This window comes from Papaver somniferum, chromosome 9 (assembly GCF_003573695.1).
Source record: "Papaver somniferum cultivar HN1 chromosome 9, ASM357369v1, whole genome shotgun sequence".
Lineage (NCBI taxonomy): Eukaryota > Viridiplantae > Streptophyta > Magnoliopsida > Ranunculales > Papaveraceae > Papaver > Papaver somniferum.
Genome location: NC_039366.1, coordinates 99,722,156 through 99,866,334, shown reverse-complemented (window position 1 = coordinate 99,866,334; position 144,179 = coordinate 99,722,156). Strand labels below are relative to the sequence as shown.

General features: G+C 37.2%; 5 protein-coding genes, 1 long non-coding RNA gene and 1 other non-coding gene across 10 annotated transcripts; 2 read left to right on the top strand and 5 right to left on the bottom strand.

Annotated features, from left to right (window-relative positions):
• Positions 1-25,041: 25,041 nt before the first annotated feature.
• Positions 25,042-25,901, bottom strand: LOC113307707 (olee1-like protein). Of its 2 annotated transcripts, XM_026556155.1 has the most exons (3): positions 25,799-25,901; positions 25,654-25,711; positions 25,042-25,496 (listed from the first exon to the last, which is right to left on the bottom strand). In XM_026556155.1, exons 1-3 carry the CDS (start codon positions 25,805-25,807, stop codon positions 25,153-25,155), a joined length of 411 nt encoding a protein of 136 aa, XP_026411940.1. In that variant the 5' UTR covers positions 25,808-25,901; the 3' UTR covers positions 25,042-25,152. The 2 variants fall into 2 exon arrangements, with proteins under 2 accessions (XP_026411940.1, XP_026411939.1); XM_026556154.1 differs by having other exon boundaries at positions 25,654-25,901.
• A 17,491-nt stretch (positions 25,902-43,392) lies between these two features.
• On the bottom strand, positions 43,393-43,911 carry LOC113307939. The gene is made up of 3 exons (XR_003339382.1): positions 43,769-43,911; positions 43,624-43,681; positions 43,393-43,477 (listed from the first exon to the last, which is right to left on the bottom strand). It is a non-coding gene; the product is annotated as an uncharacterized LOC113307939 (long non-coding RNA).
• Positions 43,912-49,088: 5,177 nt separating this feature from the next.
• On the bottom strand, positions 49,089-49,901 carry LOC113308793 (olee1-like protein). The gene is made up of 2 exons (XM_026557246.1): positions 49,686-49,901; positions 49,089-49,539 (listed from the first exon to the last, which is right to left on the bottom strand). Exons 1-2 carry the CDS (start codon positions 49,726-49,728, stop codon positions 49,196-49,198), a joined length of 387 nt encoding a protein of 128 aa, XP_026413031.1. The 5' UTR covers positions 49,729-49,901; the 3' UTR covers positions 49,089-49,195.
• Positions 49,902-50,506: 605 nt separating this feature from the next.
• On the top strand, positions 50,507-78,742 carry LOC113310322 (valine--tRNA ligase, chloroplastic/mitochondrial 2-like). Of its 2 annotated transcripts, XM_026558945.1 has the most exons (28): positions 50,507-50,523; positions 67,633-67,721; positions 67,816-67,900; positions 68,841-68,967; positions 69,216-69,299; positions 69,539-69,633; positions 70,474-70,565; positions 70,873-70,926; positions 71,229-71,281; positions 71,387-71,454; positions 71,556-71,631; positions 72,401-72,484; positions 72,687-72,835; positions 72,930-73,047; positions 73,147-73,263; positions 73,661-73,881; positions 74,691-74,780; positions 75,433-75,544; positions 75,643-75,753; positions 75,834-75,971; positions 76,179-76,229; positions 76,316-76,428; positions 76,752-76,899; positions 76,984-77,088; positions 77,246-77,347; positions 77,728-77,800; positions 77,928-78,094; positions 78,240-78,742. In XM_026558945.1, exons 3-28 carry the CDS (start codon positions 67,824-67,826, stop codon positions 78,369-78,371), a joined length of 2,757 nt encoding a protein of 918 aa, XP_026414730.1. In that variant the 5' UTR covers positions 50,507-50,523; positions 67,633-67,721; positions 67,816-67,823; the 3' UTR covers positions 78,372-78,742. The 2 variants fall into 2 exon arrangements, with proteins under 2 accessions (XP_026414730.1, XP_026414729.1); XM_026558944.1 differs by lacking the exon at positions 50,507-50,523 and having other exon boundaries at positions 67,416-67,721.
• Positions 78,743-79,435: 693 nt separating this feature from the next.
• On the bottom strand, positions 79,436-79,508 carry TRNAR-CCU. The gene has a single exon. It is a non-coding gene; the product is annotated as a tRNA-Arg (tRNA).
• Positions 79,509-79,539: 31 nt separating this feature from the next.
• Positions 79,540-83,399, top strand: LOC113314123. The gene is made up of 9 exons (XM_026562895.1): positions 79,540-79,794; positions 79,901-80,104; positions 80,198-80,342; positions 80,959-81,029; positions 81,163-81,205; positions 81,296-81,369; positions 81,463-81,581; positions 82,451-82,556; positions 83,007-83,399. Exons 1-9 carry the CDS (start codon positions 79,683-79,685, stop codon positions 83,099-83,101), a joined length of 969 nt encoding a protein of 322 aa, XP_026418680.1. The 5' UTR covers positions 79,540-79,682; the 3' UTR covers positions 83,102-83,399.
• A 1,129-nt stretch (positions 83,400-84,528) lies between these two features.
• Positions 84,529-94,018, bottom strand: LOC113310683 (ubiquitin carboxyl-terminal hydrolase 12-like). 2 transcript variants are annotated; one of them, XM_026559431.1, is made up of 32 exons: positions 93,865-94,018; positions 93,562-93,625; positions 93,213-93,360; positions 92,937-93,094; positions 92,208-92,473; positions 91,894-92,112; positions 91,665-91,773; positions 91,431-91,546; positions 90,956-91,054; positions 90,700-90,809; positions 90,004-90,078; positions 89,837-89,915; positions 89,496-89,642; positions 89,342-89,422; positions 89,134-89,253; positions 88,866-88,988; positions 88,582-88,659; positions 88,344-88,432; positions 88,146-88,254; positions 87,934-88,002; positions 87,724-87,834; positions 87,522-87,577; positions 87,256-87,433; positions 87,051-87,152; positions 86,894-86,965; positions 86,661-86,726; positions 86,214-86,279; positions 86,003-86,089; positions 85,796-85,912; positions 85,589-85,663; positions 85,403-85,489; positions 84,529-85,186 (listed from the first exon to the last, which is right to left on the bottom strand). In XM_026559431.1, exons 1-32 carry the CDS (start codon positions 93,892-93,894, stop codon positions 85,145-85,147), a joined length of 3,348 nt encoding a protein of 1,115 aa, XP_026415216.1. In that variant the 5' UTR covers positions 93,895-94,018; the 3' UTR covers positions 84,529-85,144. The 2 variants fall into 2 exon arrangements, with proteins under 2 accessions (XP_026415216.1, XP_026415217.1); XM_026559432.1 differs by having other exon boundaries at positions 85,796-85,909.
• Positions 94,019-144,179: the final 50,161 nt, after the last annotated feature.

Below are 144,179 nucleotides of genomic sequence, written 5' to 3'. Positions count from 1 at the left end.
CCCTTCGCGGATCAAGGGTAAGTTGGAACGGTGTGGAAGCTAAGTTAGCTGCATCATGCTCCACGAGCATGCTTGCAAGGGTAAATTGACGTGCATTTTCCCAGATTTAAGGCCCAGATCGTATCTTCATCATGGCGCATCGGGGAAGTTACGGCCTGCGGCGCAACGCGCCAAAGGCGTAATTTTCCGGTCCGTCACAGTTGGTATTAGAACAAGTTCCGAGAAAACACTAGGGACTATGTGGAGTGGACTCGTCAAACGAGTTTTTTTTTTCCTTCAAAGGGAAATAAAGTTGGAGAATAGGCCAACTTTTTTGCGGAAAGAGTTTGTGACCGCAATGTCAGTTACTATGCGAATCGAGTTGAGCTTGTTGAAATACTGTGAGTTTGCCTGGCCTAAGTGGCACCCCACTTACGAGTGGATATCCGGAAGACTGTCTGGAACGATGGGTAGAAAATGGGACTGATCATCCCCATACATTGGCAACTGGCCAATGATGTGCATTGTCAGGCCCGGCTAGCATCCCACTTACGAGTGGAAACCTGGATGACCGTCAGGGACGGTGGGCAACTGGATAATGATCCACACAGTACTGTGCTAAAATCTTGTCATTTCAATGACACCAACCTTGTGAACTTTAGGGACTCCTGAGTGTGTAGTATGGGATGCATACTTAGGATACCTTATTGAGATATCCTCTTGGCACTGGCCAATTGAGATTCTTGGTATTGTTGTGGGCACTTTTGGGATTCCTGGGCAGGTGGTATGGGACATTTGCTCATAAGGTCTAAATTTTTGTTTATGACAACTTGAAGAAACTCGTGATTTCTGAGCATCTGGTATGGGACTTTTGCTCAGGAAATCCACACTGAAGAGATTGTCCACAATAGTTTGGTTTTGAATTTCGAGGACGAAATTATTTGAAGGGTGTGATAATGTAACACCCCGTATTTTTAGCATGGCGCATGCTAAAAGATGTGCCATTTGCTTGTGATGAAGCTTCATCCAAAGCTTTTGTTGCGTTGGAAAAGGAAGATTGACCCTTGGCCAATGCGTTGACAATGTTCAGCCAACATGGCTGCACATCGGGTTGGCAGCGGACAACCAACATGGATGGACATCGGGTTGGCAGCGGACAGCCAACATGGCCGGGTACATGACAACGACCATGAATAGTAAAAGTGGGGAGTTGATGAATGATTTTTGCTCCCCCAGTTTGAGTTCTAAAAATGTCAAATTAACATATATAGGGAGGGATAGTTGTTTGATGGTGCATATGCAGACTATGCACCAAGTAAGCTTCATAGCTTGGCCGGAAGTGTATAAATGATGCCTAAGGCTCATTTATAGTTGTGTAGCCTCGCGAATAGGGTATTTGATGCTTAGGCATCCTTATACCATATTGCGGACCAAACATGCATTTTGATGGAACGACCTATACGGACTAGGCCATTACCTTTATTGCTTGGTCACGGCCTCGCAAACAAGTTGGGTTAAGTTTCTGTCTCTTCGATTATGAAATACGGTCTGTGCTTGATCCCTTTAGAGTAGTAAAGGGTACGTAGGCAGCCGCAATGAGTTGCAGCATTGCCGGTCCAGCACTCTGTCGCTCATATCATCTAATTGGGAGATGATTGCGACATTCTGGCCCCTCATATCATCTAAGCTCGGTAGCTCGATGCAAAGAGATGATTGTGGACATACTTAATGAGGCTTACTTGCATGCCAGTAAGTGGATGCTCATACTTCTTATCAAGCTACAAAGAGCAAGCCTATAGCCTATCTGGAGGCTAAGAACCCGAGTGTCGTAATTTAGCTCAAGAGGAGTCAATTTTGATGGTAAACGACCCAAAGATCAAGACATGTCGATCTATAGATCCACATGGTCACCATAATTTAGCCAAATTCCATCGTTTAGGGCCTCAAATGGCCATTTTTGCCGTTTTAGGAAAGTTTTTGTTTTATTAATAAAACCTTCGCGGATCAAGGGTAAGTTGGAACGGTGTGGAAGCTAAGTTAGCTGCATCATGCTCCAAGAGCATGCTTGCAAGGGAAAATTGACGTGCATTTGCCCAGCTTTAAGGCCCGGATCGTAACTTCATCATGGCGCATCGGGGAAGTTATGGCCTACGGCGCAACGCGCCAAAGGCGTAATTTTCCGGTCCGTCACACAAACCGCTTGCGTTTAGCAGAAGATGATCCACTTCTATCTGACATGATGAAAGCATATAATTTCAGCAAGAGAATCTTTATCTCGACACGATAAGGGTGTCCATGTATATATATGTACACGACAGAAACCCTAGAACGAGACTGAAAAGCTCTAACAAGATTCATCCGATAAACGAGGATTCAACGCCAACCAAGTCATGCTTCTTGTTGAAATCCTAATTAAGAACCAGGAAGGGACCGTTGGATGGTCAAAAAAAGAATGCGTTCAAACCAACTCCGAGTCCTAGTCAGCATATCTGGGGATGCGAGGTCGTTGTTCCAAATTCAAAGCAGCGGCCACTTCCCAGCTACAATAATTGGGAGATCAACACAGAACACCAACTGCCGCAGGCAAACACACGGGTGGACGACCAAATAATAAAGAAGAAGGAAGACCCCCTTTTATATGCACGGCGTTTTTGGAGTCCGAGTGTAAAAGGGTTCTCTTTTATACCATGCACGGAGGAGGGCAGATGCCCGTGAGCGCCAATGCTCCATGGCCAGACTAACAGTGCATCGGTGCTTGTACTTATTACAAGAGTCGATCGAGTGTTTCCTGGTAATCCTTCCATGCCTTGTCTTTTCAATTTTTTCTTGTCTGTCACCATCTATTGCTTACCCCGCAACAATGTCACTGTTATGTACTAAGCAGGAGACTTAATGTTGATGGTGGTTTTTAGTTCAGGGTCAAAATTGTAAAACCCTATATTTAATGCGATCTCATCCTGCAAAGGAACAAAAGCCATTTGAAAGCGATGAGTGTTCAAACCTCTTTACTTATATATGTATTGAGCAATTCGACATATTTATGAAATATATCAGAATGATGCATCAATCCCAGATATTTTATAAATTTCAACCTATCGCATTAGTTACTAATGCATTGACCTGCCTGATATTTTCCTGTGCTATGTTCCCAGCTGAATTCCCAATATTGACATGACATGACAATTAAATGCTCACTCTCAGCAGAGTAGCGTGAATCTCCCGAAGTGTCAGTATTGAGAAGCTGCATGAAAATACTTACATGGGCTGCATCACTCTCTGACAAAGAGAATATGGTATCGACGCACTTTAAGGAAAATATAGACTGTTAATATCAGTCTCAGAGCGACCATACAATTTGGCCGCGCAATTCAACAAGCCTAGCCAAGCCCTGGCGAAAATAAGCAACCATCATGATAACCATCGGTAAGCCCACTAATACCCCGATCGGTCGAATTTCACCTAACATACCTCAACGTCATTGAAGGCCAAGCCCAAGTGTGGGAGGTTGCGCTGTTGAAGGGAAGCTCAAGCGAGCTAGACCGTCCAAAACGGTCTTAGAAGCATCACGACCGTCCAACTTCGCCAGCCTAGTTGGAAGGCTTGGATCTTCCTACAAGCGATTAAAGAACTGCCGACATATTCGGTGGCGGCCCAAATTTCCCCTTGGTTAATCGAATTGCCTGCGGAAAGCCTATAGGGTGCTCAACCGTCGCCCAAACTCGAGCAGACAAGCTGCATTCGAAACCCTAATTTGGGTCACGGCAGTTTACAACTGTCGCAAATCGATCATGTCCGTCCAAACTCGCCAGCCTAATTAGACGGCTTAGATCGCGTTTCAGACGGTCGAGGGGATGCACACGAGTTCATCACTGGCCCAATTTTATCCTCACTTGATCGACTTGCCAGAGGGAAGTCAATGACATGCCAAAAAGTTTGATCGAACTAGGGTGGATATAGCTATCTCAAAACCCTAATTGGGGTTTACGGCAACACACTTCTGTCGCAAATTGATCACAACCATCCATCTTCGCCAGCCTAAAGGGGCGGTATAGATCTAGATTCAAATGGTCCCGGAAGTGTTAATGTGATCCCGTTGACCCACCTTTACACGTGACCGACCGGCCTATGCAAACCAGGGCTCAATGCCTCGAAACGCACGCCCAAAGAGGGGTGGGCCACACGGTTTTCAAACCATGAATTGCATCGACGGCAATATGCAACTGTCGTAAATCATCTTGTCCATCCAATTTTTCCAGCCCAGTTGGACGATGTAGATTTATTTCCAGCAAACCAACAAACCAGCATGGCAATCACCGACCATCTCTTTTTCACGGGGAGCGAACGACCAAATGATGGCTCGCCCCTGCAGACTTCAAACGATCACCCGAAGATGACCGGTCATGCTACCTTTTTTAAGACGCCCATTCCGTGACTTATTCAATCAAGCTCTAAAACAACGATGCTTCATGCACATCGATTATTTTGAGCTGCTTGGTTAAAAGCGATGCTTCACATGCATCGAATACATACGATATTTTATAAATATCGTCTTCATAAATAACTTGGTTATTTAACCTAATAGAACCATATGCTATTCTTTGCGGCAAGTATCATGACTTGACCCATTCACTCGAGACATCAAACATGTCACAAACCGGGGGATACTTACTGGGGTATTGGTCTGGCGGTTTAGATCAATGCGGCGTGCAACGCGCCCATTATGAGAATGTGTCAGGAAAAGATGGACAGTTGACAACGATAAGAGTAGTGGACGAAGATGTGACCACGTGATAATCACCACTTCTTACACGACTCCACTACTTAACTTCCTCCACTTCCTACGAGATCAGGGTTGCGCACAAATGACTTGTATAAATAGGTTTTCAACCTATTTCGACAAGAGGAACAAGTGTTATCAACACAAGTTTCCAGAATCCATTTTCTGATACACAAGTCATAAACAGCCACACCTTCATAATTCAACACTCTGATCTCAAATACCTTCTTCGCTCCCTCCCTAAGATCAACCCTTCTCCTCCACGTTGTGACCGAATTGAATCTGGAATGACCATTTCTTGGTTTAGGCCAGAGTCTTACAGATTGATCTCTCGAATCTAAAGTACTCCCGTGCAATGCATTTGTTTAGGGTTTGAATTCGTTTCTCATCAACACACCCAAATTTACCAAAACAGCAGAATTAGTTTTTGCCCTCAAACACTATGACACTGTATAACAATGATTGAGAGTTACTGTTTTCTCATTGTTATATCTACGGATCTTCAACAACTATGATGCTGAGTTGAACACGTTCAAAATCATTGGAGTACTTGGAAGTGACAAAGACTCGAGTAATGTTTAAGAACCAAGGAAATCAAGCATTTGGATGAGAAGCTACAAAGTTTATTTATTTATTTTTTAATCCCATATGTGTTGATAGTTTTGTCACTAAAATTGACAAAGGGGGGATTGTTAGAGCACTGCTCGGTCGAACTCGCAAGCGTTGCTATCGCAAGCTTGTCAAGTTTAGTAATCAAAACTATAAGTCTTGATTTCTAGTCTACTTATAGCTAAGTCACAGATTAAGATAGAAAGTGTAGTTGAGCATTAGACTTCACGGCGTTCATCAATTGAAGACGAAGAACTACTAAGGGGAGCTTGTGGAACTTCATCAACAAAAGGTATGTGGAGACTTGAACTCATCCATCACTCAAAAATCTATCTACTCTATCTCCTATTTGAAACAAAAGTCGCATAGCTATATAGACTTCGATTATACATATTTGATATTTCGAGTTGAGTTTAACTCGATGTTTATGGGTAAAAACTGATTCTGCTGGGAATGGTAAATTTGGGCGTGCCACCGAGAAACGAATCTAAACCCTAAACAAATGCACTGCACGGGAGTACTTTAGATTCGAGAGATCAATCTGTACAATTCAGTCTTAAACCAAGAAATGGCCATTCCAGACTTGCTTCGGTCACAAAATGAAGGAGAAGGGGTTGATTTTATGGAGGGAAGCGAAGAAGGTGTTGAGATCAAAATATTGAATTTTGAGGGTGTGGCTGTTTTATGACTTGTATCAGAATTTGGAACTGGCTTGCGGAATGTAAGCTATCAGTTCTTGGTGTTTTTCTGGATACTGTGTTGTTAACCAAAACTCTGTTGTTAGTCGAAATAGGTTGAAAACCTATTTATACAAGTCATTGAGCACCCTTGATCTCGTAGGAAGAAGAGACAGTCAAGTAGTGTAGAAGTTGGGTTGTGTAGAAGAGGTTTACCATCACGTTCCCATTGTGAGGGGAAACTGGTCAGCCTTACACCCATTATTCTCTTACTGCTATCTAACTGTCAGCTCTTTCGTGACACTTTCTTGTAATGGGCGCATTGCACGATGTAAACCGCCAGACTAATACCCTGATGAATATACCCCAGTTTGTGACATGTTTGATGTCTCGAGTGTTTCGTGGAAAAATGTGCAACAATTTGTTGAGTGGGTCTAATGTGCAAGACCTAGTTATTCTGACCAATCGCACGCAAGCTAGGCGGCCTAATGGCAAAGTGGCGCCTGCATAATGGCACAGTGGCAAAGTGGCGCCTGCTAGTGGCACAATGGCAATGTGGTGCATGTTAGTGGCACAATGGCAATCTGGCGCCCGTTAATTGCTAAGTGGCGAGGTGACGCCTGCCAATGGCGTAATGGCCCTGGAAAAATTAGGGTTTGGCATATCAAAACCCTAAGTGGCGCGGCACGGCGGCATCTTGGCAAATACTGCCTTGGCCGTTTTGATCAAAGAAACCATGGCAAAGCCATAACATAGGCATGTCCATGGATGATCATGGGTAATCATAATATGGCGCGGGCGCCATTCTTTAGGGTCTCATGGGTCCCACATGGCTTGTGGCATAATTGGGCCATGACTAGAAAAATAAGGTTCCTTTTGGTTTGACCAAAGCCATTGGCATATTGCTGCTGCGGAATGGCATGGCCTGCCAATTGGCATACTAGCGCGATTTGGCAAGTTGGCTAGCCAATTGGCATGGCACCTGTGATGATTACCAGGCGCAGTTTGGGATGGCTTGTAGGCAATCCCAGCGCTTTGGCGCGAATTGCAGCAGCGGTGTTGGCACATTTCTTGTGGTGGCATAATGATGCCTATTTGGTCGCGTTAGGAGCGGCTAAACTTAATAAATCAAGTGGCCAAATCGTGCGGTCGTGATTGTTTTTTGGAGACTTGGCTTGGGCCGTCTAGATTAGGTTCTTAATGGAATTAGGCGCATCGACCAACCAACTTCCAACTTTATTAAAAGTGTTTGTGGCGATTTTTGAGCGATCTGATTGGTTAATGGGAGAGGGGCCCGGCAAGCAGCATGGGGTCGGCCTCATTCTAAATGCGTGCGACGCATTTAGAGCGACCTGATTGGTCGATGGAAAGGGGTCCTTCAAGAAGCATGGGGCCGGACTCATTATAAATACGTGTGGCACATTTAGAGCGACCTGATTGGTTGATGGAAAGGGGGCCTGCAAGCAGCATGGGGCCGGCCTCATTATAAATGCGTGTGACGCATTTAGAGCGACCTGATTGGTCGATGGAAAGGGGATCGACAAGGAGCATGGGGTCGGCCTCATTCTAAATGCGTGTGGAGCATTTAAAGCGACACTATTGGTCGATGGAAAGGGGGCCGTCAAGCAGCATGGGGTCGGCCTCATTGTAAATGCGTGTGGCGCATTTAGAGCGACCTGATTGGTCGATGGAAAGGGGGACGACAAGTAGCATGGGATCGGCCTCATGCTACTTGATTGCTCGATGGAGAGGGGTCCAGCAAGCAGCATGGGGCCGGCCTCATTCTAAATGTGTGTGGCGCATTTAGATCGACCTGATTGGTCGATGGAAAGGGGGCCGGAAAGCAGCATGTGGACGACCTCATTCTAAATGCGTGTGGCGCATTTAGAGCGACTTGATTGGTCGATGGGAGAGGGGGCCGGCAAAACATGGAGCGTGGCCAACGGCCACAGGCGGCGCCTATAGGTGCGGATTTCCCGGCTATGTGGCGTGGCCGCGCCTCTTTTGTCATTGCTCTTATTTGCCACAATTTCTCTTTTGTTTCTTGTTTTCTGGTAGGACTTTGCTCCTACTAGCTCCATGGCGGATCAGTTTCCTAGTTTACCTAGGTTTGGCCTCAACCAATAGGGTTGAGATATTTGCACAAGGCGCAAAAGACCTAATTTTTGCAAATAGGTAAAATTAGGTTAGCAAATTGAATTTCGTGAGCTGTCACAAAATTAAACAGTTTTCGATAAACTATTTGTGCGTCGGCACAAGAAATCTCTTTATCAGAGAGCGGTGCAACTTGCGTGTTCCTGAGTATTTTCATGCAGATCTTAATACTGACACTTCGGGAAATTCATGCTACTCCGCTGCGAGTTAACAGTAATTGTCATGCCATACCAATATTAAAAGTTCAGCTGGGGAACATAGCATAGGAAAATACTCGACCGGTTGTACATTAGTGAATAATGCAAGCGGGAGTTTAATAAAATTTATAGAATATTTGGGATTGTTGCTACATGCACCATTCTGGATAAATTTTATATACATATACTGAATTTCTCAATACATATGTAAGTAAAAAGGCTTGGGCACTCATCACTCTTAAATGGCTCGGCTTCTTTGCAGAACGACGACGCATTTAATACAGGGTTTTACAATCTTAGCCCTGAACTAAAAACCACCATCAACACTCACTTACATATTTCTCGAAATATGTGTTGGTAAGCTTTCGCTTTAACCAAGTCCATCTTATATTCTTGACGAAGTCAAAAGATGATCATGTGAAAATCGCCTTGTAACATCTTACATGATTTGTGTGAGACGGTCATTTGATGTAGACTCGGAATGTTTCGTATTGATCAATCAATCACTTGAAAATTGCTTTGAAGTTAATAGTTTGTGTGAGACAGCTATTGTCGTCTTCTAAGAATGTTTCAATGATTGATATGGGAGTTTAGAAAAAATAACCATGATTGGATATAACACAGTATGCGTACTTGTATGATAACTGTTGCGAGTTATTCCAAGTCCGGGAACCATACTATGCATACCCGTATGCGTACTGGTTGGTTAATGAAAGTCTGGGAACTTAGTATGCATACCGGTATGCGTACTGGCGTGAGTTTCAAGTTCCGGAAATTCAACTGAGTTTGGAAAGTATGCGTACCCGTTCGCATACTCGCGAACCCAAACTTAGTCCGTCCACTTAGGCGTGCGTACTGATAAGCACGAAAGTGATACATTTTATACTAGGGCTGCCCATGGTTCGGTTTGGTTTGGTTTTCTGCCAAACCTAATGACCAAACCAATATCACTTATAGGAAACCAAAAACCAAACCAGACCATGTTCGGTTTAGAATATTAGAAACCAGAACCGTCCCACCGTTGTTTTTTTTTGGTTTTTATGGATTTTTTAATAGACTTTCATTTTTAACTCGTAAATCAAAATTGTAAAGCAAATCATCAAAATTAGATATATTTTGAGCTGTAATTTCTTTATTTATAGGTATACTCGTTAAAATCATATATATTATACATATATAATTCAATATTAGATACATTTTTAATAATATTTTTTTTATTTATGGATATACTCATTGAAGTGTAAATATATTATACTATGATGGAAAGTTCGGTACACATTATTATGGGTTTTGTAGGTTTTTTTGGTTCCAACTCTCGGTTTTTTCTGTAGTTTGGTTTTTTTGGATTTTTGGTTCTTTTGTGACATCAAACCAAAACCAACTACCTAAAATCGGTTATCTCGGTTTTTGGGTTTCTTGGTTTTTGGATTTTCCGGTCTCTGGTTTTCTGGGTTTTTTTTGTCGGTTTGGACCAGTTCGGTCCGGGTAGAAAACCGAACCATGGGCGGTCCTATTTTATACCTCATTTATATTTGATAGGACTCGATATTTTGGCTAATAATATTGTTTTAAGTCATTTATAGGAATAACAAGGAAATCCGATCACTGAACCGGAAAATGACCAAAGTGGCTGGCCTGGTATCTCTCTATATATCAACACTACTCAAGTCACTTCTAGCACCAAATGGAGACGGAGAGTTGTGGCCTGGAAGGCACACGAATCTGCTGGCAAGTCAATAGCTCATGTTGCCATATCACTTAAGCTATCCCGGTGGCCAGAGAGGTTGATGCAATGGAACAAAGAAATCATTTTTCTTTGGCAAACATGTGAGCCACACAAGGGCGTATGGTTTCAACCAGCCACATTTCTTATTCATTTCTAGTGGAATATTCAAGAAGATGCGGTTCATTTCCTCTAACCTTCTTTCACATCTATTGATGCAAATGGAGATCAAATTATGGGAAAAGATCGAGAGTTCAAGGCGATACAACAACAGTGACACAACAACATATTTTGGGGTTTCGATTGATGGTTTGAGTAAGTGAAGAAGAAAGGTTTTCCTGTCATGGATTCGAGTGAATATTTGGGTTCAAGAGAAACGATGGGGTTCGTTTATATGAGTGCAGAAAGGGGTTAACAACATCAATCAATTTGGGGTTCTGTGATTCAAGGTTGGGTCTTAATGGATGTCCAAACGGAGGACAAGATTGCAGCCAGTTATGATGTTTGTGGTAGTCGTGTGTATATGGAGGAAGCGTGGAATTTCAGTTGTGATGTGGGTGCTATAAATAAGTGGAGTTTGTTGTATGAAATGTGTCTGAAATTGGGTCGAATTGATTTCAGTTCTTTGAGTTTTGAATTCTTGAACTAACTGATGATGAATGATAGTGGTTGTATGTGGATCTAAGGTATGAACTTGTTAGACCATAGCTCGGTTGAACTCACCAAGCGTTGGTATGTCAAGTTTGGTTGTCATATTTTAGTGAATCAAAACTCATTTAAAGAGTCGCTTGATTATAAGCTAGAGTCAACTTCGTATAGGTTAGCTTGAAAGTATTAGGATATGAGACATTACAAGTATTACATGGAGACTTGAAGAATGTGAAGAAGTAAGGAGCTACAACGACGACATCATCCTTCCACTTGAGGTTAGTAATATTTTCCTTGAACTGTTTCATTCCCTAACGTATCTTTCAAGTCGTGCATATTGAAAACATAACTGCGAAGTTGTGAATGATTATACTCTAGTTAGGTGTAGTATTAAGGAATACAATTGTTTATGGGTGAAAACTATTTATCCCGGTTTTGGTAATTTGGGGTGTGTGGATGAGAAATGAATCTAAACCCTAAACAAATGCACTGCACGGGAGTGCTTGTGATTCGAGAAATCAATCTGTACAACTTTAGCCTAAACCAAGAAATGGCCGTTCCAGACTTGCTTCGGTCACAAAGTGAAGGAGATGGGGTTGATATTAGGGAGGTAAGCGAAGAAGGTGTTGAGATTGTGAAGGTGTTGGCTGTGTATGGCTTGTATCAGAAAGCTGAACTGGCTTACAGAATGAAAGCTATCAGTTCTGGTGTTGGAATACGATTGTATCAACACTTGGTTTATGTTGTCTTGTTCTGTCTTGGAAATAGGGAGGAGAACCTATTTATACAATTAATTGAGCCTAACCCACGTCTCTCATGGGAAGTGTAGAAAGTGGAGTGATGGAGTAGTGGAGTTGCATGTGTTAGTGTCACACGATCAGTCTTGCCCACTTCTCCCATCATCACTAACCGTCCATGTCTTCATGACACGTTCTTGTGATGGCACGTTGTGCGCTGCACGCTGTAAACCGCCAGACCATTACCCTGGTAAGTATCCCCCAGTTTGTGACATGTTTGATGTCTCGAATGTGTGGATCGTTGGACCCACAAAAAGTAGCATGTGATGCTAGATTAAATAACTAAGTTATTTAGGAAGTCGATACTTGTGAAGTATCGTGTGTATTTTATGCAGGTAATGCATCGAATATATTCAGCATGTGTGAAGCATCGCTGTTTTAAGGCTTAACGGAGTAAGTCGCGGATTAAGCATCTTAAAATAGCATCACGTCCAGCCATCTTCAAGTGATCGTTTGGAGGCTGTACAGGTAAGTCCTGACTTGGCCGATCACTTTGTGTGGAAGAGTGGTGGACGGTGATCGTGGTGATGCTCACTGGTCGCCTAACTCCTGTCTTAGGTTGTCCGTCCAAGCTGGTGAAGTTGGATGGACGAGATGGCTTGCGACCCACATCTGCGACCGTCGGATTAGGGTTTAGGAGGTGCTCGAACACCAACCTTTAGCTTGGTCGAATCCAAGCATGGGACACGTTTTTGGCAGGGCCGATTGGGCATGCATGTAGACGACATGATGGTGTAGGTGTCTGTACCTCACTGTCCCTTGGAGATGCGATCTAAGCCACTCAATTTTTCTGGAAAAGAGGAGCGGCTGAGATTGATTTGCGACAGAAATCCCATGCCGCAAAGGAATTGAAGACCGCACGTCGTGCCTACTTCGGGCGCGCGTTTCGAGACGACCAAACATGGTCAGTCTTGGACGATCAGTCAGGCGTGCATTCGGCAGGCCAGTGTACACGTTCGTACCTTACTGTCCCGTGAAGATGTGATCTAAGCCACTCAATTTTTCCGGCAAAGTTGAGTGGTCGAGATCGATTTGCAGTTGAAAACGCGTGGCCATGCCTAGTTTGGGCGCACGAATCGAGACGACCAACCATAGTTGGTCTTGACCGATTATTCATGTATGTAGGCGGGCCCACAATGATTGTGTTGACATGCTCTGGGCCCTTTGTATCTACATATACACCCTCCATCTATGCCTGCGAAGATGGATGGTTAAGACTGATTTGCGACACATGTGATGTGCCGCAAACCCTAATTAGGGTTTCACGTCCACGCTGCTTTGGATGGACGAATTGGCAAGCCACGCTTCTATTTTGGGGAGGCCGACCATGTGGGGCCCATGTTGGGCCGGTAGTGAACACGCCAATACTTGCCTGGTGGCAATGGGTCCGATCTAAGCCATCCAATCATGCCGGTGAAGTTGGATGGTCGTGATCAATTTGGGACCCTTAGTGGAATTTCCTGCGACCCTTTAAGCTTTCACGTCGGCCCAACTTCAGGCAACCATACATGGTTCTGTAGCTAGGTCAAGGGAGGATCGATTATGCAGGCGTGAAGGGGACCGTCGGTGTGCAGGACAACGCTTGTCCATCCGGCCATGGGACAATCTATGTCGACCAACCATGCTGGTGATGTTGGACGGAAGTGATGATTTTGAGACTGCCATAGGCGACTTTGTCCGCACGTCTCCTCCAAGCCGCTCCATACCAGCCTGGACATCCAACTTCAGGCTGGTGTTCGGTGGTAGTTTGGGAGGCATGGTAGGTATTCGACTGACCAGGGCCTAGGCGGGCTCGCTGGTGGTCATTAAAGTAGTAGCCTACTCCTGCTGAGGATCATCTAGGCTAGTTAAATCATGTGGCCAACTTGCGTGGTCGTGATTATTTCTAAGACTGACGTAGACAGTATAACACCGAGAGTTGTAGCCTGTACGGGTATTTCGTGTATGCCTCATTAGTGACACTTGGAGATTCGTGTTGCTCTGCTAAGAGAAACACTCAGTCGTCATGCCGCACCAATAATGAGAGTGGAACAGGAAATACAAGGCTGGTCATGCATTAATTGATAATGCTATAAATTTATAGGGTATACATGGGATTGTTGATAATGCTCCATTTTAGGTAAATTAGCGAAATGAAGAAGTATTCACCAATTTATCAGTGGCTTTATCCTTTGCAAGATGTTAGCGCATAATTTCGGCCTTCACAATTTTAGCCTTTAATGAAAATCCACCATCAACAACAATAAGAAGTATGACGCTTATCTTTTGAACTTCGTATATAAGACGCCGACATAATCATTTGAATTCTATTGTGATTATGTATGGGTATGAGGTGAAGATTTTGTCCTAGGAAACAATGTTTTACATTCGTTTAAAGGAAGTACATTCATAAACTTGTTTTGTGGATCAAAAGGAAAATCGCTAGGCTTATTGGTATTTGTTATTCATTGCAAATCTTTTGAATTACCAATACGTGTGTTTAGTATAACCGCTCATGACCTGCTTATGTTCTTGGTAAAACTATTCACAAGGCCTGACTTTTGTATTGGTATGACTTTTATTAGTGAAACCGATCTTAAGTAATCACCTGAGATGGTATGATCGATTTATTGTAATTGGTATGACCAACTCTAGTCATTGGGGAACCGATCCTAGTAAAAGGTGCAACCGATCACAAAAGGGGAATCGATCCTTGTAAGAGGTGCAACAAGTTTCTAGTTATTGGGAACCGATCCTATGAACATGTGCAACACGTTTTTAGTTATTGGGAACCGATCCTATGGACATGTGCAACAAATACAAGTTAGATACCATATATATGTGGGAACCGAGCCTAGTACCTAGTCAACCAAGTTTTGGTAACTAGCATGACTAATTCTATTACCCACGTGGAGGTAGAACCGAAACTTGTTTTTGTAGAACCGTGAAACCCATATTTGGTGATTTGATAGGATAATCAATCACATAGTTCTTGGAAGTCAGATGAACCAATTCCAAACTTGTTTTGGAAGTGTGGAAAATCGGTTCCAAGATAGTAAATATGAAAGAGGATTTACTAAGTAAAGATGTCGACATATTTTGAACATATGCAGTAACTCTTATCTTTTGTTGTTCAAAGACATTCCTTAATAGCTAAAGGAGAATCCCAGATGAAATAAATTGAGAATATTTTAATTAAGGTTTTTAGTTTTATATGCTTTTAATTGCAATGCATATCTTTAGAAAATAAAAATTGGTAATGTGTATTTACTAATTTGAGATTTTCTAATGAGATTTCGGTCAATATTTGGACAAAGCATTTCCAGGAATTATGGAAACCGAATTTGGAAATATATTGCATATCTTGAGAATATTTTCGGTTTTGGAAATTTCTTGGTGTCCAAACTTCCTTGGTCTATAAATATTGAAGTTTGCATTTCAAGTAAACTAATCCTCAGAGCCAGCAAAACTACCTAGTTGTGTTGTTACTGGTGGAGCCGCCTATTCGGAGAGGAAAGTAACCTAATTAGGCGAAATTTCTTACGACTACTCGGTTTAAAGACTTCTTTGGGATTGAGAAGCTCTATTAGTACCGTTGGTGGGAAACTAGATAATTGCGGTTTTTTTATTAGTTTTCGATTGATTTGATTGACTAACGGTTGTTGAACTTTGACTGCACCTAGTTTGTTTATGCTTGAGAATCTTCTCTTATGATATAAGATTCACTTAAACTAGATCGAAGTTTCGACGGGGATCTTTAGACTGTTTGTAGATCTAAAGACGTCTTGTGATAATCCATTGTCAAGTTGATTGTGTGCAGGTGTTTATTGAAGATGTAAGAAGATTTGAAGACGATGAAGATTTCTGATTTGGGTTCATAATCTTTGGTGTGCACATTATTTGTTTCGGCTGGAGGATCCAAATATAATCGGTTTATCTTTGTGATAGATTGGATTGATTAGTTGAGTAGATCGGCATCAATACAATTCTTTGTGAATAAAAGTATTGATTGCAAAATCTTGACAATTACTTTGGTAATTTTTATTGGATAGATCTAAGGACCTGACAAAGGAGTTTATTGGGATAAACGGAAGAGCCTTTTGTCGAACTCATATCACTTGATTGAAAGAGTTATTACCGAACAAATTTGTTGTTCCTTTACTGTTTGGAATACGAACCAAAGAAATTGTTCCAAGTGCGTGACTTATTTCAAGTTGGAGGCGCAGGGATACAAACAGAACTAGGTGAACTATAGGTTTAGTTGTTTTGTCTCAACTATACGAAGTTGGTTTAGATTTTGTATAGCGGCTTAATCCTGAGAGTATTCAATTCTGGACAAGGTCCCGGGGTTTTTCTGCATTTGTGGTTTCCTGGTTAACAAAATCTTGTTGTGTCATTTACTTTTATTTTCCACAATTATAATTGTTGTTATTATAATTTAAAGTAAATTGCACAAACGTTAATTCCTATTTACTTGATAGCAATCATATTGTGTTTGGTTAAGTCTGAACCTTTTATCAAGTAAACATACTCTGTTATTGTATTGTTACGATCTTGTATCCATAGTCAATCACGCAATTTATCTTGTTGTCGTATTGTCTCGATCTCGTATCCATAGACGGTCACACGAAGTGTGAACCGATTAGTTGTATTTTCTGGACTCAGTCCATAGACATTCACTTTCGGAGAAAGGACTTATGGGTGGAAAAGTTTTAGATTGAGGTATATTTGGGTACCCTCGTCTTTTCAGAACTGAATTTGGGGTTTTGGCACTGATCAATTGGGAAACAACACAACAACAATTGAAGTTGGGGGTTCTCTTGTGGGAGTGTATCAGAAGTTACCAGTGGCGTTGAATCGATGGAGTAATAGAGAAAGGAAATCGCAGAGAAGTTAAGGTGCAAACTTTGGATGGATTGAGTGTTTCTGGAGGTGGTCCGGATGGATGGTATGTCTCAGATTGAACTACATAAAATGAAGATATATGATGGACAAACTTGGTGGGAATTTTAGCTGGAGTGGAGAAGGTTTTGTGGGGTTGTGTTCAAATGAGATAGTGGTATCTGAAGTTCTCAATGAAAAAATGCACAACAGTGATGACGATAAGTGGTTGAATGGTGTGTGTGGGTACTTGACGAGATTTAGAAGGTTCAAGTCAGGAAATGGAAGTAATAATGTGGCCTGAATTTGGAAGGGGGTTTAAACAAACAGAATTTTGGGTTAGGTGTTGTTGCCGGAGTTGGCTAGTGGCTTGAATTTGAAGAAATTGGTCTGTTAAGTAGATTGGGCCGTGAACGATAAGTTGGTTCCAAGTTGGAGTTGTAGCATGACCTGTATATCTCACCATCAACACAGATTGGAGATACGCCGTATACAGGGAAGAAATCCAGGTTTAGCTATTCTTGCTTTTCTGTTATTCATATGCTTAGCTTAACAATCTCTATATCATTTTCTATGGCTTTGAACAAAACTATGTCTAGCTAAATACCTTGTTAGGGTGAAGGATGAACTTGTAGGTTTAATTTACTCATGTTTTAAAACAAGGGTTTCTACCAACTTTGAGCTTAATGTCATTTGTTTGAGTTTCTCTACAATGAATTATCTTCTATTCAATTTCTCATATTCTATGCCCCGTATAGTCTATTGTTAGGTTGATAGAAATACTCATTGAATCTTGTTATTGATTGTTTTATGATTATTCCAAGATTATGTATGCCATGTATACTTAGTACTAGGGATGTCTACCTTCTAGGTTGATAACAAACAATCTTTTATGATAACTCTTGTTTATAATCCTTAACGAAATATTTTTTGTGTCTTAGTAGCTAGGTTTGCCACTTCGCACGAGTAAATTTGAGACCTTGTGATAGAACATAAGTAAACATAACTTACAACGGATTTCGTAGCGCTAATACTTCCACATCCTTGATTACATTTTCTTATAAACTTGCTTGAATCAATTTGTTATTATTTTCTTAGTACAACAATCTCTGAAAATATTGAATTTGGTTAGATAGTTCTTGATATTAATTAGTAGTAGTTTTAACACTCCTTGAGGGAACAAGCCGTGCTTGCTATTGTGTGCATTCTTGACACCGTGCACTTGTGGTAAAACAAAGTCGGTCTACCGACCCATCACGTATCCATATGCATACTTGAGTAGTTTATGTTCTAAAATCGGTTTGTTCATGAACTAATACATTTATATAATAAGGAATGCAATCTTTTGCAAACCGTGGATATAATGTTCATGAATTGATTCGAGTAAATCAAAATCGATTTTGCTTCAATTGTGTCTTGTATACTTCTATGAGAATATAAACAATTGAAAAACTCTACAACTAGTTTCATTTGAGTCATTGAACTAGTTATGGTTAAGATGAATAAGGTTGATATGAAAGTGTTCATATGGTTAACTTCGGTTAACTATTGTTGAGCCAACAAAGGTGTACACGTTTAGGTAAGGTTACTTATTTAAAGACAATATAAGGGAGAACTCTAGCAACTGGGAAACCTAATCCTCACACCTCATGTGTGATACTAGTTGCGACTAGAGTCGATTCTCCTTTAACCTTAGGTTTTTCCAAAACCCTGTAGGTTAATGACTTAAAGACTTCATAGGGTTTGTGAAGCCAGACCCAACTATTTTCTCTGTAGTTGTGTGTTCTAATCTTTTTGTTTTCTATCTTGTTGAGTATTATCTTCTCTAAGATTTGCACGAGATTTAATCTCCGATAGGCAGGATAAAAAGTAGTCACAAACATCTTCGTCTCATCGTTTGCGATTCCACAATATCTTGTTTTGCTACCATACGATTTAGATTATTGTGAGGTGATTGATGTTTCTAGGCTGTAGTTCGGGAATATAAGTCTGGTATATCAATTGGTTCATGTTCACCTAGATTTCTCAAAAAACGGAACAAAACTCATAGGTATATCTGTGGGAGACAAATTTATCTATTCAATAAGCTTTTCTATGTGAGACAAATTGGTTTATCAAGTCTTCGATTTAGGGTCTTAGCAACTCTTATTTGTGGGTGAGATCAGCTAAGGGAATCAAGCGCGCAGAATCTGGCGTGGTTCTAGAGGCGTAAGGAACGCGACTGTACCTTGATCAGTGAGAGATTTTTTAGGGCTCAACTACATTCCAGTCCGAAGTTAACTTGGAGTAGGCTAGTGTTTGTAGCGGCTTAATACAGTGTGGTGTTCAAATCTGGACTAGGTCCTGAGGTTTTTCTGCATTTGCGGTTTCCTCGTTAACAAAACTTTTGGTATCTGTGTTATTTCTTTTCCGCATTATATTTTCTATATAATTGAGATATCACAGGTTGTGTGTAAGTTCAATCAATTGTGAATCCAACCTTTGGTTGTTGACTAAATTGATTGGCACTTGGATATTGGTTTTTGATACCGTCCAAGTTGTTTCTTATAATAATCAGGCTCACGGATTTCTATTTGTTTGATTTGTTGAATACATTAAGAAACAAAGATATAACTCTTGGACTTAAAGACTTAAAGACTCCATTGGGATTGTGAAGCTAGACCCAACTATTTTCTCTGTAGTTGTGTGTTCTAATCTTTTTGTTTTCTATCTTGTTGAGTATTATCTTCTCTAAGATTTGCACGAGATTTAATCTCCGATAGGCAGGATAAAAAGTAGTCACAAACATCTTCGTCTCATCTTTTGCGATTCCACAATATCTTGTTTTGCTACCATACGATTTAGATTATTGTGAGGTGATTGATGTTTCTAGGCTGTTGTTCGGGAATATAAGTCTGGTATATCAATTGGTTCATGTTCACCTAGATTTCTCAAAAAACGGAACAAAACTCATAGGTATATCTGTGGGAGACAAATTTATCTATTCAATAAGCTTTTCTATGTGAGACAAATTGGTTTATCAAGTCTTCGATTTAGGGTCTTAGCAACTCTTATTTGTGGGTGAGATCAGCTAAGGGAATCAAGCGCGCAGAATCTGGCGTGGTTCTAGAGGCGTAAGGAACGCGACTGTACCTTGATCAGTGAGAGATTTTTTAGGGCTCAACTACATTCCAGTCCGAAGTTAACTTGGAGTAGGCTAGTGTTTGTAGCGGCTTAATACAGTGTGGTGTTCAAATCTGGACTAGGTCCTGAGGTTTTTCTGCATTTGCGGTTTCCTCGTTAACAAAACTTTTGGTATCTGTGTTATTTCTTTTCCGCATTATATTTTCTATATAATTGAGATATCACAGGTTGTGTGTAAGTTCAATCAATTGTGAATCCAACCTTTGGTTGTTGACTAAATTGATTGGCACTTGGATATTGGTTTTTGATACCGTCCAAGTTGTTTCTTATAATAATCAGGCTCACGGATTTCTATTTGTTTGATTTGTTGAATACATTAAGAAACAAAGATATAACTCTTGGACTTAAAGACTTAAAGACTCCATTGGGATTGTGAAGCTAGACCCAACTATTTTCTCTGTAGTTGTGTGTTCTAATCTTTTTGTTTTCTATCTTGTTGAGTATTATCTTCTCTAAGATTTGCACGAGATTTAATCTCCGATAGGCAGGATAAAAAGTAGTCACAAACATCTTCGTCTCATCTTTTGCGATTCCACAATATCTTGTTTTGCTACCATACGATTTAGATTATTGTGAGGTGATTGATGTTTCTAGGCTGTTGTTCGGGAATATAAGTCTGGTATATCAATTGGTTCATGTTCACCTAGATTTCTCAAAAAACGGAACAAAACTCATAGGTATATCTGTGGGAGACAAATTTATCTATTCAATAAGCTTTTCTATGTGAGACAAATTGGTTTATCAAGTCTTCGATTTTGGGTCTTAGCAACTCTTAGTTGTGGGTGAGATCAGCTAAGGGAATCAAGCGCGCAGAATCTGGCGTGGTTCTAGAGGCGTAAGGAACGCGACTGTACCTTGATCAGTGAGAGATTGGTTAGGGCTCAACTACATTCCTTTCCGAAGTTAACTTGGAGTAGGCTAGTGTTTGTAGCGTCTTAATATATCGTGGTGTTCAAATCTGGACTAGGTTCTGAGGTTTTTCTGCATTTGCGGTTTCCTCGTTAACAAAACTTTTGGTGTTTGTGTTATTTCTTTTCCGCATTATATTTTCTATATAATTGAGATATCACAGGTTGTGTGTAAGTTCAATCAATTGTGAATCCAACCTTTGGTTGTTGACTAAATTGATTGGCACTTGGATATTGGTTTTTGATACCGTCCAAGTTGTTTCTTATAATAATCAGGCTCACGGATTTCTATTTGTTTGATTTGTTGAATACATTAAGAAACAGAGATATAACTCTTGGATATATTTATTGATTGAGCTCGCTTTATTAGTTGGTGCTCTCAGAATTATATTGGAGTTAGTCCATACAGATTGCTAAGCGAAATATTGGGGTGGTTGTTAGACCCTGCTTTTTCACTACTGGTTATTGAATTTCATGAACTTTGGATCATAACAATATAACTATAAATCACCAAGTTCTTTTAGTCTCAGACTTTGTAATTCCTTAAAATAGATATCTAAACTCTTCTTTGATTTGTTTGCATTGATCCTAAGAGGTTGTAAGTGATCCAGATTTCTCTGCTAACAAAGTGTAAGTGTTCCAGATCCATGAGGTTTGTTGAACTTTGTCTACTGCAAATAGATTTCCAAACTTAGATCGTAACATTGCAAAGGGAAAATCAAATATGTTTGTTCGCTAAAGGCAGATAGGTATCAAAAGTCCTCACTAAGGTTGAAGCAACTTTTAGGATGTAAAGAACGTCAGCCAAGGGAATCAAGTGCGTAGAATCTTGAGAGGTTTAACAGATGTAAGGAACAAAACTGCAACTAAAATGCTTTGAGGGTTAATTAAGTGTCAACTATATTCCAATTTGAAGTCTGAGAGTAGACTAGTGTTGATAGCGGTTTAATACAGTATGGTTCAAAGTTGGACGAGGTCCCGAGGTTTTTCTGCCAGTGCAGTTTTCCTCGTTAACAAAATTTTGGTGTCTTGTGTTTTTCTTTTTCCGCACTATATTGTTTATCTTTATAATGAGAATATCACAGGTAGTACGTAAAATCAATCTAGGTATTTTAAGTCCTTGTTATTTGAGATAAAAGAAACAAGGCTTGTTCTTGTTGAATTCATATATTGAAAGACAAATTACAAGTTTATACTTGTTAGAATTCAAATCCTCTTAGTTCAAATATGACTAGATTGATCTTGGATAGTGATTTTTGAGGTCGGTCCAAAAACTCTTCTGCACAATCATGTATATGGACCTTTGGTATATACATACTAATTGTAGAAGAGAAACAGAAAAACTTTATATAAAATCCTTTACAAGGGACTTTGTTTTTGCCTACTTATGATTGCATTAGGTTTTGTCCATACATGTTGTCGAACGAAAATTTGGTGGTATACTTGGTACCTTCTCCTTTTCAAACACTAAATTTCTTGATTTTCGCTCCTCGCCTTGATATTATTCCTGTTATTTCTGTAATATTGTCCAGTATTGATTCTTTGGGCGTTTTGGCGATGACTGTCACAATGTATGTGTGAAAGTATGTTCTCTTCTTTTGGGGTGCACATACTAGTGATAGTATGAGATTTTCGATTTTGGTATACTTCATTCAGGTCGTGGTCAGGGTTTTGTTGATAAAGTAGATGGATTGTTTTTCTCGTTGTGCAACACAAATGTCGCATTGATGGTGATAGTGGCTGCTAAGTAGATCTACAAAACGTCCCGAGGTTAAGGCCTTTCAAAGGTATGCAAGTTGGCCAGATTTTCTTTTCCTTTTTTTTGGAATGCCTATTCGCACTCCTTACTCGACGAGAATTTCTTCTTTCTTTAGTATGTTAAAAAATAGCTTGCACTTATCGTAAGATCTAGATACGAACCTTCAAGGTTCTCAACCTCTCACTGAGTCGACAGACGTATTTTACTGTTGTAGGGGATGGTATTTCTTGGAGGGATTGGACTTTGTATGGTTCTAGTTCGATTCCTCGTTTGGCCACAACGAATCATAGGAATTTGTTGATGTGAGTCAGCAAGCACATTTAGCTAGGTTGAATTTCATCTAATATTTTCTTGTTTGATTTTTATTGCACGAGCTATAGATAAATTGCTTAATTTTGACCAATATGTCATCTACGTAAACCCTGTGGTCTTGTGGATCTAATCGTCAAATATTTTGTCCGCAAGAATATCATAGGTGGCCCCAGCATTCTTTAGTCTGTTTGACGTTTTCACGTAGCAGTACAATCCTCTCGGATTGAAGAAAGTTGTGTGTTCAATATCTTCTCTATTCTATAGGATTTTATTGTACCGCGAGTATCCATCTATAAGTGATAGTAATTTATGTCCCTTTGTAGCATCCACAACTTATAGATATTTGGGAATTCGAAGTTATCCTCTAGGCATTCCTTATTAAGATCGTTGAATTCGATGCAGATTCTTACCCCTTCATTACTTTTTGGTAAAATGACCATGTTGCGTGTCCATAATGGATATTTGACTTCTTGAATTATCCCAAAAGCTTTCATTTTCTTCACATTCTTTTGTACTGCCTCTTGATAATTAGGTGCCACTTTCCGAGTTGTTTTTCCAAAAGGCTTATTTTGGATCGATCTTGGTGGCGAAAAATTTCTGGGTCAATTCCAAACGCATCCTCAACTTTCCAATCAAAAAATTCAAAGTACTTCTTTAGCACTTCGAGCAACCTTTGTTCTTCTTCTAGTTTTGACGATGTTAAGAGTATTCACCATGCATGGGATTTTATCTGTCCTAATATTCACATCTTAGTTGGCTCCGAAATTGAGAAGCTTGGCTTAGGTAATTCGACTTCTGTCAGGCTCTTTGATTTCTATAAGTCCTTATCGTTCTCTTTCATATTTTCTTCGTTGATCTCAACGGCCATATTTGCCTTTTTCTTGCATGACTTTGTTTGTTTCTGCGATGTATGCATAGATATCTTATTGGCTTTTTGCTTCCTTAACGCTCTTCTTCAACATTTGGAGAGTTAAACTTGATTTTCGGCGTTCTGCAACTTGAGATTCTCTCAATATCTTACTTCTCTCGGATCTCCCATAATTTCAGCAATTCTGTCTGGAGCATAGAATTGTAGCCTCTCTAGTGTTAAGTTGAGGCAACACCTTTGATCCCATGTACCCATGATCGTGCGATAATGCTAGCACATGGAGAGATTATGTCTATGACACAATATGTTATAGAAGTTAGGATCCACCTTGCATGTACTTCTAAGGTGACTTTTCTTTTTGTCCTGGCCGAAGAACCACTGAATTTCATATATGTTACATGCCGAAAGTATGAGGAAATATTCTTTAAGTTATATATTTTAGAATTTATCGTGAAAAAGTATCCTAACAGAGCTTCCTATGTCGATTGGAATTTAGGGTGTCGCCCATAGCAAAGCTTTTTGTTTTTTCTATCCGTTTTCTCTTATAGAAAATGCGATCACTATGGTGACCACCAGAGGGGCATTGTGTTTTTTTTTTCCATTTTTATGGGCATTTTTTTCTGAGGTTTGTTTCGTCCATTAGTTTATTGGTGGCTTCATTACTATGGTATGAACCTCTTTTCATTTATATTTTCGCTTATGGATTCGCCCCATGATGCTACTTTCCAAGGTGCGCGCACCCATGTCACCAAATGAGAGATGATGTTACATTCCAAATATGGTGCTTATTTATGGATCCTTAATCGATGAACATAAGATCATTTTGTGTATCGTGAAGGATGTGGCGACACAAATTTTTAGAGTTTCCCATCATCGACCATCTCCCGGACCACTTGCCTTAAGTTCCTGCATGAGATAGTTGGATGACTATAAAATTGGTGTAAGCCGAAATAATCTTTGGTATTTTCCGCGTTATCTAGTTGTTTTCCCCGATTGTATAGGTAGTTAAAGTTGTATTTCCGATCTACCCATTTGAAGATTTCGGAAAGCGGTGTATTCAACTTCGTGTAAACTGGGTATATGAATCTTCTCTTCTTCGCTTAGTGCTGATCTCGCCCTTTCCAATCTCCAGATTTTTTTTCCTGTCGAACCTAAACTAATATTGATTGTTTCGCTCTGGATCATTGACTCGTACCTTTGGGTTATATGGTTTCACCATATTTTTTCCATGACCATTATTTCCTCGGGTCATTTTTCATATGTCTCATCTTGGAGTTCTTCGGGTGTCATGGAGTCTTCTGGGATATTACATAACTTTTCTGGCGTTGCTGGTATATTTTCGAACATTATATAAAGATGGGATTTGTCTTCTCCTTGTTGTTTGTTGATAGTGTTAGATGTTATAATCAAGGCAAAGATTTTCACCTTTCAATTGCATTTTTCTTCCCGGGAATAGTCAGGTTTTATGTTGGGTGATGTAGTTATTAAGTGGAAAGATATTCTTTTAATAATTTTAAGCTTTATGTTTTCTTGTTTGTTCCTATGATGCCAATTCTACTCATCCAAAATTATTTTTTTAAAGTATCAACAAATAAACTCCTTAAAAACAATTGTATTTAACGTACGAAGCTATGGTGTATAAACACTTTTTACTTGTAAAATTTACGGTATGCATGTACACTTTGGAAAAAATATATTAAATCATAGTACCGTGATATCATCGGGTGTAAGGCCTAAATTAGCGATGACTTTAGAGAAATTGGAGAGAGGTTCTTTCTTCAGGAACGCCAAAGAATTCATGAATCGAATAGGAGAATCAATATCATTGTTATCAGTGATGGCTACACGACCTTGATTTCTTGTAGGAACAACTTCGTTACAGTCATACCTAGGGCTTTCTTTGAGTAATACTTCACATATGTAATCTTCATGATCACCATTAATTACTACTAAATACATACCTTCCTCATCGGTCACAACATCCTCGGCCGTGTATGTAATGTTTCCACCTTCTTTATTTCTGCATTCTAACCCTACCTTAGCTCCTATATAAATAAAGTAATAAATTAATGTTGTACGTTCATTGCGCATGGAATAACTATTTTGTGAATTCAAAACAAATACAAAAAACAAAGCAAAATAAACAAAATTGGATTTAAAATAATAATTAAACAATCTTATCAAGGATCATTTCCATTCTACCTTTGATAGGTTCAGAAATTTCAGTCTCAAATCCGGCACGACATGTATCACAATAGATCTGACCCACGACATGAAAATCATCACAATAAACATACGACATAAAACATATAACAACAACGACAAAGAGATTAACAAGTTGAGAAACCTTTGTCATCCTTTTCTGGTACTTTGTCTTTCTTTTGCCTAAATTTTGAGAGCTGGCAAAAAACAATTTCTTTTTCTTGTGAAGGATAACAAATTTTTTTTGAGAAAAATAACAAAAAAGATTATAAAATAAGGAGTTAGTATATGTTTAGGTAAAACCTTTTTTCTAGCTAATTAATTGAGTTCAGTTGTTTGATTTAATTTAATCAATTCTTAATTTATAAAATATTTAACAACCGCAAAGAGATAACAAAAAAATGCTTAAATTTATTTGTGTTTTCCTCTTAACCACTAGAAAATTCCGATTGTTTTTTATTTTTATTTTAGTTCCTTTCTAAATTGAAATTTAAAATTTATTTCTCGCTTGAGTAATTTTACAAAATTTGCGGTTTAAACATCCCAACAACACTAAAAATTAAAAAGCATAAAAAAATAATCTTAATGGGGTTGAATGTCATAGTTGATATGATTGAGGTTCACGTTGTTAGAGCACTGCTCGGTCGAACTCGCAAGCGTTTCTATCTCAAGCTTGTTTGTCAAGTTTAGTTGATCAAAACTATATACTTGATTTCTAGTCTACTTATATATGTATATCGGATAAGGATAGAATGTGTAGTTGATCTTTAGACTTCACAACGTTCACCAATTGAAGAAGAAGATCTATTGAGGAGCTTGGAGGAACTTCATCAACAAAAGGTATGTGGAGACTAAAACTTATCTATCACTCAGAAGTCTATTCTATTCTATCTTCTAATAAGACTAAGTCATATAACTATATATACTTTTACATTATACACATTTGATATTTCGAGCCGAGTTTATCTTGCTTATTTATTTCTCGAAATACGTGTTGGAAGCCTTTTACTTTAGATATGTTCATCGTATTCGTGACGAGTTTAGTTGAAACAATTTATTTGTTGGAAACTGAATATTAAGTCAAAAGATGATCATGTGAAAATTACCTTGAACATCTTATATGATTTGTGTGAGACAATCATTTGATGTTAGCTCGGGAAGTTTCACATTGATCATTCAATCACTTGAAAATTACTTGAAGCTAATGGTATTTGTAAGATTACCATTGTCGTCTTCTAAGGATGATCTAATGATTGAAATAAGAGTTTAGAACAATTACCCATGTCTGGATACAACACGGTATGCATACCCAGTATGCGAATTGTATTGTGATGATTTACGTCTGGAACTCTTGTTTGCGTACCTAGTATGCGAACGGATTTATCTGAGAAGGTCCGGAACTCTTGTTTGCGTACCTAGTATGCGAACGGGATTACCTAAGTTGAGTCCGGAATGGTTGTTCGCGAACCGGGTTTGCGAATGGCTTGACTAGGCCAAGGTCCGGAGCTGTTGTTCGCGTACCCAGTTTGTGAACACAATGGTTAAGTTATAAAATCGGTAATGTATGATTCTCGTACTCATGAACTAAAACATTTATGATTTAAGGAATGCAAATTAACTTTGCAAACCATAGATTAATGTTCTTGAATTGATTCTTGTATAAGTACTTTGTACAATCATGAATCAAACTGATTTCGTTTCAGTTTGTTCATGAATATTTCTACGAGATATTGAAAAACTGAACAACTCTATTTGAAACACAATTAGATTCATTTGATTATCTATCATGATTGATTGATCATCATATTTGATCTAGAAGTGTTAGATGAATATGGTTAAGTCAAAAGTGTTCATACGGCTAAATTCGGTTAACTGTTATTTAACCAACCCAATATACACGTTTAGGTACGGTTATCCATATCTAAATATAAGTATATTTTATTTGTGTGTAACAAGCTAAGACCATCTAACGGTGGAGATTAATTGCTTAATTTCTAAGCAGACTTAGCTTGAATCTCAAATCAGGAGTTCATCTAACTATGAGTATTAAATGCTTTGTTACTAAGCTATCTTAGTTTTGATTGTAAGCAACCCTGATTTAAAAGACTATATAAGGGAGAACTCTATCAAATGGAAAACCTAATCCCGACACTTCCGTGTGTCCTAGTTGCAAACTAGAGTCTATTCTCCTTTACCGTAGGTTCTACAAAACCATTATTAGGTTAACGACTTGAAGACTTCATTTGGGATTGGTGAAGCCAGATCCAACTATTATCTCTGTAGTTACGTATTCTGATGTTACTTGTTCTATCTTATTGAGTTTTATCTTCTCCAAGATTTACTCGAGATTTATCTCTGATGGGTAAGATATAAAAAGTAATCACAGCGGTTCTTCGTCTCAGACTCTTGTGATTCCGCAATAATTTCTTATTTTAATCAGTTAGGTTATTGTGAGGTGAATAATATTTCTAGGTTGCTCTTCGGGAGTATAAGACTGGATTATTAGATGGTTCCTGTTCACCTTGATCTTTGTATCAAAAGACAGAACAAAAAGAATAAAGGATAGACATATCTGTGGGAGTCAGATTTGTTTATAAGTCTTCGACTTTAGGTCGTAGCAACTCTTAGTTGTGGGTGAGATCAGCTAAGGGAATCAAGTGCGCAGCGGACATCCAACATGACTGGACATCGGGTTGGCAGCGGACAGCCAACATGCCCGGGTACATGGCAACGGCCATGAAAAACAAAAGTGGGGAGTTGATGAATGATTTTTGCTCCCCCAATTTGAGTTCTAAAAATGTCAAATTAACATATATAGGGAGGGGTAGTTGGTTGATGGTGCATATGCGGACTATGCACCAAGTAAGCTTCATAGCTTAGCCGGAAGAGTATAAATGATGCCTAAGGCTCATTTATAGTTGTGTAGCCTCGCGAAGAGGGCATTTGATGCTTAAGAATCCTTATGCCATATTGTGGACCAAACATGCATTTTGACGGAACGGCCTATACGGACTAGGTCATTACCTTTATTGCTTGGCCACGGCCTTGCAAACGAGTTTGGTTAAGTTTCTGTCCCTTCGATTATGAATTACGGTCTATGCTTGATCCCTTTAGAGTAGGGAAGGGTACGTAGGCAGCCGCAATGAGTTGCAGCATTGCCGGTTTAGCACTCTGTCGCTCATATCATCTAATTGGGAGATGATTACGACATTCTGGCCCCTCATATCATCTAAACTCGGTAGCTCGACGCAAGAGATGATTATGGCCATACTTTATGAGGCTTAGTTGCATGCCATCAAGTGGATGCTCATACTTCCTATCAAGCTACAAAGAGCAAGCTATAGCCTATCTGGAAGCTAAAAACCCGAGTGTCATAATTTAGCTCAAGAGGAGTCCATTTTGATGGGAAACGGCTCAAATATCAAGACATGTCGATCTTTCGATCCACATGGTCACCAGAATTTAGCCAAATTCTATCGTTTAGGGCCTCAAATGGCCATTTTTGCCATTTTAGGAAAGTTTTTGTTTTATTAATAAACCTTTCGCGGATCAAGGGTAAGTTGGAACGATGTGGAAGCTAAGTTAGTTGCATCATGCTCCACGAGCATGCTTTCAAGGGCAAATTGACGTGCATTTGCCCAGCTTTAAGGCCCGGATCGTATCTTCATCATGGCGCATTGGGGAAGTTACGGCCTGCGGCGCAACGCGCCAAAGGCGTAATTTTCCGGTCCGTCACACAAGACGCTTGCATTTAGCATAAGATGATCCACTTCTATCTGACATGATGAAAGCAGAGAATTTCAGCAAGAGAATCTTTATCTCGACACGATAAGGGTGTCCCTGTATATATATGTACAAGACGGAAACCCTAAAACGAGACTGAAAAGCTGTAACAAGATTCATCCGATAAACGAGGATTCAACGCCAACCAAGTCATGCTTCTTGTTGAAACCCTAATTAAGAACAAGGAAGGGACCGTTGGATGGTCAAAGAAAGAATGCTTTTAAACCAACTCCGAGTCCTAGTCAGCATATCTGGGGATGCGAGGTCGTTGTTTTAAATTCAAAGAAACGGCCACTTCCCTGCTACAATAATTGGGAGATCAACACAGAACACCAACTGCCGCAGGCAAATACACGGGCGTACGACCAAATAATAAAGAGGAAGGACGACCCCCTTTTATACGCACAGAGTTTTTGGAGTCTGAGTGTAAAAGGGTTCTCTTTTATACCATGCACGGAGGAGGACAGCTGCCCGTGAGCGCCAATGCTCCATGGCCAGACTAACAGTGCATCGATGCTTGTACTTATTACAAGAGTCGATCGAGTGTTTCCTGGTAATCCTTCCATGCCTTGTATTTTCAATTTGTTCTTGTCTGTCACCATCTATTTCTTACCCCGCAACAATGTCACTGTTACGTACTAAGCAGGGGACTTAATGTTGATGGTGGTTTTTAGTTCAGGGTCAAAATTGTAAAACCCTGTATTTAATGCGCTGTCATCCTGCAAAGGAACAAAAGCCATTTGAAAGCGATGAGTGTTCAAACCTTTTTACTTATATATGTATTGAGAAATTCGACATATTTATGAAATTTATCATAATGGTGCATCAATCCCAGATATTCTATAAATTTCAACCTATCGCATTAGTTACTAATGCATTGACCTGCCTGATATTTTCCTATGCTATGTTCCCAGCCGAACTCCCAATATTGACATGACATGACGATTAAATGTTCACTCTCAGCAGAGTAGAGTGAATCTTCCGAAGTGTCAGTATTGAGAAGCTGCATGAAAGTACTTACACGGGATGCATCACTCTCTGACAAAGAGAATATGGTATCAACGCACTTTAAGGAAAATCTAGACTGTTAATATCAGTCTCAGGAACGATCACGACCACACAATTTGGCCGCGCAATTCAACAAGCCTTGCCAAGCCCTTGCGAATATATGCAACCATCACGATAACCATCGGTAGGCCCACTAATACCTCAACCGGTCGGATTTCACCTAACATACCTCAACGTCATTGAACGCCAAATCCAAGTGTGGGAGGTTGCGTTATTCAAGGAAAGCTCAAACGAGCTAGACCGTCCAAAACGGTCTTAGAAGCATCACGACCGTCCAACTTCGCCAGCCTAGTTGGACGGCTTGGATATTCCTACAAGCGATTAAAGAAGTGCCAGCATGTTCTGTGACGGCCCAAATTTCCCCTTGGTCAATCGAATTGCCTGTGGCAAGCCTATAGGGTGCTCAACTGTTCGCCCAAACTAAAGCAGACAAGCTGCATTCGAAACCCTAATTTGGGTCACGACAGTTTACAACTGTCGCAAAACGATCGTGTCCGTCCAAACTCGCCAGCCTAATTAGACGGCTTAGATCGCGTTTCAAACGGTCGAGGGGGTGCACATGAGTTCACCACTGGCCCAATTTTATCCTCACTTGATCGACTTGCCAGAGGGAAGTCAATGACATGCCAAAACGTTTGATCGAACTAGGGTGTATGTAGCTATCTCAAAACCCTAATTGGGGTTTACGGAAACACACTTATGTCGCAAATTAATCACAACCATCCATATTCGACAGCCTAAAGGGGCAGTATACATCTAGATTCAAGTGGTCCCGGAGGTGTTAGTGTGATCGTCGTCGACCCACCTTTACACGTGACCGACCGGCTTATGAAAACCAGGGCTCAATGCCTCGAAACGCACGCCCAAAGAGGGGTGGGCCACACGGTTTTCAAACCATGAATTGCATCAACGGTAATATGAAACTGCCATAAATCATCTTGTCCATCCAATTTTTCCAGCCCAGTTGGACGATGTAGATTTATTTCCAGCAAACCAACAAACCAGCATGGCAATCACCGACCATCTCTCTTTCACGGGGAGCGATCGACCAAATGATGGCTCGCCCCTGCAGACATCAAACGATCACCCGAAGATGACCGGTCATGCTACCTTTTTTAAGACGCACAATCCGTGACTTATTCAATCAAGCTCTAAAACAACGATGCTTCATGCACATCGATTATTTTGAGCTGCTTGGTTAAAAGCGATGTTTCACATGCATCGAATACATACGATAGTTTATAAATATCGTCTTCATAAATAACTTGGTTAATTAACCTAATAGCATCATATGCTATTATTTGCGGCAAGTATCATGACTTTACCCATTCACTCGAGACATCAAACATGTCATAAACTGGGGGATACTTACTGGGGTATTGGTCTGGCGTTTTAGAGCATGCGGCGTGCAACGCGGCCATTATGAGAATGTGTCAGGAAAAGATGGACGGTTGAAAATGATGAGAGTAGTGGAAGAAGATGTGACCATGTGATAATCACCACTTCTTGCACGGCCCCACTACTCCACTACTTAACTTCCTCCACTTCCTACGAGATCAGGGTTGCGCTCAAATGACTTGTATAAATAGGTTTTCAACCTATTTCGACAAGAGGAACAACTGTTATCAACACAAGTTGCCAGAAACCATTTTCTGATACACAAGTCATAAACAACCACACCTTCATAATTCAATACTCTGATCTCAAACACCTTCTTCGCTTCCCTCCCTAAGATCAACCCTTCTCCTCCACCTTGTGACCGAATTGAACCTGGAACGATCATTTCTTGGTTTAGGCCAGAGTCTTACAGATTGATCTCTCGAATCTAAAGTACTCCCGTGCAATGCATTTGTTTAGGGTTTGAATTCGTTTCTCATCAACACACCCAAATTTACCAAAAATAACAGAATCAGTTTTTACCCATAAACATCGAGTTAAACTCAACTCGAAATATCAAATATGTATAATCGAAGTCTATATAGCTATACGACTTTTGTTTCAAATAGGAGATAGAGTAGATAGATTTTTGAGTGATAGATGAGTTCATGATGATGCTTATTTGGTCGCGTTAGGAGCGGCTAAACTTAATAAATCAAGTGGCCAAATCGTACGGTCGTGATTGTTTTTTGGAGACTTTGCTTGGGCCGTCTAGATTAGGTTCCTAATGGAATTAGGCGTATCGACCAACCAACTTCCAACTTTATTAAAAGTGTGTGTGTGGCGGGTTTTGAGCGATCTGATTGGTCAATGGGAGAGGGGTCCGGCAAGCAGCATGGGGCCGGCCTCATTCTAAATGCGTGTAGCGCATTTAGAGCGACCGTATTTGTCGATGGAAAGGGGGCCGTCAAGTAGCATGGGGCCGGCCTCATTATAAATGCGTGTGGCGCATTTAGAGCGACCTGATTGGTCGATGGAAAGGGGGCCGACAAGCAGCATGGGGCCGGCCTCATTATAAAACCGAACCATGGGCAGCCCTATTTTATAACACATTTATATTTGACATGACTCGATATTTTAGCTAATAATATTGTTTTAAGTCATTTATAGGAATAACAAGGAAATCTGATCACCGGACCGGAAAATGACCAAAGTGGATGGCCTGGTATCTCTCTATATATCAGCACTACTCAAGTCACTTCTAGCACCAAATGGAGACGGAGAGTTGTGGCCTGGAAGGCACACGAATCTGCTGGAAAGTCAATAGCTCATGTTGCCATACCACTTAAGCCATCCCGGTGGCCAGAGAGGTTGATGCAATGGAACAAAGAAATCATTTTTCTTTGGCAAATATGTGAGCTACACAAGGGCGTACAGTTTCAACCAGCCACATTTCTTATTCATTTTCAGTGGAATATTCAAGAAGATGCGGTTCATTTCCTCTATCCTTCTTTCACATCTATTGATGCAAATGGAGATCAAATTATGGGAAAAGATCGAGAGTTCAAGGCGATACAACAACAGTGACACAACAACATATTTTGGGGTTTCGATTGATGGTTTGAGTAAGTGAAGAAGAAAGGTTTTCCTGTCATGGATTCGAGTGAATATTTGGGTTCAAGAGAAACGATGGGGTTCGTTTATATGAGTGCAAAAAGGGGTTAACAACATCAATCAATTTGGGGTTCTGTGATTCAAGTTTGGGTCTTAATGGATGTACAAACGGAGGACAAGATTGCAGACAGTTATGATGTTTGTGGTAGTCGTGTGTATATGGAGGAAGCATGGAATTTCAGTTGTGATATGGGTGCTATAAAGAAGTGGAGTTTGTTGTATGAAATGTGTCTGAAATTGGGTCGAATTGATTTCAGTTCTTTGAGTTTTGAATTCTGAACTAACTGATGATGAATGATAGTGGTTGTATGTGGATCTAAGGTATGAACTTGTTAGAGCATAGCTCGGTTGAACCCACCAAGCGTTGGTATGTCAAGTTTGGTTGTCATATTTTAGTGATCCAAACTCATTTAAAGAGTCGCTTGATTATAAGCTAGATTCAACTTCGTATAGGGATTGAAAGTATTAGGATATGAGACATTACAAGTATTACATGGAGACTTGAAAAATGTGAAAAAGTAAGGAGCTACAACGACGACATCATCCTTCCACTTGAGGTTAGTAATATTTTCCTTAAACTGTTTCATTCCCTAATGTATCTTTCAAGTCGTGCATATTGAAAACATAATTGCGAAGTTGTGAATGATTATACTCTAGTTAGACGTAGTATTAAGGAATACAATATGAAGTATGACGCTTATCTTTTGAACTTCATATATAAGACATCGACATAATCGTTTGAATGTTATTGTGATTATGTATGGGTATGAGGTGAAGATTTCGTCCTAGGAAACAATGTTTTACATTCGTTTAAAGGAAGTACATTCATAAACTTGTTTTGTGAATCGAAAGGGAAATCGCTAGGCTTATTGGTATTTGTTATTCATTGAAATCTTTTGAATTACCAATATGTGTGTTTAGTATAACCGCTCATGACCTGCTTATGGTCTTGGTAAAACTATTCACAAGGCCTGAATTTTGTATTGGTATGACTTTTATTAGTGAAACCGATCTTAAGTAATCACCTAAGATGGTATGATCGATTTATTGTAATTGGTATGACCAACTCTAGTCATTGGGGAACCGATCCTAGTAAGAGGTGCAACCGATCACAAAAGGGGAATCAATCCTTGTAAGAGGTGCAACAAGTTTCTAGTTATTGGGAACCGATCCTATGAACAGGTGCAACACGTTTTTAGTTATTGGGAACCGATCCTATGGACATGTGCAACAAATACAAGTTAGATACCATATACATGTGGGAACCGATCCTAGTACCTAGTCAACCAAGTTTTGGTAACTAGCATGACTAATTCTAGTACCCACGTGGAGGTAGAACTGAAACTTGTTTTGGTAGAACCGTGAAGCCCGTGTTTGATGATTTGATAGGATAATCAATCACATAGTTCTTGGAAGTCAGATGAACCAATTATAAACTCGTTTTGGAAGTGTGGAAAATCGGTTCCGAGATAGTAAATATGAAAGAGGATTTACTAAGTAAAGATGTCGACATACTTTGAACATATGCAGTAACTCTTATCTTTTATTGTTCAAAGATATTCCTTAATAACTAAAGGAGAATCCCAGATCGAAATAAATTGAGAATCTTTTAATTAAGGTTTTTAGTCTTATATGCTTTTAATTGCCAACAATTAAAATGCATATCTTTAGAAAATAAAAGTTGGTAATGTGTATTTACTAATTTGAGATTTTCTAATGAGATTTCGGTCAATATTTGGACAAAGCATTTCCAGGAATTATGGAAACCGAATTTGGAAATATATTGCATATCTTGAGAATATTTTCGGTTTTGGAAATTCCTTGGTGTCCAAACTTCCTTGGTCTATAAATATTGAAGTTTGCATTTCAAGTAAACTAATCCTCAGAGCCAGCAAAACTACCTGGTTGTGTTGTTACTGGTGGAGCCGCCTATTCGGAGAGGAAAGTAACCTAATTAGGAGAAATTTCTTACGACCGCTCGGTTTAAATACTTCTTTGGGATTGAGAAGCTCTATTAGTACCGTTGGTGGGAAACTAGATAATGCAGTTTATTATTAGTTTTCGATTGATTTGATTGACTAACGTTGTTGAACTTTGATTGCACCTAGTTTCTTTATGCTTGAGAATCTTCTCTTCTGATATAAGATTCACTAAAACTAGATCGAAGTTTCAACGGGGATCTTTAGACTGTTTGTAGATCTAAAGACGTCTTGTGATAATCCATTGTTAACAGACTCCGTTCTGTGAGTGATTGATCACAAGAAATTCAAGTTGATTATTCCAGGTGTTTATTGAAGATCTAAGAAGATTTGAAGACGATGAAGATTTCTGATTTGGGTTCATAATCTTTGGTGTGCACATTATTTGTTTCGGCTGGAGGATCCAACTATAATCGGTTTATCTTTGTGATAGATTGGATTGATTAGTTGAGTAGATCGGCATCAATACAATTCTTTGTGAATAAAAGTATTGATTGCAAAATCTTGACAATTACTTTGGTAATTTTTATTGGATAGATATAAGGACCTGACAAAGGAGTTTATTGGGATAAACGGAAGAGCCTTTTTTCGAACTCATATCACTTGATTGAAAGAGTTGTTACCGAACAGATTTGTTGTTCCTTTACTGTTTGAAATACGAACCAAAGAAATTGTTCCAAGTGCGTGACTTATTGCAAGTTGGAGGCGCAGGGATATAAACGAAACTAGGTGAACTATAGGTTTAGTTGCTTGGTCTCAACTATACGAAGTTGGTTTAGATTTTGTATAGCGGCTTAATCCTGAGAGTATTCAATTCTGGACAAGGTCCCGGGGTTTTTCTGCATTTGCGGTTTCCTGGTTAACAAAATCTTGTTGTGTCATTTACTTTTATTTTCCGCAATTATAATTGTTGTTATTATAATTTAAAGTAAATTGCACAAACGTTAATTCCTATTTACTTGATAGCAATCCTATTGTGTTTGCTTAAGTCCGGATCTTTTATCAAGTAAACATACTCTGTTATTGTATTGTATCGATCTTGTATCCATAGTCAATCACGCAATTTATCTTGTTGTCGTATTGTCTCGATCTTGTATCCATAGACGGTCACACGAAGTGTGAATCGATTAGTTGTATTGTCTCGACTCAGTCCATAGAAAATCACTTTCGGAGAAAGGACTTATGGGTGGAAAAGTTTTAGATTGAGGTATATTTGGGTACCCTCGTCTTTTCAGAACTGAATTGGGGGTTTTGGCATCGACCAATTGAGAAACAACACAACAACAATTGAAGTTGGGGGTTCTCGTGTGGGAGTGTATCAGAAGTTACCAGTGGCGTTGAATCGATGGAGTAATATAGAAAGGAAATCGCAGAGAAGTTAAGGTGCAGACTTTGGCTGGATTGAGTGTTTCGGGAGGTGGTCCGGATGAATGGTATGTATCAGATTGAACTACATAAAATGAAGATATATGCTGGACAGACTTGGTGGGAATTTTAGCGGAGTGGAGAAGGTTTTGTGGGGCTGTGTTCAAATGAGATAGTGGTATCTGAAGTTCTCAATGAAAAAATGCACAACAGTGATGACGATAAGTGGTTGAATGGTGTGTGTGGGTACTTGACGAGATTTATAAGGTTCAAGTCAGGAAATGGAAGTAATAATATGGCCTGAATTTGGAAGGGGGTTTAAACAAACAGAATTTGAGGTTAGGTGTTGTTGACGGAGTTGGCTAGTGGCTTGAATTTGAAGAAATTGGTCTGTTAAGTAGATTGGGTCATGAACGATAAGCTGGGTCCAAGTTGGAGCTGTAGCAGGACCTGTATATCTCACCATCAACACAGATTAGAGATACCCCGTATACAGGGAAGAAATCCAAGTTTAGCTATTCTTGCTTTTCTGTTATTCATATGCTTAGCTTAACAATCTCTATATCATTTTCAATGGCTTTGAACAAAACTATGTCTAGCTAAATACCTTGTTAGGGTGAAGGATGAACTTGTAGGTTTAATTTACTCATGTTCTAAAACAAGGGTTTCTACCAACTTTGAGCTTAATGTCATTTGTTTGAGTTTCTCTACAATGAATTATCTTCTATTCAATTTCTCATATTATATGCCATGTATAGTCTATTGTTAGGTTGATAGAAATACTCATTGAACCTTGTTATTGATTGTTTTATGATTATTCCAAGACTATGTATGTCATGTATACTTAGTACTAGGGATGTCTACCTTCTAGGTTGATAACAAACAATCTTTTATGATAACTCTTGTTTATAATCCTTAAAGAAATATCTTTCATGTCTTAGTAGCTTGGTTTGCCACTTCGCACGAGTAAATTTGATACCTTGTGATAGAACATAAGTAAACATAACTTACAACGTATTCCGTAGCGCTAATACTTCCACATCCTTGATTACATTTTCTTATAAACTTGCTTGAATCAATTTGTTATTATTTTCTTAGTACAACAATCTCTGAAAATATTGAATTTGGTTGGATAGTTCTTGATATTAATTAGTAGTAGTTTTCACATTCCTTGAGGGAACGAACCGTGCTTGCTATTGTGTGCATTATTGACACCGTGCACTTGCGGTAAAACAAAGTCGGTCTACCGACCCATCACGTACCCATATGCATACTTGAGTAGGTTATGTTCTAAAACCGGTTTGTTCATGAACTAATACATTTATATAATAAGGAATGCAATCTTTTGCAAACCGTGGCTATAATGTTCATGAATTGATTTGAGTAAATCAAAATCGATTTTGCTTCAATTGTGTCTTGTATACTTCTATGAGAATATAAACAATTGAACAACTCTACAACTAGTTTCATTTGAGTCATTTGAACTAGTTATGGTTAAGATGAATAAGGTTGATATGAAAGTGTTCATATGGCTAACTTCGGTTAACTATTATTGAACCAACAAAAGTGTACAAGTTTAGGTACGGTTACTCATATCTAAATGAAGTCACTTTTCATTTGTGTGTAACAAGCTAAGTTCGATCTAACAGTTGAAAAATATTAGCTTGAGTCTAATCAGGTTTTCATCTAACGGTGAATATTGAATGCTTTGTTACCAAGGTAACATTGATTGCAAACCCCCCATTTAAAGACAATATAAGGGAGACCTCTAGGAGCTGGGAAACCTAATCCCCACACCTCATGTGTGATACTAGTTGCGACTAGAGTCGATTCTCCTTTAACCTTAGGTTTTTCCAAAACCATGTAGGTTAATGACTTAAAGACTTCATTGGGATTGTGAAGCTAGACCCAACTATTTTCTCTGTAGTTGTGTGTTCTAATCTTGTTGTTTTATATCTTGTTGAGTACTATCTTCTCTAAGATTTTTGCACGAGATTTAATCTCCGATAGGCAAGATAAAAAGTAGTCACAAACATCTTCGTCTCATCGTTTGTGATTCCACAATATCTTGTTTTGCTACCATACGATTTAGATTATTGTGAGGTGATTGATGTTTCTAGGCTGTTGTTCGGGAATATAAGTCTGGTATATCAATTGGTTCATGTTCACCTAGATTTCTCAAAAAACGGAACAAAACTCATAGGTATATCTGTGGGAGACAAATTTATCTATTCAGTAAGCTTTTCTATGTGAGACAAATTGGTTTATCAAGTCTTCGATTTTGGGTCTTAGCAACTCTTAGTTGTGGGTGAGATCAGCTAAGGGAATCAAGCGCGCAGAATCTGGCATGGTTCTAGAGGCGTAAGGAACGCGATTGTACCTTGATCAGTGAGAGATTGGTTAGGGCTCAACTACATTCCATTCCGAAGTTAACTTGGAGTAGACTAGTGTTTGTAGCGGCTTAATACAGTGTGGTGTTCAAATCTGGACTAGGTTCTGAGGTTTTTCTGCATTTGCGGTTTCCTCGTTAACAAAACTTTTGGTGTCTGTGTTATTTCTTTTCCGCATTATATTTTCTATATAATTGAGATATCACAGGTTGTGTGTAAGTTCAATCAATTGTGAATCCAACCTTTGGTTGTTGACTAAATTGATTGGCACTTGGATATTGGTTTTTGATACCGTCCAAGTTGTTTCTTATAATAATCAGGCTCACGGATTTCTATTTGTTTGATTTGTTGAATACATTAAGAAACGGAGATATGACTCTTGGATATATTTATTGATTGAGCTCGCTTTATTAGTTGGTGCTCTCAGAATTATATTGGAGTTAGTCCATACAGATTGCTAAGCGAAATATTGGGCGTGGTTGTTAGACCCTGCTTTTTCACTACTGGTTATTGAATTTCATGAACTTTGGATCATAACAATATACATATAAATCACCAAGTTCTTTTAGTCTCAGACTTTGTAATTCCTTAAAATAGATATCTAAACTCTTCTTTGATTTGTTTGCATTGATCCTGATGGTATACTTGGTACCTTCTCCTTTTCAAACACTAAATTGCTTGATTTTCGTTCCTCGCCTTGATATTATTCCTGTTATTTCTGTAATATTGTCCAGTATTGATTCTTTGGGCGTTTTGGCGATGACTGTCACAATGTATGTGTGAAAGTATGTTCTCTTCTTTTGGGGTGCACATACTAGTGATAGTATGAGATTTTTATTTTGGTATATTTCATTCAGGTCGTGGTCAGGGTTTTGTTGATAAAGTAGATGGATTGTTTTTCTCGTTGTGCAACATAAATGTCGCATTGATGGTGATAGTGGCTGCTAAGTAGATCTACAAAACGTCCCGAGGTTAAGGCCTTTCAAAGGTATGCAAGTTGGCCAGATTTTCTTTTCCTTTTTTTTTTTGGAATGCCTATTCACACTCCTTACTCGACGAGAATTTCTTCTTTCTTTAGTATGTTAAAAAATAGCTTGCTCTTATCTTAAGATCTTGATACGAACCTTCAAGGTTTTCAACCTCTCACTGAGTCGACATACGTCTTTTACTGTTGTAGGGGATGGTATTTCTTGGAGGGATTGGACTTTGTATGGTTCTAGTTCGATTCCTCGTTTGGCCACAATGAATCATAGGAATTTGTTGATGTGAGTCAGCAAGCACATTTAGCTGGGTTGAATTTAATCTAATATTTTCTTGTTTGATTTTTATTGCATGAGCTCTAGATAAATTTCTTAATTTTGACCAATATGTCATCTACGTAAACCCCTGTGGTCTTGTGGATCTAATCGTCAAATATTTTGTCCGCAAGAATATGGTAGGTTTCCCCAGCATTCTTTAGTCTGATTGACGTTTTCACGTAGCAGTACAATCCTCTCGGATTGAAGAAAGTTGTGTGTTCAATATCTTATCTATTCTATATGATTTCATTGTACCGCGAGTATCCATCTATAAGTGATAGTAATTTATGTGCCTTTGTAGCATCCACAACTTATAGATATTTGGGAATTCGAAGTTATCCTCTAGGCATGCCTTATTAAGATCGTTGAATTCGATGCAGATTCTTACCCCTTCATTACTTTTTGGTAAAATGACCATGTTGCGTGTCCATAATGGATATTTGACTTCTTGAATTATCTCAAAAGCTTTCATCTTCTTCACATTCTTTTGTACTGCCTCTTGATAATTAGGTGCCACTTTCCGAGTTGTTTGTCCAAAAGGCTTATACTTTGGATCGATCTTGTTGGCGACAAACTTCTAGGTCAATTCCAAACGCGTCCTCAACTTTCCAATCAAAAACTTCAAAGTACTTCTTTAGCACTTCGAGCAACCTTTGTTCTTCTTCTGGTTTTGACGATGTCAAGAGTATTCACCATGCATGGGCTTTTAGCTGTCCAAATATTCACATCTTAGTTGGCTCCGAAATTGAGAAGCTTGGATTAGGTAATTCGACTTCTGTCGGGCTCTTTGATTTATGTAAGGCCTTATCGTTCTCTTTCATATTTTCTTCGTTGATCTCAACGGCCATATTTGCCTTTTTCTTGCATGACTTTGTTTGTTTCTGCGATGTATGCATAGATATCTTATTGGCTTTTTGCTTCCTTAACGCTCTTCTTCAACTTTTGGAGAGTTAAACTTGATTTTCGGCGTTCTGCACCTTGAGCTTCTCTTGATATCTTATTTCTCTCGGATCTCCCATAATTTCAGCAATTCTGTCTACAGTATAGAATTGTAGCCTCTCTAGTGTTAAGTTGAGGCAACACCTTTGATCCCATGTACCCATGATCGTGCGATAATGGTAGCACATGGAGAGATTATGTCTATGACACAATATGTTATAGAAGTTAGGATCCACCCTGCATACACTTCTAAGGTGACTTTTCTTTTTGGCCTGGCCGAAGAACCACTGAATTTCATATATGTTACATGCCGAAAGTATGAGGCAATATTCTTTAAGTTCTATATTTTAGAATTTATCGTGAAAAAGTATCCTAACGGAGCTTCCTATGTCGATTGGAATTTAGGGTGTCGCCCATGGCAAAGCTTTTTGTTTTTTCTATCCGTTTTATCTTATAGAAAATGCGATCAATATGGTGACCACCAGAGGGGCATTGTGTTTTTTTTTTCCATTTTTATGCGCATTTTTTGTCTGAGGTTTGTTTCGTCCATTAATTTATTGGTGGCTTCATTACTATGGTATGAACCTCTTTTCATTTATAGTTTCGCATATGGATTCGCCCCATGATGCTACTTTCGAAGGTGCGCACCCATGTCACCAAATGAGAGATGATGTTACATTCCAAATATGGTGCTTCTTTATGGATCCTTAATCGATGAACATAAGATTAATTTGGGTATCGTGAAGGATGTGGCGACACAAATTTTTAGAGTTTCCCATCATCGACCATCTCCCGGACCACTTGCCTTAAGTTCCTGCATGAGATAGTTGGATGACTATAAAATTGGTGGAAGCCGAAATAATCTTTGGTATTTTCCGCGTTATCTAGTTGTTTTCCCCGATTGTATAGGTAGTTAAAGTTGTATTTCCGATCTACCCATTTGAAGATTTCGGAAAGCGGTGTATTCAACTTCATGTAAACTGGGTATATGAATCTTCTCTTCTTCGCTTAGTGCTGATCTCGCCCTTTCCAATCTCTGGATTTTTTTCCTGTCGAACCTAAACTAATATTGATTGTTTCCCTCTGGATCATTGAATCGTACCTTCGGGTTATATGGTTTCACCATATTTTTTCCATGACCATTATTTCCTCGGGTCATTTTTCATATGTCTCATCTTGGAGTTCTTCGGGTGTCATGGAGTCTTCTGGGATATTACATAACTTTTCCGGCATTGCTGGTATATTTTTGAACATTATATAAAGATGGGATTTGTCTTCTCCTTGTTGTTTGTTTATAGTGTTAGATGTTATAATCAAGCAAAAAATTTCACCTTTCAATTGCATTTTTCTTTCCGGGAATAGTCAGATTTTATGTTGGGTGATGTAGTTATTAAGTGGAAAGATATTCTTTTAATAATTTTAAGCTTTATGTTTTCTTGTTTGTTCCTATGATGCCAATTCTACTCATCCAAAATTATTTTTTAAAGGTATCAAAAAATAAACTCCTTAAAAACAATAACATTTAACGTACGACGCTATGGTGTATAAACACTTTTTACTTGTAAAATTTACAGTATGCATGTACACTTTAGACAAAATATATTACATCATAGTACCGTGATATCATCGGGTGTAAGACCTAAATTAGCGATGACTTTAGAGCAATTGGAGAGAGGTTCTTTCTTCAGGAACGCCAAGGAATTCATGAATCGAATAGGAGAATCAATATCATTGTTATCAGTGATGGCTACACGACCTTGATTTCTTGTAGGAACAACTTCGTTACAATCATACCTAGGGCTTTCTTTGAGTAATACTTCACACATGTCATCTTAATGATCACTATTAATTACTACTGAATACATACCATCCTCATCGGTCACAATATCCTCGGCCGTGTATGTAATGTTTCCACCTTCTTTATTTCTGCATTCTAACCCTACCTTAGCTCCTATATAAATAAAGTAATAAATTAATGTTGTACGTTCATTGCGCATGGAATAACTATTTTGTGAATTCAAAAAACAAAGCAAAATAAACAAAATTGGATTTAAAATAATAATTAAACAATCTTATCAAGGATCATTTCCATACTACCTTTGATAGGTTCGGAAATTTCGGTCTCAAATCCGGCACGACATGTATCACAATAGATCTGACCCACGACATGAAAATTATCACAATAAACATACGACATAAAACATATAACAACAACGACAAAGAGGTTAACAAGTTGAGAAACCTTTGTCATCCTTTTCTGGTACTTTGTCTTTCTTTGCCTAAATTTTGAGAGCTGGCAAAAAACGATTTTTTTTTCTTGTGAAGGATAACAAATTTATTTTGAGAAAAGTAACAAAAAAATTTATAAAATAAGGAGTTAGTATATGTTTAGGTAAAACCTTTTTTCTAGCTAATTAATAGAGTTCAGTTGTTTGATTTAATTGAATCAATTATTAATTTAGAAAATATTTAACAACCGCAAAGAGATAACAAAAAAAATGCTTAAATTTATTTGTGGTTTCCTCTTTACCACTAGAAAATTCCGATTGTTTTTTATTTTTATTTTAGTTCCTTTCTAAATTGAAATTTAAAATTTATTTCTCGCTTGAGTAATTTTACAAAATTTGCGGTTTAAACATCCCAACAACACTAAAAATTAAAAAGCATAAAAAAATAATCTTAAAGCGGTTGAATGTCATAGTTGATATGATTGGGGTTCACGTTGTTAGAGCACTGCTCGGTCGAACTCGCAAGCGTTTCTATCTCAAGCTTGTTTGTCAAGTTTAGTTGATCATAACTATATACTTGATTTCTAGTCTACTTATCGCTATATCTCGGATAAGGATAGAATGTGTAGTTGATCTTTAGACTTCAAGACGTTCACGAATTGAAGAAGAAGATCTGCTGAGGAGCTTGGAGGAACTTCATCAACAAAAGGTATGTGGAGACTAAAACTTATCTATCACTCATAAGTCTATTCTATTATATCTTCTAATGAGACTAAGTCGTATAACTTTATATATTTTACATTATACACATTTGATATTTCGAACCGAGTTTATCTCGCTTATTTATTTCTCGAAATACGTGTTGGAAGCCTTTTTGCTTTAGATATGTTCATCGTATTCTTGACGAGTTTAGTTGAAACAATTTATTTGTTGGAAACTGAATATTAAGTCAAAAGATGAGCATGTGAAAATTGCCTTGAACATCTTATATGATTTATGTGAGACGATCATTTGATGTTAGCTCAAGAAGTTTCGCATTGATCATTCAATCACTTGAAAATTACTTGAAGCTAATGGTATGTGTAAGATTACCATTGTCGGCTTCTAAGGATGATTCAATGATTGAAATAAGAGTTTAGAACAATTATCCATGTCTGGATACAACACGGTATGCATACCCAGTATCCAAACTGTATTGTGATGATTCACGTCTGGAACTCTTGTTTGCGTACCTAGTATGCGAACGGATTTATCTGAGAAGGTCAGGAACTCTTGTTTGCGTACCTAGTATGCGAACGTGATTACCTGAGTTGGGTCCGGAACGGTTGTTCGCGAACCGGGTTTGCGAATGGATTGACTAGGCCAATATCCGGAGTTGTTGTTCGCGTACCCAGTTTGCGAAGACAGTGATTTCTCTGCTAACAAAGTGTAAGTGTTCCAGATCCATGGGGTTTGTTGGACTTTGTCTACTGCAAATAGATTTCCAAACTTAGATCGGAACATTGCAAAGGGAAAATCAAATATGTTTGTTCGTTAAAGGCAGATAGGTATCAAAATTCTTCACTAAGGTTGACGCAACTTTTAGGATGTAAAGGACGTCAGCCAAGGGAATCAAGTGCGTAGAATCTTGAGAGTTTTAACAGATGTAAGGAAAAAAACTGCAACTAAAATGCTTTGAGGGTTAATTCAGTGTCAACTATATTCCAATTTGAAGTCTGAGAGTAGACTAGTGTTGATAGCGGTTTAATACAGTATGGTTCAAAGTTGGACGAGGTCCCGAGGTTTTTCTGCCAGTGCAATTCTCCTCGTTAACAAAATTTTGGTGTCTTGTGTTTTTCTTTTTCCGCACTATATTGTTTATCTTTATAATGAGAATATCACAGGTAGTACGTAAAATCAATCTAGGTATTTTAAGTCCTTGTTATTTGAGATAAAAGAAACAAGGCTTGTTCTTGTTGAATTCATATATTGAAAGACAAATTACAAGTTTATACTTGTTAGAATTCAAATCCTCTTAATTCAAATATGACTAGATTGATCTTGGATAGTGATTTTTGAGGTCGGTCCAAAAACTCTTCTGCACAATCATGTATATGGACCTTTGGTCTATACATACTAATTGTAGAAGAGAAATAGAAAAACTTTATATAAAATCCTTTACAAGGGACTTTGTTTTTGCCTACTTATGATTGCATTAGGTTTTATCCATACATGTTGTCGAACGAAAATTTGGTGGTATACTTGGTACCTTCTCCTTTTCAAACACTAAATTGCTTGATTTTCACTCCTCGCCTTGATAGTATTCCTGTTATTTCTGTAATATTGTCCAGTATTGATTCTTTGGGCGTTTTGGCGATGACTGTCACAATGTATGTGTGAAAGTATGTTCTCTTCTTTTGGGGTGCACATACTAGTGATAGTATGAGATTTTTGATTTTGGTATATTTCATTCAGGTCGTGGTCAGGGTTTTGTTGATAAAGTAGATGGATTGTTTTTCTCGTTGTGCAACACAAATGTCGCATTAATGGTGATAGTGGCTGCTAAGTAGATATACAAAACGTCCCGAGGTTAAGGCCTTTCAAAGGTATGCAAGTTGGCCAGATTTTCTTTTCCTTTTTTTTTTTGGAATGCCTATTCGCACTCCTTACTCGACGAGAATTTCTTCTTTCTTTAGTATGTTAAAAAATAGCTTGCACTTATCGTAAGATCTAGATACGAACCTTCAAGGTTTTCAACCTCTCACTGAGTCGACAGACGTCTTTTACTGTTGTAGGGGATGGTATTTCTTGGAGGGATTGGACTTTTTATGGTTCTAGTTTGATTCCTCGTTTGGCCACAATGAATCATAGGAATTTGTTGATGTGAGTCAGCAAGCACATTTAGCTGGGTTGAATTTAATCTAATATTTTCTTGTTTGATTTTTATTGCATGAGCTCTAGATAAATTTCTTAATTTTGACCAATATGTCATCTACGTAAACCCCTGTGGTCTTGTGGATCTAATCGTCAAATATTTTGTCCGCAAGAATATGGTAGGTTGCCCCAGCATTCTTTAGTCTGATTGACGTTTTCACGTAGCAGTACAATCCTCTCGGATTAAAGAAAGTTGTGTGTTCAATATCTTATCTATTCTATAGGATTTTATTGTACCGCGAGTATCCATCTATAAGTGATAGTAATTTATGTGCCTTTGTAGCATCCACAACTTATAGATATTTGGGAATTCGAAGTTATCCTCTAGGCATGCCTTATTAAGATCGTTGAATTCGATGCAGATTCTTACCCCTTCATTACTTTTTGGTAAAATGACCATGTTGTGTGTCCATAATGGATACTTGACTTCTTGAATTATCCCCAAAGCTTTCATCTTCTTCACATTCTTTTGTACTGCCTCTTGATAATTAGGTGCCACTTTCCGAGTTGTTTGTCCAAAAGGCTTATACTTTGGATCGATCTTGTTGGCGACAAACTTCTAGGTCAATTCCAAACGCGTACTCAACTTTCCAATCAAAAACTTCAAAGTACTTCTTTAGCACTTCGAGCAACCTTTGTTCTTCTTCTGGTTTTGACGATGTCAAGAGTATTCACCATGCATGGGCTTTTAGCTGTCCTAATATTCACATCTTAGTTGGCTCCGAAATTGAGAAGCTTGGCTTAGGTAATTCGACTTCTGTCGGGCTCTTTGATTTATATAAGGCCTTATCGTTCTCTTTCATATTTTCTTCTTTGATCTCAACGGCCATATTTGCCTTTTTCTTGCATGACTTTGTTTGTTTCTGCGATGTATGCATAGATATCTTATTGGCTTTTTGCTTCCTTAACGCTCTTCTTCAACTTTTGGAGAGTTAAACTTGATTTTCGGCGTTCTGCACCTTGAGCTTCTCTCAATATCTTACTTCTCTCGGATCTCCCATAATTTCAGCAATTCTGTCTACAGTATAGAATTGTAGCCTCTCTAGTGTTAAGTTCAGGCAACACCTTTGATCCCATGTACCCATGATCGTGCAATAATGGTAACACATGGAGATATTATGTCTATGACACAATATGTTATAGAAGTTAGGATCCACCCTGCATGCACTTCTAAGGTGACTTTTCTTTTTGGCCTGGCCGAAGAACCACTGAATTTCATATATGTTACATGCCGAAAGTATGAGGCAATATTCTTTAAGTTCTATATTTTAGAATTTATCGTGAAAAAGTATCCTAACGGAGCTTCCTATGTCGATTGGAATTTAGGGTGTCGCCCATGGCAAAGCTTTTTGTTTTTTCTATCCGTTTTCTCTTATAGAAAAGGCGATCACTATGGTGACCACCAGAGGGGCATTGTGTTTTTTTTCCATTTTTATGGGCATTTTTTATCTGAGGTTTGTTTCGTCCATTAATTTATTGGTGGCTTCATTACTATGGTATGAACCTCTTTTCATTTATAGTTTCGCTTATGGATTCGCCCCATGATGCTACTTTCGAAGGTGCGCACCCATGTCACCAAATGAGAGATGATGTTACATTCCAAATATGGTGCTTCTTTATGGATCCTTAATCGATGAACATAAGATCATTTTGTGTATCGTGAAGGATGTGGCGACACAAATTTTTAGAGTTTCCCATCATCGACCATCTCCCGGACCACTTGCCTTAAGTTCCTGCATGAGATAGTTGGATGACTATAAAATTGGTGGAAGCCGAAATAGTCTTTGGTATTTTCCGCGTTATCTAGTTGTTTCCCCCGATTGTATAGGTAGTTAAAGTTGTATTTCCGATCTAACCATTTGAAGATTTCGGAAAGCGGTGTATTCAACTTCGTTTAAACTGGGTATATGAATCTTCTCTTCTTCGCTTAGTGCTGATCTCGCCCTTTCCAATCTCCATATTTTTTTTTCCTGTCGAACCTAAACTAATATTGATTGTTTCGCTCTGGATCATTGACTCGCACCTTTGGGTTATATGGTTTCACCATATTTTTTCCATGCCATTATTTCCTCGGGTCATTATTCATATGTCTCATCCTGGAATTCTTCGGGTGTCATGGAGTCTTCTGGGATATTACATAACTTTTTCGGCGTTGCTGGTATATTTTCGAACATTATATAAAGATGGGATTTGTCTTCTCCTTGTTGTTTGTTGATAGTGTTAGATGTTATAATCAAGGCAAATATTTTCACCTTTCAATTGCATTTTTCTTCCCGGTAATAGTCAGGTTTTATGTTGGGTGATGTAGTTATTAAGTGGAAAGATATTCTTTTAATAATTTTAAGCTTTATGTTTTCTTTTTTGTTCCTATGATGCCAATTCTACTCATCCAAAATTATTTTGTTAAGGTATCAACAAATAAACTCCTTAAAAACAATTGCATTTAACGTATGACGCTATGGTGTATAAACACTTTTTACTTGTAAAATTTACAGTATGCATGTACACTTTAGACAAAATATATTACATCATAGTACCGTGATATCATCGGGTGTAATGCCTAAATTAGCGATGACTTTAGAGCAATTGGAGAGAGGTTCTTTCTTCAGGAACGCAAAGGAATTCATGAATCGAATAGGAGAATCAATATCATTGTTATCAGTGATGGCTACATGACCTTGATTTCTTGTAGGAACAACTTCGTTACAATCAGACCTAGGGCTTTCTTTGAGTAATACTTTACATATGTCATCTTCATGATCACCATTAATTACTACTGAATACATACCATCCTCATCGGTCACAACATCCTCGGCCGTGTATGTAATGTTTCCACCTTCTTTATTTCTGCATTCTAACCCTACCTTAGCTCCTATATAAATAAAGTAATAAATTAATGTTGTACGTTCATTGCGCATTTTGTGCATTCAAAATAAATACAAAAAACAAAGCTAAATAAACAAAATTGGATTTAAAATAATAATTAAACAATCTTATCAAGGATCATTTCCATTCTACCTTTGATAGGTTCAGAAATTTCGGTCTCAAATCGGCACGACATGTATCACAATAGATCTGACACATGACATGAAAATCATCACAATAAACATACGACATAAAACATATAACAATAACGACAAAGAGGTTAACAAGTTGAGAAACCTTTGTCAACCTTTTCTGGTACTTTGTCTTTCTTTTGCCTAAATTTTGAGAGTTGGCAAAAAACGATTTCTTTTCTCGTGAAGGATAACAAATTTTTTTGAGAAAAATAACAAAAAAGATTATAAAATAAGGAGTTAGTATATGTTTAGGTAAAACCTTTTTTCTAGCTAATTAATTGAGTTCAGTTGTTTGATTTAATTTAATCAATTCTTAATTTAGAAAATATTTAACAACCGCAAAGAGATAACAAAAAAAATGCTTAAATTTATTTGTGTTTTCCTCTTAACCACTAGAAAATTCTGATTGTTTTTTATTTTTATTTTAGTTCCTTTATAAATTGAAATTTAAAATTTATTTCTCGCTTGAGTAATTTTACAAAATTTGCGGTTTAAACATCCCAACAACACTAAAAATTAAAAAGCATAAAAAAATAATCTTAAAGGGGTTGAATGTCATAGTTGATATGATTGAGGTTCACGTTGTTAGAGCATTGCTCGGTCGAACTCGCAAGCGTTTCTATCTCAAGCTTGTTTGTCAAGTTTAGTTGATCAAAACTATATACTTGATTTCTAGTCTACTTATAGATATATCTCGGATAAGGATAGAATGTGTAGTTGATCTTTATACTTCACAACGTTCACCAATTGAAGAAGAAGATCTGCTGAGGAGCTTGGAGGAACTTCATCAACAAAAGGTATGTGGAGACTAAAACTTATCTATCACTCAGAAGTCTATTCTATTCTATCTTCTAATAAGACTAAGTCATATAACTATATATACTTTTACATTATACACATTTGATATTCCGAGCCGAGTTTATCTCGCTTATTTATTTCTCGAAATACGTGTTGGAAGCCTTTTACTTTAGATATGTTCATCGTATTCTTGACGAGTTTAGTTGAAACAATTTATTTGTTGGAAACTGAATATTAAGTCAAAAGATGATCATGTGAAAATTACCTTGAACATCTTATATGATTTGTGTCAGACAATCATTTGATGTTAGCTCGGGAAGTTTCGCATTGATCATTCAATCACTTGAAAATTACTTGAAGCTAATGGTATTTGTAAGATTACCATTGTCGTCTTCTAAGGATGATTCAATGATTGAAATAAGAGTTTAGAACAATTACCCATGTCTGGATACAACACGGTATGCATACCTAGTATGCGAACTGTATTGTGATGATTCACGTCTGGAACTCTTGTTTGCGTACCTAGTATGAGAACGGATTTATCTGAGAAGGTATGGAACTCTTGTTTGCGTACCTAGTATGCGAACGGGATTACCTGAGGTGAGTCTGGAATGGTTGTTTGCGAACCGGGTTTGCGAATGGCTTGACTAGGCCAAGGTCCGAGCTGTTGTTTGCGTACCCAGTTTGTGAACACAGTGGTTAAGTTATAAAATCGGTAATGTATGATTCTCGTACTCATGAAATAAAACATTTATGATCTAAGGAATGCAAATTAACTTTGCAAACCGTGGATTAATGTTCATGAATTTATTCTTGTATAAGTACTTTGTACAATCATGAATCAAACTGATTTCGTTTCAGTTTGTTCATGAATATTTCTACGAGATATTGAAAAATTGAACAACTCTATTTGAAACACAATTAGATTCATTTGATTATCTATCATGATTGATTGATCATCATATTTGATCTAGAACTGTTAGATGAATATGGTTAAGTCATAGGTGTTCATATGACTAAATTCGGTTAACTGTTATTTAACCAACCCAATATACACGTTTAGGTACGGTTATCCATATCCATATCTAAATATAAGTATATTTTATTTGTGTGTAACAAGCTAAGACCATCTAACGGTGGAGATTAATTGCTTAATTTCTAAGCAGACTTAGCTTGAATCTCAAATCAGGAGTTCATCTAACGATGAGTACTGAATGCTTTGGTACTAAGCTATCTTAGCTTTGATTGTAAGCAACCCTGATTTGAAATACTACATAAGGGAGAACTCTATCAAATGGAAAACCTAATCCCGACACTTCTGTGTGTCCTAGTTGCAAACTAGAGTCGATTCTCTTTTAACGTAGGTTTTACAAAACCATTATTAGGTTAACGACTTGAAGACTTCATTTGGGATTGGTGAAGCCAGATCCAACTATTATCTTTGTAGTTGCGTATTCTAATGTTACTTGTTCTATCTTATTGAGTTTTATCTTCTCCAAGATTTACTCGAGATTTATCTTTGATGGGTAAGATATAAAAAGTAATCACAACGGTTCTTCGTCTCAGACTCTTGTGATTCCGTAATAACTTCTTATGTTAATCAGTTAGGTTATTGTGAGGTGACTAATATTTCTAGGTTGCTCTTCCGGAGTATAAGACCGGATTATTAGCTGGTTCATGTTCACATTGATCTTTGTATCAAAAGATGGAACAAAAAGAATAAAGGATAGACATATCTGTGGGAGTCAGATTTGTTTATAAGTCTTCGACTTTGGGTCGTAGAAACTCTTAGTTGTGGGTGAGATCATCTAAGGGAATCAAGTGCGGAGAATCCGGCGTGGTTCTAGAGGCATAAGAAACGCGACTGTACCTTAATCGGTGTGAGACTTGGGTAGGTCTCAACTACATTCAAGTCCGAAGTTAACTTGTAGTAGGCTAGAGTCTGTAGCGGCTTAATACAGTGTAGTTTTTAAATTTGGACTAGGTCCCGGGGTTTTTCTACATTTGCGATTTTCTCGTTAACAAAATTTTTGGTGTCTGTGTCATTTCTTTTCCGCATTATATTTGTTTATATAATTGAAATATCACGGGTTGTGCAAAGTTCAATCACATTTGATAAATCCAACTTTGTTTGTTGGATATAACTTCATTGACACTTGGGCATTGGTTTTTGGTACCGTCTAAGTTATTTCTCATATCAATCAGGCTCACGGATTTCTATCTGTTCGATTCGCTGATTGTATTGAGAAAGAGATAAAGCTCTTTGATGTATTTCTTGATTGAATCTCACTTTTAAGTTGGTGCTCTAGGAATTATATTGGAGTTTAGTCCATACAGATTTTCGAACGAATTATTGGGTGTGGTTGTTATACCCCCGCTTTTTCAATTGGTATCAGATCAGGCAAACATGCTAAGACCTCTGTAGTAGGGTAAAAACTGATATTGCTGAAAATGATAAATTGGGTGTGCCCTAAACAAATGTATTGCACATGAGTATTTTAGTTTCGAGAGATCAATCTGTACAATTCTGGCCTAAACCAAGAAATGGTCGTTCCAGTCTTGCTTCGGTCACAAAATGAAGGAGAAGGGTTGATCTTAGGGAGGTAAGCAAAGAAGGTGTTGAGATTAGAATGATGAACTATGAAAGTGTGGTTGCTATATGACTTGTATCAGAATGTAGAACCCGCTTGCAGAATGTAAGCTATAAGTTCTTAGTGTTTTCTGGATACTTGTGTTAATGAATCCCCCTCGGTTGAAATAGATTGAAAATCTATTTATACAAGTCATAGTCAGACACACCCTAATCTCATAGGAAGTGGAAATAGCTTAGTAATTGAGAAGTGAGGATCGTGTAAATGATGAAAACCACGTCCCTATAATGAGGGGAAGACCGGTCGGTTTTACACCCACTACTTCTCTACTGCCAGTAATTGTCCGCCTTTCCTGACACTTTCTCATAATGGGCGTGTTGCACGCCGCACGCTGTAAACCGCCAGACCAATACCCTGATGAACATCCTCCAGTTTGTGACATGTTTGATGTCTCGAGTATTTTGCAGAAAATATGTAGCAAGTTACATGAGGAATGGAACAAGTCATGCATGGTAGTTTCTGAGTGGGTCTTGCTCGCAAGACCTAAATATTTTGACCAATCACGCGCAAGCTAGGCGGCGAGCAGTCATAAGTGACAAGTCAAGTCGTGAGACTTGCCGCAAAAAATAGCATACAATGCTTTTAGGTTAAATAATTAAGTTATTCGTGAAATCGATATTTATAAAATATCATTTATATTCGATGCATGTAAAGCATCGTTATTAAGCAAGCAGCTCAAATTAATCGATGCATATGAAGTGCCGTTGTTGAGAGCGCAACCAGCCTTCTTTGGTCGAACAGTTGGCAGCCAAGTAAGTCAACTAAAGATGACATGATTGACTCATGGAGAAGGGAAGCAGCTGAAAACAATCATGGCGTCCCATTGGTCACCTAAGATTGGATTTAAGTCGGTCAAGTCATCCAACCAAGTTGGATGGTTAAGATGATTTGCGGCAGTTGTTGATTATCATTGACTTATTTAAGACTTTTATGAGTAGCATAACCAAACTACTTTGAGCAGCTGCCAGGAGTCGTTCGGGTAGGTTGAGGACAATTCGATCGGTCCTCATGGAAGAGGGGCGGCCGGTGACCACGACGACATCTTATTGGTCTCCCAAAATTAGATCTAGGCCGGTCAATTTGGATGGCCAAGTTGGACGACCGAGATCGTTTTGCGATAGCCACATGATGTCGTGAGTTGAATTCAAGTCTTTTAAAGGCGAGTGACCAACCTACTTTAGGTGATCGATTTGATATGCTGCTGGCAGGTTGTGAGCAACGTGATTGGCCAAGGCTAAAGGTGAGCCTATGAACATATCATCACTTTATTGGTCGCCTAAAATAAAATCTAAGACATCCAATTAGGTTGGCTAAGTTGGACGGCCCCGATGGATTTAAGACTACCATGGCCGGTCTTAACTCGTTAAAAACCTTTTTCAACCGCGTGACTAGCCTACTTTGGATAGCGATCATGGATGCCACCTGCAGGATAGAAGAGTTACGATTGGCTTGAATAGAAGTGGGCCCGCCAGTGAATACCATGGAGCTTGTTTAGTCACTTCAGGAAGAATCTAAGCTTGATAAATCTCATCCGGCCAAGTCGTACGGTCGTGATCGTTTAAAGATTGACATGGAAAGTCTAGATTCAATTTCTTAAGAAACTAAGCACGTCAACCAGCCAACTTCCATCTTTAATTAAAAAGTGTAGGTAGCGGCTTTGGAGCAATTTGATTGGTAGATGGGAAAGAGGGACTGGCGGCCAACAACATGGGACATGGCCCGTCGGTGATAGGCGGCGCAAGCTAGGGCAAACCGGCCGACCAAGTGGTGCGGCCGCGCCCTTTAGCTGCTGCCTTCACTTGTCGTAGTTTCCCCTTTATTTCCTTTTTTCCAACTTTTAGTAGGATTCTGCTACTACTAGTTCCATGATGGACCAATTTCCTAGTTTGCGTAGGTTTAGTTTCGACTAATAGGGATCGAGATATCGCGCAGGCCGCAAAAACCAAATTTTTGTAAATTGATAAAATTAGGTTAGAAAAATTGAATTTTGCGAGCTGACACAAAATTAATCAAATTTGGTGAATTTTGCGCGTTGATACAAAATCACTAATTTTTATCTCAGAGAGTAGCACAACTTGCGTGCTTCTGATTGAGTACTTTCAATCTTTCATGCACATCTTAATCCTGACACTTCGGGAAACTCATGATGCTCAGATGAGAACGAACATTAGTTGTCATATCATATCAATATTAAAAGTTCAACTGAGAACATACCATAGGGTAAATACTCAGCAAGCCATGCATTAGTGAATAATGCAAGCGAGAGTTCAATAAAACTTATAGAATACCTGGGAGTTGCAACCAAAATTATTCTAAATAAATTTCGTATATAAGTATCCTGAGTTGCTCAGTACATATGTAAGCAAAGAGGCGTAGGCACTCATCACCTTTAAATGGCTCTATTTCTTTGCAGAACAAAGGCACATAAATAGGGTTTTACGGTTTTAACCCTGAACTAAAAACCACCACCAACAACCTCATAAGTCTGTGTTTGTAGCAATCTGACTATATGGACGAGTCTATCTCTAATAACGTACCGGTCCAAAAATTACTGGATGATTTTCAAAGCTTGGATTCACCTGAGAGAACTGTCATATCTAAGTCAATATCTAAACATTCTCTTGATGTATAAACTGTTGATAACTGGGAAACACGCCTAGAAGAACAGTTGGATGAACTTTATGACGAAGTTGACCTAGATATTGATAGAGATGTGGATGAGGAAGTCTCATAGTATGTTAAGATTTTTGATTTGTCGGAAAAGAAAATGTTGACAACTTCTCATGTCACACCTTTTCTGACTAATTTCTGTCGCAAAAACAAGAAATTGAGAAGAATTTATTAAGGTCTTTATATATGGAATTCTACTAACGATTCGATCCTCAAAGATCGTGAGAATGACCTATATAAAAAATCACTTGAATGTGATAATCTTCGTAGAGATTTCTTTAAATTGGAAGAAAAACTTGCAGCAACTGAAGCAAGGATTAACTCCCAGCAAACAAGTTTTGAAGACAGAGAAAGCGCTTATCTCGTTCGACAAAAACGCCTTGAGGATAATTTAATTGCTGCTTTTGATAAAATCAAGATGTTGGAAGATGACTTGAAAAAATAAAATACTAGTTCAAGCAAATTAACCACAATATGCTTGTCTTGTGAAAAATCTCGAAATATGACTTTAAGCAAAGATGTTCAACAGTACTTAACAATATTAGTTATATGAATTAATTTGTGGATCATTTGAAAATTTCCCATGCAAATGATTTTATCACTTGGGAATATTTCAAACATATTAGAGAGAAATATTGAACTTACTGATATTTGTACTTATGGAAGTTGGAAAACCAGTTTGCTAACCATAAATATGTGAGTTTCAGAAATACATGAAGGTTGGCGAACCATTTCGCAAACCGAAAGTTCAGTTGGGAACAATTTACGAACTCGGTTGGCAAATCGTAGTAAACTGCATTTTAAAAGTTGGAATAATAGGCTAACAGTTGGCGAACCCTGTTCACAAAACGTTGTCAACTGAGTTCGGTAGTCTTGTAGGGTTGATGAATCCGATTCATGAACCGTTGCACCCTGACTCGTGAAAAATCCCTATGATTGGAAAACCATTGTACCGACTGTCCTAGTTTATATTCTAGTAAATGCTCAAAGAATTATTTTCATAATATGTTTAACATTATTAGAACTCTCTTAAACACTTCCAAGACTTCATTGATAACTTAAACACTTGTGTGTGCATCATGATTAAACTCTTAAGTTCTTGAATGAATATCAAATTGCTTTTAGTTTTTTGGATAACTTGCTAAACTGAGTGGTCATTATACACGGTTCAATAACCGAACCTAAGTGTATATTATTTTATTGTATTTTTTAAGAATATAGTTTGCTTGATTCTCAAGTTATCTTAGCTTGAATTTTATGCTAACCCTGGTCATTGGAAAACTATAAATAGATATGCTCTTTCAATTGGGAAAATCAATTCCTGATACTTTGTATCCTAGTTGATTCTTAGAGTCGTCCTCTATTGACCTAGATTTCCTCTAAGAAATATAATTAGGTCTACGACTAAAAAACTTCGCTTTGGGGATTCGTGAAGCCACGTACGACTATCTTTACCTTGATAGTTCATGAATCCTGATCTTGCTTTTCTGTTATCGAGGTTATCGTAATCTCTTTTAGGCAAGATAGATAGTTACCATAAAGTTTTCTTCGTCTCAGACTTTGCGATTTCTCAAGATAGATATCTGAAATAGTTGATCTTTTGAAGATTGTTCTTGAGAGGTGGTTAAGAATCTAGGCGGCTCTTTGGGAGTCGTAAGATTCGGATTTGTGAGGTTTGCTAGCTTTGTCTATTGCAAACATATTTTCACACCTTGATCTTTGATCAAAACGGAAATCCAATAGGATTATCTGTTAGAGGCAGATTGGTATTAAAAGTCTTCACTGAGGTTTAAACAACTCTTAGGCTGTAAAAGACGTCATCTAAGGAAATCAAGTGTGTAGAGCCTTGCAAGGTTCAAGATACGTAAGGAGCGCGACTATAATTGAATCGCTTGGAGAGTGGGTTCGGTGTCAACTACATTCCATTTTGAAGTCTGATAGTAGGCTAGTGTCTGTAGTGGCTTAATATAGTGTGATGTTCAAATCTGGACGAGGTCCCGGGGTTTTCTGCTATTTTGGTTTACTCGTTAACAAAATTTATGGTGTCTTGTGTTTTTTCTTTTTCGCATTATATTCTTTATCTTTATAATTGGATTTGAACAGGTTTGTACATATTCAACCTAAGTAGATACGTCCACTTAATTGTAATCAATTACGAGACTTGTTTCTTGTATAATTCGTATCTTAAAAGATAGATAACAAGTTTAATTACTTGGAAGAATTTCGATTGGATTATGTAGATACGACTAAATTGATCTTGGATATTGATTTTTGAGATCGTCCAAGTAATCTGCTTAATAATCAGGTTCACGGACCTTGTGTCTATACACATATTGATTGACTAGAGGTTCAAATATAAATTCTATATACATATTTTCAAGGATCATTCAGTTGGTCTACTTGTTATTGTATTAAGTTTTTTTCTATACAGGTTGTCGAACGATAAAGTTGGTGTATTTGGTATCCCTTGTGTTTTCATAAAGCGCACAAACTATTAAAATAATTATAAACTCTTCGATTTCCGGAAAGGATGACAAATACACCCCATGTGATAATCTGCACTAATAAGTAGCAACAATAAATTTTCTATCTCTCATAGATTATTTTTTTATCAGTAAAATGCTGGCGAGTTTCGAACTCACGTCACTGTATCATCACCCAATGGCTTTACCACTGTATTACACTGACCTATGTTACGTGATTAAATATTTAATTTTGACGTATGTCGCATGATCAGAAAATGTGGAGAACATGTCACCAAGATCACTAGCTGACAATCCAAAATCTTTATTAAAATATACTCATTCATTTAAGAGAAATAAAGATATTCTCAATCTGAGCAAAAACCTAAGATCCAATATCTTGGTCGTATCACCTATCTATTTAAGTAATGACATTATCTTGGTGCTGCTAAAAAATATCTCTGAGCTAAGTTGTTAAAGCATATCTTTGAGCTGAGTTGTTAAAGTTTAAAAATACTAAATTAAATTTAAATAATAATAAAGTCTAAGGACTACATTTAAAATAAATTGGTGGTAAATATGTAGATGACAAAATAGAACATCAACTGAACAACTGAAAGTCGTAAGGTCATAGAGCTCAGTGCCAAGAAAGAGCTCAGGTTGTGTAAAAGATAACTAGTAGATAGCTCGACCACGACTTGAAGATAACAACATAGCTGAGAGCGAGACATGACAACTAGTATTGAGACACGTGTAAGATATGAGTTACAGAATAGAAAGCGAAGACGAAACCAAGGGTTGTCATAGTCAAAACTTGGAAATTGAGAGCTAATGAAGATTCTTGGTCGAGAAAGTAACTTAACTACGAAGTAAATTCTGAATGGGTCGTTACGTCATCTTCACGTATACACAAGTGGTCCCTCAACAAACATACACTTAGGATGACTTACATGCTTGTAACCATATACAAGGCCAAGAGGGTAATATTATAAACTAAGACATATTATTCAGTCTAACTTGTTCAATTAGAATTATCTTTTATATATTCTCTCTCCTACTTTCGTTAACATCCCAACTATGTTAACCGACCTAAAGAGAGTGGAGAATCCAGAAAAGAAGTTCTTTGGGGGCACACTGTGTATCGATGTTTAAGTCACCGACATTAAGATGTAATATGTTAGTGTGCAGCAGTTCCGTTAGGGACTGCTGGGTATAAGAGAACTTGGTTGTGACCTTGAGATGGCAAATATCTATATAAAATGATCGTTCAGCTGAAAACTAAGCGACTAAATGTTTTTCTAATCCAAAATAAACACATCCAAAGTACTTTCCCTTTTCTGCTGCAGTCAAGAAAATGACTATAACACCGAACTTAGACTCTTAAAGGAAGTGTCAATTAACTTAAGTCTTAAAATACAGTGTATTGTAGAGTAAACTTTAGTGATTCTGGATAAGCATTAAACCTTAGTACCTAACAGAATATATCTTCATAATCTTACCCTCCTAAACTTTTTCGAAAAGGAAACAAACTGTTTTTTGTTCTATGCAACCTAGAACACGAACACTCAAGCATTAAAGTTGAAGCTTCAGATAGGTAGAAAAGATGTGAGTATTAGCCTAAGTATTCCAAAGAAAGAGTAACAACTGATAAAACCAACTAGATACACAAATTTCTTCCCTAAAGCTACTAAAATTGAAATCAGAATCTATTATTTCGAATTGATAAAACCAACATCCACGACATCCCAAAAATTTATGACTATTAACCCATGGATGAACAACTTTAAGTAAAAATCACTTAATTTTTTTACCACAACAAAACCAAGCAATGACATACACTGGTTGTTTGTAAAAATGCAGCAACACTTTTTCCCTTAAAATTAATTGATCAATTTCTCTGAATCTGAAAGAAAAATCCAAAACCCACCATCATAATAAACCAAAATCTAATCAACCAGTTAGAAAAGATATATAATTTAAGTGATCGAAGAAGAAAAAAACCAAAAATTAGTGTACCTTTGGAGGTAGAAGTAAAAACCCTTCCTAGGAAACGAAATCTATGTAGACGGAAACTGATTAGACTTTAGTAGTTCAAATGAATCATATACAAATCATTTTCATTTCAGTAGAATATGGATTATTTACAAGTTATCCTTAATTTTATGGAAATTTCTAGTTCGTGGAAGGTGGAGATTAGTTTCAGAAGTATATCTTGTATAAACGATGAGGGGGAACAAAATTATATCTGCAGAAAATTAAATGGGATTTTTTTTCATCACAAAATTTGGGGGGGCTAGTGGGGTGGATTCGCCCCTGCCTAAAGATAACTCCATAAAACTTAATTGTACTAAAACTAAGTAATCAACAAACAAATATCACTAATTGAATCAAGTCATGAATATAATCAAACTATTAATCAGGTCGTAATCCTGTGTAGCTACGTATTTCCTTCATCATTCCTAATGCGAAAAATACATATCTTCACGTATTAAGTTCATAAGGAGTCATCAAGTTGGTATTTATATTCACAAATTGATTTTCTCAATACGCAAAATCGGAACTTATAAATAATAAAACTTGATGAATTATTCATTGATTAACTCGCAAACACAAATTGGTCGGTTTTGAGACGTTAGTGGATACTTTTTAATTCTCTGTACATGACATGATTTGGTCACTTCGCGAACTGGATGATTTGAATAGTTCCTGGACATTTTTTGGAACTTGTGTACACGAACTGATTTAGACAGTTTGCCGACTTATCAGTACAAAATTTTCTTGAACTCTGAGTCGACAAAATATTCACGAACTGTTTTGTGCAGTCCACGAACTATTTTGGTCTTGGTAGTGATTGATCTCCAACTTATGCTTGATACTTCATGAACATCTTTGTGATATAGGCTTCTCTTTCATAAGAATATAAAGTGTTCTGGATCCTCGAGGTTTGATGGACTTTGTTCAATTCCAAAAACAAATTTTCAGACCTTGATTTAAACACATCTAAAGGAAATCAATAAGAAATATGTTAGGGTCATATTAGTTAAAAAGTATTCACTTAGGCTGAAGCAACTTCTAGGGCTGTAAAGGACGTCACCTATGGGAGCAAGTGCGTAGGACCTTGCTAGATCCAAGAGACGTAAGGAACACAACTAAAGTTGAAATTTCTTGTAGGGTTAATTCAGCTCAGCTACGTACATCCCATCCCAAAGTCTGATAGTAAGCTATTGTTTGTAGCGGCTTAATATAATACGATGTTCAAAACTGGACTAGGTCCCACGGTTTTCTTTACATTGCAATTTATTTCGTTAACAAAATTTATGTGTGTGCGTTTTTTTTTTCCCGCGTTGAAAACTTCGTATCATTTTAACTATTAAAAGCCACACATATTTATAATCCTATCAGATAAAAAGTTGGTGGTACTTGATACCCTCCCTTTTTAGTCTTGGTATAACGTAATAAGTTCACATTCATGGCTTACTTTAGTTTCAAGAAATTGCATGCCTATTGTTTCTACTGTAAGGTCATTGAGCATGGTTTTCGAGAATGTATATGTAGATCTACATCTACTTCTATTATGATACCTAAAATTGTTGCCTTGAAGGACGAAAGTAAAACAAAATTCATGGGCACAAACAACGCAATAAGGGGAAGAAATTAGTCGCGTAACAACATGTGCCAAAAAAACTGTTGATAGTAACAAAGACGCACGTAAGTTTTACGTCTGAATACAGATGGATCAACTTCTCTTCACGCACCTGAAGGTAATAAAAAAACAAACTCCTACTGATTTTAATAAAGTAAATGATGATAAGAATGAATATAGGGAGCCTATGGTTAACACAAAGATTGTAAGTGATGCTTCTGTTGAGGACGAGGCCATCAGTACTGCTTCCGCTAAGGCAGATAACACGACCACAGTTAAAGTGGCTACGAGCAATGTCATCAGTGCTCAACTTGCAATTATTGAATAAATAACACTTCAAGATTCTAATCAAGCCATAGAAAAATTATCAATGGAGGTTGTTAACGAAAGATATCATGTTAATACTAGATAAGGTAGTAACACTGTTAATGCCGTGAGTCCTAACTCTTATAAAGGAACTCGCCAGGCATATTTATCTGATGAAGAAGGCGATTTTTATTCGCAAAGATCAAGAAAACAGAAAACAGATCTCCTCTAAGAGATTAAACATGATTGCAAATGCTAATACTAACAGATTTAGTAGGCTAGCCATGTACACAAATGATATGATGAACATGATGACTATCCACACTTTCATCATCGCCGGAATTTGAGAATATGTTGGTAGAAGATACTCATTTTCCTCCATAGATGGTTTATAACGTGGTTTGCATGATACTAAGAAGAGAAATACTAAACGAAAGCAAATAATTTACCTAAAGCTTCCGAGAAGAATTTCAGGATGAACCATTTTATATGAGCTTGTTGATGTAGTTTTTCGCTTCTCGATTTCTCTCTTCTTCTTTTTCCCCTTCTCTCTTTAAAAAGTTTCGCTTTTACGTCCTCTTCTGATTATTTGTTTCTTTTCTTTTATTAACAATTTTTTTTTAATTTTTTTTTTGTGACCAAAAATGCCACGGGAACACCCATTTAAGAGTACGAGCAAAATAGAACTCACATGACCTAGTCTTAGCGAGCAAGTTTTATGGTGGAAAAGAAATCCATCTTCCAAAATCCATAGACCTCAACACTTGGGATAAATCATGAAAGTCAAAGCCTCTTGGCGAAAGGTAAAAAGATCACAAAAATACCAATACAAATTGCGTTTAACTTTGGCCGACAAAATTGTCGGGCATTGAGGACAATCAGCTTAAAAAACAAAATCAACCACTAAATTAGGTGCTACTCCGAAAGACACACAACACAATTCAGATTGGTATTCTAGTACGAATTCTAAGAGCATCTCCAACAGAAGGTGCAAAAAATCCTATGTGGCTTTTTAATTTAGTCCTTTTATTTATGAGGTCTACACATATAGTAAATATAGGACCTCATATCTAAAAACTCATCTCCAACAATAGCGAATTTTAATAAAAAAATAGTAAAAAATATGACGCGGAGGTGGATCCGGAGGTGTAGATAACACTTTCCTGAACACCTTCTTTTGCGAAACTAACCAGCAAATTATCTTTTACGAAACTTGCGAACATGCCTCGGAAAAAGTGTAGACCCGACAACAAAGAGCAAACTGAGGTCAGGATTCACCGTAAGAGCAGTTCCTATGGAATGAACAAACTTGATTGTTTGTTCATTTTTCTCCCACCATGGACTCAACAAACATGAAAAATGGATGTTCAAACCAACAAATTTGTCGGTTTGTTCATTGAGTTTGAGGATGTAACGAGCATTTGATGATAGGCCGGGAGAGCTTGCCTCAAACGCTGGAGGTTGAGCCAAAAGCGTTGGCGCTTTACTTTCCAGCGCGCGGTCTTTACTAAAGCGCCAAAGCTTGTTCTTCCAGCGCCGCGTTTTTCATAGAAGCACCAACAGCTGAATCTGGACGGCTGTAAACTCTTGTGATCTAACGGCTATAATTTTTGAGTTCTATAAATACTCCTCATTTCAACTCCAAATTCACATTCACACATCTAGTCTTCTTTACTCTTCTCCGAGCTTAAAAAAATTCTTCAACTTCAACAAATTTGTCAACTTCTTGAACATGTCTCGGCCCTTGTTATTTCGGCGCGCTCCGTATACTAAAGAAGAAAATGAATCTATTTGCAAAAACTATGTTTTTTTATTTACTCAACTTGCTTCAACAAACTATCCATGGGTGAATTTCTGGGCGGTTATTCACGACGGGTTCTACAGTGACACCCGTAATCCGAGTTGTCGTGCTATATGCAACATAGAAAATTGTTTTCGTACAATTAAGAAAGAAGTAAGTGAGTTTGTAGCTTTAACCATACAAGGCAATCGATATAAACTGAGAGGTGAAACTGATGCTGAGATGGTAACAAGATCTTTGGCTGAGTGGCGAAGATGGAAAAATATGGCTTTTCCTTTCGAAAAATGTTTCGAAATCCTTAAGGTGTTGAACAGTTTCAACCCCTTCTTTGAAGCTAATGTAGTCCACCGTAATTCAGTGAAGCTAATGTAAAACGCTTAATTTTAAAGCTAACGTAGTCCGCTGTAACTCAGTGAAGCTAATGTAATCCACCGTAATTCAGTGAAGCTAATGTAAAACGCTTAATTTTAAATATATCTAATTTTATTTAATTAAGACCGTCATACTTTTAAAACTAAAATTACATATGTAGCAGAATTAAAAATTACAATCTCTCTAACGTCGCTCATCGTTAGCTCCTCTATTGTTATTTTCTGGAGTCCAGAATTCTGCAAGACCTGGGGATAGACCTGGGACATCCCCACTTGCTAACATATTAAATAAATTTCCATATGTTGATAAACCTGGGGATAGACCTGGTTGACCAACATTAGGCGATTGCTGGAAAGCACTCGGTGTACTCGGTCCTACAAGCATATAAGATGTTTGTTGTTTTTGTTGTGGTGGTGTAACATTGTAGCAATCATTTGGGTTGTAGGGCGAGAATGATGATGAAATGCGCCTAGGATCTAGCCGAAATACTTGAGGCTGAGATACAGGCACAGTTTTTGGTGAAGAAGTGTGGTGCCGTATATGTGGTGAAGAAGAACTCTGACGTACTTGTGTTTCTCCCACCACTGTATCATCACTTTCGTGCCATGATATGTTGCTCCTAGTGGAATCGGAAGACTGTGACCGCCGCACATCATCATTTACAGTTGGACTCAATCCAGACCGCTGCCCATCATCATTTTCAGTTGGACTCAATCCAAACATTGTGTTCTCGTGGCATTTCCGACACACATCCAAGTGTGTAGCCCCCATTTTCCGAGTCAGCCAATGCAAATCGTTCAATTGGTTCCTCAACTCTGCCTCAATGGCAGTCACACTGTTGTAAGGATAATCACGTCCCATACCTTAATAAACGATGGAGATCGTGGTTGGCTCACCTTGTGAAGTAATACTTGGCATCTCCCAATGAATTTCGGGCAAATTTGATGAAGATGATGAAGAACTTGCACCTGTGGTGGGGTAAGTCATAAAGTATGGATCTTTTGGAGGTGGTTGGCTAGGAACGATATTTACATCATGGGACAGGCGTGATAACGCTGGGAGATCATACCTATAGATGTGGGTATTCTGTGTCCCAATTACATGATGCAAAATCGACGCGTACCATTTGATATACTCTGCTTCACTAATATTATTCATCTTTGTATTTAGTTCATACCTCTCCCAATTGGTTCTTCTCAGCCGTTGAAAATCTGATCCAGAGGTTTGCATCTGTTGTGGCGGGTTAATTGCAATTGCATATATACCTTGCATTTGGTACTGCAATCTTTCTCCCAGGTACCAAACCCCTCTATCCGATGGTGGAGTGTAAAAAACAACTCTACGCAGAGAATAATCAAGAATACGTTGTCCAACATCAGCATCATACTGAGAAAATCAATGTAAGGGTGAACAACGACGTTGTTGTGGCTCCGAGTCATCTGATGAAACCTCTGAACAAAACTGGAACCCGAGATGTCACTGCCAGTGCCCTTCGCTAAGTTGGTCGAGATGTACATATTTAACATTGAAAATCTTAGGGTATTGTCTTTAAGGATTGGTTTACTAACACAAAAGTAGGCATACCGCCAATACTGCAAATTACTCCATAATTTTAGTATTTTGACTTAATCTACATTTGCTCATAAAAATTATTTAAATTTTAAAATAATAATTTTGATATTTACCTCTATGATGCCCCAGAAACCGGTGAAGTTATCTCCGCCCGTAGATGCATAATCCAACCCACAATACAATTCTGCTAAAATTGCAGATCCCCGGTCATAATCTGGTGCTTTGTCAAGATCTTCTAACGCTTCAAGACAACCAACACGAGCAACAGAATTTGAGTTTGGAAATAATGTCTGACCCAATACCCATAAGATAAACATCCTTTCGAGTTCAGGATAGTCATCTACATGCTCTGGGTTTCTGGGTTGGTTTAGGAAAAACTTCAACGCTGAACATCTAATCCCACCTCCTTTCAATTGTTTTTGTATTTCAGGTATTTCTGAATCCACAAACGAGGGAAAAGGCGTCTCCCATTTGCTATTTGATATCCATTCGTCTTGGTTGTACGGTGGCGACTCTCATATTCCACTTGGGATCCCACAAATGAAATACAAATCAAGGGGCGTAATTCCTATTACAAGTATAATATCAATTATGATTAATTCTTTTGATTATTTAATAATTATTTAAAAAATATAATTTAAGTTAAGTTAAACAAGATACCAATTACAAAATCATTGAAATGGAATGTGTGCGTTGTCGCCCACCACCTTTCTACCACTATTGTCGGAATTTTGTTGTTGTGTCTTTTAGGCTTCACACTATAAAGCGCACGCTAGGGATATCTGTCAACCCTTTCTCGGACTTTAGGGGGTAAAACATCATAAATAGCCTTTAAGTCTGAAAATCCACCTCTCATGTAAAAATAATCATCAGACCGATCTTGATGCCCCGAGACATGACCTTGGACTACTGATGGACCGACAACGACACTCGGCGTAGCAAACTCTGCTTCACGATTGTGAGAAATCTACACCAGTGGCAGGCCCGGTGCCGATTCATTTCTTCGATCTCTTTTCTTCTTTACACTATTGACCGCTTTTCTGAAAAGGCCGCTCATATCGTATCATTTTTTTTTTGATTTAGAAGAGTTTTAGAAGAAGGAAATAGTAGTGGTGTGACAGAAATGAAGTGAGTTTAATCCAATTTATAGGTTTTGAAAATATAGATGTTGGAATTATGGCCGTTGGAGATATGAACGTTGGAGACTTTGTATCTCACGCCCGCGTTGATAGGACCAACGCGCGTTTGTCTGTCCAACGCCGAGTTTGTCTGTCCAACACCCGCATTTTTTCTTTAAACTCCAGCGTTTGTCTCAAACACGCGCGCTTAGTTATCAAACGCCCAGTACTTTACCATAATGGAAAAGTCAGTTTGGCCTTCCACCTGGCTCAACAAAAAAAAATGAGTTTCGCGTTATCCCTCTTAGACCCTCACTACCACCACCACTATCTTCTCCCCCACCATTAAAACTCTGAAAAACCCAAACCAGTTGCCTACTATTTTTCTTATGACTAGTGGGTTTTAGGGTTTTTGTTGACTGATGAATTTCTTCTGAATATTTGGTTAAAACTCTCTTTCTCTTCAATGGCATTAACAACTCCGTCATTATCTTCCTTTCTATCTTCTTACAGATTGAATCCCCTATTAATTTCAAGATATGGCAGAAGGTCAAGAAACCCCTATCGAAATTCTATTCGTTGTAAACCAAGATTTTTCACAGGTTATTAGGCAACATACATACTTTATAGTATCATTCTTAATGTAACGTTCTCTTCAGAATTGTTGTTCTAAACTCATTTCTTTTCGTGTTCCAGTTGCGGCGATGGATAGTGTTGGTTTTACCTCTCCGCTAACGGAAAAATCGTTTGATTTTACTTCGGAGGAACGAATATATAACTGGTAAGTCCTTGTATAATTTGTTGAAACGAGCGATTATGTTTCAAATTCAGCTTGTTTAAACTGGCATTCAGTGGAAATGTGGAAGTTTAGAGTTGAAATTTTAGGAACTCAAGGTTGGGTATTGTCTTTGTATAAGAGTTGTTCATTTATTGTAGTTCCTTTGAGGAATATTTTTTCTGTGTGCTAGTCATTGGTCAGACTCACATGACAATAATTCCATTTCGCTTTATTAAAAGCACACATTGGTTCTTAGATAAACACTAGGTGTTTACAGAAATGTATTGGTAGATGGGCATGCTTGTGCAACCATTTATATTGTGTTGAATCCGAATTGCCACGTCCAAGTGTTACTTCCAGTATATACTACTTGTATTTAGGAAATTCGTCCTGCAAATAGTGTCCATTTTTAGTTTCATTTATCTTTCTATTTGTTGTTTGTATCATTGTGGGTCTAAATACGGAGTCACTCTACTAAGTGGGCATGAGAATTGCATTCTCAGTCCTGACTGCAAGAAATTATAAGTTTGTGTGGTTAGTATTTCTGAGATAGGGATTTTTCAAGTCAACTGTAACTCCCGAGGAACAGAATTTTGAGAATTCAGTGATATCCATTTTTGAGGAGAACAAAGAAGTAAATTCACTCGAGGTGAAAGATGTCGAATACTCCCATGAATCTGGAACTGGTCATACATCTCTGCACTTTATTCCACATAAGTATTCTTTTTGGGGATGTTGTTGTTGCTAAAGGATATACTAAATCACCATACAACCTAGAGTAAAACCCCTTTGACCCAGCAAGCTTCTTAAAAATGAGGTGTAGTTGTTGTCTATTCTCAACGATTCATTGAATTTAGTCATTGGAGCGCCATATGTTAATTATATTACTTTTGTGCATTTCTGCATTTTTTTGTCAGGTTTGATGTCAAATGTTCTAATGCAGGTGGGATTCTCAGGGATATTTCAAGCCAAATGATGATTCGGACGGAGAACCTTTTGTGATTTCCATGCCACCACCTAATGTTACTGGATCACTACATATGGGACATGCAATGTTTGTCACTCTTGAGGTAAGAGAAGTAGCTCTGATAGTTTTCTGAATGACAGTTTAATTGTTAGAGGACCTTGTGATATCATTTGAAGTGCGATAATTGCTTCTTTGTGCGCGACCCATTTCCTGAATATTGGAACAGTAATAAGAATATTAAGCTTGTTTTCCAAGTTCTTTGATTCCACCACCATTTTCTCTTTCATTCTTTTTGATAGTCCATTAATATGATCACCTGGATTTATATATTTTGCTTGATGATTTCATTAGGACATTATGGTTAGATACCATCGCATGAAAGGAAGGCCTACACTTTGGCTTCCTGGGACGGATCATGCTGGCATTGCAACTCAGGTTCTTCCTTACCTTTTGAGCTAACCAGGGAAAAATTGGAATACTATGTAGCATGTCGTTTGTCTTTGGTTAGGATGGTTGTGATTCTTTCAATTTCAAATAAGATGTTAATCCACAGTTGTGGCACCACTTTCAATCTGAAAAAAATTGTTCATTCTTTTTGTGAAGATCATATCTGTGGTTGATTTGTCAATTGTAGTTCAACTGACATTCTTAATTTTCGTGTTGTGCCCTTTCAGTTAGTTGTTGAAAAAATGCTTGCTTCTCAAGGAATAAAAAGGGCTGATCTTAGTCGAGAAGAGTTTACAAGCAGGGTTTGGGAGTGGAAAGAGAAGTATGTTACTTGTCCGTATTTATTCTCACCCGCAACAATAGTACGTCCATGTGGTTTGTTTGTTGGTCAGATGTTGTTATCTTCTGCCTGCTATCCTTCCTATGATTCAGTATCCTTCTGATTGAATGTGCAATTTTTCAGTATATGCTTTGTTCAAAATTCTATCCTTTTCCTTTTGTTTGGATGAGTAAATGCTGTTATCAAACGAAGCGATATGTTAGTTTTGAGCTATATATACTTATGTTGCTGTCTGCAACTATCAAAATATAAAATAAAATATGTACATTACCAACAAGGAAATATGAGGGTTATCTAAAAAAATTGTATTTACATTTATTACTCGCACTAGACTTGTAAGCCTCTGATACCCGTCTTACATATTAGTTCATTTAAATATAGTTATACATGTCAGTTGGTGATGATATCTGTAGACAGATCCACAAGTGGTTTACTAGAATAACATTCACAGTAATCTATGTATACTGCTGTTGGAAATGAATAACAAAATCATACAGTAGTCATATGTAGTAGTAGTGGTGTACATTTAATAATGAATATGTAAAGCATCTAGTTGTTATTCATTATTACTTCGACATGTTGGTAATCATGTCAGTGTGTATGAAGGAGACAGAGAAGTGTGTCTAGAAAATGCGGATCTCGACCCTTTCTGGTACATTATCAGTCAATATTGCTTTCTAAAAACATTTTTGCAGCATCAAGAGCATGTGTCTGATTAAAATCCATTTAGCGTTATTGCATGGTGATAATTTCTTGTTGAAATTTTGCAGCAAATCTGAATTCTACTATCTAACCATCATGTATATCATCTTGTGTTTCCAGGTATGGTGGGACCATCACAAACCAAATTAAGAGACTGGGTGCATCTTGCGATTGGACAAGAGAGCACTTCACCCTTGATGATCAGCTGAGTAGTAAGATGACTTACTTATTTGTCAGTACTCCTACTAATTTAGCTATAGGAGTTCATCAGAAACTTCAAGCAGTTAGTCCATGTTTCCAGGATGTTAGTAATCATAGATCTAAGGTCTGAAGTAACTATACATAAGTACGTCTGAAAATTGTTTGATTCATGAAGGTTATTCAAATGTATGTGCTTGTATTACTATGTAAGCCTGCTCCCTTAAAGCAATAGCACAATATATTTTGGGCTGATGTATTGCAACTTCAAGGTACTTTATATCTTCCCGGTATTCTGACTTAAACTGTCATTGGTTGCAGGATCTGTGGTTGAGGCCTTTGTAAGACTTCATGAGAAAGGCTTGATTTATCAAGGTGTAAATCTAAACCCAAGTGGTTAAAGCTAGAAAGTTTTTACTTAACGAGATTGAGATGATATTATAATGTCAGTGTCACTTCAAGTTTACTTTTGAGCTTTCCTAAGTTGTCACTCTTAGATTTAGAAGTCCATTTGTTTCTTTCAAACACACTACCAGGCCTCGTAGATCTTCACTTGTGCAATTTCTTTGTTCCAACAAGTTTCTAGCTTTTATCTCGTCTACCAGAAAAGTTAGTTGTAGTTTCAATACCATTATGTGCTATTAATTAGAAGGATTTGTTGTTCTTTTTACTGGCAGGGTCTTATATGGTCAATTGGTCTCCTAGTCTTCAAACAGCAGTGTCTGACTTGGTATGCTATATTATACTGAATACAAATCATATAGCAACTACTATCAACTAATATGGTTCAATCTTAAAATTTAGAAATTTATGGGAATTTTTCCTTGCCTCCTAGGAAGTGGAGTATTCAGAAGAACCTGGTTTTCTGTATCACATCAAATATCGTGTTGCTGGAGGATCAAAGTAAATTGATAATTTATTAAATCTGATATATATTGTTTTCGTTGTGCTCATGTATTGATTTTGCTTCTTTTTCTTCTTCCGTTACTTGTCTATGTCTGAAGGAGCGACTTTTTGACTATAGCTACGACACGCCCAGAGACACTTTTTGGTGATGTTGCTATTGCTGTTCATCCTGAGGTAGTATCTCATTTTCACTTTAATCGGAGGTGGTGTCTAATTGTTTCCTTGTGCTAGTGCTGCACTATGTGTCTTTCTTTCCTTTTTCAAATGAACGTTGGTAAGGTTTCTGCTTCTGACCTCCAGTAGAGTGTTACTGTTAGTCCTTTTTAATCTATAGTGTCGATTAAGCAAGATAATACAACTGCCATCGCTTGTTCTGGTCCTAATTCGACCGTGTACAAGTTACCACAAACTGCAACCATAATTTTTGCTTTTAGTTACTGGATCTTTGTTCCCTGCACATATATTTAGCTGCAACACTTAGGCTGTATCGTCTCCTTGCTTTTGTTTATGTTCTTCATAACTGTTAATTTATGTTTTGGTGATCCGAGGTGTCTCGTCCCCATAAAGTACCCTGACATATTCAGTTTCATACTAGGCTGAGCCACACTATGCGTCTGGGGGTTGAACCTTCCATAAGCTTGTAGTTGACCTTTTGGAGGAGCCGAATACTGAACTTTCAGTTTTCTGTGATGGTTCTAAAATGGACCTCAGTACCTCACCCCTCTTAGGGTTGCTCTTTATTTGTTACTGCAAGCTTCTTTTAGCTATTTCTTGCTAGTGCACTTGTTTGTTTGTTTTTATCAAGGGTTATGTGCATTTATTGAACTCTTAAGTTTTTGATATTTTGGCGTTACAAGAATTATAGTTTGTAAATATTGTAAATTATCACATGCAGTTTACTAGAAGGTTCTTAATATTTTTTTCTCTCTCTCACTAATTGTAGGATGATCGTTATTCAAAGTATATTGGCAGGCAGGCAATTGTACCAATGACATTTGGCCGTTTTGTCCCTATTATAGCTGATAGAGTAAGATACTCCACATCCCCCCATTTTTGATGTCCGTGCTTTGCATTTTTATGTCATGATACACGAGTTTTGAAGGCCTTGTATTGTTTTGCCACTTCCACTATGAGGTTGTTTGACACCATAAACCTGAGTTGACGGGGCCGGCCCGGGACTTGATAAGTGCAATCCACTGTCTAAATCCTAAGAATTGAACATGTGGCAGTATGTCGATAAAGAATTTGGGACTGGAGTGTTGAAGATAAGTCCCGGGCATGATCACAATGACTATTTCCTTGCTAGGAAGCTTGGTCTACCTATCCTTATTGTAATGAACAAGGATGGAACCCTCAATGAAGTTGCTGGACTGTACAAGTAAGTGTTGTCAAAGACTTTTCCTGATTATATGTTCACGTACATAAATGTTCTTCATCTTGTGCATAGTAACTGTAAATGGATTTAATTGCAGTGGGATGGATCGATTTGATGCACGTAAGAAGTTATGGTCAGAGCTGGAGGAGACAAATTTAGCAGTCAAAAAAGAACCCTACACCTTACGAGTTCCCAGATCTCAGCGCGGTGGAGAAGTGTGATATATTACCCCACTTTTTTTCCTTTTTGTTAACTTTGATGGATGTCTCTTGTACAGATAAGTGGCTCATACTGTGGTTTCATTCTATAATTAGATAATAGAGCCACTTGTGAGTAAACAGTGGTTTGTTACCATGGAGCCCTTGGCCGAGAAAGCCCTTCGTGCAGTTGAAGAAAAGCAAATTACCATTTTGCCTGAAAGATTTGAGAAGGTACCTAAGTTACACGTTTTGACTCTTAAGAGGTTTCTATCTAGTGTTTTGTATTTACTTACCTGGTGGACCCCTAATAATAGATACTTAGGGGACTGGTTTTCCCAACTTACAGTGAACTCCTTACTTCATTGGCTTCTTTGGGACTAAAATGTTTCATCTGAATCCATATGTGCAGTCAAGCAAATGGGATGACATGTTTATCTCGCGATTCTATTACCAGATACCATATTTTCATGAGATTCTCATGCCTTGCTAAACTATACATGCGTCTTGTCTTAAATTATCATGTGAAAGCTACGTGGGCTTTGCTGCTACGTGGGCTTTTCTTAAATTATCAGAGATTTGCTGCTACGTGGGCTTTTCTTAAGCGTTTGCTCGTCGTTTTTATCTGTAGATTTATAATCATTGGCTCTCAAATATTAAAGACTGGTGTATAAGCAGACAACTCTGGTGGGGACACAGAATACCAGTTTGGTACGTTGAGGGTAAAGATTGTGAGGAAGACTATATTGTTGCTAGGAGCCAGGAAGAAGCCCTAGTTAAAGCCCGTGAGAAATATGGAAGAGATGTCGAAATATATCAGGATCCAGATGTTCTTGATACTTGGTTTTCAAGGTAGAACTTGCAATATTTACTAAGTAATCACTGTTTTATATGATTTAATCTTGTATTTATGTTCTATAAGATATCGCATATCATTATCATCTGTTCATTTGTGAGTTTTTAATAAATTTCACGTGTTGAGGTCCAAAAGTCTAACTAGGGCAGTTCCTGCATGCAGTTTCCATACAGCATTTTTGACTCTTTATTTCAGAGATTCAGGCCTTCTACATAAAGCCTTTAAACCTATATATGTCGTCATTATGGTCTGTTTAAATGCCTTCTAAAGCAGGTTCATATAATGTCAAGCTTGTATTTTCATGGCATGTGATTAACCATTTTAAGTAAAAGTTAGAAAGGTCGAGTATCCTGTTGATCTCCATGATACCGGCATCACCAGTTTAGGCTTCTCCATTAAGCTATAGATGTTTATTCCTCCTCTGGGACTTCAGGATAGTGAGCCGGTGATCCGACCTTTGAGCTTAATGAAGCACCTTGAGCACAAAAGCACTTTGATCTACCTCAGTGTGTGATTATGGTACCTGGTGCAGATCTATATCTCGCCCACGGCATGTGCACAGATCAGTGTTGTCTTTTGTTTGTGTGATTTTGAGGTTTAATGTACTGTTTCATTTTGCTGTAAACAAGTGAAGCTCATTTCCCTATTCCCTCTGCAATTAGTAAGAAAATATGCTATCGGCGAGACATGCTAATTCATTTTAAACTTGAGATACTCTATTTTTTCTTGCAGGTTGATTCTAATTCTATTTACCATTTTACTGAATAGCGAATTCATTCTTTGCCTCCTTGTTATTTCATTTCAGTGCACTGTGGCCATTCAGCACTCTTGGGTGGCCAGATGTATCAGCGGAGGATTACAAGAAGTTTTATTCGACAACAGTCCTTGAAACTGGGTATGAAAGTTCATCTCTTGTATGCTGCGGTGAACTCATCGACTATTGTTGGCTTGATATTTTGAATTTTCACTTTGGTTGCAAAATTAAACTGAAATCAAGTGCTGGGGACTTAAATTGCCTGGAAGCTTTGAACTGAGATGTGAATCAACAAAGTTTAGTATCACCTACCACTTCAGACTACAAATAAAAGTGAAAAAAAATCAACCTATCAAATTTCTTGGTTTGATTTTCTTTTCAAGTTGTATCAAATAATTTTGGCGACCCACTTAAATCTGAAAATTTGAATCTCGTCAAAGCAGTCCCTAAAATGTATTAATCCTTTTACAGTTTACTGATTTGGGTACTTACATACTGGTTGAAGATTCTCAAGTATTAGTAAATCCTCCAGTTAATTCTGCTTCAACTAAATTTGTCAGCATTTTTGGAGTATAGAATTTTTATTGCATGTAAGATTGCTTTAATTATTTTGTTTTTATCAACTATATTTCAAGTTTTTCTTTTTAAACAGAATTTGCTCGCACAACGTTCAGTGTTCCAGTGAATGATTGGAATTATATTGCATGGGGTGTTCTTTTTGGTAATTCTGGTATTTTCAGGTTTCTTTTGGGACAAATTGAGTGATCTGCAAGTTGTTATGCTGTTTCGACAGGCATGATATTTTGTTTTTTTGGGTGGCACGGATGGTAATGATGGGAATTGAGTTTACGGGAAAGGTTCCCTTTTCATATATATATCTACACGGACTTATCCGTGACTCCCAAGTGAGTATTGGGTTATTGAAATCTTTTTTCCATTGTGAAACTAGGCAATCTCTGCTGTTCTTTATTGCCACACTTATCATCAAATAATTTTTTTGCAGGGACGAAAAATGTCTAAATCATTGGGAAATGTCATTGATCCACTTGATACGATAAGGGAGTTTGGAACAGATGCATTACGATTCTCAATTGCTCTGGGGACCGCCGGGCAGGTTTGTTTTGCTTGCAAGGAGTTTTTAGTTCCGGCGTGCTGCTCTCTTATCAATGATTCTTAAAACTTTGCATTCTTCAGGACCTTAATTTGTCAGTCGAAAGATTAACCTCTAATAAAGGATTCACTAACAAACTGTGGAATGCTGGCAAGTTTGTGTTGTCAAATCTGCCTAGTCAAAGTGATGCATCCGCGTGGGACAACATATTGGATTTGAAGGTTTGTTTTTCTTTTCTTCTTTAAGCCATATAAAAGATCTGGGCTTCCATACTGTGTTGCCATGATCTTGCAAGTGGAAAGCTGCTGAAGTTTGGATTTTGTTTTTTCGCATCATTAGAATATCAAATCATTGTTCCTTTAGGTAGTAACGTGGATATTTTAGTATCTAGTCCTACTGCTAATTTGGCGAATTGTGGTCTCTTTCAGTTTGATTCGGAGGATTCTGTTTGTGGGCTGCCTTTGCCTGAGTGTTGGGTGGTGAGTTTCATCTGTTCCAGTGTTGTATCATGTTCTCAAATTCCTTACCACAACTTATTTTCTTAAATTTTATACTTAACCTCCAGGTCTCGAAACTTCATCTGCTGATTGATTCTGTAACCTCAAGCTATGAAAAGTTTTTCTTTGGGGATGTTGGGAGAGAAACATATGATTTCTTTTGGGGCGATTTTGCCGATTGGTATGTCTTAAAGTTTTCTTCAAGTTCCTTTTGATCATTAGTTAAACAAAATCCTAATGTCAATAATGAAAATCGGTATATATAAAGGTCCATTTGGTAATTTTAATACAGTTGCAACTGAGTAGTTCATGGATTATTAAATAGGATAGTTTTGAAGTTATACTATTATGTGGATAAAAGAAAAATAACACGAACTTCCTTTCCAAGCAACACTGTTGTCTGAATTGTTTTCTTGTTACAGTGGATTGACCATTAATGGATCTCGGTTTCAATTGCGCGAATTGCATTATGTCACTGTAACTAATAGTCTACTTATTTCTTAGGTACATTGAAGCTAGTAAAGCTCGTCTTTATAAGTCCGAAGGAAATATATCTGCTCCTGTTGCCCAGGCGGTTCTTTTATACGTGTTTGAAAACATATTAAAGATGTTACATCCGTTCATGCCATTTGTTACTGAAGAATTGTGGCAGGTAAGATATTTTCTGTTGCATAATTTCTGGGTTTCTTATGTATTCATATGTTTTCTTATGATGCTTCACATGATCCAAGCATAGGCATTGCCTCATAGGAAGCAAGCACTCGTTGTTTCTCCTTGGCCTGAGACATCGCTTCCAAGGAATGAGAACTCCATTAGAAGATTTGAGAACTTGCAAGCTCTGGTGGGTTACTTCATTTCTTCTTTTGTCTTGATTCTTGTCCCCCCTTTTTTCTTTCCAGTTCATGGGAAGTTTAATGTCGTGTTCCTTTGTTCCTTCTCTTTTACCAACGAAACAGTTGTATATTTGTTTTGTTTTTTAATATTTGCATTTTACTCAGACTAGAGCAATCCGAAATGCCCGAGCAGAGTATTCTGTTGAACCTGCCAAAAGGATATCTGCTTCAATTATTGGAAGTGATGATGTCCTCCAGTACATGTCTGTGAGTATCCTTCATATTGTCTCTACTGTATTATGTGCTTCAGACCTGGTCTCTAAATGATATGGCTAAATAACGGATTGGACTCTGAGAAACTTAATCCTTTCCCATTTACATTAGTAGAGGTGTCATTTCCTTGCGTAACATCTCTGGATCTAAAAGAAACATCTTTAGCAAAAATACAATTTCCTTTCGTCCTTGTCAGAAAGCTTTTTTGGTTTAACTGGTACTTCATGCTAAAATTTGTACTTTCTTTAATGCTCAATCGGAGAAGTACTGCTTTTTTGGGGTTGAATGATCAATTAAACAGATTTACAGCTCAGGTGTCAATCCACACTTTCTGTAATGCTGAAGGTTAATTTATTTTAGTTTATTCCGTACAGAAAGAGAAGGAAGTCCTGGCATTGCTTTCCAGACTAGATTTGCAAAACGTTCATTTCATTGGTTCTCCTCCAGGCATGTATCCTGATTACATCAGTTATCATCTTTAAGATAAAACATCTTGGCAACTTTTATGTAAAGGAAACCAAATGCTAAATGTTTAATCTGGTAAGTGTGTGGTGGGTCACTGATTGTGTCTCAGGTGATGCAAAGCAATCGGTACACCTTGTGGCTGGTGAAGGTCTCGAAGCTTATCTGCCTCTTGCTGACATGGTGGATATCTCTGATGAGGTCCAACGCCTGACAAAACGCCTTTCAAAGATGCAATCAGAATATGATGCCCTTAGTGCTCGCCTTAGTTCACCCAAGGTATATAATTCTTCCATCCTAGTCTGTACACACTGCACACATCTATTGCATCGTAATTCCATTCTTGCCCACATATTAGCAGTGAACTTCACATTAATATTATAATGTTGTAATATAAAAAGTGAAGTACCTTCATGCAATGCAGTTTGTAGAGAAAGCTCCGGAGGAAGTTGTTCGTGGGGTAAGAGAGAAGGTAGCTGAAGCAGAGGAGAAAATAAGTTTGACAAAAAACCGTCTCTCTTTACTAAACTCAACAACTTTGATCACCTCAGAGTAGCCTGTGATCATTTTTCAACATCCCCATTTTTCTGCACAATTTTTCCTGATGCAAGGTCATAGTTTGTGCATCTTATTATGATATTAATGGCAATAGAGATTAGGGTGATGATTCATGACCTAATATAGGATCCCCAATTCCTCCATGCTAAGCCGAGGAACTGGATACAAGGTGAAAGCCTTATATTTTGCGAGTGTATATGAAACTGATAGCAGCATCAATCAATCTTACAGCTCTCCTGGTGCCAAATGGGCCATCTGTGAGGATATGGATCAATAGTATAAGGTGCTCGAAATTAAGAGTACGAAATGTATCGAGGAACAATGACAATTTTGTATCGAAAAGGAGTAAATGTATTTTGTAGTTGTACAGTATCGTCTGCCTTTAGAGCAACTGCAGTGGACGACTAAACCCAAATTTTTAGTCGAGTGGGCTGGCGTAGTGGGACGGACCATCGATCAAAATTTGATCAAAGAGTAAAACCCAGACCAAATTTGGTCGGCGATCAAGACCAAACCCAAATATAGTCGGGCGTTTATATAATGTCCGTCCACCCGACGGGCGTTGGTATAACGTCCGTTTGTAGCCGCGCGTTCGTAAAGTTAACGCCTGATGCAGGGACGTTGGTTAAATGTACGCCTGGATGGGACGTTGGTTAAATGTACGCCTGGATGGGGCGTACGTAAAGTTAACGCCGGGCACCCAGGCGTACGTAATGTTAACGCCTCTCTTGGGGCGTTGATATAATCACGGCTTAACCTCACAAAGTTTTCTAAACTTTGCTTGGCGTTAACTTTATCAATGCCCCTTTTTTTTTTCTTTTTTTTTAATATGTCGGGCGGAATCTTTACAAACGCCCCATGTCAGGCCTTATCTTTATCAACGTCTGATTCTAGACGTAAGCTTTATCAACGCGATCAAATATACTCTTTTCCCACTACGCCACATGACGGATTGTGGACTAAACCCAAATTTGGTCTTTTGGTTATACTCGCACCACTGTGGACGCTCTTAGGAGCTAAGTGATCAGCTGAACCTAACAAAAGAAAAAAAAATACTTAATACGCGACAGGTAGGGGTCGAACCTACGACTTCCTGCTTAGGAAACAGACGCTCTATCCACTGAGCTACAGGAGCGGTTGCTGTCGACCTTGTTCAATTTACATAACTGAACTTTAATCAATAAGAAAAAGGCATGTGAATATTCAATTGCCGCCTATGAATTTCGAAATCAAAAGAATTTATTAAAAGAAATTCGAAATCAAACTCGAGAATTCCAAAACCGCAATCCAGTGCGAGAAATAGAGAGAGATGGATGAATCAATATCAACCTTCTGTAAAACCCTAGCATGTTTCTGCAAACATCTTCAATCCAGTTCTGATACTCTGAAAGAATCAGTTGAAAGACGACCTATTCCTCTCGGTATATTTTCCTAACCCCATTATCTTTTTTTCTTTTGCTCTTAAATAATGTCTCAGTTTCTCTAAAAAATTCTGTTTTTATTATCCTTTGTATGTTCCCCTCAAAGATTCGGCATCATCAACTTTCATACAGTGTCTGAATCGTAGAGTTAAATCTGCTAGTTCAGATCTGAATTTACTCGAATCTATGGCGTTTGACACTGTATCATTTGAGGAGTTGCTAGGGCACTGTAATGAACTCTATAAGAAGAATCAAGACGATTTGATCGAGCTTGAAGATCGGTTTAAAAGCTTTGGTTACATTCCTGAAGGTAATAATAAGCAACAACTATGAAATCCCTAATTTAATCATCATGTATTTGTGAGATTAATTAATTAATTTATTTTTATGGGGGTATTTTAAGCTGAAATTGACGATGAAGATGAAGTAAGCGAATTGAAGACACCACCTGGATACAATTCCAAGTTGTTTAAGTCCGACGAATTGGATTTATCAGCTTTCTCTTGTGAACCAAGGTCTATCATCAAAAGACTTGAAAATGACGATTTGTATCCTTTTATTAAAGTTCTTTTACTATTTTGCTCTTTTTACTTAATGGGTAGGTTTAGGTTGTCAAGAATGAAATTTCACATAGTGTTTAAAATCGCGCTACTGCAAGCTGCATTTGATTATAGTATCTAATATGGAGGTCACATCACATATGATTACCGTGTTGCATTTCAGCATACTCTTATGGTGGTTGAGCAACATTCGGTTAAGTGGGCTTTTCCAACTAACCTTAGTAATTTAGTGCATGTAGAATATGACTCATTTTTGTAGGAAAACCTCTATTATTGGCTCAAAAGAACTCTAGACCATAACACAAGTGAGTGCGTAAATACCTACTTGGATGCCCTTTAAAACAAATCCCTGAGGTGAATCAACATGGTTGAATTATGGTTACCTGCTGTCTCCCAGCCATTGCAAGTGAGAGTTCAAAGCCATCAGGCTGATGGGTTACAATTTGGAGCGGAGGAGGAAATGCTCCACCGTTGGCAAGTCAACTAGCAAAGACATTCCTGGAGGACATGCCTATGCGGATTCTTTCATTATATTATGAACTTGCATCAAGTAATCTTAAACGGACATTAATTTGAATTTTATGTGTTTCTTGACATTAGAAAGATTTCAGAAATCCTTAAGCATACAAAATATGGGACTTTCGGATGCTTGTCTCGCCACCTTAGCCTCTGGAGGTTGGTGCAGATAATTTTCATAGAATTTTTTTCCTCTGTCAACTAATTTGAGGGTAGTTCTTAGAAAATTCAAAGTTTGGTCATTGTTTCTCATCCGTTTCCTCTTCAATGTTCTTTCGGCTATTCATTGCAGCCAGAGGTGACATTGATATGCCCTCTTTGAGGAGGCCAATAAAGTAAGTTTGTGTAATATGTTCTATGATCAATGATCTTCTAGTAAGGTATCTCATTCCCGAATCTCACTTCTGCTTCTTCCTTTTTTAAAGCTTTGATGATGCTGAGCTGCCTGGTGCAAATGGGCGTCATGAACCTGCAACGGAGGTGTTGGCCAAGGCAGGAGGTGCGGAACAGTATTCCTCTTGTACTCTCAGTCTTTATAGTCCGATTCTATTTTTGAGGATCTGATTGTTTTATGTTTCTGTCATAAATTTAGGGGAATTGGAAGATAAACCCAAGTCAGTTGGAGGAGCGGCTGCCACTCTTATAAAAATATCAAAGGATGACTACGAGAGTAATGTTCCTTCTTACATGAAAAGTTTAGCATCATGGGAGGTATGTTTCTTCTGTTGTGTTGAAATCCCTGTAATATTGTGAGTACTTGTTCAGCAATCTGCATCATATGCTTGTTATCTGCAGATTGTTTTTCGTCTAAATATCATATGATAAATATGACAGTACTAGCCATATAGAGTATATACAGAAGCACATGGCCCACAAGTAATGTTAAAAGAATTAGAACTTAATCACAAAAAAACATGAGCGAAGAGAGACCATTAAGGAGTTTCTCAATAGAGGCAGGTGTCTAGCAGACTGCACAAATTTGATACATGGTAAGAAATCACACTCAACATAGAGTAACATTTGGGTGAACTACATTCTTGGCGCTTTGTTAATAACATCGAAAACCAAATTACGGTTAGTTCCGTTCTGTTGTGAGGAATTTGTCTTAGCAGATTCTGTTACTACAAAACAATAGTTTTTGATTTGACAAGATTATCAGTATGGTATTGCTGTGGTGCTTGACTGCTTGGTCTCTGCAAGTAGTTATAAAATTGTGCGCGTCACTACATGTCAAATTCACAGTTGTGAAATGGTTGTTTTGAGTGGTTTGCTTAGTATGCAGTTTACAATAACATCAAAGTCAATTGAAAAATCTACCAAGTAAGGGATACCCTAAACCACGAGCGGTGATGGAATAATGGAATCTGGGTATAACAGTGTTTATAAAATCTCTTTCTGCATGACGGCTTACTATCACTTGTACTGGTCCTATAGCTCCTGTTTTAAAATTTCAGGAGTTGGCTACTTTGTTAGAGGTTATCTTTTGTTACTTACTCAATTATCTAGGTTGCCATTAGAAGTGAAGCTTTGAAATGTTGTTTTTTATTGTGAATTCTGACTCAAATGTTAAAATATTGTAGGATATGGAAGCAGCTGTAGATAAGATGAACTCGTACCTAAGGGAAAATGAGAAGCCGAAAGATGGCAACTTATTTTACCAAGATGACCTTGCTACTTTGAATCTGGGTATGCACAGTCAAGCTCTTTACCTTCTGGCTTCATCTTTGTTGTCAATAAATAACTTAATACAAGTCTCCCTTAGTTTGCCTTTAACAACCCCAGGAGTAAGTCATGAATACATTGATTTTTTAACCCCAAATTGGTACGTCCAATGGTATTTCCACATCTGAATATTTTGGTACGAAGGTCATTAGACGTAGTGCAACCTGTAAAAAACCTAATGTAAGGGTTTTAAGGTGGTAAAAAATATAGCCTTGTTCTCTGCAGTTCCAGTAACAAGGCATACTCCACGAATAAATTGATAGAAGAAGATTTGGGACTTTTTCCAGGACGTTTTTTCTTCCAAATCTGTTGTCCAGGTTCTCTCATCGGTACAGAAAACTGTCGTTGTCAGGAAACTATACATGACCTTTTTAGGGTGCTAGGTATTGATGTAACTTTTTTTGAATTTTGCAGGGCCAAAAGTGAGATCTTACATGCTACTGCTCCTGCGAATGAACCGTCTTGTTGTTGAGACTGTTGGCGGATCAATTGTATATCGAGTTCTGTAAATTTCGAACAGCCGATTTCATGAATTTTGCAGGGCCAATACTACGTGCTGTTGCTCCTGCGTATGAATAGTCTAGTTGTTGTTGAGACTGTCGGCGGATCAATTGTATTTCGTGTGCTGTAAATTTATTGCCGTTCTATGTCGAAACATTATAAAGTCATTTGGTCAACTGTGAATCAAAGTCACAAAATTCCAAGTTTTTGGCCCATATATGTGTATGTTGTGGTGTTTTTTAAAACTTTGATTTTTATGAAATAGATGGCGAGTCGCTTTTCACTCCGACATCAGAGACGAGAACACCGTTTAACAATTATTGTTTTTTCTACCACCGGGGGCTCAAAGGATTGGAAGTTAATTCCTACCTGCAAAACAACATCCAGCAACCTCCACCCTTGCCGTTTGGAAAATGAAGAACACTAAAGACGTGGTGGAAGTGAACTACTAGCCAGAAATCTGTTGAGCTTACAGTCGAGCCTCGATAAATGAATGTTCTCGGGACCAAGAAAAAATATTCGTTTAGCGGGGTTATTTATTTATTGATAAATAAATATTTTATTTATTTATCGATAAACGGATGTTTATTCATTTAGACAATACTTTCTTAATTAAGAAGTTAAATTGTATAGGAGAAATGTACAAGTATACCAGAAAATGGTCAATTAGAAGAAAAAAATCCAAGGATTAACTGGTGTCATTTTTAATTTACGTTATAGAAATGTGATGGACGTCGAACATTTTTTGAACTATTCTAAAGAGAATGATGCAATTATGGAGTCTCTAACAGACGAAGAAATTATTGAGTCAATAATGAATAATGAGAATGATCCTGAACCAGATGATAGTAGCGCCGTACCAAATGTGTCATCTAAAGATGCTTTTCAAGCGATGGTCATTTTAAAGAATTACATTCTACGACACACCAAATGTGTCATCTAAAGATGCTTTTCAAGCGATGGTCATTTTAAAGAATTACATTCTATGACACGAGCAAAATATTCCAGAAATTGTGCAAGCTTGCATAAAATTAAGGATACGGTGCATTTTGGTTTGGGTGGAAGAAAAAGACAATCAACCGTAAATGAATTTTTTTGAGTTCAACACTCCGTATATTTTTATGTAATCTTTTGTGATTATGTATTTTGATTTATTTATATATATATAAATATATATATATAATTCAGTGATTATTCGTTTATATTTCTATAGGGCCTTTAAGGATCCAATCTTTTTTATTCATTAATGCATGAAGCGAGGTCTTATTCATTTATCACCTTGACCCAAATCGGGACTGGAGAAAATTATTCATTTGGCGAGGTTATTCATTTATCGAACATTCGTTTATCGAGATTCGACTGTATTTATCTTCTTAATATAGGACACCTAGTAGCTTGATAGTAACTAGAAACAACCTGATTACAGAATCACAGATGGATGAGAATAAATCCTTGTATGACTTGGCTGAAAACAGCATTGCCAAAGTTCTTTTACACAAACCTTACATATACGAAAAGAAGACCATGAACCCTTGTACAAATCCACCAACGCGTCTGAACTGAACTAAACCCAATTCTTTAATACCGAATAAAAACAAGAAAAGCAATGTCAAGACACCTCAGAACAGCTACACACCATATACAAAGAGTCCAAAATCTTCTTATATACCTACTATTACACTGGAAAATAAGATTTAGAGGACAACTGCAAACCTCACACCCTACTACAACAAGGGCCTTCATATTCGTCCTTTTGTTTGTTTTTCTTTACCCAAGAACAAGAGACGTTCAAGGAGCTACAGTTGGAAAACCAGCGGAAAGGAAAAACTAACATATAGCAAAAAGCCTTAATCAACGCGCTGTATAGAAAGAATACACAATTCAACAAAATCAATATGCAAACACTGCAGACACCTCATTTCATTGCTAGCTTCATTCTCCAAGCGGATGAAAGATTAATTCCCATCTTGTTGTCTTATCACGTTTATGCACACGTCGCTGAAGGATTAGAGGGTCCAGTAGGTAGTCACGGAGGCTTTATCAGCTTAACCCTAGTTGTAGATTTTTACTGGCTTTTCAAATGTATGGCGATTCTGCAAATGGAAAAGCCACTACACATTAGGAAAAATAAAATAAAATAATTGGGACTACTACCAGCAGGTTAATTTCAAGTAATGCAAGATGAAAGTTCAAATAACCAAAATAAAAAATTCTTATTCAGACAAAAAAAAAAAAAAAAACAATTATCTCAGCATCGGAAGAAATCTGCCATCAAAGCAGAAGAAACAACAGCCCAGGATATAATCTACCTGATTGGCTGCATATGCTCTTTTGGGGGAGCTATCAGAATGCTCCAGGCCAAGGTACTGTTCCCAAGCTCCATAAACATCTCGTCTCTGCAGTGCAAAAAAGATGGTTAGCAAGTTAGGTCAAAAAAACAGTAAAACATTGGTAAAAACGAAAAGAATGAACAACAAAGGAATAACCAGACACACCTGAAAACGGCTGGACACTACATCTGAGTCCTGAAGGTACTCAGGACGGCCCAGTGACAAAAATGCGAACTTCCACTGGTGAAACAGTAAGCAGATTTCAGCACATGAAAGAATCAATTGATCACCTAATACAAGTTCATGTGTACGCAGAACTGGTGTAATGTAATGGTTTTTAAACAAGAAAATAAACCATGTCTGAAAACAAACCTTAGCGAATTCCTCGTCAGGAATCTGCAATTTTTTCTGTATGCGCAATTTGACTGCACCTAAAGTCTCTCCTTCATGGATAATTAAGAAAAATGGTTCCCCAAAATTCTGAACCTGCTGCAGATCCAATGTGAACGATATCAACACTTGTATATGCTTCGCAATTTACACAGATTGTGATGGACTGCTATTAAAACTTTAATGTACCATTTGGGTTTGAGATGCATCCTTTGTGAAGTGATAAACATGAATCAAGCGATCCTGAGGACCCAAGTTCTTCTCCTCCTCTGGAATCTGGAAGATGAATATAAAGCAAACCATTAAAAAGATATAAATTGAATGTCAGACTTCACAATAAAATTTCATACTTGAGAAACAATCAAACAAAATGGAAAACTCAACAAACTAATTAGCTTACCTCCTCTGCACGAAGAGTCCAGTACTGATCATTAATGTTCTCAATCTTCTCACTAAGCGGGAAAATCTGTACGATACCAGTTCAGTATTATTCGCAAAAATTCACAAAAGCAGAAAATAAACTTGTATGACTTGTTTTAACAACATTAAGTTGGGCCTCAACTGCATCACTAGGGACACCTACAACAAGCATCATTTGCCTGGAAGACAGCATGCAACTTTAGAGGTCTCTTTACTTCAGAAAGTATTGCAGAGTCTCATAACAGTAGCAATTGAACAATTTAAGTTCCGATGGGATTCTGTTTTAGTCCAACCAAGTTGGGGAAACCAACTAGGATATTACCACCATATTTAATATTTGACACTACATAAACTAGCTCCACTAGCAAAGAATATGTTTAAACTTTAGGGTATATGTAACTAACACATCCAAATGGTAACACAATACCTTATAAATCTTGTGGTAGAAAACTTCCAACAATCTAAGTTCCGCATCGGGATGAGACAGCTCAACCTTCAGAGAGTTAAAACAGGCAAATAAATTTGTGTAAGTGCAAATAATTGGGATTGTTCTGTAACATCTTTCTGCTAGTAAGTATAAAAGGTAATTCGGTAACCTGAAAGAAACATCTTTCTGCTAATAAGTATGACGTGACAATGTTTTAACTGTACGATACATACCTTTGTCTTCAGATCATTTATCACGTCACCTACTGTACTTTGTTTTGGAAGTCTAATACTATGAACAACGGTCTGCGAACAAATCAAATCCGACTTTATTAATATCATAGCCTTCACATGATTCCCATAGAGATTATGAATGTGGTACATTACTTACATCTTCTTTTGTTGCATGATGGAATGCAACCTTTAGAGTTTTCAAACCTTGCAACTCCGGTAGAGGGATGTCCAAGACTTCGTAATACAAAATATCAGATGTCTGTTGATAAGATTGAGAAAAAAATTCAGCCAGTCACAAAATATTAAATATTCTAACCAAAATATCAAGCTTCGGAAAAAGCTAGGTCAGAGTAAGGAACTACCTGATTGTAGTGAACCAACATCTCAGACAAGTGGTCAACACCTTGGTACTTAATAGCTTGGGGTTTGGGTTGCTGAGAGTAACAGTTATGAGGGGTAAGTCTGATCTTGGTTGGGTCATCCAAACCAAGATGGCGAGCAACTCTCTCCGTGACATCATCATATGTTAAGACCTTTGACCTGCATAATTACAAAAAAACAAAAAGTGAAATGAAGCTCAAATAGTCAAATATATCACAGAACACTTTTTAGATATGGAAGTACTTACAGCTCTAAACAAAAATCATCTTCCTTCGGCTTCTCCAAAGATCGGAAATGCACAACCTAACACGCCAAAATCAATAAAGACTTTTAAAATAGGTTATGATTCATGAATACACTCAAGATCATTCTACTGTGTCAATTTTCCTGCCACCAATTCTGTTGTTTAATCGAACTACTGATCATACGATAATGTATGTCACAAATACCTGACGGTTATGAACATATTCCAGAAAAGAAGGAACATCAGGATAGCGGCATAGTGTCATACTATCAGCTGAAGTGGGTTTCTGGAAGCAGATAATGTCTCCATCTTCAAGCTGAACAAAAAAAGGCAACCCAAGTAAGCAAAATAGAAATATTTTTAAAAAAAAAAAAAAATCCCAACAGGTGGAGATTATGCTCTTCAGCTACATTACCTGGCTAGCACGGAATGTGAGCTTCTTGTCTATGTGCTCACACATAACTGTGGGCTCAAACTTTATTTCCTGACATCAGAAGATGAGCCCTAATCAGATGCTTGCATTAATGTATATTTAAAGCTTCAATATCTGGGTTGAAGACTACTGAACAAAAAACTAAATACAGAAACAAGTTATTGAGCAACTCCAAATCTCAAAGAAGGGAAAACCTCATAAAGTTCTATTTCTTCATCTGGAGAGAAACCAGCCATCTCATTAAGCTTTTTAAGAATTTCCAAGGGCTTACCACTACCCTTCACAAAGAGTCTCCCCACATACCTGATATATCATTTGAGTGTCTCAAAACTCATAAGGATAATAAATTCTGACCAAATGAAAAATATGACAACTCAAAACTCAATACATACCGAAGTTCTTCTTTTTCAGCATCATAAAGCTTGAGAAAAAGAAGAATATCTTCTTTTGTTCTATCAGGAGGAGGAATGGGATGTGATTCCTGTCAAGTAGTACATATGTCAGAACATAGAACAATAAAATGCATAGATCCAAACCAGATTGATGTGTTATCCTAACAACTTAGGAGGACAATTCAAATTAAATTAAATTAAATAGCCCAGAGATCAATTTTCCATATATAACAATTACCGGCCCAAGCTCTATTTCCAAGAATAACTTTAGTTCCGCATTGTGAGCCTTATTTGAAACTTCTCTCAACTGTCCAACCTACAATCCAAAAATGAAACATGATGAGCCGTGCGCTGGGTTTTTCCATGTTTCGCCTCACTCAAATAGAGGAAATTAGAAGATCTAGAATCTAGTCTTATAAAGAAGTGGCTCATGAGTCATGAGAAACTCAAAGAGCAAGCATGTTAGTATTTCAGCAGAAGGAAATCATGAAAAATGGCAAATATTTATGGCCAAGTAGTTACAGATTGTGTCTCCTCTTGAGGCGTTAACGGTCGGTTTGGACGATAAGTATGATTTTGACGCTTTGCCCATAACCAAAACCGTTGAAATTGCACAGGTACGCCAAACTCTTTAGCAACCTCTTCCTGCAAACAACTTCAAGTAAGAAAACCGCTATATCCCAGAAGACAAACAACTACGAAGCCAGCTATAGTTTTATTATGTTAAGAAGATTACAAGTAAACGTAAGTTTCAGAACACTGGTGAATAATGAATATAATAAGAAGATACCTTGAAGAGGTTAAAAGGCATCTGTTTCTGGATACGAAAACTGCGAACTTTGTCATGATCAACAAGATCAAAATAGATATCCCTCCCAATCTGTTCAAAAAGGTCCTCATTTCGAGCAACCTAGAAGCAAGCAGTACCACACTAAATGAGTTAACATAGCGAGATAACAATGGAGCATTGATAACAAGGGAAGGGTGAGGGCGAGTACCTTTATAATGGTATACAGATGAGCCTCTGCTTTTTCTTTCTTTTTATGCTCCTTTTCTTCTTGTTCTTTCTTCAACCTAATCTGTAAGATGACAGTGCAAGTCAGTATTAACCCTTCAAGAGTTCACAGAAAGCACATATGACGAGCATCTCACCCTCAGGTGTTCAGCGATGTCCTTCTCATCCACGTTACAAATAATTTTATCTTTATCGCTTTCACGTATATACACAAGCATATATGCATTTGAATATTTTGTAAATTTGAACGGCGTATTATTGAACCCTGGATTTGTCTGAGGCAACTGCAAGGCAAAGTGCAAAGAGAAGAAAGTACCAGTTAGGATGACACTTCAAGTAAATAATCATATTGACAATGAAAATGATAATTATGACAGTAACTTAAATTTTGTGATGCAATAAAGATAAAGATGACAATAACACTACTGTAGGAACAACACAAAAACAATAATCAGAGCACTTGATTGCTGAATATCACCTCCTCCTCCCCACCATACTGCTCTTCTAATGCCCGCTTGATATCTTCTTTTGTTACCCGCTCATCATCGAATTTGAACCTGATAAGAACAAGTCCTTTTACTACCACGCCAAACACTGATTTAGACAACTTTCAATTGACAGGCTAACTTTTTTTCTTATACATACCATTGCTCTGACAGTGTTGGTCTTATAAAAGCATAGTAGTGTCCACCATGTACCCCACCACTGTGAACCAAAACGCTGCAGCAATAGAAATAGGAGTAAGATGCTAATAAAAAGATGCATTAATATGCATGACCTTAAATGAGGACAAGTATTAAAAAAAAAAACAGACTAATATTATTGTTGGCAATTGTACAATGCTTCTAACAAATGCTAACAGATTACCGAAGGATAAGCATGCCCATCCATCTGCCACACATTACCATTCATACATAACCTTTATCAAAAGCTCTTACCCATCAGTTGAATACAACATAACTACAGTACAAAACATAGGTTCCCACTCAAATTTTTATTTCTTGTCAATAGTTTCTTTAAACCATGATAGAAAGCAAACTATTTATGATCTGTACATCAGCCGTCGCCTAACTAACATCCACATTGCAATATATGATCGAGAAGCAAGAACAAGATCTCTGCTTCAAGATTCAAAACTTCTATTGCACAAACTCCAACTCCCAGGTTTATGATTTCGATTCTCAATCAGGATAAAGCAAAACCAAGAACTAGCCTAAAGAACCAACTGCTACCAACTCAGAAATCTCAGAACTCAAGCACTAAAAAAAGCTCATCAACATTTAAGCAGAACCAAGATAGTCAATGGTTGCAACAACTTTGAAACAGTTAGCGAGTTCATACCCATGAAGTGTGTAAAGATTGCGGACTCTTCTATCAGCATCTGGGGATAAGTATTTGCCGTCCTCCCTGTCAAGATCAAGTTGCAGGGGGAATTCATACCGATCATTTATCTGTAAAGTACCAGTAATTACTTGTTAATTTACAGCGAAAATACCACTTTCATTCTTGATACTGACCTTGAAGCAAGTACTTTAAAGAACAGTAAAAGTAAAGACGCTTTGATATGTATCAGTACAGTTAGATTATACAAACTAACCTTTACCATAGTATCCCGCATAAAATCATATTCAAACCGTTTTAGCTGGAGTTGGAGAACAGGTGGGAAGTCAATGAAAAGGACGCCCTTCTTTGCATCCTGAAATAAGAAACCAATTAACTCTACTTCACTGACTTCAAAGAGAAGCGCCTCATCCAGAAACTTTGGCTGAAGTTGAATATCAAGATAATACGAAACAGATAGATAAAGAATAACTCATTCACAATGGGGCCGTGAAGGTTATATCATAAATAAATGCATCACTAGACTACATCATAGACATTGTACTGGCTTACAGTTGGTCAAAAGCTATAAAAATAGCAAAATTACTAGGCAAAAAGAAAGTTTTGGAACATCTGAAGAAGGATTTCTATTTTTTAAGCAATACATAAAAAATCCATAATTTCCTAATAACATGCCCTCGCATCATCACATGGGCGGACCAGCTCAAATTTGGTATATTCATGTGACTGACCTGTAAACCATGTTGTTCAGCATGATACTTGTTATCACCTTCAAGACGCTCCACTTCCACATACTTGTCGAAAGAAGCATAAACATCCCGACAGCCTTTTACATCAAGTTGAAGGTCTGCAAAATACGGCGATCAGTTCTGGTTCTTCTGAACTAGGCCAGTATCTTGATTCATTTGTTGTTGAAAAGTAAGCCAATCAAATAAACAGACAAGTCAATGTTGTAGAAATCATACCATAAAATGACTCCTTTCTAGTAGATTTGTAGTCCACATTGATGCATTCAATGTAGTTCATATGGTGACCTTCGAACAACTGTTGTATCGTACCCTCCACAACAGTTCCCTAGTAAAATCAGCACAAATTAGTATAAACAAAAGAGGCGGTGGAAATGAACAAAAAAACAAGCAAGGTGAACACCAAATGTATTAGTCTTTCCCTCGAAAACTTTTATCATGCATATACCTTCATCTTATCTTCAAGCTTTTCACAAAGAACCCTATTAAGTTCCTGCACATCATGTTGCATGAAAGAATCATATGTATCCCATCCAAAAGATTTAGTCAGCTCCTTTGTTGCGACGCTATTGTCACTGTACTGAAGCTTATAAAACAAACTCTGTAAAGCCAAAGGGATGCTTCCTGATGGCAAATCATTCTCAGTTGTTGGCATATGGTACACCGCCTAAGATGCAAAATCCACAGTATCAAAACATTTATACAATCGGCGGGATAACCTGTGACTGAAATGATAACGAAAATGTAGATGCAAATCCAAACCTTTCTAAAATAAGGAATATGATACAGAGTCTGGAGAAGAGAGTTCATATAACATGTTGCTCCCTGATTCTTAAGACCAACATAACCTGTCTCCTTTCTAGAGTCATATGTCCAGTAATCCGTGATTTTACGGACAGCAACCTCCGCTTCAACTATACATGTATCATTTACGAGATACCCTCTTCCAGGGTCGTAAAGTTCACTAAGAGGCATGAACGATGTAAAACCCCAATCACTTTCTCGTGCAGTAAATTGGTGTTGTGTATCTACAGAATGTAGAAGGGTTAAAGTTAGCATTAGATTACAGAGCACTGATACCCAGCTACGAAATATGCACATGTTTCATGCAACACATAATTGGAAAGAGACCAACCCTGCATAATAAACATATAGGTGTGCTAACAATATTCAAGTGTTTACGTCTGCTAAGCAAAATTTTCTTATCAGAATTGTAGATCATTTTTATAATTTCCAACGGGTGTTACAACGACAAAACCCAACTACTACCATAAAGCTAGCCTTTTCAAGACCTTATTGTAAACATACAGTACGCCCTTATCATAACCATGCAGTATGCCCAAGTCGATGTTTGTTCAAAACCTCAGAGATAGACATCATCTTTTTTGTAATACCGAATCACAACATGTAGTTGCAACCTCCAAACTTTCCAAGTGATGATATTTGCTACAAAGATAGACAAGACACAATCATAACCAACAAAGGGAGTACCTTTTCTCACTGTGTACTTGTTATGGATTTGATTGACGATTGCCAAACTGAACTGTGCATACCTACTCCACCCATACGGCAAATTAGCTGAGTCCGCAACATCAAGGTACATAGATAAGTGATCTACATTGTTTCCCTTGGGAAAAATCAGCACCCGCCTAATGACAGTAATGCAAATCATCAGAGTTAAGCAAAAATTAAAAAAATAATAATAATAATAATAAAGAGGAAAACAGGATCAACTCAAAAACACAACAAAAACAAATGTGGACGTACCATTTATAAGCACCAACAGTGAAGACATCAGAGTAATGTTTCTTAGTGTTTAACCTAGAAAAATTCTCAATCGTCCAGGTAAATCTCGAAGATGCAGGATCCTCAACCGGCTGATTTTCAACTGTACTAACTGCTTCTGCTGTTGTGACTGTCAAAAACAAACAACACAAACCCTAAGCACTACTAAAATTCACCTTACCACCATAAAACATTCAAAATTACTAAACCGAATATTAAGATTACCAAATCTAACAGTTAAACCACCAGAAAACGAAACCCTAAATCCTAATTCAACAAAACACTATCATTTGGGGAATCAGGTAAAAAAAGTAATTAAACTTAATCTTACCTTCCATAGGTTGAGGACCTTCAACAAACTCTGAATGTGGAACCAACATCTCATCATCCTCCTGCTATAATAAACCAACAGTATAAATTTTAAGTTCGGATCCAGTAAAATCGAACTCTATTGATCGAGTCAAAACTCGTACAAAATCAAACAAATCTATAAAACGAACTATTAATCAAATTAAATCAAATAAAAAAACCCTAATTTAGCATTAGTTTGAAAAAACAAAAATCACTGAAATGAAAAAAGAAAAAACTTTCAAGTGAAAGAATGAGAAGAAGAGAGGGTTTTAGTGAGATATACATCTAACGGCGGAGGAGTCATCAGAGTCATGTCTGGAAATTTGAAGATAAAATTAAACGATTTCTGAGAAAAATCGAAGCAGAGATTTTTCGTGTTCTTTTTTAGAGAGAAAAAGGGGAAGAAAAAAAAAAGAACGAGGAGGAAAAGAGAGAGAAAGAAAGAGTGCTATGGGCTTTAGTCCGAGAGGGCAGTTTAGGTATTTGCGGTTTTGGGAGAAGGAGAAACAGTAAATTGTTTTTACAGTGTGGTCGGTATTGAGGAGGATCGTGTACCTTAAGTTTTAACCGTCGGATTGATTCTTTGGGTTTTGAGGAGGTATGTGTTTGGAGACTGGATATGGTGACAACGGTCTGCCCGCGCTGTGGATGATGAGAGAGATGAGGAGTATTATTTTGCGTAAGTTAGTGTACGAGGACAGCAATGTATGTTTGTCTTCCCCCTCGACTACGTCGGACATTGTAGTGACTCACTTCTCAAGACAGCCAAGTGGCACTGGCAGGGTAATTTATCGAGTTAGTGAAAAATATTGAGTTAAAAAAACGGGCCGCGAGTTATAACCCCAAAGGTGTCACTGTCCATCCACAAAAAACTCATCCAAACAAAAGTGACACAAAACCCCCAAATAACATTAACAGTCTAAACTACCCTTCCCCAAATTCAGCTCAAAAGAAACTAAAGAAAAAAACTCGTTTATTGCTTTCCCACTTGCGTAACGGACAAAAAGAAAATAAAACTTCTGCCGAGTCTTCTCTAACTCCATCAAAAACCAGAAATCCCAGATCTGAAATTCAATCGAATCGAAAATCATCCCCTGATTCGATTTTACCTTCTTCTCTTCTTCTATGGTTACATACTTCAACCATTGAAGCAAATTCTGACCTAACTCGCTTCATTTTTGTGACCTAATTTGTCTAAAACTACAAAAAATGGTGAAGAAACGAAATCAACAGGAGAAAAAGAAAGATGAAAATCTAAAGAAAACTATGAAACCACCTCCCAAAGGTAAGCAATCGTATCAATTCTCCAATGGTTTATGTTTCATTTTTTTCAATTGAAGGTGAATCAAAAGATTATTAGGTTTAGGTTTCATTTGATTTTTAGGTTTCGTTTTTTATGTTTAGGCATTTGATTTCAATTGAAAACTAATTCACTGTTCAATTTTGGGTGTGTTTATTTCTTGTGTTTTCTGTTGGGCATTTTTTTTTTTGATGAAACCAAATCTGGTTACATCATTTTCAGTTATTGGTGAATCCAGATTTCATTTGTTATTTGTTTGATGAAACCATATTTCAGTTGTTGTTTGTTTGATGTAACCATATTTGGTTTCGTCATTTTCAGTTATTAGTTTACTTCTAAATGTCAAAAAAATCTTAAAGATTTGTCACTTGTAACCGTATGAATAGGTTTTAAAGATACAATCAGATTTAGCTTCATCATTTTCCAGTTATAGTTTCATCACTTTGTTGGTGCTTATGTTTACATGTGGCTTAACGACAGGGAAAAAAGAGAAACATATCCTTATAGGTGCTCTTTACATCATTTGTGTGCACTAGCATCTGAAATAAAAACTTTGATACGCAACAAAGAACTGCATATTAAGGCTCTGGTTTCATTTCCATTTTTAGTTAGTGGTTTAATTTGTTTTTTTATCCTTATTGGTGTTTTCAATTAGTGTTGTCTTTGATGAAACCTGTTTCGGTTTCATCCGTTTTACCTTTAGTTCGCATATTGCTGGGACCAACTACTTTGTTGGTGTTTTCATTTGGCATTGTCTTTTGATGAAACAAATTTTGGTTTCATCATTTTCATTTAGTTAATGGTTTTTTTGATGAAACCAATTTTGGTTCTGTAAGTATTTTCATGTGCTTATGTATTATTTACGTCTTTCACAACAGGAAAAAGAGATTTACAGAACCATATACAGGGAGTGTAAGAGATGCAATTACATGAAGAGCCCGTTGAAGGGAAAATGAAGTCTGCTGAAGAGGAAACATGAGAGTAAAGTTGGCACTGAAAAATCATGATGGCAAAAACATATAAATAAATACATGTAAATATCAACTAGTTGTAACTGCATTTTGCAATATTATATATTTCCTGTCAAAATGCTTATAATAGTTTCTGAAATATTTTAATTGCTTATGAATGGTTTCAATTGTTGAATTCATTTTTTTTCTTCTAATTGATTCAATTGTGTGTTTGCTTTCAAACCAAACTTAAAAGAGATTTAAAACTCATATATGAGATATGAACCATGTTTTGATGAAGTTTCAATTATGAGTCTGTGGTAGTTTATCTGTAGAGGAAACATCTGATGGTAAGAACACCTACCAGTAACTATATGTAAGAAAGTAATGTACAGACATAAGGTTCATACTGCAGATGAAACCAAAGAAACAAACAGTAAAAAATGATGAAACCAAAAAGGGTTCCACCGAAAGTGATGAAACTTATTTTGGTTCCAGCAAATTATAAAAGCCTGCTACTCTGATAAACTTAAGCCCGCAAATTATAAAAGCCTGAGTACCAACCAAAAGGAAAACATTTTCCTTTTCAAGACCACTTATGATGATGTTCATAAGGTATCCAGAACGTAAATCAGCTTGTGGGGTCATGTCATTTTCTTCACACCACACATTGTTCCATCTTGTTCAAAAAATATTTCATAACCATCATAGATTCGGCATCAGACAGCTTCCCTTTAATAACGATTCTTTTTGGGTAATACTTGATGAGAAACTTCTGCAACCACGGCAAGGGCATCACGCCATCTCACAGGCTTGAAGCATCCATCAGGACCATAAATCATGGGAACATTTGACCTCTGCCTTTTTAGTCCATCATAACAGAAATGTGTTTTGTCGGATATCCATCCCTTATTAATGTCCTGCAACATCAACATATATCCAATATTAAATAATAGTATCTTTGCATGTCTGAAATATCTTTAGCAGGTAAATGCGAAAGTTGGAAAAGATTAAAAAAAAAGGATGACAAAAGCTAGAGGATGTGCAAGTTAACCTCATTCAATCGTGGAGTGATTTGCATGACCTCTGGACCTCGACAATCAATTTTGATGTTTGAACTGACAACATATGTAACATCAATACTCTCGGTCCCCCAAAAAAGGATGACAACATATGTAACATCAATTTTGGGGAAATTTATATTGTACTCTTGTTTGCCTTGGGCATTATCTAGCCAACGCGAATAAAAACAATATAACTTTTCCTGGTTTCTCAATGAACACCAAAGAATTACACGCTCTAAATTGTGATTCCATCACTTCAGTAATTCAAACTAAGGGATGATTTGAGGAAATACCTTTGCCGAATCGGATCTTGTTCTGCAAGAGTGTCTGAGATCGTTGAGCATAAACTGCCTCTTTACAAATATCATAAGCAAAGGACTTGAGTCCTCTTTACAATAAAAATGTCAGTAACAAGATTTAGTTTCGTCGATAAAACCTCAAAAACAAAAAACAAAAAATCTTATGAAACCGAAACTTGTTTCATATAAAATTATTTATCATCAACAATGTTGGTTTCATCGATAAAATTTCAAAAAATAAAACAAAATTAGATGAAAACCAAATTTGTTTTCACTTAGATAAAACCGAAATCGGTTTCATTGTAAATTTACTCTTGAGTGTTTTAATTTGCCTTTTCCACCGCTAATGTATCACCAAGTACGAATACTCTATATCAAGTTCTGGATGCAATGACACAACTTCAATGAACCTGCAATACCCTAACTATCATTTTCGAATTTTCTTCAATCTTATATCCTAATTCATGTCGAACCATTTTCTAATACTTCCACCAGACCATCAATTTCGTCTTCAAAATCTTCTGTGAATATTTCTATGAGACCTTAATTCATTAATTTTCTCAAATCATACTCATCTCTGTAACCAGATCCCTAAATTATTGACACCCTCTTTCTCATCACATTAGATTGTGAAAACCCATCCAGTTATTCAGTTTCATAGTTAAATTTACAGAAATCGACCATGAATTATTAAACAAAACCCTAACTACTGCGAAACTTTAAACAAACAAATGGAATCTTCAAACCTCTAAAATAAGTTACAATTAAAACAAAATTAAACTACAGAGATACGATTATACGAATTACAATGAAGAATTAAAGAGGTTTTAATGCACTAACCCCTTTAGAAGAACCACGATCTAGATTTAACCCTCTTTCTCAATTATTACAAAGAAGAAAACCAAATTTTGAAGACGAAATTAATGCTGGTGGTAACGTAGGTGTTGCTGCTAGTGGTGACAGAGGTGTTGCTGCTGGTTTTCGTGGAGATATATTGTTACTGCTGGCGGTGGTCGTGGGGAGAAGGAGACAAAAACGGAAGAAAGAAGAAAAAAGAAAGGAGAGAAGAAGAAGAAGAAGAAGAATAAATCGTAAAAAGGGTATGTTTGTATTTTTTTTTAAGTTTCAAAAACTAAATTTATTCATTATAATTTGAGCTGGGATTTTTGAGCCACTTTTTAGTCAAATGGTTTTTATTTATTAAAAATAATATGCCTGGATTTTTTGCACTACAAGTTTGGTTACCTTGGTGTTTTATGACTAGTTTTGTTAAAAAAATAAAACTAGTTGGGATTTATTTTTGATTAATTCATTGATTCCGTGGTAAAAAATGGAAAATATTTCACTTGGACGTTGTACGAGTATTTTTTGATCAAACATCATCACCGTTTTTTTTTTGATGAAAAAGACTATATATTAAAACTAGCAAATGTAGTACAAAAGATTTACAAAATCATTTTTATCAAAGGTATTAGAATCTATGCTATATTTATGAACTTTTTGAAATAGTTTTTTCCGACATGTGTTGTAGCCTTTTAATCCTTGCCTCCTTAGCGATGTAGTCCGCTGCTTTGTTGTTCTCTCTCTTTATATACTTCATTTTAGCTTGAGGTAGATCGCCCAATATTATCCTTATTTCCTGCAAGGTATTTTCTGCCGACCACGAAGATTCTGTAGTAACCTTGTTTAAATTGTCTGCCAAAGCTTTGCAGTCAGTTACGATGGACACACTTAATAAAATATTTTCTTTTAACCATGTAACTGCCTTTAGCAAGGCCTTTGCTTCTGCGTGGAAAGCTGACGTTGCCCACTCCGAACCCGCAGAAAGATGCATGAAAATCTCCTCATCAGCAAAGTATAGGATGAAAGCGTAACCCGTCGAAGAATCTTCTTTCTTATAAGAAGCATCAATGAAGATTATCCAATCCGAATTTAGGTTGGACCAAGAATTGTTGATTGATATTTTCTTTTGATTCTTCTTATTGCTTTGAAGGGTATTTGACGGGGAGGAATTTAAGAAACTATTGATTTGTCTTATTAAACTGACTGGGTTTGGGTGGATTTTCTCAAAAACTACCGAACATCTATATTTCCAAATGAACCAAATTGTGGTGGATATTTTTACCTAAATATGGCTCAAATTAGCTTCCGTAATCCACCATTTAATCCAGTCAATAATGGTGTTGGGAGAGTCTCTAGGGATTATATTGTGTAGGGATAGACCAAACCAAACGGCTCTTGCAAAGGGACACTCGCAGAAGAGATGAGCTTTCGTTTCCTACGCTTGACTGTTACATAGTTGGAAAATCGGGTCGATTTCCGTATTGTGAGCACCTAATCTAGCCGACGTTGGTAGAATTTTTTTATGCTATTTTCCATATGAAAAGTCTAATTCTTGGGATGGCTTGAATTCTCAATATCTTGTTCCATGGGAAATCTTGGTTATCATTATTTTCAAGATCTTGATTGGCTAGAAAAGTATAGACATTTTTGGCCGAGAATTTTCCTGAGTGATGGCGTCTCCATCTAATAATGTCTTGTTCATGGTTCCTTGGATTTTTTCCTTGTCCTCCGGATAGAAGAATTGGTTTAGCTTTTCTTGATCCCATCTATTTTGATCCGTTATTATCTCTTGAACTCTTGTTGGTGCCTGTTCTTGAATGTTAGGGATTTTTTGGATTATGTCTGTGTTAGAGATCCATCTGTCTTCCCAAATTTTCACCGAAGCTCCATTTTTGACTTTCCAAATAAAATTACTTTTTATTAACTCTAATCCCTTTTGTATGTTGGTCCAAATCCACGATAGATTCGAAGTTCTGGATTTTTCGAGAGGGTGGGATTTTGGGAAATATTTTGCTTTTAAGAGTTTGACCCATAGTTGGTCATGTTCTGCTACCAGTCTACTGGCAAGTTTAGTGAGAAGGGCTAAGTTAAATTGATGGGGATTTTTAATTCCTAAACCACCTTGAGAAATGGGTTTGCATATATTTTCCAAGCCCTTATAAATCCTCCTTGTCTCTTTTGCCCATATTTTTTCCACCAGAAGTTTCTCTGAATGCGGTCGAGATGATCAAGAGTTTCTTTTGGCAGAGCTAGGACTTGCATTTGATATGTTGGGTAAGATTGAAGGATAGATTTTATCAAAACAGTCCTCCCTGCTTGAGATAACATTTTTGATTTCCAACCTTGTAAAGTAGAATAATAACGTTGTAGCAGAGGCTCAAAGTTGGCTTTTCGGTTTTTGTCAAAGAAAAGCGGTGTACCCAGATATCTATCATTTTTTGTCATCAGCGGGACCTTTAATATTTTTGCTATGATCTTTCCATGTCTTGGATGTATGTTTTGGGCTGAAGTAGACACTGGACTTTTGAAGGTTAACCATTTGGCCCGTGATGTTCCCAAATAATTGTAAAATCTCTAATAGGCTTTTCGCTCCCCCCAGGTCCGCTTTTGTAAATAAAAAACAGTCGTCCGCAAAAAAGAGGTGGGAGATATTTGGAGCATCGGAACCCAGATATTCTCTTGTCTTCAATTGCCTTTTCGAGGAGTCTAGAGAGAATTTTCATGCATATTAGGAAAAGATACGGTGATAAAGGGTCACCTTGTCTTAAACCCATAAAAGTGTTGAAAGATGGTCCCGGGGAACCATTTAGAAGAATTGAAAAGGAGGTTGTTGAAATGCATTGCAAAACGAGTTTTATCTAGAATTCAGAGAAGCCAAAAGCTAAGAGGACTTTCTCAATAAAGTTCCATTCAACCCTATCAAAAACTTTTGATAGGTCTAGCTTTAACGCCAGGAAACCTTTTTTTTTCTTGGAGATTTTCATCGAATGGATAAGTTCGTGAGCAATTATGATGTTATCTGTGATTTGTCGACCAGGGAGAAAGGCTGATTGATTAGGGGAGATAATTTTACCGAGAATGGGTTTTAGTCAATTAGCTAATATTTTTGAGATGATTTTATAAATGGTATTACTCAGGCTAATAGGTCTGAAATCTCCCGGTGTTTGGGGTGTGGAAATTTTTGGGATGAGGGTTATGAAAGAATGATTAAGATCTTTGTCAAGGGTGGTCGAACGAAAGAACTCTTGGATAGTGTCGAGTATATCATTTCCCATAATGTCCCAGTTGGCTTTAAAGAAGCCCGGCTGAAAGCCATCCGGGCCTGGAGCTCCCCATTGATTCATATTAGAAAGGGTGAGCCATATTTCTTCTTTAGTGGGAATTACTGTCAATGAGGAAATTGATGCAAGGATTTATGATGGTAGATAGATCAAAATCAAAGTTGTTGTTTTGGGATGAGCCTATTTGTTAGAAATGTTTAAGCAGCAGGGAGTTGATTTGATCCCTATCTGAAAGCCATAGCCCAGAAGGTTCTCTAAGAGAATTTATCGCATTGATCCTTTTTCTATTTGAGGCGGAGGCATGGAAATATTCAGTATTCTGATCATATTCTTTGAAGAACTTATCCCTAGAAAGTTGATGGTAATAATCATTTTTGATTTTGTACCATTTTCCTACCTCCGCTTGAAGATTTTTTAGTTTGTCTATTTCTTTAGAGATATTTCCGGATCTATGAATACTATCAGTTCTATTATTTATGGATTTAATATTTTTGTGTATGTTCCCAAAAATATTTGTGTTCCAATGGACTAAATCGGTGGAGAGTAATTTTAGAAGCCCAGCAAAAGATGTCTCGTTGGAATTGGCGGAATGTAATTTCCAAGAGGCTTCGACTACCGTGGGAAGAGTGGAATGGATTAACCAGGATCCAAGACATCGAAAAGGTTTCTGGAGCCTATATTTTCTGGGTTGGAATCTAATAAAATAGGCGTATGATCAGAACCTACCCGTGGGAGGTGAGTTACCTTAGTGTCCGAAAAACTCTGGGCCCACCGAAAAGAAGTTAACGCTCTGTCAATTATTTCGCAGATGTTTGCGTCACCTTTTCGATTGTTTGACCAAGTGAACGGAGCTCCCTCGTATCCCGCGTCTTGTAATCCCAGAGAGTCTATAATTTGAACAATGAAGGATTTACTGCTGGAACTTGTCTGATTCCCACCTTGTTTTTCCGCCGGATCCAAAATCACGTTTAAGTCGCCGATTAGAATCCATGGCTTGGTGATGAGTTTTGCTAGCTCTGAAATATGAGTCCACTGTTCTATTTTATCATTAGTATCAATAGCTCCATAAACACAAGTAATCAGTGCTTCTAATTCTCCTATTTTTAATTCGAAATGGCACACATTAAGCTTTGAAGATATTAATCTCATATCTATATTATTATGCCACGCAATAGATATTAATCTCATATCTATATTATTATGCCACGCAATTGCAAGCCCTTTCGCTATTCCCACATAAGGCACAATAAACCAGTCATGGAAATGGGAGTTTTTTAAAAACAAGTCCATCCGAGACAAGGGGGCTTTTGTCTCGGCTAAGAAGACTATATCAGGTTTGTAATATTGGCAGAGGTAATCTAAATGGTCTTTAGTCAGAGGGTTACCAATACCCTAGACATTCCAGGAGAGTAACCTCATTATTGCAAAAATCAGAGGAGACAAAAGGCTAGCCAGAATACTTAGACTGGGTGGAAGAAAATGAAGAGAAAAAAAAATGAATAATTCAATGTCAAAGGCAGGAGACAATGCAATGCGCAGTAAGGGACAGCAGAAACAGTTTTATGGAGCAGAGAAAAATGTAATTGAGCTAAAGAACTATAAAACTGGGAACAAACCCAGTGGAAGCAGTAGGAGCCAGTAATGAGTGCAATGCAAGGATGATAACACAAAAGGACCGGAAAAATTTAACTAGGGATGCAGGGCAAAAATAAAATAAAAATAAACAACAACAAAGCTAGAAGCAAAGGATTAAATAAATCAAGCTAAAAAACCAAGAAAAAGAGCTCATAGGCTCTGATGGCAGTCCACACTAATGTTCCCATGGTGCTGCTATTTTGATGGAGTCTTAATTATTTATTATCTGCAATGTCTTTCCCCATAGAGTTTGATGCTTCTCCTTACAACCAATGGTGAGGGTGACAAACTGCATTGATTGAATAAATCCCAACGTTGATATCTTTCAGGTCTATATGTATCCCTCAGAGGCTGCTTGCTCAGAAAAACCATTTGAAAAACTATCCTCTGAGAAATCCATGCCCTATTGAACCACTGCAGGTGCTTGATGGGGAAATTTGTCATGAAATACAAGTGCTTTGTGTACATCTGGAATGATACTGTTATCATGAGCCTGTTACATCTCTCCTTGTTGTGCTAAAATAAACTGAATAGATTTCTTAAGTCTGATGCTTGCTCACACTTTGATTGAATAGCTGCCTTGCAAACTGGGTATGAGGAAAACATGATGTGTTTTATGCCATCGAATTACCTCCTAATAATATCACTGGTAACCTGAGCATGGGTAAGGATGTGCACCATAATAAAGAACAAATCTTCATTAGGAATCCGAGTAGAAAGATTAACTGAGTTCACCCAATTACAACCCATATACTTTGATACCGAATAAAACACCAATTACAACCCCATATACTTTTCCAGAGGCTACAACAATAACTCTGTGCAACTCAAGTTCCCTCTCAAACCAAAATAGGAACACCCAATCACTAACTATTTTAACCAAAAATCCACCTTGAATCACCCGTATAAATAGCATTACATTTCTCATCACAGCTATTACTTGAACTGGATCAGCAAATTAGACTAACAGACAGCTATTCTAAATACCATCTTCATTGCGTAGGATTCTATCATGAAAAAGACAATAAGGTTGAACTGTCTACCACTACTCTGATTCAAGGCTTGTTGAAATTATTTTGTGAGGTAAAAAATAAAAACATCACCATGCCAGAAAGTGTCCATGGTGATACACAACTAGCTCATCTTGAAAGCTACACTAATGGAATTATAAACTAGAATAAATTGAGGTATTGGGTAATTGCAAATTGGAGGAGGAAGACTAAGGCACAACAAGGATAAGAGACGCTTCATTTTCCAAAGTAAAAATTAGATCAAGAGAATCTAATTTGATTCCAAGAAGAAATTTGAGAACGAAATTCCGATATTTAGCTACAGATTGATTGTGCGTATTGGAATCAACTAAATCAAAGGGAATACACCAAGTCAGGCTAAAAAAAATGAGATCTTACCGATGGCCATTAAGATATGAAAGGCGGATAAACTGAGCAAGAGATTGGTTTCTACATGTAGGCTAGGAGATTAAAATCAAGGTTACCAGATTATGTAGAAACATTACCTGACATCAGAAGGAAAGAAACAGACGCAAACGTATGAACAACAAAGGATTAGCAAATCTAAAACCCCCAAAAGCACCCTAATCTGGAAGATTAATCTTCGCTTGTATCAAATCCACAATCCTCTGCAAACATTAATCAAATCCAATATCCCCACTATCTTCACCCACTGCTAATAATCAGTCTTCGTGAACTCTAAACAGAAACTGACTTTAAGCCTAAAAGCAGATTTGACCCCACTGACACTTTCTTTAATCTGAAATCAACTTTATTGGTATTGAATCAAGACTCCAAAACAGCATACTAATTAGGGACTTTTGTGTTTCTAAACCATCAGATTTGACCCCACTGACACTTTCTTTAATCTGAAACTCTATTGGTATTGAATCAAGACTCCAAAACAGCATACTGATTAGCCGCTCATGGAAGAAGCGAAAACCATGGATGTAGGAAAAAACTCATAAAAAAACTAGTTTTATGTGGGAAAGCGTTTTTTGGGTTTTTATATCCTTTGTCACCCTCAAAAAGACATGAATTTTTTCTTATGCTCCAACAGCATCACAGTCAAATATTATGGAATATGACTGGTATTTTATCATGGATGTTAACAAAATACCACATTTTGGTTTTCCGGTTTAATAAAACGACACCATTTTTCCAGAAATTATTTTTAACGTTTATCGGGTCAATTTTTCAAGATGTAATTACTTAATTATCTTCACAATCAATTTATCCTCACGATTCTTCTTCTTTTTCTTCTTCTCCCTGCTCTCCGCTTCTGTCAATTATGTGAAGAAATTTTTGTGGTTGCGAGATTGAAGAAACTTAGGGGAAACGTTAAAGTTTGATTGTTGGTGTTGGTGATGATATTGGTCGGACAAGAAAAGTAGAAGAAATGATAAACGGAAGAGAATCAAAAGTTATGGTTTTAGTCTGAGTTGAAGACAAATAAGACTTGAGAAATCGTAGGTGAATTAAAGGGTTTTTGCTGGAATTGAAGATAGGGTTTGTGATAATTAGGTACGTAACTGAAGAGAGGATCGGAGATTTGAATAATCAGTTAATTAAGGTTTCGTGAAAGATTCAAAGGAGTTTTTAAAAGAAGTAATTGATGGCGATGTTGAGGTTGACTAAACATCGGAAATTGACAAAAAGGTAAATAAGTATGATTTGAGTTAAGTTCTTCTTGTTTTGATTTCTAGAATTTGGAAAACTAGGGTTCCAGTTCTTCCTCAATTTTAATTTTAATTAAGGTTTGATAGAAGCGACGAATGAATGGATTATTGTGACTTAGGTATTATGAATTTCTTCACAAACGCGGCTGTTGTAAGAGAGAAGTAAGAAAAACAACGCAGCTGCTACCGATTGAAAAGGCGAGGGTACCCAAATATACCTCAAGCTAAAAAATTTCCTACCTATAAGTCCTTTCTTCGAAAGTGATTGTCTATGCACTGAGCCGAGACAATGCAACTAATCGGTTCACGCTTCATGTGATCGTCTATGGATACGAGATCGACACAATACAACAACGAAGTATGTTTACTTGATAAAAAGGTTCGGACTTAACCAAACACAATAGGATTGCTTATCAAGTAAATAGGAATTAACGTTTGTGTAATTTAATTTAATTATAATAAAACAATTATAATGCGGAAATATAAAGTAAATGACACAACAAGATTTTGTTAACGAGGAAACCGCAAATGCAGAAAAACCCCAGGACCTTGTCCAGAATTGAATACTCCCAGGATTAAGCCGCTACACAAAATTAGACCTAACTTCGTATAGTTGAGACCAAGTAACTAAACTTATAGTTCACCTAGTTTCGTCTGTATTCCTACGCCTCCAACTTATGAATAAGTCACGTACTTGGAACAATTCCTTTGGTTCGTATTCCAAACAGTAAAGGAACAACAAATCTGTTTGGTATCAACTCTATTCAACCAAGTGATGTGGGTCGGACAAAGACTCTTCTGTTTATCTTAACATAAACTCCTTTGTCAGGTTCTTAGATCTATCTTATTCTCAACTACCGAAGTGATTGTTAAGATTTTGCAATCAATACTTTTAATCACAAAGAATTGTATTGGTGTCGATCTACACAACTAATCAATCCAATCTACCACAAGGATAAATCGATTATAGTTGGATCCTCTTATACTGGAACAACTATTGTGCACACCAAAGATTATGAACCCTAAATCAGAAATCTTCAATATCTTCTTTGTCTTCAAATCTTCTTAGATCTTCAATAAACACCTGTACACAACAACTTGAATCTCTTGTGATCAATCACGCACAGAACGGAGTCTGCTAACAATGGATTATCACAAGATCGTCTTTAGCACTAACAACAATCTAAAGATCCCTGTCGAATCTTCGATTTAGTTTGAGTGAATCTTATATCAGAAGAGAAGATTCTCAAGCATAAACAAACGAGGTGCAATCAAAGTTCAACCACCGTTAGTCAATCAAATCAATCGAAAACACAAGATAAACCGCAATTATCTAGTTTCCCACCAACAGTACTCATAAAGCTTCTCAATCCCAGAGAAGACTTTAAACTGAGCGGCCGTAAGAGATTTCGCCTAATTAGGTTACTCTCCTCTCCGAATAGGCGGCTACACCAGTAACAACACAACCGAGGAAGTTTGTTGTCACGAAGGATTAGTTTGCTAGAAATGCAAACTTCAAGTATTTATAGACAAGGAAGTTTGGACACCAAGGAATTTCCAAAACCGAAAATATTCTCAAAGATATTCAATATATTCCAAATTCGGTTTTCATAATTCCTGGAAATGCTCTGTCCAAAATAATGACCGAAAATCTCTTTGGAAAATCTCAACTAGTAAATGCACATTACTAATGTTTATTTTCCTAAAATAAAATTAACAACCTTAATTAAAAGATTCTTAACTTATTTATATTTCGATCTTGGTATTTTCTTCCTGTAGCTATTAAGGAATAACTTTGAACAATAAAAGATAAACATTATTGTACGTGTTCAAGTATGCCGACATCCTTACTTTGTAAGTCCTCTTTCATACTTACAACCTTGAAACCGATTTGCCACACTTCCAAAAAAAGTTTAGAATTGGTTCATCTGACTTTCAAGAACTATGCGATTGATTAAGAAACACTCAATCACAAATCATGGGTTTAACGGTTCTACCAAAACAAGTTTCGGTTCTACCTCCATGTGAGTACTGTGCATAGTCACACTAGCTTTCCAAAATTCGGTTGACTAGGTACTAGGATCGGTTCCCCACATATATATGGTATCTAACTCATATGTTTTACACATGTCCATAGGATCGGTTCCCCTTTGCCTAAAAACGTGTTGCACATGTCAATAGGATCGGTTCCCCTTTCTGCTACAAATCTTGCTGCACCTCATACAAGGATCGATTCTCCTTTGTGATGTGTTGCACCTCTTCATAGGATCGTCCCCCTTTACCCAGATTTGGTTCAACAAAACACAAACTCGATCATACCATCTCATGTGATTACTTAAGATCGGTTTCACTAATAAAAGTCATACCAATACATAAGTCAGGCCTTTGTGAATAGTTTTACCAAGAACACAAACGAGTCGTGAGCGGTTATACTAAATCACACATATTGGATGTTCACAAGATATGCAATGAATAACAATCCCAATAACGCCTGGCGATTTCCTTTTCGATTCATAAACAAGTTTGTGAACTTACTTCCTTAAAACACATGTAAAACATTGTTTACTAAGATGAAATCCTCACCTCATACCCATATACAATCACAATAGCATTTAAACGATTATGTCGATGTCTTATCTACAAAGTTTAATGGTTAATCAATAAACTTCATATTGTATTCCTTAATACTATGTCTATCTAGAGTGTTCATGCTTCGCAATTTCGTTTTCAATATGCACGACTTGAAAGATACGTTAGGGAATGAAACAGTTCAAGTCAAATATCACTAACCTCAAGTGGTAGGATGATGATGTTGTCATTGATTAACCTCAAGCTTCTTACTTCGTCACTTCTTCAAGTCTTCGCAGTACTTGTAATGTCTCATATCCTAATACTTTCAAGCTAATCTATACGAAGTTGAATCTAGTATATAATCAAGCGACTCTTAAATGAGTTTTGATTCACTAAAATATGACAACCAAACTTGACATATCAATGCTTGGTGGGTTCAACCGAGCTATGCTCTAACACTGATGTTTCTAAGAGATGAAATTGATGGGGAGAAGAGGTTATGTGGAATTGAAGCTAGGGATCGAAGATGAGAAATTAAGAAAGGAAGAAAACCTTATGTGGTTGGTAATGGAAGCAGGAGATGATTGTTTGGTGGAATTAGAAGGGTCGATAATGTTAGTATCTATGTTGGTTTAGCAACAAAACATGATTTGTATTCCTTTAAAATGGATTAGTACTAATCCTAATCAATAAGGTTAAGGTTTGTTCATGTTAATCATGTATGTTTAAGGGTACATAATGATAAGTATCTCTTAGACTATTTGAAATGGCATACTAGTTATAACAATGCTATGTGACGCTGTTTTTCAACTCTTGATGGAAGGTTGAATGACACATGTCTTTCCTAGGATGAGGTAGACTTCATTCTAGCTCTTGTTTATAAAGAAAATTTTCCATCATTAAAGAATAAGAGAAGATAGAATTGGAAGTGTCTGCCTACAAGTTTTCCTTCTACTGTTTTTGCTAGATCTAAGATATGCACTTATACTTCCAATCTGCTTCATGTTAAGTGTTTTCAGTTGTAGAATATATGATCCTAGACCATGCATAGAACTATATACCAGCATAAGGAATTAAGAATATTCATATACAAAATTGTTACAGCTAATAAGGAATTATTAAGCATGATTATAGGATGATATTCTAACATTGGTATCAAAGCCTTAGGTATAATATATTCTACATAACCTGATTTACAAATTATGGTGACTGTTATGAAATTTCAGAAATTCACATATTAGTTTAGATATAAACTCCTTAGATTCAAATCATGTAAGATATGTGTTTTGTTGTCATCATGTTACAAGGCCTACCTATAGAATTATTTGAAGCCTGTAGTAGTCTTGATGTAACTTTTATCGTTTCTATATGTCGCCAAAGTGATACTTTGGAGCAGATAAAAGCTGCATATTTTCGTTATGAAAATACTATGTAAAATTGCGTTTCAGATGTTGTTCGTATGACGATACCCAAAGGTTAATCATACTTGTCACATTTGTAATGGAGCAAGGTAATCTATTTATACACAGTAAATGATAGTTCTTTTACGACCCAAAGGTTTAAAAGATCCGTTGAGTACTATGTATAAGCTGATTATCCTTGTTATAATTAGACTTTGGTACATCACAAGTTTACCCAGCATGTTGTTATCATAATGTTTAAGAATGTTTTATGTTTCAATACATATATATCATTCATACGGAATACATGCATCTTTTCAGTTACAACAATGAATCTTGCACAAACTCAAGGTCTTTTGGCTGGTATTGAGCCTCTTAGTGGTACAAATTACCTGAAATAGAAGTCACATCTTGATATAGTTCTCAGTTATTTGGATTATCATATTGTTTTAAGAGAACCTAAACCAGACATGCTTATCGACACTTTCACTAGAAGTGAAAAACTAGATTTTCAGAAATGGGAAAAGCAAACAAAATGAGTATTACGATCATTCGTAGTGCGATTCCGGATGCCATTAGAGGTGGGATTCCATTGAAAGATACGAATAAAGAGCTAATATAAGTTATTCAGTCACAGTTTCAGAGTTCAGCGAAGTCTATGATTGGTACTCATATGGGTCAGTTAACTTCTATGCGGTATACTGGTGAAGGGAGTATCCAGGATCATATACTTCAAATGGCAGATCTGATTTACAAGCTAAGGGGGATGGATATGAATCTTACAGATGATTTTCTTGTGAAACATGCGGTTAATTCACTTTTGAAACAGTTTGAGACTTTTAAAGTTAATTACAATACTAGCGACAAAAAATGAAATGTAAATGAGTTAATTGCTCGTTGTATACAAAAAAAAGAAAGGAAGCAACGTGAAACAAAAGAGATATGCACATTTTACTACTGTTGGTCCCAACAAGAAAAATTTCAAGAAAACAGGAAAGGGTAAGAAACCTCAAGAGCAGCAAAAGGAAAATCTGAAAGATGAATCTGAAACTAATAAGGATAACAAGAAGTTTCCTTTTAAATGCCATTTCTGTAAGAAGACAGCGCACATGAAGAAGGATTGCTTTAACTATAAGAATTGGCTGGAAAAAAAACAACAAGGTACTGATTTTCATATGATGTGCTTTGAGATTAATCTTGTTAGTACTCCTTTGAATACTTGGTGGTTAGACACCACAACAACCATTCATGTTGCTAATTTCTTGCAGGCATTCACAAGCCAGAGGAATCTAAGTAAGGAGGAGCGGTGTCTATACATGCCAAATGCTCAAGGAGTGGAAGTTAAAGCTATTGAAAATGTGCAACTACCTTTGGATTCCGAGAATGTTTTGGATCTTTTTGATGTATTTTATGTACCTACTGTAATATGTTTGATATCAATTGGTAGACTCGACTCTAAGGGCTTTACCTTTTCTATCGGTGGTGGTTGTTTTAGTATGTTTCATAACTCTAAACTGGTTGGTTTTGGGCCGAATGAAGATAATCTTTATAAGATGAATGTTGATATTAAATCTATGAGTTCAATGTCTTGTATGAATGTTGATACTTCTAAGGGTGTCAAAAGAAGTTTAAACTCAGAAAATTCTTCTATGTTGTGGCATCAACGTTTAGGGAACATATCTAAAGATTGAATGCAAAGGCTTGTAAGGCAAAATATGCTACCGCAACTAGATTTTTCAGATTCAGTACATGTGTAGCTTGTATTAAAGGGAAGTTTGTTAAATCAAGAAAGAAAACAGCTATTAGAAGTCAAGGCTTACTTCAGATTGTGCATACAGACATTTGTGGTCTTTTTACGATTGCTTCTAGAGGTGGACAGAGATACTTCATCATATTTATAGATGATTATTCGCATTATGGGTATGCTTATCTTATTCGTGAAAGATCGGATGCTCTAGAAGTCTTCCAAACCTACAAGGCAGAAGTTGAAAATCAACTTGAGAAGAAAATTAAAGTATTGTGATCAGATAGGGGAGGAGAGTATTATGGCAAAACTGATTTCTGTGGAGAATCTCATGGAAAGTTACTTGAATTTCTGCGAGAATATGGTATTGTACCTCAGTTTACTACTCTCGGATCACCAGAACAAAATGGGGTCGCTGAAAGACGTAACAGAACCTACAAAGATATGATTCGCACTATGTTAAGTAGCTATACATTACCTGAATCCTGAATACTATGTTAAGGACAACGGTATACATTATGAATCGTGTACCTAGTAAAGAAGTTACTAAAACTTCTTATGAGCTTTGGATAGGTAGAAAACCTAGTTTAAATCATCTTCATGTTTGGGGTTGTGCAGCGGAAGCTAGGCTATTCAATCCTGCTGAAAAATCTCTTAATTCGCGCACTACAAGTTGTTTCTTTGTTGTCTACCCAAACAGATCGAAGGGTTATGGGTTTTATTGTCCTTCTAGGCCTGTTAAGATTGCTAAAACCAATAATGCTAAGTTTATGGAGGATGATCAAATTAGTGTGAGTGAATCTCACCAAATTGTGTTTGAAGAAGAGAATCCAACTGACCTGATTGCAACTGAAGTTCGAAAAGAATCAACAACTGACATTCCAGAATCATCTATAGCTGTTAAAAAGGAAGAAATGGTTCTCCTAGATCTATTAGACCAATAAAAACCGTCATCAAACCAGGTTTTAGTACCTTCATGGTAGAATCAGATGGAAATGTCGATGATTTGGAAGAACCATTGACATATTCACAAGCAATGAATGGAAAGAACTCTTATTTTTGGATTCCTGCTACATATGAAGAACTGGAATCAATGGACAAGAATGGCGTATGGGATATGATAGATCTGCCTGAAGGTGCAACAACAGTTGGTTGAGCACTGCTCGGTCGAACTCACAAGCGTTGCTATCTAAAGCTTGTTTGTCAATGTTAGTGACCAAAACTATAAGTCCTGATTTCTAGTCTACTTATAGTGATGTCTCGAACTAGGATAGATTGTGTAGTTGAGCATTAGACTTCACGACGTTCATCAATTGAATACGAAGAACTACTAAGGAGAGCTTGTGGAACTTCATAAACAAAAGGTATGTGGAGACTAAAACTCATCTATCACTTGGAAAATCTATTTCTACTCTATCTCCTATATTGAGACATAAGTCGTATTACTATATAGTATTCGATTATGCACATTTGAGATTTCGAGCTGAGTTTAACTCGCTTACATATTTCTCGAAATATGTGTTGGTAAGCTTTCGCTTCAACCAAGTTCATCTTATATTCTTGACGAAAGTCAAAAGATGATCATGTGAAAATCGCCGAGTAACATCTTACATGGTTTTTGTGATACAATCATTTGGTGTAGACTTGGAATGTTTCATAATGATTATTTCAATAACTTGAAAATTGCCTTGATGCTAATAGTTCGTGAAAACAGCTATTATCATCCTCTAAGAAAGTTTCAATGATTGAAATAGAGTTTAGAACACTTAACCATCATTGAATTATGAACATAGTACATGTTCTTGCATATATGTGATCCATGTCCGAAACTATAGTATGCATACCCGTATGCGTACATGTTAGTTGTGAAATTCCGGGTACCTAAGTACACATACCCGTACGCATACTGGCGAAGGGTTTGGGTCCGGGAATTTCTGTTGTGTTTGGAAGTATGCGTACCCGTTCGCATACTGGCGAACCCAAACTCAGTCCGGCTACTTAAGTATGCGTACCCGTTTGCATACTTGAGTAGTTAAAGTTCTAAAATCGGTTTGTTCATGAACTAATACATTTATATAATAAGGAATGCATACTATGCAAACCGTGGCTATAATGTTCATGAATTGATTCGAGTGAATCAAACCGATTTTGCTTCAATTGTGTTCTTGTATACTTCTATGAGAATATAGCAATTGAACAACTCTATAAGTTGTTTCATTTGAACTAGTTGTGGTTAAGATGAATAAGGTTGATATGAGAGTGTTAATATAGCTAACTTCGGTTAACTACTATTGAGCCAACCTAGTGTACATGTTTAGGTACGGTTGCTAAAACCTAAATGAAGGTACATTTCGTTTGTGTATAACAAGCTAAGTTCGATATAACGGTTGAAAGATATTAGCTTGAGTCTAATCAGGTTTTCATCTAACGATGAATATTGAATGCTTTGTTACCAAGGTAACTTAGATTGCAAACCCTGATTTGAAAACTATATAAGGGAGAACTATAGCAACTGGGAAACCTAATCCCCACACCTGTGACTAGAGTCGATTCTCCTTTAACCTTAGGTTTTTCACAAACCCTGTAGGTTAACGACTTGAAGACTTCATTGGGATTGTGAAGCCAGACCCAACTATTTTCTCCATAGTTGCATGTTCTGATGCTACTTTTACTATCGTGATTGAGTATTATCTTTTCTAAGATTTGCTTGAGATTTATCTCTGATAGGTAAGATTAAAAGTAGTAACAAACATCTTCGTCTCATCGTTTGTGATTCCACAATATCTTGTTTCGCTTCCATACGATTAAGATTATTGTGAGGTGATTGATAATACTAGGTTGTTCTTCGGGAATATAAGTCTGGTTTATCAATTGGTTCTTGTGCACCTTGATTTATCAAAAGACGAAACAAAAATCGTAGGTATTTCTGTGGGAGACAGATTTATCTATTCTAATAGACTTTTTTTTGTGAGACAGATTTGTTTATCAAGTCTTCGATTTTGGGTCGCAACAACTCTTAGTTGTGGGTGAGATCAGCTAAGGGAATCAAGTGCGTAGGATCTTGCTGGGGTCCAGAGACGTAAGGAGCACAATTGTACATTGATCAGTGTGAGATTGGTTAGGGCACAACTATATTCCAGTCCGAAGAACATTGTTAGTAGGCTAGTGCCTGTAGCGGCTTAATACAATATGGTGTTCAAAGTTGGACTAGGTCCCGGGGTTTTTCTGCATTTGCGGTTTCCTCGTTAAAAAAATTTCTGGTGTCTGTGTTATTTCTTTTCCACATTATATTTTGTTATATAATAAAAATATCACAGGTCGTGTGTTAAGTTCAATCAGTTCTTGAATCCGACCTTTGGGTTGTTGATTGAATTGATTGACACTTGGATATTGGTTTGTGATACCGTCCAAGTTATTTCTCTTATTCAATCGGGCTCACAAATTCCTATTTGTTTGATTGCAGATTTAATTGAGAAATTGAGATGTAACTCTTTGATTACTTTTCTATAGATTGAGTCTGACTGTCTAGTTGATTCTCTCAAAAGTATATTGGAGTTTGTCTATTCAGATTGCCGAACGAAATATTGGGTGTGGTTGTTAGACCCCCCGCTTTTTCAAAATGGATTTTCAAAATTAAACAGAATGTTGATGGGAGTATCGAAAGGCACAAGGCTAGGCTTGTAGCCAAGGGATTTACTCAAGAAGAAGGGGTTGATTATGAAGAAACTTTCTCTCCAGTTTCCAAGAAAGATTCCTTTAGAATTATCATGGCAATGGTGGCTCATTTTGATCTTGAATTGTATCAAATGGATGTGAAAAAAACCTTTTTGAATGGTGATCTTGATAAAAAGATATACATGGAACAACCAGAAGGTTTTACATCTAAAGGTCAAGAAGGTAAGGTATGTTGCTTAAAGAAATCTATATATGGATTAAAACAAGCATCCCGTCAGCGGTATTTGAAATTCGATCAAGTGGTGTTCGTCTTATGGTTTTGTTGAGAATGAAGTTGATAGATGTAAATATATGAAATCTAGTGGGAGCAAGTTTATCATTCTAATTCTGTATGTTAACGATATTATGCTCGCTAGCAACAATATTCATATGTTGCATGACACTAGACACTTTCTTTCATTTAATTTTGAAATGAAAGACTTGGGAGAAACTTCTTATGTTCTTGGTATTCAGATACATCGTGACAGAAACAGGGGTCTATTAAGTTTGTCTCAAGAAGCCTACATCAAGAAGATACTTAAGAGGTTTGAAATACAAAAATGTGCACCGGGTGAAGCACCTATTGTGAAGGGTGACATTATCAATCAGTTACAATGTCCTAAATCGGATTTCGATAGGAGTAAGGTAGACTCTAAGAAATATGCATCCGCTGTTGGTAGTTTGATGTATGCCATGATTTGCACTCGTCCAAACATTGCTTTCATTGTTGGTGTGTAGGGACGTTACCAACACAATCCAAGTGAATTTCATTGGAAATAAGTGAAGAAACTTCTTAGATATTTGCAGAGAACTAAGCATTTTCAGCTTGTGTACAAAAGATCAAATGAATTGAAAACTGAATGCTTTTCAGATTCCGATTTCATGGGCTCGGATAAGCTAAAATCTAAATCTGGTTATGTGTTTATGCTCGCTAAAGGTGTTGTTTCGTGGAGAAGTGTCAAGCAATCCATTGAAGCTCAGTTTACAATGGAGGCAGAATATATTGCTTGCTACGAAGCAACAACTCAAGCCTCTTGGTTAAGAAATTTCATGAAAGGTATTTTAGTTATAAATTCGATATCTAGACCTATAAAATTCTATTGTGACAACCAATATGCAATTAGTTTTGCAAAAGACAGTCAAGGAACAAGCAGAGTGAAACATATAGATGTTAAGTTTTTCTTAGTAAAGCGTAAAATCAAGAATCGAGAAATTGATATTTCTTATGTTCCGACTGAACATATGCTAGCAGATCTTATGACTAAAGGTTTGAGCCCTAAGGTGTTTAAAGAGCATGTAACTTCTATGGGTGTTGTTGATATATCTTAGTTGTATGACTGAAACATGTATGTTTTTGAATGTGTATAATCAAATACCTATGTTTGCATATCATCATGTCTTGTTTTAATTGTCTTTATGCTTAGTATTTACTGAGATCATAAAAAAGAATGATGTAGTCTCAAGAATGACATTGGAAGATCTCTATTGAGATCAGAAGAATGATGTAGTCTCTTGAAAGACATCGGCAGATCTCTTTGAGATCAAAAGTATATTGTAGTCTCTAGAATGAGACATTGTAAAACCTCTTTTGAAATCATAAATAAATCTCTTCTACGAGGCATAAAGAGGTTACTGTCCTTTACAGAATGTATGTCAATAAAGATTAACTCAAGAATGATTGTCCGTCTAGATTTCTGATTATGGAAATGGCATGTGCATCTTATAAATGGTGTTTGGGTCTTCATAGTCGAATTCTAGCGTATTGTTAATCTTGAGGATAAAGTTATACATGAATGTTGCTCACTGATTAGGATTATTTTGATAAAAAGGTTGGACACCTACAAATTTTTACTCTTAATAATCCAAGTCTGTTTTGTAAAGTTTTCTAAAACTTAAAAGGTTTCGTTGCTGCCCAAAGTGGGGGATGTTAGTCTCTATGTTGGTTTAGCAACAAAACATGATTCATATTCCTTTAAACTGGATTAGTACTAATCCTAATCAATGAGGTTAAGGTTTGTTCATGTTAATTATGTATGTTTAAGGGTACATAATGATAAGTATCTCTTAGACTATTTGGAATGACATACTAGTTATAACAATGCTATGTGAGGCTGTTTTTCAACTTGAATGATACATGTCTTTCCTAGCATGAGGTTGACTCCATTCTAGCTCTTGTTTATAAAGAATTTTTTCCATCATTAAAGAATAAGAGAATATAAAATTGGAAGTGTCTGCCTATAAGCTTTCTTTCTATTGTTTTTGCTAGATCTAAGGTATGCACTTATACTTCCTATCTACTTCATGTTAAGTGTCTTCAGTTGTAGAATATATGATCCTAGAGCATGCATAGAACTATATATCAACATAAGGAATTAAGAATGTTCACATACAAAATGATTACAACTAATAAGGAATTGTTAAACATGATTATAGGCTGATATTCTAACAGATAAAAGATGGGTTCAATTCAGATTTGATTTTGGATTGATTTAATTGGAGAAATTGATGATGATTTAGGCTTGGTCAAAGCAGGAAAGGGCTACAAAAGAAGTTAGGGTTTGAGTGACAGTGATGCGCTAAGATGGAAGAAAGGGAACCTGAGAGTGGTTGAGTTATTGATCGAGAAATCATGGAAGAATGAGAAGAATTGGGTTTGTGGTGGTGTTGCAGAAGAGAACTTGTTGCTGTTATGAGGAAGGAAGAAAGAAGTTGCAGTTGAAGATGATGTTGAAGCTAAGATGTGTTGTGTTGTGTTGATGAGATGGGAGTGTGGTTAGCTGAATCTGGTGAATTGAAATGATGGGTTTGTGTTGGTTATTTCTGTGGATGTTGATGAGCTTCTAATTGACAATATGCAAGAAATGAATGAGTTCTCGGTGAATTTGCAGATGGAGTCTGTTCGTGGCGCTGTGATGAATGGTTGAAGCAGTAGTGAACAGAAGGTTGCAGCTGAAGTTTATGTTACAGAGAGAGTAAAAGGTTGTGTAGTGCTCAAGCAATTTGGGTGGTTTTGATGGTTTTGAGCAAATGGGAGTATTTAATCTTACTTTGCAGTTATGATGGTAAAAGCTAGATTGGTGATTAAGTAAGTGTCATGGAAAAGCTAGGTCCTTATGTTGACTGTATTGGGTCCTTATGTTGGCAGGGCAAAGTAGTGACTTTGTATTTCGAACACCCACTAGAGCTTGCTGAATTGATTCACTGCTAACCTTAAGCAAGTTGTAGACAACGATGGACAAATTCATCTTGTTGCGGGAGATTATGCCACCTTGATGGAGATTCTCGATAGGAGGCTGGTATGTTGATCTTGAAAATTGCAAGCTTATTACTTCACCATTTCTGTTACCAAACTTAGCACATTGGTATCTCGTGATTTATTTATTTTTTGCTTGTTCAATATAATGATGTTTGTGTAATCCACATGAATTGCTAAACAACTGCCTTGATGACGTAACTAAATGCAAATTATTAATATTGGTAATGACTCGATACGATGACTTGATTCGAGGGCGTAAATGTCTTTTACTAAGTTGGATAACTGCCACCTATTCACTAAGGGATGACAACTATTTTTTTCAAAAAAACGGGACGGAAGGTCAAATGTGTGGCATTAAATAAATTCTGGAAAAAACGGTGGCACTTTCTTAAATATGAAATTGAAAATGTGACACTTTATTAAAATCCCCTATTTTATTTAAAAGTTTTGTTATAGGGAGGGTGTTTTTGGATCAAGGGAGTGGAAAACTCATAGTCATCTCACTCAATATGACCAACCCATTACTTTCCAATGAGTTGGACAATACTACCCTTGCACAAAAACCACGATTCAAAAAAACCCAACTTCATTCCTCTGTTTTATTGCTATCAACTCCGATAAAGCATAAACCCCAGATTTTTTTTCAAACCTTTCGTAAAATGTTAACTTAATTACCTTTGAGAGCTGGTTAATCAAGGTATTATTAGACGGGTTAACTAAAGAAATCATCATCACAAAATCTCTCAAAGTGAGTTCAATCTAAGAAAGAGAAATTTTATTGTTTATCAAAATCTAAAACCCATGATAAGATCTTTTGTATTTTAATTCTTTTCTCCGGTACACAACAAACGCAAGAAGTAGCTTACAATGTTAAACTTAAGTTAAAACCAATTTTCTTTCTCCTGCATTCTCGTTCACGATCTGGTTGTGGAAAAATAAACAATTCTCGACGTTTAGAATGAACGTGAGTGGAAAACCTACCTTCTAATTTTCTTTTATGATTCTCGCTCGCTCTGGTCATCGAGAAGTTAATAATTCTCTACACAGTGAACGAGAAATAAAAACATCAAGAGAACTTCTTTTATTTTCGTTCATTAATGTTGCTGAGATTTATTAGCTTTCTCCGTGTCCAGAATCCAGATGATAAAACAAAGAATGACCAAGTTACTTTGACGGACACCATCCCCTGCCATAGATGCTGCTGCCGTTGTTGGTGTTGATAAGGTGTCATTAGGAGATTTTTTTTTTTAAGCATTTCACTAGGAGATGTTTGTTGTGTTTGCACTTTGAACTAATCATTTAATAGTCTTCTAAGACAATAAATAACTTATAAGTTAATCCAAAGGCAATCCAAACATATCAACTTAATTGTACATAGTTGACATCTAAAATGGAAGCCTTTGAACTTTTCTTCTTCCACCAACCTGCCCATGTATCAATGTCCCGTTAATGTAGTTACAGTATATTTGGAGGATACCAAAGATATCGGAATAAAAAGAGTTTCTTCATTCACAAGGAGAACCGCAAATAGAACAACCTTAACAATGAAATTAAGTGTGATATTCATAAGTGATGCAGGGTTGTAACCAAACATACCAGCATAGAAAGCAACAATCAAATTAGGTATGATATTAGTTAGACTAGACAATTAAAACTGGAAGAAGGGGGGAAATGGACGTTCAAATGTTATATTTCAATTCACGAGCAGGCAAGTGGTAGTGAGATGCTGCATTTCACCATCACCTAGATGGTAGAGAAAATTTGTTTTCACGTTTCATAATGTGAACGTGAATTCTTCATTCCCCTTCTACTGTACGAAGGAACCAAGGTTTTCTAGACTTGATAAATATACGAAAAAAAGATGAAATCTTGATTTAATAGTTTGGGGGCCGCAATTTTTCATTTCCGGAAAACTCTGCCTCTCTGGTACATTTAAAGACATGATAACACAAAATGCTCGATTATGTTGCCTTGAAAATAGCTCCCAACATCCAAAATCTCAATACTCACCCATAAATGACGTTGTACCTTGGTCGAGGATATAGTTTTTGTGATAAAACTTTGATGGTTTTACACTAGATGAATCATTAACTGAAATTGGGTTTCCAGGGTTTCTGATGTTCTTCACACTTAATAAGAACAAGTAAAGAGGAAGAACTATTTGGCTTGAAACGGGTAGGGGGTTTTGTGAGAGGGTGATTTTGTCCAACTCATAGGAAAATATTGACCAGGTCGTGTTAGGTGAGCTGACTACGATTTTTCCACTCCCTTGATCCATAAACCCCCTCCCTATAACAAAAGAACTATGTAATTTATACAAATTTTTTTACTGATGGATGCGAGTATTGTAAGAATCATCTATATATCGAATGTTTGATTGGGATGAAAATGTTCAGAAAAAGAAAAGGAAATTCGCGTATAAATGACAGATGGAAGGTTACCACCATATATGCCAAAGAACTTATTGCCGACCTGATTCAAGATCATGCGAATGTTTTAGTGGCTTGTTAATCCCAATAATGGATGAAATATTCATCATGAATTTCCAGTGACGCACACATTGTTACGGTGTATTTGTATCAACATTATCAACCGTAATTGTTACGGTTTGTATTTGTATCAACATTATCAACCGTAGTTGTTACAGTTTGTATTTGTATCAACCGTATATCTTCCGGTGTCTCAAAACTTTAGTTTCAAATAATGTTTACGGTTCAACAGTTTAGTTGATATACCAACCGTAGTTTAGTTACGGTTGGTCTCGATCCCCAACTTATAAACCGGAATTTGTTACGGTTTGTCTTGATTGTCACTTTTCAAACCGTAAATTTTTTTGGTCACAATTCTTTTGGTTTGTTGTTTTCTATTTTGTCTGGTCAACCCTTAGGAAATCAATCAGTTGTGTTGCTTGTGTAGGAATCCCGATAGGATGAAGAATAAGAGACGGAATAACTTAACTCCGATTGATCATACGCGTGCCCACCCCTCGCAGTGACAAACATTTAGGGTAAATAATAGAGGTATTCACAAGAATGAGAAGAAGAAGAATCAATTTGAAATTAGGTTGAGAGAACCACTTGTAGCTAAATTTGGAGTTAATTTAGAAAAGTGAAACCTAATGATCAAGAAATTGAAGAGGTAGGAGTGGAAATTAACCATGAAAGCAAAGAAAAACAAATTGCATAGGAAGAATCTAATGATGAAAAAGAGGAAGAAAATTCTAATGAATCCGATGATGAAAAATAGGAGGAAAAGGAAACAAGTGATGAAGATGAGAAAGAGGAAGAAAATGATGAAGAGGAGAAAGAGGAAGAAAATGATGAAGAGGGAGAAAAAAATAAGGGAAAAGAGATTGTTGTAGGTGCACCCCCAGTGAAAGAAAAGAAGCCGAGAAAGGAACCCGCACCGAAAGGGATGCATATTCCTAAAGGGAAAGAGTTGTTGTTGCCACAGAAGAAGAATAGAAGACCTTGGGGAGAGGCCCCAGATAAGTTTCAATCTTATTTGGTTATACTAATTCCTGGGCCGCAAAAGTCTGTGAGACTAGGGTATACATTGAATTTATAACTTATTTCGATTCATTTTGTTCGTTTTCTCAGTTTAACAAAATATGTTTGTATTTTTGTATATTTTTTTTAGGACCATGCAAGGGCGAACAAATTGCTCAAGCGTCAAAGGGCTAAATATTGGCCATTAGGTGAAGAATGTGCTTCTGTTCGTAATCTAGTGGTTAGTACAGGATTAGGGGATGGAATTATGAATAGCCAAGTGGAGTATGATAGTGTTGTGGTATCTGCCTTCAGGGAACGATATTGGCTTGAAGCCGATACGTTTCATCTCCCATTTGGAGAGATGACAATAATACCGGACGATATGAAGCAAATTCTTGACCTAGAAATTGAAGGAAAATCTGTGGTAGAAGGTTCTGACAACAACATGTCTTGGAGTGACCTTTACAGCCTTGTTCAAGAAACACTTGGGGTGGGAGAAAGACGAAACCGAGATGAAGTTTCGGTTAGCTGCTGGTTATGACCCAAATGAACCACATAAGCAACTTATCATCAAAAAGATATTGTTCAAGAATTTGAAGACGAAGTTTGGAGGAACGCTCTTAAAGGAAAGGGTGGGTGAGGTGATAGATGAAACAAGTGTTAGGCGTATAACCACAATGCATTTGTTGTATTCTATTGGGACCGCATTCATGCCTGATAACCCGGGAAATAGGGTCAATGTTCACTAACTACAATTGTTGAAGGATTTGAACAAGACCAAAGAGTATTCGTGGGGCACTGCCACCCTCGCATATTTACTTGACATCCTAAGAAAGGCCTCAAGGGTTGGAGCTACTAAAATTTTCGGGAATGTCACGCTTCCAATAGTAAGTTTGGTTACATTTTTATTATATGATAGTTTGTTATATTTATTATTTTTAGTCATGTGCCAATTGTTTAAATTAATTTATTTTTTCAGGCATGGGTGTTTGACCACTTTCCGAGCCTGAGACCTTCATGGGAAGAAGATGATTATGTCCTTACAGGAAAGAAGTTCAAGTTCACTGGTAGACAAGAAAGGAACAAAGAGGAGAAGCTCGTTCGAGTGAGGCGGGAAATATATGCTTTCACTGTTGAAGATGTTATCTTTGACTCTAAATTGAGGATTCAAAATGGAGTTGATGTTCCTCAGTTCACACAAACCGCAGGCTACAACGAACCATTGTATCATCCCACATGTTACGTTATGACCAATCCTCGTCGAACTCTATGCCAAATTGGTCATATTCAAGAAAGGGTTATTAAAGAAAACTTCAAATTATTCAAGGAAGGATCCGAGAAAAAAGGCCCCACCATTGTACTGAACTACCGCCTAACTCCGACAATTGATGCTTGGGACAACCGCCATGAAGAAAGATACCAACTCGGAGCGGGAGAGGCAAGGGCTTGCAACAACATGAAAGAAGTCGCTGATGATTACATGGATTGGTATTATCATTTTGGTCATCCACATGTGATGAATAATGCTCCCGAGGCCCAGGTATATATTCAAAAGGCTCAAGCACAAAGGAAGGTTGTCGAGGAGACTAAAGAGAAAAGGGGTCTATTTTGTTTGACTTGGAAGAAGCTATATTTCATGTCGGTACGTAACTTTGTTATCCTAATGACTTTGGATTTTAAAATTAATTTATATTATGAAATAATCTCTTTAACACCCTTTTTGATATGTGAATAGAAAGAGAGAGGACAAGCTTTGGCAAATAGTATGACTTCATGCATCCGTAGTAATGGTGTGATTAGAGCTCCTCAACAAAAGACCTTACAAGAGAAAATAAGGAACATGCATGATCCAACCGTAACAAAATTGTATGAGGGGTTGGTCACGGAAGAAAGAGGCTTAAAGAGGAGCATAAACTCTTTTGGAGGTGCGAGTACTAGCCATAATCAACCGTCACCTAGAAGCGAAGAGACGAATTTCGAAGAGGATGCACACGATGTGGGTACTAACCAAAGAGGTGGTCATGGTCGAGGTGGTCGTCGTGATGGTCCTCGCACTCTGGTGGTGGTAGCACCAACAAAAGAGGTCGTGGTGGTCGTCGTGGTTAGTTATGGTTGTGTGTCATTCAATAGAAGAACACCCCTTTTATTTCTTTTCTTTGTGTGGTTAGTTATGAATTTGAACTTATGGATATTATGACGAACTAATTGTTGTGTGTTAGTTATGGATTTTAGCTTATGGACATTATCTACGAATTAATAGTTGTGTGGTTAGTTATGGATTTTAGCTTATCGATTACTTAGATTGAATGAACATCTTATGAACTGTGTGGTTAGTCACTGGTTGAATGAACAAATTCAGATATGTCACCTATTACGGTTGGTATATATTTTTAATTACCAACTGTAACTCCTCAATGAACCAAAATTTTTAGGTAGGTCACCAATTACGGTTGGTATCAATTTTCAATTACCAACCGTAAATAACCTTGGAACTTATGGATTTAGAGAGGACACCAATTACGGTTGGTATGGAAATTTGTTAATCGACCGTAACTCTGTAACCAAATTATTATGCAGAGTTACGGTTGGTAACCTTATCCAACTAAGTTAACCGTAACTCTGGAATTTGAATTTTCTGCAGAGTTATGGTTCATATCTAAAACTTTTTACAAACCGTAACTCTGCAAAAAAATCAATTCCAGAGTTACAGTTGGTCTCGATATTCTAGTTACTAACCTTAACTATTTATTTTCAAAAAAAACATAAGTTATGGACTGAGATGTCCTTTCTTGATTTGAAAATATAGCCGTTGAAACCTTCAACGACTTTATTTTCAAAAAATAGATACGTTATATAGTACAAAAAAATAAAAATTATTATATATATATGCTTATCCACCTTACTTAGAAGTTACACCTCCACATGAATCATCTCCTACTAAACTACCTTCAACTAGATTATGGCTCAAGGTCCTGATTTACTTTGGAAGAAAATTTATGTATTTGCCGAAACTATGTTCTACGCTGTCCAAAAAGAGGAGAAGAACGACATCAAGGTGGTTTTGTGAGTACAAGTTATTTGAGAACCATTTATGAAAATTTTTGTTCCGAAACAGGTAACCCTTATAACCACGATGGAATTATATTGTATGTTCGATATGGAGCTATTCGGGATAAAGTTAAAGAATTTATGGCATTAGTTCGTATTATGGGTCAAATACGATTAAGGGGTGAAACTGACGCTGAAGTTTTAGAGAGCTCGATTCAAGAATGGAGATGATGGAAAAGATCGAATTTTCAATACTTACCTCATTTCAACATCCTTAAAGACTTCTATCGCATTCGTAAACCTGAATATTAGTACCTTTTAAGTCGCATGAATGAACGAGTTGTAATGTCATTTATATTTGTAATGGTTTAATGGTTGTAATATTGGTTTAGTATTAAAGATGGTTTATGATAGATACATTTATGTGTTTATTTTGGTCTCAATTATGTGTATTGATAGTGCTCGATTTTGTATTAATTTGATTATTTTATGTTTTTGTAGGTGTTTTTGGAGATATAAGCTTTTGCGGAGAAAATTGCTCGAAAAGTGGTATTTGCGCTCGCCGGAGAAAAGTGCTAAATGGATCCAAGATTTGGATAAGGGCATCTCATTTGCTAAGGGGTAGCCCAACTGCTATTTACACTCCATCAGAGGATAATGGGCATCCCATTCAGGGAAACTACTATTGGAAGACCGGAACTGGTTATGGGGAGGTCATCTTCCAAATTCAAATTAAGTTTTGGCGGGAAATTTTCACGGAAGAATTAGGGCTGGAGTTCTGAACGAGTTTGGAGAGATTCAATCGCTCTATTATATTGGGCTAGGCTTGAACGGACAAAACAGGGCCTGTATAGGTGTTCGCTTCAACTAACTTGGACCAGAACATTGAGGATTTGAAGAAAGAGAGTCTCGGGTTTGGTTGAGTTCATCGGCATGATTTTAAGCGAGTTTATCTCGGATTTCTTCACATATATGGACTGATATGGGCTGGGTTCGTCTAAACAGGCTGGGTAGATGGATTTCCTACGTAAAAAAAAGGATTCTTAAAACAGAGAAAGATAGAGAGTCGGGGTTTCTTTTGGTGGTATTTCTGGTAGTTACGTGGGAATGGTAAGAAAGAATATCCTCTATTAGCCGTAACTCCATCTTAGGAAAGATATTTGATAGCACAGGAAGCTGCTTATGAATATAAAAAAGGAAATAATAACCAAACTTGTCGGGAAGGAAAAGAAGAGAATTTCGCGAGATTTTATAGCCCCAGAGGTTGCTGTTGTGTATAAATAGAGAGGTTCGAGCTCAAGAGAAGGAGTCGAGACTTTGGGGTCGATACAGAGGCTGCATAGGCGAAGAAATCAGGGTTACATGAAAGTACCCTGTTGCTGCTGAAGAAGAAGGAGACGAAGAACATCGACGCACATAGAAAGTCGCAATACTGCCACACTATATATCTGTCGTTGTTATGCAGTCTTATAACAGTCTTATAATTTGTAACAGTGACTTCTGTAACGACCATTAAGTGTTGCAGATTCTCTGTATTATTATTTCTCCTCAATAAAACACCTTTTGAGCCATGTTTCTATCCTATGAATATGTTTTGAGCATGATGAGCTAAACCCCAAGACTAGGACGACCGAGGAAGCCATGTTTCACAATTGGTTGGTAACTATAATGATTCTTCATGACTTTTTGCATTGATTTAATTGATTTATGATTTTTATTAATTAGTTGTGATTTTGTCTGATGACGTATGCTTAGACTTAGAGCTTTTGATGCGTCATACTTATGATTTACAATTAATCTTTTATAAAATCTATATTTGGCAAAAAAATAGAGTCCATAAAAGAGCTAGAAGTGTTTTTAGTCATTATTTGAACCAATTGATTGTGATTAATGGTGGAAACCCAAGTCCCAGTTCTCTCGATAAATTGTGACAATATTTTCTAGTATTTTCTATTTTTAAAGTCTAAAATCAATCTTTACAAGTCTTTGAACGAACTTTTACTACCACTTTACAACATCAATTTAAAATTACATCAATTTTTGGCGCCGCCGACGCGGACTTGTATTTAGATTTGTTTTAGGTTTCTTTTTCTTTTTATTATTTTTTGTTCTTTTTTACGCGTTTTGGTATTTTTCGATTCTTTTCAGATTTGGAGCGGAGCTACAAGGGAATAAAAAGTGTTATAAAATGAAAGCATCGCCAAAGAAGGAAAGAAAAGAGGAATCTGAAAGGAGTGAAGAAGAAGATTTTGTATATAGTTATTTTGTTTTATTTTTAGAAACTGTAAATAGGGTGTTATTTTTGTAATTTTTCTTTTCCTTTTTGGACATTTTTATTTTGGACTTTTTGGACATTCTTGGACATTATTTTTAAACCCTAAGGAAGGGTCAAAATTAAATATCAACTGTTTGCAGGGAAGGACGACATTTATGATACTGTCTCGGCCCCTCGGGTTCGTACACTGACATCGGAGTCGGTGGCCTGAGTCGACTTCAACGGTTCATCGCCCGTCTGGTACGGGAGGTAAGATTCTATCCACCCACGAATCCCCTGTCAGTGGGTTTAATTTGTGTGACAACTCACACCCCTGCAATAGAATGTCGAACTGGTATTACAATAGACAATACAACGAATATCAGACTGAGTTTCAAAATGGACGTTACTACTTTGACCATAGTGTGAATAATGGTTGGGAACATCAGTCTTTTGAAGGTTATGGTCCATACCATGGTGAGCCCAATTACTATCCACACGCCAACCGGTCATACGAGCAAAATTCCTCTCTACTATAGTCAACACGTAAATTAGCTGAGTCGACACGTAAGTTAGCAAAAATGAATAACTTAGTTATGGACGAAAGCAATGCAACGAGTGAACTTTCTTTCCTATATTGAATCAGGAAGTCATGTGAGTCGACTCAAAATATTTTGTTAGAGGCCCAGAACATAACTGCTCTTAATTTCCAATATAGTGTTTCCAATAGTACCTTTGAAAATGAAGATAGTTATTCACATAATCAAGATGACGAGGATAAAATTGGTAACACTACTTGTTTAGATGAGGTTCAACCATTTTCATGTTATTATAATGATGATTATGATGAGGATAGTGTTGATGAAGAATTTGAAATAAGTAGGCATAGTGATCAGGAATTTGTTACTCCAATTGAGCTTAATAATGATAATGTTTCTAGTTCAAATCCAAATAATTTTAATAATTATTCACCTATTCAAAAGGACGAGGATTTGACTAGAGATACCCCCATTTTAGATGATGTAGTATTTCCTTTTGATTACGAAGCTAATAATGGTTTAAAGGAACGAGTTTTTTCTGAGAATATTGTTTTAGAGTCTAGCGATTTAGAAACATTAGTCTTAGACAAAGAAAGTGAACTCGTAGAGATGAGTGAGGATGAACCTGACTTAGAAGAATCAATTGACCATTTTCAGGAATCATATAACCTTGAAATTAAGGAAGTTGTGACTAGTCTTTCTAGAGACACTGAAAACTCTAAGTTTGGGGGTGATTATCATTCTCCATGTGCTTTAACTATTATAAAGGTCCCTCACTTGGGACTTGACATATGTGCCTCAACCATTTTACAAGATTATCTTCATACACGTTTTCCTGAACCTAGTGATGTCCATAAGGAAGTTCAGTTGTTAGAAACCCATCCTCTGGTTGATGTGGTTTACCCAGGCTATGATATCCAAATTGACTTTGTTTTTCCACCAAATATTTTTCGACCAATTGTGGGAACGTATAAGTTTCATATGTGTCAATTATTAAGTTTTGAGACTAAACCTAATTACTTTAGGAGACTACGGTCGACACATTTGTTTAAGGAAGACCACCACTCTCATTGTGGTCAGCTGTGTGAGTCAAAACTGATTGACTTTAAGGATCCATAATTATTCAGGTTATTACTATATGCATCTAAGTTTTTACTTGAGTTTTTCCAGACTCTAATACCTGAACCGGACCTTAGCTTTGAGGAATTCCAGCGCATGAAAATATTTTATCTAAACCCTTTCATAGAGCCTGAACCTGAACCACATCTAGATGTAGTTGTCTTAAACAGGAAACTAGACAAGGGTGCGCTTTATTTGTTAATTTTCTTGGCATGTTGCAGATTCCTTTTACTTGTGATAGCTCTATTTGGTTTTGATGACCCACATATATTTCGGCTATTACTTTATGATATGAGGTGATTAATCCTTTCTTATATCTGGCTGAAGACATTAAACTTAGCACTTCTTGGGAGGTAACCCAATCTCATGCAAGCAACACGGTAATATCTTTCCTTAACTCTTTTGCTTCAAATGGTAACAGTTTCTCCTTGTTCATGCTTTTAAATTTATCTTTAGAACATTGAGGACAATGTTAGATTTAAGTTTGGGGGTATGGGAGAAACTTTTTAGTTGCAATAAATAAACTCCAGAGCCTAGAAATTTATGCCTATTAAGGATTGCACTAACCAATCTAAGTGGATGGAAGCATTTTGGTTGTAGGAGTTGAGGAACCAATCTGATTAGATGGAAACATCTAGAAGAGTCTATTCATAAAAGCACAGAGCTCAGGTGTTAGAAAAAAAACACGGTAGTTTCGCCATATCTCGTGATGGAAACATCGAAAGAATCCTGATCACTTCTTTTTGTTCTTTATACCATTGCTAGGGTGAAATAGAGTGACTGAGATAAAAAAAAAAAAAAGAGACCAGACCAATTAGACCAACCAGAATAAATACAATAAAGTCGACCACTGGTACCCTTGTAAATGCCAGCTGAGTTGACCTAGAGTTAGGATTATCGACACTGGTTCCCTTGTATATGCCAGTGTGTTGATATTAGTCCAGACCAGTATCTCAGTCCATTAGGATAGGTTTACCTTAGTCAACATCATCTACGTTTTTCTCTACATCCATCTTCTTAATCTATCCATGTGATTTGGTTGACTCCGGTTATGATGTCCAGAAACTATCTGAGTAGAGCTCTGTCACTTTATATGAATTTTAGTATGCTTGAGTGCAAACTCATGTACAACAATTGGAATTTCGCATCAGGGTACTTCCTCATGTAGTCAATAAGTATGCCAACCAAGGATATTCTTTGGTGCCTTCCAAGGTTCTGCCTAGATAGCTAGGGTCTGGAGTGTAAAGGTTTTGTGGGTATATCTCTTGTAAGCCCTCCCGAGACTATAACTCAGCCAATAGGGCCACCTAGGGGTTTAAAGGATTATTGCATACGCTAAATGCAATCGACGATGCCTGCGACAGTGAGTTAGGATTTTAATTTCTAGATTTGATTTGCTCGAGGACTAGCAAATAAATAAGTTTGGGGGTATTTGATAGACACATTTATGTGTTTATTTTGGTTTCAATTATGTGCATTGATAGTGCTCGATTTTGTATTAATTTGATTATTTTATGTTTTTGTAGGTATTTTTGGAGATATAAGCTTTTGCGGAGAAAATTGCTCGAAAAGTGATATTTGCGCTCGCCGGAGAAAAGTGCTAAATGGATCCAAGATTTGGATAAGGGCATCTCATTTGCTAAGGGGTAGCCCAACTGCTATTTACACTCCATCAGAGGATAATGGGCATCCCATTCAGGGAAACTACTATTGGAAGACCGGAACTGGTTATGGGGAGGTCATCTTCCAAATTCAAATTAAGTTTTGGCGGGAAATTTTCACGGAAGAATTAGGGCTGGAGTTCTGAACGAGTTTGGAGAGATTCAATCGCTCTATTATATTGGGCTAGGCTTGAACGGACAAAACAGGGCCTGTATAGGTGTTCGCTTCAACTAACTTGGACCAGAACATTGGGGATTTGAAGAAAGAGAGTCTCGGGTTTGGTTGAGTTCATCGGCGTGATTTTAAGCGAGTTTATCTCGGATTTCTTCATAGATATGGACTGATATGGGCTGGGTTCGTCTAAACAGGCTGGGTAGATGGATTTCCTACGTAAAAAAAAGGATTCTTAAAACATAGAGAGAGAGAGAGTCGGGGTTTGTTTTGGTGGTATTTCTGGTAGTTACGTGGGAATGGTAAGAAAGAATATCCTCTATTAGTCGTAACTCCATCTTAGGAAAGATATTTGATAGCACAGGAAGCTGCGTATGAAGATAAAAAAGGAAATAATAACCAAACTTGTCGGGAAGGAAAAGAAGAGAATTTCGCGAGATTTTATAGCCCCAGAGGTTGCTGTTGTGTATAAATAGAGAGGTTCGAGCTCAAGAGAAGGAGTCGAGACTTTGGGGTCCATACGGAGGCTGCAGAGGCGGAGAAATCAGGGTTACATGAAAGTACCCTGCTGCTGCTGAAGAAGAAGGAGACGAAGAACATCGACGCACATAGACAGTCGCAGTACTGCCACACTATATATTTGTCGTTGTTCTGCAGTCTTATAATTTGTAACAGTGACTTCTGTAACGACCATTAAATGTTGCAGATTCTCTGTATTATTATTTCTCCTCAATAAAAACACCTTTTGAGCCATGTCTCTATCCTATGAATGTGTTTTGAGCATGATGAGCTAAATCCCAAGACTGGGACGACCGAGGAAGCCATGTTTCACAATTGCTTGGTAACTATAATGATTCTTCATGACTTTTTGCATTGATTTAATTGATTTATGATTTTTATTAATTAGTTGTGATTATGTCTGATGACGTATGCTTAGACTTAGAGCTTTTGATGCGTCATACTTATGATTTACAATTAATCTTTTACAAAATCTATCTTTGGCAAAGAAATAGAGTCCATAAAAGAGCTAGAAGTGTTTTGAGTCATTATTTGAACCAATTGATTGTGATTAATGGTGGAAACCCAAGTCCCAGTTCTCTCGATAAATTGTGACAATATTTTCTAGTATTTTCTATTTTTAAAGTCTAAAATCAATCTTTACAAGTCTTTGAACGAACTTTATTTACCACTTGAAAAACTACATCAGTTTAGTAATGAAGATGGTTTAATGGTCGTAAACTTATCTGCCTGATCTTAGTTTTTAGTTCTATTCACGTTTCGGAACTAGATAATCATTACCAACCATAAATAACCCTGGAAGATGAAATAAGTTTTAGTGTTAGTTACGGTTCGTAACTAGATAATCGTTACCAACCGTAAATAACCCTGGAAGATGAAATAAGCTTTTAGTGTTAGTTAGGGTTTGTAATGGAATGAACATTACCAACCGTATATAACCTTGTGAGCTGAAATTAGTTCAAGCTACTTGGATTTTTTGTTAAGAACAATATAACAATATAAATTGAACAAAATAGTTCATTCATAACGTGAATCAAATAGATATGATATTGTCACTATTAATCACATCACATTAGTCAAATACCAAAATATATAAAATATAAAATGTATTTCACCACCTTTCACAACATTTACGCATCCTCATCATCAATCATAACTATGAATTGGGTTGGCGTCGACAATAGTATGGCCTTCCATAATTCAATATTTTCCTCAAATTCGATTGCACCAAGTCTTGAGGAGTTCACCGTCACAATCAAATCCAAACCTCAATGGAAGTAATGGGATTCCTTCTTTCAATCGGAGGCCGATGTAATGGTTTCCTTGCACGTGCCCAATGACAACTTTTTTTGTTGTTGATAAATCTTCTTCAAATGGTATTCTTGTTGGTGCAACTGTATGGCTTATATCTCTGGAGACTAAATGAATGACGCAATTGAATGCATTGGCGAGTAGTTGGCCACATATTGGCATGCGCGTCCAATATTTGCTTGTCAAATATTTATTGTCGTTTAATCGCCTTTCCTATTCTGCAAAGCTCTCGTTTAACACCGCATCAGTTTCGTCTCTTTCAACTCTCATCATTGGCTTATAGAAGTCGGGGTAACCACGTAGTTCCATTAAGCATTTTTACCTTACATAAGTAATTTGGTCACAACCCCACTATTTCGGGTCTTCAAAGGGTCCAAGTTGATCCATGAAGACGTGGTAACCACAATTCCCATCACCATGAACATCATCCGTGGCCTTGATAAAATCACGAATAAAGTCGGGTAAAAAAAGAAGGTAACTTTCACAGAGAATATACTAGTTATGGATATATCGACCATCCTCATCTCTAGGTGGTGGTTTAGGCACTCCTCTAATACGAATCGTTTCCTTCTCTCCACTTGACGGAATTTTTTCAACCATCAGACTCTTTCCATTGTTCCTTGTTAATTGTTTAACACCAACTTTACCAATAAGTCGTTTTATTGAACTTTCTTGGGAGGAAACCTCGGAACTGACAACTTTGACTTCTCTATGGCTTGGTCCGGTTTCATAGGAACCTTTATCTTTAACTCCATCATCTTTTTTTCCACTTTCTTTGCAACCATTTCCTTTAACAACAACTTTGCTTCTTTGTGGTTGTTTGTAGCGAAATACCGGACCTTTTCCTTTAACATCAATTTTTCTTGTTGCACTTTCTTAAGTAGGAAGCTCGATACATTTTACTTGTACATTTCGACGGATTGGTTCTCCTTTATCCGCTTGACCTATTTTTCGTTTGTTTCTACCTTGAACATCCTCTTCCATCTCATCCTCCGCTTCATATTCCTTTCTCAACCATTCATAACCCGAAGGATCTCTTTTCTTTGATGCTTACCTCTTTTTTTATTTCATGCTTACCTCTTTTTTTTCGTTGGAGGCCTCCCCTTTCTCTTCCCCTTTGGTGGTTCCTTGATATCATACCTAGTTTGTGGATATACAAAATTACTCAAGTTACTCAACCATATTTGCCTTTGGCCCGATTAGTGTAGCATATTTATTGGGTAGCGCTTTTCCAATGTCGGTATCAGCAAACGTTCCTCCAAAATCTTGATAAACTATTGTTTCATGGAATGATATTTATTTCCAAAAAAAGATCAACATCTTTGTTAGAGTATAGCTCGGTTGAATCCACCAATCGTTGGTATGTCAAGTTTGGTTGTCATATTTTAGTGAATCAAAACTCAATTAAAGAGTTGCTTGATTATGTACTAGAGACAACTTCGTATAGGTTAGGCTAGAAAGATTAGGATAATGAGACATACAAGTATTACTCGAAGACTCGAAGAATGTGAAGAAGTAACAAGCTACATCGACGACATCAACCTTCCTCTTGAGGTTAGTAATATTTTGACTTGAACTGTTTCATTCCCAACGTATCTTTCAAGTTGTGTTATATTGAAAACATAACTGCGAAGCTGTGAATAATTATACTCTAGTAGACACAGTGTTGAGGTGTAACCGATCCTAGTAATTGGTGTGACCGATCACAAAAGAGTGTGTAATCGATCCTTGTAATCGGTGTAACCGGTCCTGGTAGTTGGTGTAACCGATCCTAGTAACTGGTGTGACCGATCACAAGTAATACCATGAGATTATGGTAACCGGTTCTGGTAATTGGCGTGACCAATTTGGTAACCGGTCCCAGTAACCATATTAAGGTAGAACCGATCCTTGTGTTTGGTAGAAACGTAAACCCATGATTTGATCAATCACATAGTTCTTGGAAATCAGATGAACCAGTTGTAAACTTGTTTGGAAGTGTAGTATAATCGGTTCCAAGATTGTAAATATGAAAGAGGATTTACAAAGAAATAAGATGTCGACATACTTTGAACATGTTCAATAACTCTTATCTTTTATTGTTCAAAGATATTCCTTAATAACTCAAGGAGATCCGCACCAAAATAAGTTGAGAATCTTTTAATTAAGGTTGTTAATTTTATATGCTTTTAATTACCAGCAATGAAAATGCATATCTCTGGAAAATAAAAATTGGTAATGTACATTTACTAATTGGAGATTTTCTAGTAGGATTTCGGTTAATATTCGACAGAGCGTTTCTAGGAATTATGAAAACCGAATTTGGAAATGTATTACATATCTTGAGAATATTATCGGTTTTGGAAATTCCTTGATGTCCAAACTTCCTTGGTCTATAAATACCCAAGTTTGCATTTCGAGCAAACTATCCTAAGCCAGCAAAACTACCTTGTTGTGTTGTTACTGGTGAAGCCGTCTATTCGGAGAGGAAAGTATCCTAATTAGGCAAAATCTCTTACGACCGCTCGTTTAAAGACTTGTGTGGGATCAAGAGTACCGTTGGTGGGAAACTAGATAATTGCGGTATTATTAGTTTTCGATTTGATTTGATTAACTAACGGTTGTTGAACTTTGATTGCACCTAGTTTGTTTATTTTTTAGAATCTTCTCTTCTAATATAAGATTCACTCAAACTAGATCAAATTATCGACGAGATCTTTAGAACTATTTGTAGATCTAAAGACGTCTTGTGATAATCCATTGTTAACAGACTCTGTTATGTGCGTGATTGATCACAAGAGATTCAATTTGTGGTGCGCAGGTGTTTATTGAAGATTTAAGAAGATTTAAAGACGAAGAAGATTTCTGATTTGGCTTCATAATCTTTGGTGTGCACAAAACTTGATCGGCTGGGATCCAACTATAATTGATTTATCTTTGATAGATTTGGCTGATTAGTTGCGTAGATCGACATCAGTATTTAGCATCTTGATAGATCCTATTATTAATTGTATAATCTAAACTCTGCTACTTTGGTAGTTGTTGGATAGATTTATCTAAACCCGACAAAGGAGTTTATTGGATTAAACAGAAGAGCCTTTGTCTAACTCATATCATTGAGATTGAATAGAGTTGTTACCGAACAAATTTGTTGTTCCTTTACTGTTTGGAATACGAACCAAAGGAATTGTTCCAATGCGTGAACTTATTGAATGTCGGAAGCGCATGGATACTGAAAAACTAGGTGAACTATAGGTTTAGTTGGTTGGTCTCAATAATACGAAGTTTGTTTGATTTTGTATAGCGGCTTAATTCTGAGAGTATTCAATTCTAGACTAGGTCCTGGGGTTTTTCTGCATTTGCAGTTTCCTCGTTAACAAAATCTTGTTGTGTCATTTACTTTTTTTATTCGCAATTACAATTGTTGTTATTATAATTTAAAGTAAATTACACAAACGTTAACTCCGTATTACTTGATAGTGATCTTATAGAGTTTGGTTAAGTCCGAACCTATTATCAAGTAATCACACTTTGATTATTGTATTGTATCGATCTCGTATCCATAGACGATCACACAAAGTGTGAATACCGATTTGTTGTATTGTCTCGACTAAGTTCATAGACGATCACTTTCGGTAAGAGGACTTATAAGTGGAAAAGTTTAAGATTGCGGTATATTTGGGTACCCTCGTCTTTTCAATCTTGAATCGGGATCACTTTGTTTTGGTACGTGGCTAAAACATGCCGACATGGGAGTCCCAAACTTTTCATGTTTGGACAAACACACTCTTCTTCATAATTCCACAATTCAAAATGTTGTACTTCATACATTATCTTATCAATTGTGCAGTGCGAAACTTTAAATGTAATTTCCCTTAGCCACGAATTTTCTAACCATTTGGTGTGTTTTTTACTTGGGATTTTTTCAAAAGACTCCGTAAATCTATCGTGATCACGCAGAAATACGCATCTATGGCTTCGAATACCGTAACTAACCCACCATCAGACTATGAAGTTTCTTCTTCAACCGGTTGTGAGATGACTCCGCCGTACTTGTAGCTTGGTTGTCAAAGTGCTTATATTGGTCAGTGAACGCCACTACAAACTCCTTTTTGTGCGGATCCAACCAATTATCCAAAAAATACTTCACAACACTTGGATAACTTCTTTTCCAATGAGCCACTAACATACGAGCTCTATCCTCGTGTTCATCCACGATGATAGAATGTGTCAAGGCTCCCCACTCCGATTTGAAACTATCCCATTTTAGTGCCGCCAACTTGTCATCCTTCTTAAATTTATCTTTGGCTTACTTTTGTTGATGTACCAATAGTTTATTTGTTCTCTTTATTTCGCTTTTTTTGGTTGGACGCACAATGCGCATGCACTTAGTTTCAATACTATTCCACAAGTGGAACGTGCAAAGAAGGTTTTGAGCGTCCAGGAAAACCCTCTTTATTGCATTTAACAAAGCTTATTCCTTGTCGGTAATAATCACCTTTGGAGTATATCCCTCTACGTAGAATAACTTCACTTGTTTTAGTGCCCACACATAGCTCTTTTCAAACTCATTTTTCAAGAAGCAAAAACCAACACTAAAAGGAGAATTGGTAGAAGTTTGCCCGACAATGTTCAACAACGGCATCTCAAACTTGTTGGTTTTGTATGTAAATCCATTAGAATCACTTGATGAGAGCATCGTTCCAACTTTACAAACTCGGTATGAGCCAATAAAAGATGTTTTATTTGTTTTTCTCATCTTCATCGTGTAAAACCGAGTAATTATGCTTCTCCCCCAAATGCCTTAATTGTTGCATTTCGTTCCTTTGTTCCCATGTATCATTCTTCAATTTTGTTCTTGCGTTGTAGATGTTAGACAAAGTAGAAGCGTTTTGTGGGTTTCTTTTCTTTAAGTGAGCGAGGATATCAATGGGTTTCATACGATTTTGGGTCAATGAGTCTATGATCATCTCTTCTTCTTCAATAAGGCGTCCAACATAAGGGTGTGTTAGCAAAATCTCCGGTATAAGGTGGTTATGACTACCGGATACAACTTTCTCCAAAAGTCACTCTTTTGTCGTGTTTCTTCTAAATTGAAGTTTGAAGGGGCATCGGGTCTACTTAGTGAAAGTAGAATTCTTCCTCTTTGTCTTTGCTTCATACTCGGTACCCTTTTTTGCGTGACTTTTATGCTGTCCACTACACTCGCAAACCATTTGAAAGCTGCTGTCATTAGTGAAACCATTACAAACTATGATACATATAATCAACTTGTCTCGTTCTCTAGCCCACTCATTTGCGTCATCTTTCTCCTTCCATGTCTACAAAATAGGTTCAAAAACAAAAAGTTGGAAAACAAATTTAGCAATATGAAATTTCTACTAATGTTTTCCAAAGATGAAAGATGTATGTATTCATTATTAACCTACCAAGTCGGTTAAATAGTGAAAGGTAGAATCTTCGGTGAGAACTTCGTTTGCTAAAGGTTGTTCATCCATTAGGGAGGTACATCCACGACCTGGACAAAAATATACCCGCATTAGTGTAAACGAGACAACAAAATGAAAACATATATCAAGTTACGGTTGGTAATGAAAGCGGCGATACGAACCGTATATAAGTTACGGTTCAAGATTATAATCCTATATGAAACGTAAGTAACCTACGGTTGGTCTCGATTTTCAACACACCAACCGTAAATAGATCAAACCGATCATAATTACACATTTTCAACCGTAACAATCATTTCAAAACATACAAAGTAAATTACGGTTCAAAACTAAAATGAAAAATGAACTGTAAAGAAAGTTATGGTTGGTATCGATTTTCAACTTACCAACCGTAACTAGTGCAGTAAATACCACCATGCACATGATATGTTAAGGTTGGTAACAACTGAACGACATAAACAACCGTAACTTAGTTACGGTTCGTCTCGAGTATTTGTTTACCAACCGTAACTGGTTTTACGATTGGGTTTTCCCCAAATTTAACCAGTTACTGTTGGTAGTTCATATTTTACGAACCGTAACTACAATTTACGGTTGGTTACGTGAAAAATTCTAAAAGTAAGTGAAAATGCGGGGGTCTAACAACCACACCCAAAAATTCGTTTGGCAATCTGAAAGGACTTACTCCAACACACTCTCTAGAGAATCATCTAGACAGTCAGACTCAATCTAGAGTAAAGTATATCAAAGAGTTTAAATCTCTAACTCTTAATTCAATCCGTAATCGGCAAATAGAAATCTGCGAGCCTGATTGAATATAAGATGAGTTACTTGAACGGTACCAAAGACCAATGTTCAAGTGTTAATCAATGTAAATCAACAACCAAAGGTTAGATATTCTAATTGACTGATCTTAACGCACAACCTGTGATATTTCAATTATATAACAAAATATAATGCGGAAAAGAAATAACACAGACACCAGAATTTTGTTAACGAGGAAACCTCAAAAGTCGAGGGTACCCAAATATACCTCAAGCTAAAACTTTTCCTACATATAAGTCATTTTTCCGAAAGTGATTGTCTATGGACTGAGTCGAGACAATGCAACTAATCGGTTCACACTTCGTGTGATCGTCTATGGATGTGAGATCGAGACAACACAACAACGAAGTATGTTTACTTGATAAAAAGGTTCGGACTTAACCAAACACAATAGGATTGCTTATCAAGTAAATAGGAATTAACGTTTGTGTAATTTACTTTGATTATAATAGAACAATTATAATGCGGAAATATAAAGTAAATGACTGTAGATGGTGGATTTTCGACAAGGGTTAAAATTGTAAAACCATAATTATACATGCTCCTGATCCGGCAATCAGATGAGTATTGAGGTTCATGTCTCTCATTGAAGCATGAAAGCTCATGCCATAAAATCTCTGACTGAGAAGGCTGTTTCTCAGAGTATATGTAGATGTGTAGTTTCTCAGCTGAGGAAACGACACATCTCATGAATACTGAGCAATATCAGTAATTATTTCTATATAGAATCGAAAGATTGGACGGCTCCTAGACAGCATGCCTGCTAGTATAGAACAACAACGTCTTCAGGATGCAACAACGGTTTCCCTGACTATATAGGAGAGACATGACGTTTCAACAAGCTCATATCTCTCAATCCTCAGATAATTAGTGCTCCTAGACAGCATGCCTGCTAGTATAGAGCCATCAGTTAATTATCTATAATCGTTAACTGAATATTCAACAATATTCTACGATTCTTCATAATATTTCATCACTTCAATTTGTGGTTCTTCCCAGCAGAATTATATGGGTTAGTGATAAATATTCAACTTACAGGCATCTGAGCAGCTATCGAGTAAGCCCTGATTAAAATGGTGCAAGTGTACTCAGCAATAATGCACAAAAAAGCACCTGAATGCGCAAACGAGCATTCCAAAACACGAAGGAATGATGAACCTATGCAAAATAGGAAGAAAATAGTAAATATTAATTGAAGCGCTAGGGGACTGGGCCCACCGGCTGGCCGGTCGTACCGTGGCCAGTCCCACGCCCAATTTTACATTGTATCGTATTTTCATTATTTTCCTTGATTTCATGAAAATCTCTTCATTTGAGCAAATATCCTTCGTTTCGTGAAAACTCTCTGATTTCATGATATTTCCCTAAACCCGTGAAAATAATATAAAATTAGGGAAAACTCGTGGGACCGGCCCCTAGCCGGCCGACCCCACACGTCCCTTACTTTATTATTATTATTTTTTATGTTTCCCTCATCTCTTGGAAACTCCTTGATTTCAACAAATTCCTTGGTTTCAATAAACTCCTTGGTTTTATGATATTTCCCTAAAATCATGAAAAATATTATAAAATTGGAAAAAGTGCCTTGGGAAGGGCCCTTTGGCCGGCCGGCCATGCCTTGGCCATAGTCGTTCCTACACTTCATGAATCCCTATTATTTTATTATTATTTCCATGATCTCACGGAAATTCCCTAACTTCATGAAATTCCTCACATTCATGATATTTCTCTCACATCAGGGAAAATACATAAAATTATATAAAACTGGGAAAGGTGTTGCGGGACTGAGCTTGCTAGCTGGACGGCCATGCCCTATCCATGGCCGATCCCACACCTTGCAATCCCTTATTTTATTAATTATTTTCATTATCTCATGAAGTTTTCCTAGTTTCAGCAAAACCCTGAATCCTTCATATTTTCTCGAAATATTGCTCAAACGCGCACCAGAAAATATCGAAACTCTCAGGACTGAGACGCTGACATTATGGTGACACGTGCATGTCTCCTTGACTGACCAAGGCCGTCCCTAAGGCTTGCAAATAGCCGGTCCCATATGTTTTAATAATTTTGACATAATTTGCTCAATTGCTCATATTGGGTCCAAACTCTTCTCAAACAACTGGGAGTTTGCTCAAACGACCATCAGCTGGTCCCACGACCACCAAGAGCTGGTCCCATGAACCCTTGGTCGGTCCCTCATCTCTCCATAATCAGGTTTTACTCCCTAACGCTCACACGAGCATTATTATAATAAATTATTAAACCAGCATTTAATCATCCTTTCACCAACTGGTCTTCAGGAGACTTTGGTATTTTGCTCATCTGAGCATCTGGGCGTTACATGGTCGACTCGTCATCCCGTGTAGCCGGTCCCTCCTTCACTCTGTGATCGATTGTCAATAAATCATCAATTTATCAAAATTAGGGTTTCGAATCCAGAGCTATGTAGCAACATAATTCTGAGCAGATTCAAACACTAATAATTTTATGCTGATCCCGTGATCAACACCTTTATTATTATTATGCTTGGCCTAGATGCCAGTATTTTAAATTAATATTTTATTTGGTCCTGCCACCAACAATTCATCAGATAGGCAACATTTGCTCAGATGAGCAATATTTGCTCAGACTAGCAATATTTACTCAGACTAAGGAATATTGGTTCAACTATCAATATTCAACAATTCAGCAGCACAGTTTGCTCGTCTTAGGTTTTCAACATTTATTCGACAATGAAACCTTTGTCTCAACATACATGTTCAATTCTTGAGTCTCAGAACATTTGCAAATCACCTTCAACTCAACTATACAAGGACTCATCGTCCCATAAAGTCAGCAACTGACTCCCACAATCACGAGATGACAATCGTGTCACATGGGGGATATTAACTAGGGTTTCGGTCTGGCGGTCTACAAAACGTGTGTTCATACACACGACGAGAATGTGAGAAAGTCGTGCAATCAGTTGGAGGAGTTAGCGAAGTAGTGGGTGGAAAATTAACCAAGTCTCCGCACGATGAGAAACTGGTTTTAACATGATTTCCCACTTCCCCACTCTTTGACTCCGCCAACTGTCACACTTCATGGGATCATGGTGTTTTCAATTAAGCAATATAAAAGGCCTATGAATCATTATTGAAGGAGACAACATTCGCCTACACAAGAATTTCTCGACAAGTTCATACAGACAATCTTTCGTCTACACGAACTCTCTGTCAGAGCAATCACTCTCAACCGAGTAAATTCAATCATTCAAAACTTTCCTATGCAAAATACACAACACACCTACAATCTCAGATCACCATTAATTTCACACATTTCTCAGCTTCCCTCCTACAGATCAGCCCATCCTCTCTTGTGACCGAATTGACTCTGGAACGACCATTGTCTTGGTTTAGGCCGGAGTCCTGCAGATTGATCTCTCGAACTTAAAGCATTCCCTTCTTGCAGTGCATCTGTGTGTGGTTCAACATTTCGCTCGGTTCAAGGAGTCTTCGCACGGTAGTCTCCTCAATTCCGTAAAAACCAGCAAATCGTTTTTCCCCTTCTACAGATTGGCGACCACAGTGAGAGGTTAATCTCTCGGTTGCAATCTCAATTCACAAAGATGGCTGGTCTTAGGTCTGGGTTAGTTACAGGTTCCAACACAAATGACGTTAGCACTAGCAACAATAACAATGAGGATATCCTGGAAACCATTCCGACATCTAACACTGACTGTGGTGATGTTATTCCTCCTCACGCTAACATGGAAAGTCATCCCCTGTTCGACCGACACCCTGAGGAAGTCAGGGGGAATCCACCACCTACCATGGCTGATCTCATCAAAGTGCAAGATACTCTTGCAAAGAATCAAACTGACATGGTTGCAACATAGATGGAGTTATTCAATTATCTCAAGACTGTCACTGACAAGATGTCAGAGAAGACTCAAGGAAAAGGAAAAAAAAATGAAACATTCTCAGATGTTGATCCTGAAGTAGTTCCAATTCATATAGTGGATGACAGTGAAGTCCGCAAAGCTGCATACGATCTATCAGCGAAGGAATCATCAAATTTTTTTACTCGGGAAGATTTGGAACGCCTCTTGGAGAACCATGGAAAAGACAAGATATCACATGTCCACCATCACCAGCCTCCGTACCCTGCTGCGACGCAAAGGATTCCTCTTCCAAAAGGTTATACCTCTCCAAATTTCACTTTGTATGACGGAACAGGCAATGGGAACATGTTTCTAGGTTTCTGGAAGCCTTGGGTGAACATGAACATAACCATGTTGTTCGCCTCAAAGAATTTTCAAAATCCTTGAAAGGCAGGGCATACACCTGGTACAACAACATTGCACCAGGGACTATCAACAGTTGGGGAGAAATGATTAACGCCTTTTACAGAAAGTACTTCTTTGTGTCAGAGCAAGTTACTCTCTCTGATCTTGGAAGAATATTTCAGAGGAGCAGTGAACATCCAAATGACTATGTGAAAAGGTTCAGAGTCCAGGCCCTGGATTGCCATGATCCAAACGTCACGGAGCAACAACTGGTAGATTTGTGTATCAACGGCATGATCCCAGTCTACAGAGCTTTATTGAAAAATCTTCGTTTCCATACCTTCTCATAGCTTCATGAAGCGGCAAAGAGATCGACAACTACTGCACCCGCCTTACTGGAAAGGGAAAAAGCTACTAAGGCTGAAGAACCACGAGACACTCGAGGTAGCAGACGTCTGATCAACAAGCAGTACAACCTTCAGCCTTCCACAAACGCTGTCGCAGAAGGGAGCAAACGGAAAGCCGAACCATCGTGAAAGCATACCTTAACTACTTCAAAAGCACAAAGGAAGGATAAACAAGATGCACAAGCTCCTGACCAGCGCGCAGGGGCTCCTGATCAAGACGCACCTGACTTTCCCCTTTCTATTGAAGAGGTGATCGAACTCCTGGATGCTTGGATCCAAGATGACGCTATCAAGTTTCCATATGTCAAGAAATAACCAACTGAAGAAGACATGGAAATTCCTTGTTACTGTCGCTTCCACAGGTTTGTCAATCATCCCACAAGCGATCGCAGAGTCTTAAAGCGTATATTCAGGGAAAAGGTTGAATCTGGGTAGGCCTGTCAATGGAAGAATATCCGTCGGATATTTAGAATTCTGATATCCGACAAATTAAGCACTACCGGATATCCGATATCCGATAATATCCTATAGGATATCAAAATCAGATATCGATATCCGATAGGCTAAGCTATCGGATATCGGATATTTATCCGATAATATCCGGTTCTGACAAAATAATAATAATTATAGTCTGTAAAACATATGCAGAGCCGCAGAGGTGAAATTTAAGTTCTATCTCTCATACATTCCATCCAAATTGTCTTCAAAAACAGTCTTAAAACATTGTTCTTAAGTAGTTATGTCTCTAAGTAAGTCTCACACACATACATGAAAAGATACACAAGCAAATGCTATAGAAAGTAAGAAATT

Bases quoted from the DNA above. Each gene is read 5' to 3' on its own strand.
- LOC113307707 (XM_026556154.1), bottom strand. From the start codon at position 25,807: ATGACAAAGGTTTCTCAACTTGTTAATCTCTTTGTCGTTGTTGTTATA. The intron at 25,497-25,653 runs GTAGAATGGAAA...TTATTTATATAG, and splicing joins AATTTCTGAACCTATCAAAG to GAGCTAAGGTAGGGTTAGAA.
- LOC113308793 (XM_026557246.1), bottom strand. From the start codon at position 49,728: ATGTCGTGCCGATTTGAGACCGAAATTTCTGAACCTATCAAAG. The intron at 49,540-49,685 runs GTAGAATGGAAA...TTATTTATATAG, and splicing joins AATTTCTGAACCTATCAAAG to GAGCTAAGGTAGGGTTAGAA.
- LOC113310322 (XM_026558944.1), top strand. From the start codon at position 67,586: ATGGCATTAACAACTCCGTCATTATCTTCCTTTCTATCTTCTTACAGA. The intron at 74,781-75,432 runs GTATGAAAGTTC...CTGTTTCGACAG, and splicing joins ACAACAGTCCTTGAAACTGG to GCATGATATTTTGTTTTTTT. The intron at 76,900-76,983 runs GTAAGATATTTT...ATCCAAGCATAG, and splicing joins TTACTGAAGAATTGTGGCAG to GCATTGCCTCATAGGAAGCA.
- LOC113314123 (XM_026562895.1), top strand. From the start codon at position 79,683: ATGGATGAATCAATATCAACCTTCTGTAAAACCCTAGCATGTTTCTGC. The intron at 80,105-80,197 runs GTAATAATAAGC...GGGTATTTTAAG, and splicing joins CTTTGGTTACATTCCTGAAG to CTGAAATTGACGATGAAGAT. The intron at 81,370-81,462 runs GTGCGGAACAGT...TCATAAATTTAG, and splicing joins GGTGTTGGCCAAGGCAGGAG to GGGAATTGGAAGATAAACCC.
- LOC113310683 (XM_026559431.1), bottom strand. From the start codon at position 93,894: ATGACTCTGATGACTCCTCCGCCGTTAGAT. The intron at 89,916-90,003 runs GTATGTATAAGA...TGTTCTTATCAG, and splicing joins CCAACACTGTCAGAGCAATG to GTTCAAATTCGATGATGAGC. The intron at 87,835-87,933 runs GTAATGTAGCTG...TTTTTTGTTCAG, and splicing joins TCACATTCCGTGCTAGCCAG to CTTGAAGATGGAGACATTAT.